The sequence below is a fragment of the Gopherus evgoodei genome, chromosome 1 (assembly GCF_007399415.2).
Source record: "Gopherus evgoodei ecotype Sinaloan lineage chromosome 1, rGopEvg1_v1.p, whole genome shotgun sequence".
Lineage (NCBI taxonomy): Eukaryota > Metazoa > Chordata > Testudines > Testudinidae > Gopherus > Gopherus evgoodei.
Genome location: NC_044322.1, coordinates 127,980,840 through 128,125,018, shown reverse-complemented (window position 1 = coordinate 128,125,018; position 144,179 = coordinate 127,980,840).

Below are 144,179 nucleotides of genomic sequence, written 5' to 3'. Positions count from 1 at the left end.
TGAATAAGAAATTAACATAAAATGTTGAAAGAAAAAGAGTATTTTAATACTGTACAGGAACACACAGATTTAATTCTGGATCTTGTCAAAATTTAGATAATGCCAGATTGCAGATTTCAAATGGAGTAGGCTCGACAGAAAAAACTGTTCCACAAATATAAAATTGTGTCATACAGGAGAATGACAGAATAGATGTCAGTTTCTCTCACTTCCCTATGTTGACTTCTTGGTCCAAGATTTTGTTCGACACAGAAGCAAACAGAGATCCATCCTACAGAACACAGTGAATATAAAATTAAATGAAATAAGATACAAAATAAAAAGCTACCACTTAATAATTTATGAAAACAACAACAATTTTTATGTTATTATTCAGTAAGCTGAATCCTATTTGTACAAACATACATGACATTTGGCAAACTTGAAAACAAGTTTTTATCTTGAAAGCACATTTTTGCAGACTTGTTTTCGAAGAGCGTATAATAATCAACATCCACCTGGCAGGAAAATGAAGTCTCTCTGTATAACTTAATATTCTCAAAACTGACTACCTAGCATGTCCCATCTTGGTCGGATCAAGGCAGGTATTGCTGTCTTTGAATTATTCCGCTTCCTTCCTAAAATGAAAAATTCACTGGTCAGAAATGGATGGTGATATAAAAAGATCCATAGAGTCAGACAATACAAGGCATCAAGACGACCTCTCTGTAGTTTGATACAGTGAATTAAAAAAAAAGAAAAATCCTCAAGCTGCCACTCACACTCTGAAATCACCCAAATGGCAGCATTAAGAACACTAGGATCAGAATGGCGGAAGAGCAAGTGGATGGATACAGTAGAAAACATAGGACCACTGGAGAGAAACTGGGGGTAGGAGAGTGGACAAAAGAGAAGGGGGCAAAGACCACAGAATATGAAAATAAGAGAGAGAAAAATTGAAATGGAAAAATGAAAGGAGAAAAGAACACATTAACACATTAATGGGGGAGACAGGTGAAGTAAAAATGGGGAGAGGGAGAAGAGATTTAGTCAGTATTAAACATTTGAGAAAATTAATCTGAAAGAAAACCCAGACTACAAAAGAATGATAACTTGCATCAAAATATAGGAGAAGAAATGGGGAATAACAAAATGGAAAAAGAGGAAGAAAAATAGAAAGCAATGTTGAATTTTTTTTTGTAGAAAGTTTGCTTTAGTCCATGTTTTCTATGCATGCTTTTATGGTGATTTGGCTATTTCCACTAAAATGAATACACAAATAGTTGCATTTTCCCTGCCTTTAAATAGAAAGTGGTGATACTTTCTCTCAGACCCGTACCTCTTCTCAGGTCACTAATGAGAGTTGACGATAATACATTTCAGATCAGACATCTTTTGGATACTATCTATGACCCTCATTGTCTTTAGCCAATTCTCAGTTTAGAAGGAAGACCTTGACTTGTCATAGTCACTGGAACAATGGGAGTAGCTCCGCACCCAAAAAGTCCAGCAATTTTGAGATCTTCCACAGCTGCTGCTATAGAAATCTTCCACAGCTGCTAACTTATCTGTGACATGACAGTACATTAACTTCCTAATAAATAAGGAGTACAATCTCATTACTTCATAACATGCTCACTGCAGAGCATATGTTCTCCTCTACCTGAAGGTGACTAATTTGTGTTCTACTTTCTAAAAAAAATTGCCAACAGTGGAGTAGATTTGTGGACTTTCTTACCAGAAGAAAGGAATGTTTCAAGTAAGCTTGGATCAATTTTCCAACTCTTCTCTACTTCTGCACTCATTCTTTAACAATGAGATTTCTTATTCAATCTTTATGCAATTAAAAGCCCCATTGACTTGAAGTAAAATGCATACATGTGTAAAAACCAAAAAAAGGGCCTTAGAATTTGGCCCACAGAAATTTAGTAAATATAATTGGATATATTAATTCAATAGGTTAACTTGATAAATACAAGTGAGGAATGGCATTTATTTGTTAACATCTAAAATACAAAATACATCTCCCTGGTATCCCCCAGATACTCCAAACAATTTCTTAACAATGTCAGTAAGTAGTGTTAGACTCCTTCACAGTATCCTTCTAGTTCAGGGTTTCTCAAACAGAGGTCGCCGCTTGTAGGGAAAGCCTCTGGTGGGCCAATGTGAGCCCTGTCCACAGGTCTGGCAGGTTGCAGCTCCCACTGGCTGCAAATCACTGCTCTGGGCCAATGGGAGCTGCTGGAAGCAGCATGGGCTGAGGGACTTACTGGCCACCACTTCCAGCAGCTCCCATTGGCCCGGAGCAGCGATCCGTGGCCAGTGGGAGCCTCGATAGGCCAGAACTGTGGACGGGGCTCACACTGACCCACCAAGGGGTTTCCCTACACAAGCGGCAACCCCTGTTTGAGAAACCCTGTTCTAGTGGGAGATCACAATGGTGAAAGAATTTCAAAGAATGCATTGCAATGTGAGAGAGCAAAACAATTATTTGATTTGCTCTCTATACATATATCCAAGGGATAAAAACCTGGGAGAAATAGGAGTTATTGAAGCGCCAATGTGGACACAAGAACAAATGGATATAAACTGTCCATCAACAAGTTTAGGCTCAAAATTAGGTGAAGGTTTTTAGCCATCAGAGGAGTAAAATTCTGGAAGGAGCAGTGAGGGCCAGAAAACTAAGATGCTTCAAGACTGAGCTTGATAAGTTTATGGGGTGGAAGGGATAATGGGACTGCCTACAGAGGCATGTGGCCCATCAGTGATCGCCAGTAGAAAAATCCCCAATGGTCATATGGAGAAGATGCTGAGTTACTATTGAGAATACTTTCCCACGTTTCTGCCTGGAGGGTATTGACTACATGCTCAGGGACTAACTGATCACCATATATGGGATAGGGAAGGAATTTTCCCCTGGATTGGCAGAGCCTTTCAGAGTTTTTTGCCTTCCTCTGCAGAAGGAGGCATGGGTCACTTGCATGATTAAACTAGTGTAAATGATGAATTCTCTGTTACTTAAAAGTCTTTAAAACATGATTTGAGGACTTCAGTAACTCACCCAGTGGTTAGGGGTCTATTTCACGAGTGGGTGGGTGAGGTTTTGTGTCCTGCAATGTGCAGGAGGTCAGATTAGATGATCATAATGGTCCCTTCTGACCTTAAAGTCTGAGTCTAATACATTCAAGTGTACAGAGTGCCTATTAAAATGACATTACAAGGTGAGATAAAAATTGTGAAAGGCATTCAATCTAAGTCTTTCATCTACAGTATGTTTTGTTTGTTAAATCAAAAAGAAAGGAACAGTGTCCAAAGCAATAACAGGAAACTCAAATACAATTGCAGTTTTTGTTTTGTTTTACTTTTTTGAGGGCTTTAGTTTGCCATTAATTTTTTAACAGGGTTCTCCATTGAAATTAGGTGTAGATTCACTAAAATTAGTAAACATATCTTAACTTTAAGACCACTATAGACAAGTAAGCTATTGAATTTAGCATTGGCTTTAGGTACCAGCAAAGCACGCTCATGCTTGGGGCGGCACATTTCCAGGGGTGGCATTCTGACCATCGGGATTTTTTTTTTGAAAAATCCACCGATGTATGGGGAAAAAAATACATGAAGATGAAAAAAATCTCCAGTAGTGTGATAGGAGCGTGATGTGAAAAATATCGTGTCATGTCATGAAATGGTCACTCATAATGTGAATGTGCATAAATGTGTAAATGTTAACGGTTCTTGATTAATTAAATCAGGAATCACGATTACTTGTGTGTACTGAGCTGTCCTATCTGTGCCATTCGTGCCAATTTCCGTGTTGCGTCGGTGCCAGTGGTATAGGGCTAAAATGCCAGGACAAAAATGACTTTCTGGTGCTGCCTACAGGCTACAAAGAGAGAAATGGCAAAAAGAATTAGAAAAAATTATCTTGTACTTCAAATAAGTATTTTTAAAAAGTTGACATTACCAGTATCAGTGGCTTCTGGTCAGAGCAGTTTCTCAAAACTGAAATTACTAAAAAATTATTTGAGGTCCACCATGTCTCAAAATTATGTGTCAGGACTTGTGCTAATTTCAATTGAAAGTACCATTGCAAAATTAGATTTCACTAAATTATTAAAAGACTACGCAAGCATAAAACCCAGAAAAATTCATTTCATATAAATTATTTTAATTTATGAGAAAATGGGCCCACTGGAAGACACTAATGTTTTTCATTAAAATGTTTAGTTGAACCTAAATTGTTTGCAATTGTGATTTTGTTAACATTAAATGAATACACTAGTAGGAAATTGTGTTTTATTTCACTAACTACAAATTCTCTGTTCTCATTTTTTTTCAAATTTTAAACAGTCAAAAAACAAAACAAAACAAAAACATTGCAAACGTGTAAAAGGCAAAAAAAAAAAAGGAGGAGTGGCCAAATTTTTTTTTGCTTGGGGCAGCAAAAAACCTAGAACTGACCCTGATTGAAATCAATAGGTATTATCAACACTGCACTAAAAAAAAAGAAAGCGGGTCGGGGGTGGGAGAGTCTCAGAGCTTAAGTGGGAATATCTACACTGTAACCTTATTTATGTGCCAGGTCAATATGCACTTTGATAAGGGTATTTGTTACATAATCACATAATTCTCAAACAATTAATATATCATAATGTTTTTTCTACTACTGTGTATTGATCTCTGAGTGTTCAATACATAGAAATGAATTTCATAAACTCTTCTAAGATCTGCTGATGAAAACCACTATATAAGAGCTAGGTGTTATTAATATTATTAGATGACATTTTTGATATTGTGCAAAATGCTAACTTGCTTCTGAGGTAAAAATGTTCCCCAAAAACTGAACATACGCCTATAAATGTATATATTATAATTTAATTCAGTGGTACCCTAGTGTTCATAGGAAGATTATTTCTCAGTCATTCAGCATAGCTATGCAAGAAATTTTAATGGTCTGTTGGGATGGAGTAAAACTTCTCTAGGAGATGTTTAACTGAAATTCTCAGAAATGACATTTATTATTATTATTATTATTATTATTATTATTATTATTATTATTTATTATCAACATCAATTTCAGGAGTCTTGTGTTTGTTATTTCCAGCATGAAGGATTTTACCACTCTAGTTAAAGTCATATCACCCCTTCAAACTCTCCAGTCTATCACAAAAAAAACCCTATTCAGTTTATTCTGCTTTTATAGTGGATGTCCTTGCCTTAAACAAGGAAAATGGTACTTCTGTGTCATTTCAACTTCGGAACAGATGCTTGATTCAGGTGCTTTTATTCCTATGGACAAGTAATTGACTGATCATGACTCAGGTGATACATGAGTGCAAGTTATGTTAAGGGCTGATGCAAAGCTCACTGAAGTCAATGGAAGGCTTTTGTTCGCTTCGTGAACATTGGATCAGACCCTTAATAAAAAGACAACACTGGCCACACACTCAAAAAATCTCAAAATACTATTTCACATGGACATTATCTAAGGCTTATCATAACCTTTTTAAAGATCAAAATCTAGTTTTAGAACTGAAGAAATATTGTTGAAAGATGTGAAAATCAATACCATGTTTTCTAGATAGTGACCTCAATAAGTTTGATGCAGAAATTTAAAAACGTTTTTTGTTCTTGTTAAAGGAGAACCAACTAATTTAGCTCTGTGATCTTGGACCAATTAGTTATATTTGACTATTTCCAAGACTCTTTAAGATTCAGCATTTTGCCCATAGTATTGCAATCTATTTCAATGAGAAAGAGTAAATGGAACTAGCTGATAATACTGAATGCAAAAGAAGAGAAAAGAAAAACATTAAACATATACAGGCCTTCTGTCTAACTAAAGGCCTGATCCAAAAATTGAGTTCAATCAGACCTTAATTTCTCTTTGATTGGCTAATAAATAGTTTATTTGTTAAATGAGGGTTAATTACCTTGAATAGTTCTCAGAAGAATAAGCACGTAACCAATAGTGTTCTATCCAAATGATTATTCAGACAGTTACATTGTGATTATTTAATTTTTCCCTGAATTTTCAACTGCAAATGTTATTCTTTACTCCCACTCCTTTCTTGTTCATGTATGAGGTTGGTTTTAGAGCTATGAAGACAAAAGTCCTTAATCTATTCAGAGAATAGGGATAACATGGATAGTGGCAGTACAAACCTCTCTACATTGTTTAAGCCCTTTTGAAAAGGGAATACCATTGGGGAGATAGAGTAGTTCAGTTTTCATTTAGTTTTGACTTACTTTCTGAAACTGACAAGATGATTAGTTGTCATTGTACCAGAAATTTAGCTGAAGGAGACCACCAAATCATTTCACACAGATCATCAAAAAGCATGATAAACTATGTTTAGATCATTCTTACCTAATGTTATTGTTGAATTGACGATTACTGCTAAGCTCTTGAGTTCTTCCCTTACTTCCTCTCTTTAAATACTTTTGTGTAGATTTGCTGGTGTAAAGTGGCTATCACATTTCTATTCCAAAGGCAACTGCTTTAGAATGGGGCAGTGAAGTGATCCCTATGTACACCCAGATTGTAACAGTAAAGCAATACAGAATGAAAAGGTCTATACAAATATAAAGTAGTATTAGAATTGATTTTCCAAGTGTATTTGGAAGACAAATGTATTTAAATATGGCATCTATACATCTTGTGCAATAATTTCCTTTCTGAGTTCTTCTTGTAGGTTATTGGTATCTATGGAAGAATGCCATAAACATATTTAGTATGCATCAATCACTTCTATTTCATATTCTATCTGCATTCAAAGTATGAAGTTCCTTACATATCTATATATAATCTAATAATCAACCACTGCAGCTCTGTCCATGACTTAAGGAATATTGGTTGATTTGATAGTACAATATATAATTAAATACATAGATGTACAATTGAAACAAATGTACAATTCACTTTTTCTTTCAAAATCAAATTCAAAATTAAAAATGTTCAGTATTTGAACTATTTATATAAGAATCAACTGATCTTTTGGACACTTTGTAAATCACACTATCTATGAGGCTCAAAGTCTTTTATACTTAGCACATCCACTACTGTATACACATGTAACCTTTCCTACAGTGTTGCTTCCTAGCTCACCACAAAGAAATAGAGATGCTGTTATTTATCATTGATTCCTATACTGTGTCTTGAAATATTTTTGAAAAGATGCTTCATTGAGCATTGGATCTATCCTTTAAAGGAGAAGGAGAAGGAGAATATGGACAGTGAAGGAAAAACTACTTTTAAAAAATATTGTCTGTGATACTTAGCTAAAGTGAAGATGAAAATCATACAAACCCCCTCATGAAAGATAAGAAAAATAAAGTTTATTTCTTTGTTTTCCTCTTCACAGCCTAGAGTTGTTTGAATTCACTTGTGTTTCTTTGAGATATTTTTACCCTGCTGGCTTTTAGTCACTTGCAGATGAAGCCTTCAGCCATCAATTATTGTTTTATATAACAAATGGGTTTACAGTACATTATAAATTGGCAATCTTATTTCTTCTAAGGATTAATAATTAATTATTGCTTTTAATGATTACCCTTTCTGTAATATGTTATCCTAAGCTTTCCATTATTCCTTTCCTTTGGCTGCAGAAGGCACCTTCAGGGAAGATATTGCTGTTAAAAAATACTTCTTAGCCTGTTTCAGACTAATAGCTGTGTTTTTGACCTTGCTGGTTTTTTTCCCTTGATTTTGATATGACTGCCAAAGAATATGCTTTCAGTTTGTTTCTTTCCCTTCTCACTGATAAGGTACTAGTGTGAACCTTGTTATTTTAACACAGACAATGTTTCATGGTATATGGATTGTCTATTTGATACTTATATTTAAAGTGTCCAAAGTTTAGCATGTGGGCAAAAAGATGAACCTGGATCCTGTGGTTACAGCATCAGTGTCTCAGTTGACCACTTGTAAGATGGAGATGATGCATAGACTGAGAGATTTTAAGGCTATAAGGGACCAATATGAGCATCTGCACAACAAAAGGCAAAGAATTTCACCTGTTTTTTCTTGCATGAAGCTAGTATCTTGTGGTTGAGATATACAATACTTTTAAAAGATATCTGTGCTAATTAAAAGACTTCAAGTGATTGAGAATCCGCCACATCCTTTGGTGAGTTTTTCCAATGGTCAGTTACTCTATTCTTAAAAAAGTTGCACCTTAGCTCGATCCCAAATTTATCCACATTCAGCTTCCAGTCACTGGATCTTTTTAGGCATTTGTCCACTAAATTAAAGAGCTTTCTACTATCAGCAATTTTCTTCTTTGTTGGTGTCTCCAGAATTTTATAAAGATACCTGTTAAATTTCTCTGAGGTCATCTTTTGTTGCACCACCTTCTGTTGGTGAAAGAGACAAAACTCTTCTTCAGAAATTGGCCAAGAAAAGATACTGTCTCACTCACTTTTTCCCTCTGCTATCCTGAGATCAACATTGCTGCACCACCACCACAAACAACTTTCTTTTTGAGTGAAAAACATGTTTTCTATATGTTGAATCATTCTTGTAGTTCTTTTCTGTATTTGTTCCGATTTTTCAATATCCTTCTTGCAGTGTGGACAAACAAAGTGGACACGGTGTTCAAGTAATCATCTCACTGGTGCTGTATACAGAGGTAATACCATCTCCCTACTATGACTCAATATTTCTCTGTTTATACTTCCAAGAATTGCACTAGCCTTCTTCGGCAAAGCGTCATACTGGCAGAATATGTTCAGATACTTATCTACATGACTGCTAAGTCTTCTTCGGGTTCTGAGGATACACTTTACCAGCAAGGAGTTCATATTTTCTTCCAAATCACTGATAAGGTTATTTAATGTCATTGGGCCAAAAACAAATCCCTGGAGGACTTCACTAGAAGCACCACCTTTGGATGATGATTCCACATTTACAATTACTTTTTGAGATCTATCTTTAGCCAGTTAATACATTTAATAGGTGATTCCCTGATTTTGTATAGTGTTTTTTAATCTGAATGTATAAATCCTTTCTCCCATCTATTGTCTATTTAAACTGTAAACTCTTTAGGGCAGGAATTCTCCTTTATAATGTGATTCTACGGCACCTAGCACAGGTACTACTGTGATTCAAAACAATTCATAAATTATGTTTTTTTGTCTTGCAATATGTGAAGTTAAAATGTGTAAAACTTATCAAAGAATGATCCACTATAAAACACATAAAAATTTGCTTTGGTGACTTATAAACACTTTCCCAGCTGTTGGTGCCAACATATGTAGTGTCAGAAGTTTTATGTAATAATGGAATGGAATATAGCTGCAGGGTTATCATTCAATATTACCTGGGTTAATAATCAACAAAATAAACAACACTGGCAATTCTCTAATGCAAAGTACTGCACATCCATCTTTTTCCCTCAGAAAACATGTGGGCAGAGATCTGAAATGTTAAAAATTAAAAGAATTTTTAAAATTCATGTACAACTAGATTAACTGTCCTCTTTTAACATGAATTAATGTTCCCTTTTGAAAATTTCCATTACGTTTTGGTCTAATTTGCATTTAAATCAGGAAAGACTTTGAAAGTGAAGCACAAGTACCAAGCACAACAAGCTTTCATCAGAAGATAGGGACTACTTCATTCGGAGATAGCAACACACATAACACTGCAGCTGCTATATCCTCCTTTCTCCAAAAGCCGCAGGGTACAGTGAAATATCAAAGTTCAACCTTTTAACAAGACAGGTAATTAAATAGCAAGAACAACAAACAGAAAATGACCCAGGCCCTGGGTCATTTTAACATTACAGCACAAAAATGATCAATAAAAAACATGGTAGAATTGTATTGTTATATTAACAGCTGACTGAGATGTCAGTAACATGATCTTGCTCTTTTCGATTTCATGGCAAAACTCCCATTGACTCGACTGGGAGCATGATCAAGTCCAAGATACTTGTTTCAAGTTCCGCATAAAAACCAAGTCTGACAATAATTGTGTCTTTGTTTATGTACATTTGAATACACTTAAAAATGTATTCAAGCTTTTTCTTAAATTCAGAAAAAAATTCAAAAGCATCTTTTCTCAATAGAAAGTGACAGAGGAAAGGTAATGATAAAGAGACATAGGAGATTTAATTTATACTACTGAATTTTCTTTCCTTTATAGTTTAAAGCCAGGCTCTTAAAACTATTTTAATGGAGTTTTATGAACTAAGATCCAGTCTGGTTAGCTAATACATTGGCCCCATACCCTGATTTTGGATGTGCTTCCAAAGGTGGTACAGTAATACATATGGCTGCAAGACAGCAGGCAGGTCTCAGCCAGTCACTCAGGAGGGCCTTCATGCACACAGTGACTAGCATGTACTGACATGGGGTTCCCTCCATCATCAGCTATATTACCACCACCCAAAGAAGCCCGCAGATAAACTCCCCAAAAGAGTTCCTTACCTTTGATTAGTTCCTCCAAATTTCCTCCAGTAGCCTGGAAAGCAGTAAAAAAAATATTGTAAGAAATATTTCATGCTCTTCCTCAACTGATTATACTTTACCTATAGGGGATGGAGAATGATCTGTGCACAGCATTGAAAAAAGTAACAGACCTCCTACTAAAGGCACGTCTAGAGCTGCAGCAAGTTATAGGATGGTTTTGTGCTCTTTTCTTCACACTTTTAAAACAGAAATTTAATTCAAAACTGGCAGGGTATGTGTTTATGTGCCTTGCATTGAAGCTGTTTCTCAAGAGCATGGAATTTCTAAATAATTAAGCTATGCTCAAGCTTGCCTAACTAGTGAAGACAGCAGGGGCAAACAGTAATATTTCTGTACCTTCATCCCATATTTGTAAAATCCATAGATATATAAAATAAGAATAGCATGTCCCATTGTCCAGGGTACTATCAAAGATCCATTTGTGAAGCTGTCCTGACTGGGGATTAATGGAGAGTACATGTCCTGACTGGGGATTAATGGAGAGTAAGAATTTCCTTTAAACCTTCACACTGGCTGCCTGGAGCTTAGGCCTGAGCACACAGGAGTAAGGAGCTGCATAATTACTTACTGCCTCCCACAGAGCAGCAGACTTCGCTCCATCCCCACCTCTTGCAGGCAAGCACAGTTGCATCAGTGGAGGAGTGTTATGATATGCTGCTGATAAAGGCCAACAGCAAGTTACTATCTCCTTTCCCCCTGGAGAAAGGACTAAGCAGAGGATGAATTCAGTTTCTTACAGGTATGTCACTGTGAAACAATACTACCTTCCTGTACTCCTGGGGTGGTGCAGTTTACACACCAGACTTTGTCCAGGTTTCTGCCTAAAGTCACAAACTATCACTTCGCACAAGTGGAAAAAAAAAACGACAAAAAACAGTGACATAAGAGAAAGACATAGCTGGAGGAACAGATTTATCACAGTAAAAACTACGATTTAAAATGTTTTGGGCCATTGCATCAGTATCCACAGGTGCATGTTGCAAAATCATCGGTTTGTATTTGCTGCTGAAGAGTATGTTAGGTATTGTAAGGTGTGCAAGTCAGGATTGAGGGTCATTGGCAGAGCTGTATGGAGAAACTTGCCCAGTGAGTACACACAGTGCAGATAATTAAAAAATTAAAAAAAGATGCAAAATTGTGCAATGTAAGTAGATAAAATTATATACACATAACATTGAAGAGAACTTTACATACTACGTGGTTTTAAATTCTGTTTATTGGGAAAACTAAGGAAGGCATTATGCTTTTGTTCTACACAGAAACAATGTCTCATTTAGCTTAAGAAAAAATCTCTACACCACCCCACTTACATATTGCTTCAGGCAGTACAACTAGTAATCCCTTTCATACCCTTAACTGTTAGAAAATTAGATCTTGTCAGTTAAATATATTCCATCAGGAAATCTGTATTCTACAGTATACATGATTAGTGTATACTATCAAACTTACGGTATATCTCTTCTGTAAATTTGGTCTAGCATAGAGTGAACAGAAATTATGTTAATTAGAGTTGTGACATTTAGCTCAACTTGGATTTTGGATTAAGTAGGATAAATATTGTCATATTTGATTAACCTAAATAGTCTCCACTTATGTATACATTTTGTATTGGGCTTTAACCAGAATTCTTGGAAAAATTCAAGGAAAGACATGGAGTTTTGTTCTCTATTCACAGCAGTTATCCTGGTATAAAATCAGGTAACTAATATTAAAAAGAACCAAATAATTTATAGACTTTCAACTAGCCCGTTTTTGACTATCCAGCTCAAGCAACACTCGTCCAGGATCCCTGTCATATGTTTTCAAATCTGTTGTGCTAGTCTAAGCAATTTTCTAAAGATGCAGGTCTAGTTTCCAACCCATTCCATGCATGCCTTTTAGCATACCTTAAAACTGCCCTAAACATCCATATACCCAGGTTCCCAGGCCCTGTGTTAATGCATGTCCAACCACACAATTTTTATTTTCTCCTGGAAAAATTGAAGGATCAGCCTCAAGTCCCAACTTGCCCTGAGCATTAATTCAACCCCTTGACACATTCACAAATAATGTTTTTCAAGGTGCACCACCATTATATTGGTGACCGCTGATGGGACTCCCACAGCGTAAAGCAGTCGCATCAGCCAGTCCAACAACATGATCTTTCTTCCATGCCAACTCAGGCTTGTTCTGTCCCTGGATTCTGGTTGCCCACCCTCAAGGCCACTAAGATGTCAGCCTATGTGCATAAAAAACAATCCTGTGCCACAGATGCACACCCCCATTTCCATGGACAGTCTTCCAACATCTGGAATGAAATCATAACACATTAATTTTGCCTCACCACCCTGTTGCGTGGCTAGAAGTTGCAATATTAAAGGTATGCCACATATGGTAATGGCTCGACCAAATTCAGTATCTATCATCTGTAAGACCCTCCCACCTCCGAATCACTGGAAGGATGACTGATCCCTGGGGAAATGAAACCGAGGAAAGGTTTATTAAACAAAAGATAGTACAACAAATAATTCAGTGACTGAACTTGGAACAGTGGGCACTGAGCCTGGACCCAATTACTCCTTACAAATATGAGTGACTAATAAAGATGTTACTATACTTGCAGATGGACGTCTGGAAATGGATAGGCTATGTGACTGCAACGTTGGGTCCCAGACTGCCTAATGGTCAGCAAGAGGAACACGGAATCTGGATGAACCATGGCTATGGAGCACCTTGGATGGAGATCAGATAAGCTCTTTTGATGGTACGTTGCCTCTCGGAGCGTGCAACTCATGGGCTGCCTCTCAGAAGGACAGCCCCGCTTTAGGTGTGTTGGCACCTTGTGTAGTCTCTCCTTCAGCCATACCATGTGACCTAGACCCAGTGGTCTTCCCAATCTTTTGCAAAAAATGACATAAAACTCCTTAGAATCTGAGGTCACACACACATATTGTATGCTTCTGAATGCCAACACCCGATTGCTTCTGCTTCCATACCCAGCTGTACTGCTGCTGTTGTGGCCTCAATTCCAAATGAGTTGGAACCAAATTCCATGGTGCAGAACTAGGCTCACCACCTTCCTGGAGGATAACAGATTCTCCTCGTCCTCCTTGATCACTCATTGACCATCTCAAGTTTAATATCCCTGTTTGTCCCTGCCAGTGTACATCATGCAGTTCCAAGTTCCCTCCAGCAGAGTCCCTACAGAACCCAGGAACGAGCTTGCTGATTCCAAAAGCACCAAAAATTGGTATCAAGAATAATTCTTTGAACAAGACCACCTAGATCCCTGAGAATGTTAACCATGACGGAAAGACAGGACTCCTCCATGGGTCTGTTGGAATGTAACCATGCTGCCAGAAACCTTTGAGTTAAAAGTGCTGTCTGGATATGGATAACCATTTAGCCTACTGATGAACGTAACAGCCTGGAGGCGATTCAAGGTTGTTGAGGATGCCAGTTGACAGATTGCCAGCATCACTATGTACCACAGCACCCGCTCCTCCATAATGTGCCATTTGGTGACTGTCCTTCGCACTCCTGAAATTGTATTAATTCATTAAAATTTGTCTCATAGCTCTGCCATGTGTGTGGAGCCAGCTGATTTCTGCACTACATTGATAACCATCTAACCCCAACATTCCATAGTGCTAGCAGCATCCACTCAGGTTCTTGGCTAGCTCCTGGTGCCAGCTCCCGAAACCTGAGCATCTGAAAGCGATGCAAGGTATCTGCTATGAGAGTAGCAACCCTGGAAAATTTGATAAAGTAGTTGTTATTCTCCTGGAGCCTATTAGAGGACCAAGCCTTGGAGGTAAAAACATCAAGTTCTGTACAAACCATTGTGTGAATGGCTCTGCCATACTGCCCTTGATTCATTCCTGTCTAATCATTTTCGTTACAACATAGATCATCCATACTCATGACCTCAAAAATATTTTTTGATATTAAGTTTTCCTAGTCCCCATAAAGAAGATCCTAAGCCCCACAGTAAGCTACTTGGCTGGGGCAGAGGGTTGGGGTATAGGAGGGAATGTGGGCTCTGGCTGCTGATGTAGGCTCTGTGGTGGGGCCAGGGATGAGGGGCTTGGGATGCAGGAGGGGCTCCAGGCAGGAGCCAAGGGGTTTGGAGTGTGGGAGGAGATGTGGTGTGCAGGCTCTGGGAGGGAGTTTAGGTGCAGGAGAGCATTCTGACCTGGGGCAGGGGGTTAGGGTGCGGGCTCCGGCCTGTTGCCGCTGGCCTCAGGTAGTTACCAGTCAGCGGTGGAGTGGATATAAGGCAGGCTCTCTTTCTGACCTGGCTCCATGCCGCTCCTGGAAGCGGCTGGCATGTCTGGTCCTTAGGCGGGGATGTGGCCAGGCGGCTCTGTGCAGTGTGCACTGCCCACGCCTTCAGGCACCACCCCTGCAGCTCCAATTGGCCATGGTTCGCAGCCAATCAGAGCTGTGGAAACGGCACTCAGGACAAGGGCAGCACGTAGAGACTCCCTGACCCCAGCACCTAGGGACCACAGGGACATGTCCCATTTCGGGGATCTGTGTTGAGCCAGAGCAGTCAGTGAGCCTGCCTTAGCCCTGCTGAACCACCAACCTGACTTTTAACGGGCTGGTCAGTGGTGCTCACCAGAGCCGCCAGGGGCCCTTTTCAACCAGGCTTTCTGGTTGAAAACCAGATGCCTGCCAACCCTACTGTTCCAGTCCTGCATCCATGTGGATTCAAGCTGAATTGTGTGATGGAGATAACTGTCGCCCTGACCGTTCATCCCGGGAGGTATGCTGTCTGCCAGGGGCCCGTATCCGAGATGTTACAGAGGCTTTGTCGAGGATTATCCGGCCTTCTGACTACTATCCCATGCTACTCATCCATGTAGGCACAAATGATACTGCGAGGTGTGATGCTGAGCAGATCAAGAGTGACTACAGGGCTCTGGGAGTACGGGTTAAGGAGTTTGGAGTGCAGGTGGTATTCTCTTCGATTCTTCCTGTTGAAGGTAGGGGTCCGGGCAGAAACAGATGCATCGTGGAGGTGAATGCCTGGCTGCGAAGATGGTGTCGCCAGGAGGGCTTTGGCTTCCTCGACCACGGGATGCTATTTGAGGAAGGACTGCTAGGAACAGATGGCGTTCACCTTTCGAAGCGGGGAAAGGCCTTATTTGCGCACAGACTGGCTAACCTAGTAAGGAGGGCTTTAAACTAGGTTCGACGGGGACAGGTGAGCAAAGCCCACAGGTAAGTGGGGAACAAGACCTGGGAGATGGGTTGGAAACAGGAGGGAGCACGGGCTATAATGGCAGAGAGGAAGGAGGGTCAGGGCAAAGCTGGGAGGCGAGATCAAACCAGTATCTTAGATGCCTTTATACAAATGCAAGAAGTATGGGTAATAAGCAGGAAGAACTGGAAGTGCTAATAAATAAATACAACTATGACATTATTGGCATTACTGAAACTTGGTGGGATAATACACACGACTGGAATGTTGGTGTGGATGGGTATAGTTTGCTCAGGAAGGATAGACAGGGGAAAAAGGGAGGAGGTGTTGCCTTATATATTAAAAATGTACACACTTGGTCTGAGGTGGAGATGGACATAGGAGACAGAAGGGTGGAGAGTCTCTGGGTTAGGCTAAAAGGGGTAAAAAACACAGGTGATGTCGTGCTGGGAGTCTACTACAGGCCACCTAATCAGGCGGAAGAGGTGGATGAGGCTTTTTTCAAACAATTAACAAAATCATCCAAAGCCCAAGATTTGGTGGTGATGGGGGACTTCAACTACCCAGATATATGTTGGGAAAATAACACCGCGGGGCACAGACTATCCAATAAGTTCCTGGACTGCATTGCACACATCTTTTTATTTCAGAAAGTTGAAAAAGCTACTAGGGGGGAAGCTGTTCTAGACTTGATCTTAACTAATAGGGAGGAACTTGTTGAGAATTTGAAAGTAGAAGGAAGCTTGGGTGAAAGTGATCATGAACTCATAGAATTTGCAATTCTAAGGAAAGGTAGAAGGGAGTACAGCAGAATAGAGACCATGGATTTCAGGAAGGCGGATTTTGGTAAGCTCAGAGAGCTGATAGGCAAGGTCCCATGGGAATTAAGACTGAGGGGAAAAACAACTGAGGAAAGTTGGCAGTTTTTCAAAGGGACGCTATTAAGGGCCCAAAAGCAAGTTATTCCGATGGTTAGGAAAGATAGAAAATGTGGCAAAAGACCACCTTGGCTTACCCTTGAGATCTTGCGGGACCTACAAAATAAAAAGGCGTCATATAAAAAATGGAAACTAGGTCAGATCACGAAGGATGAATATAGGCAAATAACCCAGGAATGCAGAGGCAAGATTAGACAAGCAAAGGCACAAAATGAGCTCAAACTAGCTATGGGAATAAAGGGAAACAAGAAGACTTTTTATCAATACATTAGAAGCAAGAGGAAGACTAAGGACAGGGTAGGCCCACTGCTCAATGAGGAGGGGGGAACAGTAACGGGAGACTTGGAAATGGCAGAGATGCTTAATGACTTCTTTGTTTCGGTCTTCACTGAGAAGTCTGAAGGAATGTCTAGTATAGTGAATGCTTACGAGAAGAGGGTAGGTTTAGAAGAGAAAATAACGAAAGAGCAAGTAAAAAATCACTTAGAAAAGTTAGATGCCTGCAAGTCACCAGGGCCTGATGAAATGCATCCTAGAATACTCAAGGAGTTAATAGAAGAGGTATCTGAGCCTCTAGCTATTATCTTTGGGAAATCATGGGAGACGGGGGAGATTCCAGAAGACTGGAAGGGGGCAAATATAGTGCCCATCTATAAAAAGGGAAATAAAAACAACCCAGGAAATTACAGACCTGTTAGTTTAACTTCTGTGCCAGGGAAGATAATGGAGCAGGTAATCAAAGGCATCATCTGCAAACACTTGGAAGGTGGTAAGGTAATAGGGAATAGCCAGCATGGATTTGTAAAGAACAAATCGTGTCAAACCAATCTGATAGCGTTCTTTGATAGGATAACGAGCCTTGTGGATAAGGGAGAAGCGGTGGATGTGATATACCTAGACTTTAGTAAGGCATTTGATACGGTCTCGCATGATATTCTTATAGATAAGCTAGGAAAGTACAACTTAGATGGGGCTACTATAAGGTGGGTGCATAACTGGCTGGATAACCGTACTCAGAGAGTAGTTGTTAATGGCTCCCAATCCTGCTGGAAAGGTATAACAAGTGGGGTTCCGCAGGGGTCTGTTTTGGGGCCGGTTCTGTTCAATATCTTCATCAACGATTTAGATGTTGGCATAGAAAGTACGCTTATTAAGTTTGCGGATGATACCAAACTGGGAGGGATTGCAACTGCTTTGGAGGACAGGGTCAAAATTCAAAATGATCTGGACAAGTTGGAGAAATGGTCTGAGGTAAACAGGATGAAGTTCAATAAAGATAAATGCAAAGTGCTCCACTTAGGAAGGAACAATCAGTTTCACACATACAGAATGGGAAGAGACTGTCTAGGAAGAAGTATGGCAGAAAGAGATCTAGGGGTCATAGTGGACCACAAGCTTAATATGAGTCAACAGTGTGATACTGTTGCAAAAAAAGCAAACGTGATTCTGGGATGCATAAACAGGTGTGTTGTAAACAAGACACGAGAAGTCATTCTTCCGCTTTACTCTGCGCTGGTTAGGCCTCAACTGGAGTATTGTGTCCAGTTCTGGGCACCGCATTTCAAGAAAGATGTGGAGAAATTGGAGAGGGTCCAGAGAAGAGCAACAAGAATGATTAAAGGTCTTGAGAACATGACCTATGAAGGAAGGCTGAAGGAATTGGGTTTGTTTAGTTTGGAAAAGAGAAGACTGAGAGGGGACCTGATAGCAGTTTTCAGGTATCTAAAAGGGTGTCATCAGGAGGAGGGAGAAAACTTGTTCACGTTAGCCTCTAATGATAGAACAAGAAACAATGGGCTTAAACTGCAGCAAGGGAGATTTAGGTTGGACATTAGGAAAAAGTTCCTAACTGTCAGGGTAGTTAAACACTGGAATAGATTGCCTAGGGAAGTTGTGGAATCTCCATCGCTGGAGATATTTAAGAGTAGGTTAGATAAATGTCTATCAGGGATGGTCTAGACAGTATTTGGTCCTGCCATGAGGGCAGGGGACTGGACTCGATGACCTCTCGAGGTCCCTTCCAGTCCTAGAGTCTATGAGTCTATGAGTCTATGAGTCTTCTGCTACTGCCTTAGCTTGCTCCCTGTAAAAGGGGACATCACACTTAGGGCTGCCCCTTCTAAACTCATCCACCCATCCTGGTCCCAGGGAATGTCAGTGTCACCAGACTTCCCTTGCCCCCTTTTGCAGCAGTTTGACCTCTCCCCCTTCCAGGCATGAAGCTCTCATTTGACCAGCCAGACAAATTCACCCCGACTTAAAGATGCAGTGCAGTCATTCCCATTTCCAGAATACTTTTGAAAAGAGTTTGAAATTGTCAAAATGCATAAGTGCATGAGTATTAACAGTGAAGTAACTGCTAAGTTCATATCTGTTCAGAGAGATAGAATGAATAGAGGACATTCAGAGTACAAATAAATATCTCTTTAATCTCTTCTTATGAAACCAAAAATAACAAGCTTTCTTCTACACAAAGAATAGGAGTACTCGTGGCGCCTTAGAGATGAACAAATTTATTGTAGCATAAGCTTTGGTGGGCTACAGCTTACTTCATCGGATGCATGTAGTGGGAAATACAGAAGGAAGATATATATATATATATATATATATACACACACACACACACACACACACACACACACACACACACAGGGAACATGAAAAAATGGGTGTTACCACACACATTATAAGAAGAGTGATCAGTTAAGGTAAGAAAAATAACTGTTTGTAGTAGTAATGAAAATGGCCCATTTCCAGCACTCAACAAGGAGATATAAGGAACTGGGGAGACGGGGGAGATAAGCATGGGAAAATAGTTTTACTTTGCATAATGACCTATCCACTCCCAGTCTTTATTCAAACCTAATTTAATGGTGTCCAATTTGCAAATTAATTCCAATTCAGCAGTCTCTCATTGAAGTCTGGTTTTGAAGGCTTTTTGTTGTAATATTGTGACTTTTAGGTCTGTAATCGAGTGGCCAGGGAGGTTGAAGTGTTCTCCAACTGGTTTTTGAATGTTATAATTCTTGACATCTGATTTGTGTCCATTTATTCTTTTACTTAGAGACTGTCCGGTTTGGCCAATGTACGTTGCAGAGCGGCATTGCTGGCACATGATGACATATATCACACTGGTATATGTGCAGGTGAATGAGCCCATGATGGCATGGCTGATGTGATTAGGTCATGTGATGGTATCTCCTGAATAAATATGTGGACAGAGTTCGCAACGCACTTTGTTGCAAGGATAGGTTCCTGGGTTAGTGTTTTTGTTATATGGTGTGTGGTTGCTGGTGAGTATTTGCTTCAGGCTTGGGGGCTGTCTGTAAGCAAGGACTGGTCTGTCTCCCAAGATCTGTGAGAGTGATGGATTGTCCTTCAGGATAGGTTGTAAATCCTTGATGATGCGCTGGAGAGGTTTTAGTTGGAGGCTGTAGGTGATGGATAGTGGTATTCTGTTACTTTCTTTGTTGGGCCTGTCCTGCAGTAGGTGACTTTTGGGTACTCTTCTGGCTCTGTCAATCTGTTTCTTCAGTTCAACAGGTGGATATTGCAGTTGTAGATAGAGCTCTTGTAGGTGTTTGTCTCTGTCTGAGGGGTTGGAGCAAATGCAATTGTATCGTAGCGCTTGGCTGTAGTCAATGGATCGTGTGGTCTGGATGAAAGCTGGAGGCATGTAGGTAAGTACAGAAGTCAGTAAGTACAGCGGTCAGTAAGTTTCCGGTAGAGGGTGGTGTTTATGTGGCCATCATTTATTAGTATTGTAGTGTTCAGAAAGTGGATCTCTTGTGTGGACTGGTCCAAGCTGAGGTAGTTGATGGGGTGGAAATTGTTGAAATCATGATGGATTTCTTCCAGTTTCTTAAAGTTTTCTTCTAGTTCTCTCAGCGTTCAAAAATTCTCCCAGCCAGAGTTGGTGTTCAAATGTCTCTGTGCACGACATGTGGGAAGATATGTAAATCTGTGACCATGGTGTACACACACTATATGTCACCACATACAACCATTGTTTTCATTTTGTTTCTCACACAGACCCACAAATATTTTCTTCTGGGCAAAGGAAAGATTAAAATTCACAACAACTTGTGACACTTAGGTATGAAATTATACCTTATGACTGTCCTGCCTATTTTTCTCCAGTGAAGTAGTGAAACAACTGAACAAAATAAAATGCATCTAGTTATCATTAGGAAGTTTGTATTTGAAAGTAAATATTCTAATTGAATTAGAAGTGTTTAGTATTAAATACAAAATATAGGGGAAAACACAGTGATTTTCTTATACAAAAATGAGCACTTTAATATCAAGGATACCTTTACTGACAAACAGTAATCAACTGTACAAAAGTTGAAACTGGCTATATTAACTTTGCCTCTGGAAAGCAAAAGGAAAGGTCAGCATTTTTAATGAATTGGATTGATTGGACCGGCTAACCTAGTGCCAAGAACAAGGAATTGCAGTTAATTGGATTATCCCTAGAGAGAGTGAATTTTAGCTGAGTTAGCAACTAGTTGGCCAGGGGGGCCTGGAAGATGGAAGCAGCATGGAGTATGTTGATTGACAATTACTATCAATGAGACCCAAAGGTACTGTTCAAGCACATTTGCTAAAATAGATAGTGCAGGCATGTTTAATTACCTGGGATGTAATTCAGAAAAGTTACTGGTGGCTGTTTAGTTCTAAAAGTATCCTATTGTAAATATACTAGTCATAGTATTCAGAGATTCCTAGGCCAGAAAGGACCATTGTGATCATCCAGTCTGACCTCCTGTATAACAGACCAAAGAACTTCCCCAAACATAGTTCCAAGAGCATATATTTTAGAAAACTTCCAATATTGATTTAAAAATGGTCCATAATGGAGAATCCAGCATGACCACTTGGTAAATTGTCCCAATAGTTAACTATTCTCACTATAAAAATGTTATGCCTTAAGTCCAGTCTGAAAGTGTCTAGATTTAACTTCCAGCCATTGAACTGCATTATACCTTTCTCTGCTAGTCTGAAGAGCCCATTATTAAATATGTGTTTCCCATGTAGATACACAGACTGTAATCAAGTCACCCCTTAATCTTCTCTTTCTTAAATAAAATAGATAGACTCAAGGATCTCAAGCACTGTAAAACATGTTTTCTAATTCTTGAATCATTCTCTTGGCTCTTCTGATATATCAACATCCTTCATGAATTGTGAATATCAGAACTGGACACAGTATTCCAGCAGCAGTCATACCAGTGCAAATACAATAAATAAGAATGTATTGTTTAAATAAAAAAATAAATAACCTCTCTATTCCTGTTCAAGATTTCTTTGTCTATGCATCCAAGGATTGTATAAACCCTTTTGGTCACAGCATGGCACTGAGAGCTCATGTTCATCTAAATATCCACTATGACCCCGAAATCTTTTTCAGAATCACTACTTCCCAGGATAGAGTCCCCCATCCTGTAATTATGGCCTACATTCTTTGCTCCTAGATGTATACTTTTATATTTAGCCATATTAAAAAACATATTGTTCGCTTGCACCTCTTACCAAGTGATCCAGATCACTCCAGTATCAGTGACTTATGCTCTTCATTATTTACCACTCCACCAAGTTTTGTATAATCTGAAAACTTTCAGAGATTATTTTATATTTTCTTCCAGGTCATTAATACAAATGTGAAATAACATAAGGCCAAGAACCTGTTTGATGAGATGATGATGATTCCCCATTTGCAAATAAGTTTTAATACCTTTTTGCCAGCTTTTAATCCATTTAATGTGTCATGTTAATTTTATATTGTTCTAGTTTTTTTAAACAAAATGCCATGCATTACCATGTCAAATGACTTACAGAAGTCTAAGCACATCAACACTATTATCTTTATGTACCAACTTTTAATCTCATCAATAAAGATACAAAGTTAGTTTGCCAGGACTTATTTTCCATTAAACCATATTGATTATCATTAATGATATTACCCTCCTATCATTTTTGATTAATCAAGTCACATATCAACCACTCCACTATTTTACCTGGGATAAATGGCAGGATGACAGGCCTATAATTACCTGGTGTGGACTGGTGTGTTGGTGCAACAGTGCCCTGTCTGACCAGGTGGAGCATTGCACCTGAATTCACTGGGGCTGTCAGTCAATTCCTACTGCGCAGGAGATTTGAAAACCCCTCTCTATTCTGACATCACTCAGGGTAACCCAAGCTCATTCACTCCACTGAATTCCAGCTCAGGTCCCTTTAGACAGACAGACAGAATTAAGACTTGACATCTCTATCTGTGCCCTGAAGTCCTTCCTACCTCCCCTCTGTCATTAGCAGGGTCTGGAGCAGAAAGAAACAGGCAGGCAGGCAGTGTTGTTGTTCCGACAGCTCTGGCTTCCTGGTTTATATACTGGCGGTGGCCAATCAGTGGGCTGCAAGAGGCCGCTATTCAGGCCCTGTAAGGCAGTACTTCCTGTGGAGCCTAGCTTTTCAGTGTCCTTGAGGGATGCCTAGCCTAAGGTTCTAGAAGTGATGTGTAGGCATCAGTAATCTAGCACATCCTTGGCCCCCAGTTCTCGCTCTCTGTAGGCTCTTACAGTGTAAGGCAAGGCTGCTAATAAGCGCTGGCTAATAGTACCAGTAATAACCCTTTGGGTAGTGAGTCAGGATGGGGTATGTATACCTCTTGACAGACCTCTCATCTTTGGACAGGAACATTTTCTGAGAAAGTAGTGCTCCTCACTTCTTAGAAGAAGGAATCTACGTCCTTATTTTGACAGCTGATGTGGTGTTCTACTATGGTTGTAGACAGAGATACCAACTCATTACTCTTGCATTTGTCTCCTTCATGCTGTTCAGCAATTTTAGTGGGTTGTGGTCAGTCAACAATGTCAAGTGAATGTCTAATAGATAACATCTTAGTGTCTCACTAGCCCATTTCACCACAAGACACTACTTTACAATCGTGTATCCTTTCTCGTAGGGAAATAATTTATGGCTTTAGTATAATACTGGGGGTTCTTCAATGTCATATTCTTCGGATAGTACTGCGCCTATGCTGATTTCAGAGGCGTCTGTCTGGAGTATGAAGGCCTTCTCTAAGTCTAGAGTACTGAGGTTAGCTGCACAGAATCTTAGATTTTTTGGAAAGCCTATTGGCATTAGGTAGTTCACTGCACCTTTAAGGCCCTAGTTATTTTAGTCCGGGGTGCCACAAGCATTGAGAATATAGGGACAAACTTTCTATAATAGCCAGTTAGGCCCAAAAAGAACAAGACTTGTGTTTTGGTCTTGGGGGTTGGACAGTCCCACAAAGCTTATACTTTTGTTGACTAGAGGTTTGATCATCTTGCCCAGAGCAGGTACTCCAGATATTGTGTCTTCTTTTTCCTGATCATGCACTTAGTGGGGTTTGCTGTGAACCCAGCAGCCTTTAAGGAACGTAGTATCACAATCACCTTCTGTACGCGTGTCTCCCAGTTCTGACTGAAAATCACTGCATAGTCTACATAAGTGGCTATATAACCATTATGCAGCCTCAGGAGCTCATGTAGGCATCATATAAACTGAAGGACATGGCTCTGAATCTGAAGAACCCGCATGGTGTGGAGAACACAGTCTTTTCCCAAGATGCTCCTTTTGGGGAGATCTGCCAGTAACCGCTGGTCAGAGCTAAGGTTAATGTATACTTTGCTTGTCCTAGACTTGTTTCCCAGATGTACTTTCGAGTTGGGGACTGGGAATCCTATCTGTGGTCCTCACTCTGGTTCATAGGGAGATGGTGCTACTAGGAGTTTTTCTCTAGCTGTCCTTGGTTTTAACAAGTTAATGTGCTAGATCTGTTTTTCCTTTTTCCAATCTGGCTGACAGACTTCATAACTGATTAAAACCACCCAGCAGATAATCTCATATGGCCTGCCATTTGATCATCAATTTTGACTTGGAACTGGGTTATAATACTAAGACTTGGTAGCCCAGTCCGAACTGTCTTAAGTCTGGCCCCCTTACTGTAGTTCTGCTCCTGGGCCACTTGAGACTTTTATAAGTTTTGTTTAGTGAACTTTCTCTGAGCCTCCAGGAAATCCCTTAACTGTAGAACATACTACACTGTTCTAGGCATTGTGTTGGCCTGTTATTTCCAATCATCCTTCACACATTTGAGTATTCTCCTATGTTGTCATCCATAAAGGAGTTTGAAAGGTGACAAACCTATCAGGGATTGTATGGCTCCTTTTACCACAAAGAGGAGGAGGGGATAGAAGTGCCTTCCAGTGCCAGAGGTCAATATTGATGAAGCAGTTGAGCATCCCATTGAGCATATGGCTGAAGCATTCAACCAAGTCATCCATCTGTGGGTAATATAGAGAGGTGCACAAATTCTTGATTCATAATAAACTGCACACTTCCTTCACATCAGCTTGTAGGTGAAATTTGTACTTTAATCCATCAGGATCTCCTTGGGTAGTCCTACCCTCTCAAATATTTTTAACAACTCTGTTGCTATCACCGAGGCTGTAGTGGCTCTTAAGGGAACCGCTTTGGTGTAGCAGGTGGCATAGACAATGACAAAAAATATGTACTGGGAGCTTATAGAGCTCTTCTCTATGGGTCCTACATGGTCTACACCTATCCACTCAAATCAGACTTCTACCAGTGGAAGGGGAACCAAAGGGGCTGTTGTACCCATCTAGAGACTAACCATTGGCAGTCAGGGCAGGAAGCACAATTTTTTTTTTTTTTACTTCTTTGTGATTTCCCATTCAAAAGAAGCAGATTAACAGATGGGAAAGGGTTTGTTTGTTTTTTCCCAGTCCAGGTCGCCTGCCATTGGTATCTCATGGCCTAGCTTGAGTATTTCCTGTCTGAATATGCAGGGTACGAGGAATTATGTATATTTTTTCCCCTCCAGATTACCTTGTGTCAGGTAATAGAGTTGGTCTTCCAGTAGCTCGAAACAAGAACAGTTCAGGCCTCACCATTTCTCTGTATGACAGCTATGCCTTCTTCATAGACACTATATGCAGTGATATATGATATATGTTGTTACAGGACTTATGGCTTATTACAACAATCTATAACCCACTAACAAACCCTCCAGCTGTTTTGTACCCCCATGACTGAAGGGGTAACAGACCACTTCATCCTGAATGGTCCCTTGAAATACATATTAACTGCTTATGCTAAACAATCTGTTCCATCTTGTATTTAGCTGTGACACTGAGTACATTTCCCAGACTTGAATAAAAGCCCTGTGTAAGCTTGAAAATTTATCTATTTCACTAACAGAAGTTGGCTCAATAAAAGATATTCTCTAACTTATCTTGACAATGATTAGGCTGCTAGTGTGCAGAGACCACTGCCTACCACGTTGACCAATATTGTCTCACTTTTTCCTTGTACTCCCTCATCGTCTATATCCATGTGTTGACTCTTGTTTTATACTAAGGCTGGTCTACAGCTAAAATGTAGGCATACTTAGCTATTGCTCCGGGCTGTGAAAAATTTCACGCCCTGTGTGATGTAGATAAGTTGACCTAACCCCTATTGTAGATGTAGCTAGGTTGACAGAAGAATTCTTCTATTGACCTAGCTATTGACTTTTGAGGGGATGGATTTAAAACTGAAATGGAAAAATCCCTCCCATCACTATAGTTAGTGTCTGGGGTGCATCTTTGCCACTGTAGTGCTTGTAGTGTAGACATATCCTCAGATTGTCAGCCCTTTGTGCAAAGGACCATCTTTTTGTTCTGTGTTAGTACAAGTGGGTCATGGTAAATAACTAGGGCCTCTAGGTTCTATGGTAATGCTATAAATAAATTCACAATAATAATTAATAGCAATTGATAATAATATTCTGTTTTCTTTTAAACAAAATCTACTTTTATTATCTAAAAAAAGAGTGTCTCTCTGATTTCACAAACACTAATTTAATTCCATTAACTTCAGAGAAACTCTGATTAACTCTTAATACTTTTGATTTTATGACAATAGTTTTTAGAGGTGCTGTTATACTAATAGATTACTTGGTTCATTTATAATTATGAATAATTGACAAGATAATTTTGTTTCAGAGCAAATCAGGTTTTTTTTTAATTGAGGAATTACAAATAAAACAAAACAAAACCTCATTTGATATCACATGAAATGTTTCAGCTGATCCAAAAAGCTGCAAGTTTTATTCTGATTTTGAACACTTTTAAATATTTTTCATTTTTTTAAATAAAATCAAAGAAAAATTCAAACTAAAAAGTAAAAACATCTCATTTTGAAAATGTTAAAATGAGATAGTTTTTAAGAAATTGTTTTCAAAATGACGAAGGTGGAAAAACTACCACGAATTTGACCTCCATTTCAGTGGTGTTGAACCTGCAATTTTCACCAAAAAAGTTTGTCAAACATTTTTCTATTTTAGAAGCCACCAACCAATGATCCAGGACCCCACTTCTGAGACACTATACACTATACACTATAAAAAGCCTGAACGCTCTTTGACGTAGGTACTAAGTGGGCACACTTAAGTGCATTCCACTTCTTAAGAAATTATATCACTGGAATTGGTCATAGTGGAATTAGTAGTATTCCTGTATATGTCATGTGTGTTAAAAATCAGTCCCAATATCCATAATTAACCTTTTGAAAATTTCTTATATTCTATTTTTCTAACAATATTGTTGTGAGAATTTGTTGTTCTATCTTTGCAAGAGATTAAAATGAACTTTGGGTTTGCAATGAAAAATCTCATTTCAAATTAGAGATCCCTTCTCTGCTGCAATAGATATTGCCTAGAAAATAAGACCAGGAGAATGTTTTCATAAAAATATTCAGCCAGGAATCCTTTTATATCTCATATAGGAAAGAGCCCTTATTTTTTTTCAGACTTAAAAAAAAGCCTGAATTACTTGCATGAGAAAATTCTTTTCACTGTCAATGCTTTGTGAACCACATTAACTTCAGAACTGCAAGATGTTCCAAAGAGAATACTTTACAGGATTTGGTTAAGGCTTGGCTCTCCCCAATTCCACTGGGAGAATATGTTACATTTGTTCACAATACACATGCAGGGAGAAAAAGGAATGGAAAATAGACACACGATAAAATTCAACACAATTGAAATTTGCTCAATAGCAAAGGAGACACTGTGAATATGAAATGAAGTATCAAAAAACGTAAAATAAATTGCAAATATAATACAAGCAGGTACAATATACATGAGATCAGAAGCTGAGACTTTTATTATGAAAATCTTGCTCAAAACACATACACAATACAAACTAGAAAAGCATGTTTAGCAACCCAATTAGACCAATTAAAATATTTTTCAGATAAGCATGATGAGAATAAAATATGCTGGGTACCTGTTGTGACCAGGGTCCTACTGGGGAGCCAGCTGTGGTCACTGAATTATGGTGAACTCCAAAGAATGGGGAAGACAATTTCCATAAAGCTGATGGTTATTCCAATACTTAGATTTACCAAGACAGCATAAAACAGCTTCTTTATTACCTTACTGGTTACTCAGGTGTCCAACCAACACAGCTCCCTTAAAGTCATCCAGCCTCAGGCCTCCATCCTGGTATCCACGTCAAATATGATGAACATTTCTGTAAATTTTATTTCATCATATAAAAGAAAAGGCTCTACCAATCCCCAAAGGGATTACCTCCCAGATTATTGAATATTCCATATCTTACTCAAATACACGCTACAGCCAATTCTTAGTAACTAAACTGGATTTTATTAAAAAACAAAAGAGAGAGAGAGTATGGTTAAAATATCAGTATGCATACAGCCATGATTTCAATTCATTTAGGTGCAGATTCATAGCAGAGATGGTGAGCTTTGTAGTTACAAAGAGTTCTTTTAGAAATAGTTCATAGGTTATAGTCCGATGTCCAAATATCATATTCAGGGCATACCAATATAACTGGGACCTTAGTCTTGCAACTCAAACTTTCCCTGATGGAGCCTAAGCAGATCTGAGAAGACAGAATCAGGACCCAAGGATCTTTTATACAATTTCATGTCTTTTGACAAGTTGAAGTTCAAAAGGTAATTACCATGACTGTGAAGGAGGTCCATCACCATTACTTAGCTATTGAATTAACATAAGGCAATTTGCTTGTTCCTCCACCATTCACAGATTATTTGCTGTACATTTCAAAGAGAGAAAAATACAGAGATATCCCGTGTTTACAATTCATTTAAATGATAAGATGTTCTTTTGACCTCTGAATGATCAGAATGCAGAATAGACAGGGACTGTTGATTACATTGTTGACACTACTCATACATATGTAAATACACAAAACCACAAACATTATCTCCCCACATGTATTTTGAGGGTTATTTTGCAGGATGTTTAATCTTTTTTAGCCATGAGTCACACTTGTAATTAAGCTAAGTAACTATGCTGGATACAATGGGTCTTCTAGCCTTGTGTTTCAGGACCACTTTGTGTGTAGTGGCGCCTAGGCTTCTTGCCACCAGCATAAAACAACACCAAGTAATCCAAAGCCTCTATAACTGCTCCTTGTGGCCACTGATATCTGTTCAGGTTGCTGCAAATTGTACAAAAGCACTGACCCAGTGCAAAAATGCCCAAGGATAAAAGAGGGTAAAGGTGGTTTAAAGACAATCCTGCACTGGGCTGTGTTGTTGTTCTGAGCAGCCCAATATTTAAATATATAGTTCCATTAAAGCAGCCCCTCCTTTTTTGTTTCAATTTTTTTTAGCGGTTATAGTTATTCAATGATGGTGTCTGGGTATCCATCAATATTCCTAAAATTTGAAAACAAATTTGGCTTTGAACATACTTTGCTGATCTCTGACTGTCTTTTCCTTTTTAAAGGACTCCATTGACAAAACTGGTATTGAAGTGAAACTATGGTAGTGAATTTGGAAGCTGGTCTAGAGTATGATTTAATTTACTACCATTAAGGTTGCCTGCTCAATTTTTATTTTTGCAATACCAGAAGTTTTCCATTTCTTGCTCTCCAGTAGCTGGTATTATTTATTTTGTACACTTTTAGAAGTCAGTTGGAAAACTCCATGCACAATCTTTTCTGCCTATTTCAAGCATACCAAGCTAAAGGTAAAAGGAAGGGACTGACAGATATATAACTTAAATAAGCTGCAAAATTGAAAGTAACTTTTGGCTTGAATTTAAGAATAAATGTTACAGAATGAGTAACAGTTTAATGTACAGAAGGTTTCTTCCAAACAAAATCAATGTCTTTTTAGAACCTTACACTGATGTGGACAACAAGGCAAGTACCTCAAACCCATTTCTGAAGACATTCACTTGAAATTAAATATGAATTCACTGTGGCTGGACTGAATTTCTTTGTGTGCTGTTTCCAGAAACTTTGAAATAATCAAGCTTTTTGGACTTACACAAGCACTTGCTGAAATGTAATTTTAGGTTTGTGTACTCAGGTGAGAAAATTTTAAACACACATGAATATTTCCTTCAAAAGAATGTGAAATGAAGCATAGATTGGCACTGTAAGGGGATATCATTCCCAAAATCCCATATCACACTCAGACACACACACACACACTCAAACACACACCCTGTATGACTATATAAGAAGAACCTAAGGGTAGGTCTTTATTAGCAACTGTACATTAGTCCATGTGAAAACTTGTGCCATGTTCCTAATGTCCACACTTAAACTCCTGAAACATGTCTCAAGATGACTACAGGGTGACTTGATGGGTATGGATTAGAACATGCTTTAGCTGTGACACAACCCCACAAACATGTCAGTTTGCAGTGTAAACAGAGATAAGGGGTGTACCAGGTCTTGAGTATCAGTAGCATTCCACTCCATTCCCACAATGCACTGAACTTTTTTTCTTCCTGACCCTTACACAATATTGTCCCTCTGTTCATTTATTAGCTGGCAGTTAGGAAGTGCTAGTCCCTCATGAGACCATTCAGACCCAGCTGGTGTGGGTCAAAGGGCTTCAGTTGGGGACAGGAACACAGCTGCAGAAAGTATAGTTGGCTGTCTAAGGAAAAGTTAATTACAAGAGTCTTTTCTCCCTTGAAAGTTTACAGTTTCAGTGCTTTTCAGATCCCCTGATCTTCTCATCCCCTTGCAAACTGGAGCTTCATGGAAGTGTGTGTTCGGGGGAGGTTACAAGGAAAGAAGGTCCCAAATGGGCAAGAGAAGAGAACACAGTTGTACACAATTTACAGTTGGCTGTCTAAGGATAAGTTAGGTATAGTTGTCTTCTGTTCCTCTGTACCTGGTTCTCACGGAACACCATTGTTCCCTGTCGTTCATGCCTTCTCATGAGGGGAAAAGACAAACTGTGGGCAGCATTCTCAGTTGCGAGCAGTTATTTTAGTAAAAATACATTGTTGTTCTGATTTCAAATTTTTTCCATTAAACCCTATTTTATATTTTTAATAAACATTTATTCTTCGTTTAACTGTTTGTTTGTCCTCCTTCCTCATGATAAATGAAAGTTGTTGTTTTTTTTTGTTTTTTTTTCAGACTGAGCTGTAAGTTTCCTACCTCATGTAATGGAATGGTGTATAAAAATCTGGTTCCAGCATAGTGCAAATAATTATGAGCTTCTCCTCCTCCTCTTCCCCCACCCAAAAGGCTCAGAAATATCTTTCAGATACCAGGAATGGATGGGGAAAGTGCAGTGTTTGTGTTATGTATATTAGAAAGCACCATTATTTGGCAACATGGCAGATGCCAAAACACACAAAAGAGGTCACTCAATCTCTTAAAGGCTTTATGAAATGTGTTGAAAACCAAAACCAAAGAACAATACAAGAAAGAGTGAAAATACTAGCAATAAAAGCATCTGCCAGTACTCTGTTCACAAACGCCAGCCTTTATCAAAGAAATGTATGCAGTTTCAACCATACTATGGATTAGTGCTCTGTAACATTTGTTATTTGAACTTAGCACTACTGACAATAAAAAGTAAAACAACAACCCAGCAACAAACCCCACAATGACTGTGATATGACCTTCCCCAAAGCAAACAGTAATAAGCTCATTACAGAAGTTTAATTACTCCCCATAAGAGAGGTGTCTAAAGAACTATGAATAAAGTAGCCAAAAAAATTGTGCAATGATCGCATAACAACTTGGACACTACCCTTCACAGCACAAACCTAACCACAAATTGATATCACAATTGAGATATCACAATTGTTTTTAATGTGTGCAATGTCACAGGAATGACGACGAAGTGGGTATTCACCCATGAAAGCGCATGTTCCAAAACGTCTGTTAATCTATAAGGTACCACAAGACTCTTTGCTGCTTTTACAGGAATGAATGGCTAATGATTTTCAGCTGCAAGGAAATAAACCATCACAAAATGTGGAGCTTCACAAGTATGTACCAGTCTTCCCTCGTGCAGTTCCAGAAGTTGTACAGGATGCTAAGGTGTCCCTTGGCACAGGCAGATGTTGTCCTCTGCCTCTCTATTGTCCTAAAATGTGTGCACATTTGGCATCCATGATTTCTCTTGCACATTGGGAATGAGGATGTGGATGGGATCCTCAAGAGTTTATAAACCAGATGTGTCCTGAGTCCATTCAGGAAGGAAACACTCTCCTTTTAACCTCACAAGTATTATGTAGTGCACAACAGATGACAATTATACAAATGATGTGTGCCACATTGATATCCAGATGGGTGAGTAGGCCGCACCAAAGGGCTTTCCCACAAAATGTGAACTCCAGAAACATTCTGCAGCTACTTAACTTGTCACTGAATTTCCTTTTTCTGGGGTCACTGATTTCAGGAAACATTTGGAGAGACCCACCATACAAAACCTGGTTTCCTGGGAAATAAAGTCCCTTCCCTGACTCATGTAGAATCTCACTCTCTTCAGCAACCTTGGGTCATGAACCTTTCCAGAGTTTCCCATGTTTGTATTTATGAATCTGCCTTTGTGATTGTGATGTTCTGTACCTCGGAGGAACACTGAGCACCCGCATGTTCATCCTTATAATATGATTGTGTGCTTTCTAATACAAAGTTTGTCATGTCGGGTGTCTTTGGAAGGCTCACGATGCACTGAACATTGTTGTTACAGTAATATTGTAATAATCATTGTTATAATAATGTTATAGGTTGTAATTTCATGTATATAGTTATGAAGTTGTGAATATGTCCTCATGGCTTAAAACAAGGCCAGGCAAAAACTCTTCAAGAGCAGAGGGGCAGTTTATACCTAATCAGTGCATGTATGGGACAAACCCAGTCCAGCCTCATAGGAACAAAGGAGACTGGCCCGGGGAGGGGGCGGGAGTGGGAGAAGGAGGAAGAAATAACATGATAAAAGAGAGAGACATTTGTCAGGCTCTCCCCTTTGATTAGCACTTCAGTCGCTTGGTGGCGGTCGTGTCTGTAGATGTAGGAGGAAGAGAGAGGAAGAGCATGGCAAATGTCTCTCCCTTTTATCTAGTACTCAGGTATGCATGCAGTTGTAAACAAAGCCTAACTTTACACTTTGCATTGAGCAAATAAATGTTATTGTAGTCTAATTTTTATAGGAATGATGCCTCAAGAGAGACCAGTTTACAAGAAAGGAAAATAGCTTAAAATATTCTATAATTATCTAATTCATCTTATCTGCTACCTCATCCTGAAAGATCTTACTTGTTTGTTCAGGACATCCTTCTAATTATAATAGTTATGCTCATCCAGTCAAGGGACAGGAATGTTATCAAATGTGACCAGTTCCAATTATTCAACATAGCTGAAGTATTAAGTGTCAAATATTCATAGTAAAGTGTGCATAGAGCTGGTTGAGAATTTTTGGACTGAATGTATTTTTTACCAGAAAATGGGAATTAACTGAAACTGTTCATGGGGAAGGTTAAAGGCTGGAATCAAAATGAAACATTTTGAAATAATTAAAACAAACCCTTCTGATTGACCCAATCCATTATTTTTTTTTCTGGAAAATTGCCAAGATCTTGACTTTTCATCTTGATTCAGGATATGAAAATATTTGAAATCTCAAAAGTCTTTGTGAGTTGCAAGATGGAAAAAACATTTTTTCACTCATCTCTAGCTTTGCATGATCAGCCCACTGAGTAGAAAATAAATGCATAAGAATGTAGGAATTGCCCCACTGAATCACGGCAGTGGTTTATCTAATCCAGTATCCTGTCTCCAGCAATGGCTAGGCTTCAGAGGAAGGTGCAATACATTCTGCAATAGGAAGGGATAATCTCCTCTCTATGAATGTCTAATGCTAATATCTACTATTATAGAGAGGCTTATCCCTCTCCATTGCTATTTTTTTAAATTTGTTCAGTCTATTCACAGACAATTTGCAAACACAAAAAAGGCTAAATGCACCAAATAAATTACTAGCTGCAAATTATTCACTGAGTTCTCTTATATATTTCTATGTTGTGCTATAGCTGACCCCTCTTTGATGAGCTATTTTAGTCTAAAGTGATTTAATGGTTTTTATGACCAAGGCATGACCAACAATACTCTGCTCCTCTCAGCACTACAGCACCTACCATGAGGGCAGGATTTTGTCCTTAGGTTGTAAGTGAGAAAGTATTTATGCAATGAATGCAAAATTAATAGATTTGGAGACTGCTGTTATCAACTCTGATTTTTCTAATTATTTTGAAGGCTTCATATCGTACTTTTACACAATTTCTCATTAGAGCTGGAATTATAACAGAAAAGCTTATCTGGTATTATTACACTATGGTTTGGAATGTTCTTGTAGTACATATTCATTATATTGAATGTATAACATCAGTACATCATTTTTGTAGAGCACAAATGCAAAAGGTGACCTTCTCTGCAGGAAGCTAAAGGAATTCTGGATACAGCCTTTCATGGTTACAGGGTTACCTGCACCTTTGGCCCCTTTCTGGTTGTAGCATTCTATACTATGGGGGAGTGTTTTGTACCCGCATATTCCTCATCTGTATATATAATTGTGATCTTGCATATAAAGCATGCCGCGTGAGGTATCAGGGGAAAGCTTATGGTATGCTGAAAGTCATTTTTCTATACATAGGTGTATATCATTAATGCATATGAAGTTATGAGAATTATGTTGTCTGATTGTCACTAAAACATGCTGTACGTTGGGGAATTAGCCAGATATTAGCTCCCCAGAGAAGGCAGCAAGGAAAATAACCAATGCCTGGGTGAGGTTTCAAACAACCAGGGGCGGCTCTAGGTATTTTGCCACCCCAATCACACTCTTGGTGTGCTGGTGCCTGGAGTTGCCCCCGCAAACAACCCATCAACAGTCATTGTCCAGCAAGGGAGCTACAATTCACCTGCATGAGGCCACACCGGGAAGACTGCTCAACCTTGCCCACCAGACATGCCTGAACTTGTCTTCCCCAAGCACACTGACTGATGGAATAAACAGAACACAAGGAACCCATGCTTGGCCTTTCTCCTGCCCCTACCTATGCTGCAAGCAACAAGGACATTCTGAAGATTCTGTACTCAGGAGCTGTGATCACTCAGCACAACAGCATGTGGAGCCCCATACCCAGCTAGTTTGCATGAATGCTTGGAGAGCCACTCATTAAGCAGCTTTTCTCACCCCCCTGGCTATTGCAGTTCATAATACAAAGGTTTTGCCCTTGAAACCTGGGCCAGAGTGATCACAGCTCCTGGAGGGGTTTGCAGTGTATCATGAGCAAAGCAGCGTGAGAAACAGCCCAGGCTGATGAGTTAAGAGGGCACAGTGTTCCCACTGTCCCAGGCTGCACCCCAGGGATCTCATCACACTGGTCTCTAAGTGCACTTCCTTAGGTCTCAAGCCTTGTGTCTTGACATCTGCTGGGATGGAATTCTGCACTTCTCCTATTCTTAAACTATATCAACACAACAAGCTAGAGGTGTGATTTCCCTGTTTATGTACACATACTTGCACTAACGTGATGAGAGCTAGTGCGAGTATATGTACATGTACACAAGCTGTAGAATCATACCCCTAGTTTGTGGTGTAGACGCAGCCTTAAAACGGACCCTGGGCTACAGCACTCTGTGTATAGACCATGCTTACCTGACAGGTCTGACTGAATTTGGACACCAGGAGTTAGGGACCACTGGTGTATACAGTGACCAGACAGCCTTCTTAAAACCAAAGTATTGCTTATTTTAACAGTAGGAACAAAGCATTTAGAGAACAAAGATTTCAGAACAAGCAGTCTACACATATATCTACTTGTAATGGTGACCTAGGAAGACCTATCTTCTTCAGACACCCCCAGAAGGTCTTATATGTCAGTCTGGTTCCCCTGGATGACTTCTCTCTATTTTAAGAAAGAATTCCTTTTTAAACTGCTACTCCTTTTGATCTCCAGTGTACATGGGCCTTATATTGTCCTGGCATTATATTTTAACAACTGTTAAGTGTTTGTGGAGAAGTTGCTTACCTTGAGTTATTCTTTTCCCTTCCTGCTTGTTTTTTTTCCTTTCTTTAGATCCCTTTAATATCAACCAATATATTCATATAATAAACATCACAATAATCAAATCAAAACATACTATTAGTTAATTCAATTAATGCATAAATCAAATTAATAATTAATTATTACAGAATATCTCCAATTCCTTAACAGTGGCTACACCCAGATAATGATGGTGTACCAGATGGACCATTGGTCTGAGCTGAAATAGTTACTTTTATGTTATCTCTTCAGTATGTAACTCTGAAAGTCATGTAGGGATGTATTGTGACTTGCTTTTGTGTGCTCTTGAAGGAGACTAATGGGGAGATAAATGCTTCCCCCTCCACTCCACAACCACCCTGCATCTCTGTTCCAGGTGTACGATGTGAGATCATGCTCTGTGTGGCATTTACTTCCCCCCTGCATGATAATTGGGAAGAGAGGAGGCAAGAAGAGGCAGGAAGTTGATAGAATCTTGTCTGCTCCCAAGTACTGGCCAGCAGAGCTCAGCTGGTCTGACAGGGGTAGGATGCAGCATGCTACACCTAACAAAGTCACTCCTTCTCCTACTGAAGCAATATAGTTAGACACTGCCCTGCTCACACTGAACTGAGTCCAAAGGTACAACCTGCCCACATAAAATTAAAGTTTCAACCACAAAAATGAGGAAAACGACTATAATCTTAACGCTGTGTGTCGTTAAATATTAAGATCAACATGAGTGCCTAAAATTATGGTAAGATCATATCTGCACACCTAAATAATGGTCTGATTTGTGAACTTGCTGAATACTTAGCAGCTCCTATTTAAATCAGTAGGACTTAAGATACATAAATATGATTTTAGGAGCCTATTTAAACATCCATGTTGACAAATCTTGGCCCCTAAGACAAAGTTATATTCCAGTTTGGTTCTGATTATTAAAAGTATCTTGAGTTGGCCGTAAAATAATCTTTTTCTTCAGTCATGAAATTCCAGCTTGAGTCCAGGTGGGTAGACTTAGTGGATATGTCTCTGATGAGACAGATATACATTCAAGTCATTCTCAATTAGAGCTGGTAGAAAAGAAAAAAACATTTTTGACAAAAGAAGGACAAATTTTTCATCAAGATTTGCATTATTCTCTCCCACCACCCATTTTTGATCCCCTCTATTCTTAACCAGTGTTTGAAGGGTCTGGTTATGTGGCAGGTTAGAACTTGATTCTGGCTTGTCTCAAACTATTGAAGGGTATATACAGGCAGCTTCTTAAATGTATTGAGGATGATTCTAATATGTTACAGGCCTTTCCAGTTGACTTTCTGCTACTGATGTCTTCAGTTCATTCACTCCCCACTGAAAGTATGGCATCAGTGATTCTGATTTTTGGTAAACGAATGTACATATTCTGAAGAAGTTATTAGGATTTCATCCTTGAGAAATATCTTTTCCTGATAGCCAAAGATTATAACAAATAGAAGATATTTGAAAGATATAGGGAATTTATAATATTAAGCTCTATTCTGCAATTTATACAAAGACCTATATTAGGGGCAGTGTGGAGGTCAATGTTCAGTGACTGGAGATAACAGCGGGAGACTCTGAAGAACTCTTCCCCGCTTGCCTCTTCAGTTATATCTCATCTTGAATGCATCATATATTTAGTAAAGAGTTCCTTCACCTTGTTCCCTGGTGGGGTCCTCCTTCAAAAGCTTCACAAGAACATCCAGTCTTTGGGCTAGCATAGATGGTGGAGGTAACAGAGTAACACAACTATAGAGCCTCACACTGATGGCCTGCTCCTCCTCCCATTGAGGGTAAGGGCAAAACTTCCATTGGTTTCTGTAGTGCGGGATCAGTATTATCCCCTGAGAGAATGACATATATGGACAGTAGAGTGTCAACCAGCAAACATTTAAGGAAAAACATAAAGATTATTAAAAATATGTTAGGTCCTGTACACTTTGATTAAATTAGAGTGTAGATTGGACCAATCACTAATAACAGATTCTTTACTTAGGTAACTACATAAAATTATTAAAGTTGAGATTGGTGAGTGACACAAATAGAGATATGAAGACTGTATTCATAGATACAAAGAAGTCTAAGAGAAATCATAGAAAAGCAAGATAAACATAAGAAAACAATTGTGCTTACTCACAGCTTTATGAAGATCATCAAAAGTGAAGAAGGAAAACACAGTAAGAGGAGAACATCATAAGTGGGAAGTGATGATCCAGTTTACACTATCCTATCACTGTAATGTGCCCACTAGGGGTTGAGTTGACAAGCTTGTTATACCTTTTCTCCATATATCCCTTACACATCAGGGGCCATGTTTAATTAGGTCTTAGCCCTCTATCCATGTATAATGTTCCAGGTAACCATAATTAAGATTCTGGCTACTAGCCTAAGATATTTGCATCAATACATTTCCTAATAGTTTCCATACACAAATTTCGTTTCTCCATAGTTACAGAAAGTCCCTAAAAATCTGCTAAATTAAGCTAATTTCCTAGTTTTGTGTATATCAGAAGATGCATATTGCTAAACCTTAAAACTCCAAGTCAAATACTCATGTTAACTACTCAAACCCTGTTGATCTCATTATTATAGCTTATTGCTAAGTCTATTTCAAATCCTTTTATATCTTATTTTTCTCTATTTATATTATAAATTTAATTGTTTTGATTATCACTTTCTATAACATTGTAGCTTTTTCTAACATATAGATTATACTTTGATTTAGATATCGACCTTCCAAGATCAGATCAGGTTGAAAGGCCAACAGGCCTAATCCAAAACTAAATGAAAAGACTCCCATTGATTTCACTGGACTTTGAATCAAGACGATAGAAATAAAAATCCTCTTGGAAAACACGAAAAGATTGGGAGGATTTAGGTTGGCCAACATTATTGCATTTTTCCATTATTCCTGGGAGTTCAATTTTATACTACAGTGTTCATGTAGCTGTTCATTATATAAAATTATGCAAACAACTTCATTGTTATGTCCTCCTATTGAGTATCAACTGTAATGTTTTCCTTCAAAACTATGGAATAATTTAGAAGACCTATGACAAGAGATTTAAAGGAAGTGCATCTCTTTCTGTTCAGCGCACATCTCAGCTAAGGACCAGCAGAGTGAAATTCACTCCTACCACTGAATTCTGTGAGCAGCATGAGTGCACTTTGAAAGAGGCGAAAGAATACTACTGAATATAAAGCTAATGAACAATCTGTCTTCTTCATAAAGCAACAAGAAGCTGTCCTTTGAGAGTTTCTTTTTTCTTTTACAACTGATTTATGATCCTTGAAAAATAACACATTGTACTGAACAATAAAACCTGCTATATGTAGGAAGAGCACAAAAAAAAATATGCATTTCATCTGATGAGGACTACAAGATTGCAGTCTTATGGGAGTAATGAGAATGAGCTAAAATAGTATCATTTTCCAGTTCTACCATTGTCCCAAAAGGGATTCATGTTGTGCTATTTTCTCTTCTTTTTACAATTTGCATCACAAGGATGAGATTTTCTAATCCTTCAGGCATTTTGTGAAAAATAAGACTCCACAGGACTATCTGTGGACCATAGCAAAGCTGAATAATTTGATCGGCTGGTATAAGAGCACTGGAACAAATATATACTTGAATATGAATATGCACGTTTGAAGTAGCAAAACATACTTTTGAATTCAGATGCCCTATTATTTTCTGTAAAATCTTTTGTATTTTTATGAAAGGCTTTAATCCTTCCCCTGCCATTGTTATACTAAGTGAGCACTTTTACAGAATTGTGGCTCCTGAATGACAGACAAGGGTATTTGCTTCTGGGAGTGCCAATTTCTCATGGCATCCAGAGGATAAGAGGAAGAGTTAATAAAATACAGGGATGGGTATCATAAATTATTTATTTTTATTAAATATAGGCAAAGTAAACATAGGATTGTGAGAATATGATCAGGGGAAATGGGACAGAAAGAGAGAAGGGTTTAAAGAAATAAGGGAAAAACATTAAATTGAGAACAATAATCTTTACAAATGAAATGCTCAAGTCAAAGAAAACAATATCCTTCAAAGCACACTGCTGAGGATTTGCACTGATTGTGTTCATCACTCATAAACTTCTTAAAAATTAAACATCTCTAAAATTAAGGCAAAGTTTTATTTTTCTTGGGCTTCATCATTTTATAATGGATGTGGTCATTGTTCATTTGTAAATAGTCAGGAGTTGGACTGTTGGGGGATGGTAGTTTAATGAAAATTTTGGAAAAAAAATATTACCCGTTTTTTCTTTGAAAATTGAAATTTTAGCAAAAAATATTGTTCAAAATTAGGCAAATGTTGAACAGCTGTAGTTGGATGCAACAGGAAACCTTTTTAAAAAAAAATAAACAAATGTACTGAGGCATTCAGCTACTTTATAGTATCATTCTAGAGCAGATGATATTGGTCGGTGAAATAGTTTTCCTTAACAAAGTTGATGGCCTGGCCTGTGTATGGCTATTCACATGTAATCACTATACCAGATATTTATTTACTTATTTATTATTATTCTATTACCCCACTCTGCTAGGTGCTGTACTAACACAGAACAAGAAGATAATATTTTCTCCAAAAATTATAAAATCTAAATATAAAACAAGAGACAACAGATGGGTAAAGACAGATGGCTGAGCACAAGGAAACAATCTTATCCAGATTTGTTTTTTTGTGAGCCTGTGTTTCTACCATTACTTTATACCTCTTTATCTCATCAAATACATTTTATTTATACTATTTTAAAGATAGTTGAACTATATTGTATGTATAAAATCAATGTAATCAACAGTATGCTGAATTGAAAGGATGTATAATAAAATATATCATTGTCTTTAGTGTTTCTCTTAGTAAGTACATGTGGGTTAATCATGGAGATGAAAGAATATTTTTGAAGATATGTTAGCAGCCTTACCACAGAATTTCCTGTTACATAAAAAGTGTTTTATTGTTTTAGCCATCTGGATGTTTCAGAAATAATATTAATGTATTGGGAAAGTGCCATTTTATCAATAACTTATAAATGAATGGCATATTATACATAGTTTTAAACAGACATATAAAACTTTCAACAGGAAGCAGCTTTTCAAAATGATCAGTGTCCCAATGATGGTATGATTATTAGTTTAATACATTAAATCAAAATATATGTTCAAACACATACACACTAAAGCCTGGTCTCCACTGGGAGGGATTGCCCTAAGTTACGCAACTTCAGCTATGAGAATAGCATAGCTGAAGTCAGCGTATCTTAGGTCAACTTAGCTCACATCCTCACCGCATAGGGTTGACTGCTGCAGCTCTCTCATCAACTCCACTTCCACCTCTTGCCGCGATGGAGTACAGAAGTCAATGCCAGAGCAATAGGGGATCGATTAATTGTGTCTACACTAGACGTGATAAATCGATCCCTGATAGATAGATCACTACCTGCTGATCCAGCAGGTAGTGTAGACATACTCTTAAACATCTAAGTATTAAGTGCCTTAGAAATACAAGATAGACTGATGTTAGAATGTACACTGTGAAAGCAGAGAAAAAATGGATAATCAAATATAATAGCATAGATCAAGTCCCACTCTGAGTTATACACTGGATCAATTCCCATTGAAATAAAAGCTTTATTGATATGAATTTTGGCTAACTATGCTATTCACAAGTAGAAATGACACAAGTAAGTCACTGAGGTCAGCCCAAAGGAGGACTTATAAAACCCTCCATTAATCTAAAATAACTTTCCATGCATAATGATATCTTGCTATGAAGGTCCAACATCATATAACTACTCAAGATTATAGACAAGTGTGGAAGCCTATTAGAAAAGGGGATACTTGGCTGTCAAAAATATAAAGCTCCCATTTTCTGCTGGCTTGTGACTGAGATTGCAGCTTTCTGTATACAGGTGGGTTGCTGCTGCTATGCAAATCAACACCACTGAAGTCAGTGAAAGCCCACATAACCACTGAATCTGCTGGCATGCAAAAAGTTGCAGGATTGGGACCTAAGACTGTATGTCTAAAACACAGGCATGACTTCCATGACAAAAAAAATCTGTTAGGATTTTCCCCGATAAAAAGCCACAATCTTTGTGATTCCTGTCTATCTGACAAAAAAAAAGTCTCCTCCAAGATTTTTTATCTATCTATCTATCTATCTATCTATCTATCTATCTATCTATCTATCTATCTATCTATCTATCTATCTATCTATCTAGTGTAGTGGAATACAGCTTTCTGAATTGTCTTAAGCTATTAGTTAAATATCCTTTAACTGTTTAAGCAATCTTTACTGTAAAATAGAGGCCAGGATTCCTGGATTCCATCAGTTCAGAAAGTGAGATTCTGGTGATCTTTAAAGGGAAATATACTCTTATGCATTTTAGAAATTAAATGTACATTTATGTTCTAAATTTTAAAATGTCTAAAGTACAGTAACTCCTCACTTAATGTTGTAGTTATGTTCCTGAAAACTTTAAGCAAAACGAAGTTAATAGAATCCAATTTCCCCATAAGAATTAATATAAATGGGAGGTGGATTGTTGCAAGGAAATTCTTTCCACCAGACAAAAATTATATATATATACACACACACATACACAGTATAAGTTTTAAACAAACAATTTAATACTGTACACAGCAGTGATGATTATGAAGCTTGGCTGAGTTGATGAAGTCAGAGGGTGGGATATTTCCCAGAGAATACCTTACTGCTAAATGATGAACAAGCTCTCAGCTGAGCCCTCAAGGGTTAATACATTGTTGTTAATGTAGCCTCACAGTCTACAGAGCAGCACAAATGGAGGTAGGGGAGACAGCATGGCAGACAGACATACACCCTGTTTGTGTGAGAGCAAGAGAGATATGCATTTCCCCTTTCAGTAAGCTGAACCCACTCTAAGTACATTGCTTTTTTAAGTAAATCAGCAAGTTGAGACAGTAGCTGCTGATAGCAAGCTCCCCCCCCATCCTGAGCCCTTTGTTTTGGCTCCCACCCCCCACTCTATGGAGTTGAGGTAAGCAGGGGGAAGAAGCAAGGGGGAGGGGAACACCCTGATATTAGGTCCCCTTTTCCCCCTCTCCTCTACACAGCAAGCAGGAGGCTCCCGGGAGCAGCTCCAAGGCAGAGGGCAGGAGCAGCACAAGACAGTGGAGGGAGGGACAGCTGAACTGCCAGCAATTGCTAGCCTGCTGGGCGGTTGCTGCACAGGGAACTTAGGGGAGTGGGAAGCTGATAATGGGCTGCCAGTCCACCCGGGCTCCAAGCCCCCACCAGCTAGCTCCAACGGGCTGCTCTTCCTGCAAACAGTGGACAAAGCAGGTGGCTGCCAAACAACCTTATAAGTGAGCATCGCGCAACTTTAAATGAGCATGTTCTCTAATTGATCAGCAATGTAACAGTGAAACAATGTTAACAAGGACAACTTTAAGTGAGGAGTTACTGTATAGCTTTTCTTTCATAAATAAATATGAAGGGGAGAAAAAGATTGGTAGTTCTAAATGCCAGAAGAACTGTGAAGTACAGCATACAAGTTCTTTATAAAAGTGGTTTGTTTATATTATATTATATACTTCAAACCCTGATCCTGTAACAATCGTGTGAGTAGGATCCCCATTCAAAGGGCACTAGACATAAATGTCAGTCAGAAATAATAATATGTCTAAATTATGATTACATAAAACAAACCCCAGGGTGTATAACCAGCCTTGAATAATCTCAAAAGTCTAATTTGTCACAACCCTTCCTTATTGACACAGCAGACTCAGAAATAAGATACAACTTACTCCCACTCAGCTGAGTGAAGGCTGCTTATCTTCTGCTGACAGCATTGGGGCCATTCACCAAACCTTTGAAGCGGGGAGTGGACAGGGGATGGAACAGAAAGAGAGGAAGATGCCTTCATTGTGCTAGCTCCCTGCTTACTAACCAGATAAATTGTCTGAGTGCAAAAGTGGAGTCCAACTTACTCTATGGTACAGGAGAAGTAACTTACCTTTCTACATCCAAAGTCCTCTCTTGGGATGGTGCAGTTGCACACCACCTGTTGGTCAGTTTAAATAGAAAAAGCACAATCTTCCCCAAAATGTAAATGTCTACTCATAGTGGTAAACACACACAATATTTTCATATAAAAAATACAAGGCCAAATACTCAGGTGGTGTAATTCAATGAAGCTCCAATGAAGTCAGTAAAGCTATGCCAGTTGACACCAGCTGAGGATCTGGCCCACAAAATATAATTCAGCTATAAATAATGGTGACTCATGTATAGAGGGAAATGAGGCAACTGCCCTGTGTGTGTCACTACACATATATAGCAAACATAGCAAATCTAGAGCAGCCTGCATCCTTTGCCAGCATCCTTGTGGCATGTGCATAGACTGTTCAGTCAAAATCCCACAGGAGGCAAAAAAGTGACATTTTTCAGCAGGGCTTGGGGCACTGGATTCGCTCTTCAAGCCACAGTCTGTGGTGACTATACAGTGCTTTAAACTGTTGTGCTCTGCCTTGCCATTCACTCATAGGTACATCCACACTGCAATAAAAGACATGTGACATAGCCACAGGTCAGCTGATTCAGGCTCACGGGCTTGGACTGTGGGGCTAAAAATTGCAGTGTTGAAGTTCGGGCTGGGGCTGGAGCCCCAGCTCTGAGACCATGCGAGTGGGGAGGGTCTCAAAGCCTGGACGGGCTCCAGCTGTTACTCACGGTTTCTGAACCCAAAGCTCTTGGTAACTTTTACTCTTGATGAGGCAGTGGCAGGAAATAAATCAATGGGGGAAATGACCAATAGTGGTTGGAACAAACAGTACAAGAGTGCTTTCACACAAGGCTTTACTTTATTTAGTCTCCAACGCTTGCACACGTCTGCAACAGGTTAGTAAAACACCCCCCAATCCCAGATTCATATTTATGCAGTGTTGAGGAGGTATCGAGTGGATAACTGCAAATGTCCAGTGGCCAGCCTTCCATCTGCAGGGGAACTTTAGAGGTGTCCAAGTGTCCATCGTGCTCAGATTTCTTTCTCTTTTTATATCTAATTAGTCAGTACTACATAGCTTGTTCATCAAAAAACTGCTGAGCAGAAGCTAAGTTAAGTGTGGAGATTTCCAGCCTAATGAGGTAGAGAATTTTCTATCAGTCAGGTGGGGGAACTTTCCATCAGTTAACCAGCTGTATAGCAATAGTTGACTATTATCAGATTTTCCATCTTGCAAAACTGCATGCTTTAGAAAAAAACAACTTAAGTCAAGAGGGCAGAGGGTCATTGATCCCCGAGCAATCGATTTTAACCCGCCGATACGGCAGGTAGTCTGGACATAGCCACAATCTGTGAATCCAGCCAACTTTGAAACAGTAAATGTACTTTTAACTGGGTAATGGGCCTTGGTGCACATGCACACATCCCAGTATGCCACTTATGGCCCTAGGGCCATTCAAAGAAATATAGTTCCCAGAAGGGGCAGAGATTTCAGAGGCCATGGGACTGGGGAACCAGGTGACAGCTTTTGGGAACTATACAAGGGAGATGTCCTAAGCTCATTATAAGAGGTTGATGCAAAACCTTGAGAGGTTATTGAGTGTTTGTAAAATGAACTGACCCTGAGGAAAATGATTTGAAGTGACTTGTCTCTAGAATTTTTTTTTTTAACTTTCCTCAGCTGGTGAATCTATCCTGTAGTTTATAATCCACTAAATAGTAAAATTGCAAATCTCTTGTACTTTGCTTAGGTATCCTCCTTAATGATGGTGGGAATTCACAATGCTCAACAACATAGGTATCTCTTTTGATTTTCAAAATGTATTTTACTCTTTGACTTTATGCTGAACTGAAATATATCTAAAATTCCACCATATCATACACTTAACATTAAGCAGAATTTGCTTAAGAAAAATATCGTTGATTCTGTAGCTTGAGTTTGCTTTTTTGATGTGTAACTCATACTGATTAAAAACTTTATATACTTTAAATAAAAACTGAAAAAAGCCTTCTTAAAAGACATGACACCAATATTTCCTGATAGTTTCAGCCAGACATTTCTAAATTCCACTGTTTTTGTTTTTCTTTTGTGTGTTTGAGGGGACGATCTCTACTTGTCACCTGTCAGAAATTATTCTTTGAACTTATTCTAGGAAGCTGGAATATATTTAACTACCATAGACAGAGTCCGTGATCTTTTTTTCACATCTCAGTGAAGAAAAAAACAACATCTGTGCTTGGATGACTACTATTTACCAGTGCTGAGCAAGAAATCATTGGTTTTAAGCCACATTAAATAATGAAGTTCATGATTTTTCTACTTGCATGCTCGTAAACAACAATCTTAGCACTGCCTCAGGGTAAATGCTTTAAGCTGGTTTCATACTCTGCTTAATTTCCACATCCTACCCTTTTTATCGTTGCTTATATTGCTCTAATTATGAATTGCCCTAAAGCATTTTGTTTAAAGTACACAACACATTAACATATCACAAAACAGATCTTCATATTGAGGCACATTAGAGAGAAGAAAACATATATATATGTTCCTCCACCTCCTGCAGTCTTTCTTCCAGAACTGGCAAGAACCTATTAGAATTATGTTTAAAGCAACAATAAAATCAGCCCAAATTTTTATTTTTTTAAAAGCATAGAATGCTAGTTATGCAAATAGCAAACTTGTTATTGTAAATAAAATCATGCTAATAAGTAATCAGACTTACTACAAATTGAGCCCAGGACCTTGACTGAAAATTGGATACTTTTAAACATGGAGCTAGCAGCTAGAGGTGAAATAAATGTCTTAACTGATTTTGCCTTTTTCTGTAGAGTTTCCACTGTGAGCAGTTTGTTACTTGTAGGACTGATTAAATTAAACCTTTAAAAATTGCTGAGAGGTGCACCCGTTAGATGTCTTCATGATTTTCCTTACTATACAAAGAATAACAATAATTATAAACCCAGAGGGTAAGAGTCTGAGTGCCAGGAAGGATGGTGTTGTTTATGGGTATGTCTACCCTGCAATGTAAGGATAAGAGTTAGTGAGACTCAAGTCAGCGGACCCTGGGTTAGAGAATCCAGCACTTGAGCATTTACACTGATTGTTGACCCTAGGTTAAGAATTTTCTATCCTGAGCTTGGACCCAGTGCTCTAGCATCCAATCTACAATGCACAGACTTGAATCCAGTCAACTATATCCTAGACTTCCCAGTGCCCTCCCAAAATGTGGATGCTCTAGCCCTTTGTTTGTGGTGCAGTGTATGAAAATTTGACTGTCCACCAAACTTGACTGTCCAGAGCCAGTGGAGCTGCATCTACACTACAAAGCAATAGGGGTTGAAGCATGGTGCCAGCTTGATTCATGCTCACTCTTGGAATGAATTAGTCCAACTTGTGTGTAGACAGAAGAAGGGTTAGGCATGAACCTGAGTTTGAAGCACTTACATTGCAGTGTACACATACCCTATATGACCAGTAATAGAAAAAAATAATTGAGAGTTTTGGGAGGTAAATAAGGTATTTAATTTTGGCTATGTTCAGTCTGTGTTGGTGGCAAGCACCTTCTGATAAATTTGGAAAGATGCTTGGAGATGACGGATGGAGACATGTCAGGTATTTTCGCCTTCCTTTGCAGCGTGGGGCAAGGGTCACTTGCTGCAGGATTCTCTGCACCTTGAAGTCTTTAAACTATGATTTGAGGACTTCAGTAGCTCAGACATAGGTTAGGGGTTTGATACAGGAGTAGGTGGGTGAGAATCTGTGGCCTGCGTTGTGCAGGAAGTCAGACTAGATGATCATAATGGTCCCTTCTGACCTTAAAGTCTATGATTCTATCATTAAGATGTTGAATGGAGAGTCACATAGAAATGATAGCTGAATGTTTGTGAGTGTATATGTTTACTCAAGAATAAAATGCAGAGGTTGATCCAAGGGAGGATAAGGGAAGAACCCAAACAGATATGATGAAAAGGAACCTTGGGCAGAAAGATAGGAGGAAAATAAAGAGACAATAAGGCAGGGGCTTAGCCACAGGTGGGCCTCGGTGGGTGCAGTCCACCCACTTAGCATCCTGACCTACCCAAATCTGAGCCATAGCACGGGTGGAGCCAGAGCCCCCCAAAATCCACAGGCTGGAAGGGGGTGAGTCTTGTGGGAATGGATCTGGATGGGGCTAGAGTTGGGGCCATAGTGGATCCAAGCTGGGCACATAGGTGCATGATTGGGTTGGCCATGACCGGTGCAGTGGAGACCATGGCAGCAGTGTGTGGCTCCGGCAGGACAGAGGGATGTGGATGGATGGAATCAGGAGGGGTAGGTGGAGCCCTACAATTTGTGCACCCCAAGTCTGTGTCTTCTGATGCGTGCTGAGTGGTAAGGACTGGCTGGAGGGAGTAGGGGGAAGTGGGCCCCTCATCCCTCTTGCCCTCTATCCCTATCCCCCCATCATCGCCCTCCCACCTGAAAGTTGGGACCCAGATTTTTCATCCTAGCTATACCACTGGGATAAGGGCATAAAAACAAAGGAGAAGGAGGTAGGATTTCAAAGAGAAGCTGAAGAGATTTTGCACTAGAAGCTAAAATGACACTACTACCAAGTAATGCATTAAAAGCTTAGTATATTAAGCTGATTGTGTTGCCTTTTACTAATTTTGCTATTACAGCATATTTTAAAAATGAGCTGACTTTGTTTAATGAAGTATACACATTCTTATTCTTGAAGGATAGAAACAGATGTTATAATTTTAGGCATGTGAAAATTCCCCAATTTAGAATTGATAAATACACAGAGCTACTCACATAGTAAATATTTAAATTCACTTATTTCCAGTGATGGCTTAAAGCTGCCTGGGGTCCAGATCCATCAAAACGTTCAGCTCTCCGAAACCTTGATCTCACTCACCAAAGCCTGGTTTACATTACAAAGTTAGGTTGATGTAAGTCACCTAGTGTCAAGTGAATTGTGCATATGTCTACATTAAAATTTGTCTCCTACCAGTGCAAATGCTCTGTTATGGTAATACAGTAACATCTCTGCCCTGAATGGCATTGAACCATGATTGACCTACAGTGGTCAATGCAGTGCGATTATGACACTTACGTAGACTCAAACAGTTGGGGCCTTATTCAGCTGCGGGTGAAATTTTATTGCTTCATTCAATTAAACAATTAATTCCTATTCATCCTCCCTGCCCCCCATGTCCTTGCTGGTCCATACTCAATATGGCTGGAGCTGAAGAGCAGTGCTGCGCACCGGTGCTCAAAGGCTGGATGCAAAAAAGCATGTCTTGTTAAAACTTCAGAGAAGCAAGGGAGCTCTGAAACTTTTTCTTCAGTTGGGAGGATACATACAATCATCTTTATCTGTAGTTTCTGACTTTGCTGTCTAGAAGGGTACCACCTCTGAACCTGTGAAATGCATGACCATGATAATGTGGAGAAAGAAGAGAACATGGGATGATATGTTTAGCAAGACCCTATAAGCTAGTGCTGCATCAGACCATGAACAGAGGGCCTGGAGGGTCAATATGACAGACATTATGAAGAAGGAAAAAGAGGGGAAGAGAAAGGTCCAAGAGTCACAGCAGGAAAAGGAGAGGGAAATGTACCAAAACATAATCAGGCTTCTCTGGAAGCAAACACCAAAGCTGCAGACTGTTGTTTACCTACATGTCCAACAAGCATGGCCACTTTCTTGTGCAATCTGTGGAGAACTGCACTTTGGCATCCTCACACACACCCCTCCCTCCAGTATTTTACATGGCATCAGTGGCCACATCCCTACCCCTATCACTCCATGCTGGGGCAGGGGGACAGTAAAGACAATCACAGTTTCACATAAACTGACCTGTGAGAACCATGGTTGCTGAATCTGTAGCCAAAATGAGCTGATATGGACATGAATGTTCTTTTCTCCTTTTTAAGTTCTGGTCTGTTAATTTATTTCATATGTTTTTATTGTATTTGCTCTTAAATTGCACATTGTTTTTTGCATGGCTTATGGTATGCAATAAAAATCTATTTTGGTAAATAACTAATCTTCATTTCTTCACAACATCCACTGCAGAATGCCTAGTGCTACGGAAAGCACTTATTACTTCTTGTTGTACAGGGCTATAAAACTCACAGAATCTAACTATACAATGTACTAACTATACATTTACAGCAATCATCACAAAATTTATAGGTGCAGTAACAGACAGTGTTATATTCATAAATGTACACCAAGTACCACACAATTCCTAACAACCCCAAAACGTTAGGGACCAGGGGAAGCACAATCCACCATACCTCATTATAGTGGCTGACTATGGAAATGCTCTTTCAAGGCTTCCCTCAGCCACATTGTTACACACTGAACTCTTTTAATAGTCCTTGTATCAGGCTCTTCAATCTCTGGAACCAGCCGCTCCATGATCCATTCCTGTGGCAACCTTTGCCTCTCAGATGCCATGCAGAACATGGCAGGCAGCTATCAACATTTTCTCACTGAAGTCCAATCTTGTGAGTAAGCAGTGCTGGCATCCCTTCAATCTACCAAAAGCACATTCAACTGTCCTTGTGCATCTGCTGAGCCATAGTTGAAACTTTCTTTGGTGCAGTTGAGATGGCTAGTGTAAGGCTTCTTGAGCCAGGGAAGCAAGGGGTATGCTGGGTCCTCCAGGATCACTACTGACATTACAATATTTCCAATGGTAATCCACCAGTAAGTAAAGAATGGCTGTGCTTGCAACTTTCTGAACAGTCTTGTGTTCTTAAAGAAACAAATACCATGAACTTTCCCTGACTGATCAATATTGATATTTGTGAAGGATCCCTGGTGACCCACTAATGCTCACATAACCATAGAAAAGGATCCATTTTTTTATGTGGCAGGGTGGACTGGTCCTAAAAAAGTGATATGCATTCCATCTATAACTCCACTACTGTTCTGGAACCCCATTGCTGAAAATCCATCCACTATATCCTGCACATTACCAAGAATCACAGCCCTGTGTAGCAGCAGACAAATTAATGCCCTGCACACTTGCATGACAATGGCCCCCCTTATGGATTTTCCATATCCAAAATGATTTCCCATTAACCGATAGCAATCTGGTGTTGCAAATTTCAACAATGTGATTGTCACTTCCTTTTCCACTGTCAGTGCAACTCTCATTTTGGTGTCCCTGCATTAGAGGCTGGGGTGAAGTTGGCACACAAATTCAGGAATGTGCCCTTTCATATCAGAAAGTTCTGCAGCCACTGCTCATCATTCCAAGCTGACATTAGGATGTAATACCACCACTCAGAGCTCATTTATCAGGCCAACCAGTGGTGTCCCTCCATCTGCAGCTGCTCCATGAATGCCACCAACAATCATAGAATCATGGAAATGTAGGACTGGAAGAGACATCAAGAGGTCATCTAGTCAAGTCCCCTGCACTCAAGGCAGGACTATGTAATAATAAGACCATTCTTGATAGGTATTTGTCTAACCTGTTCCTAAAACCTCCAGTGATGGAGATTCTACAGCCTCCCTCAGCAATTTGTTCCAGTACTTTGCCATCCTGAAAATTAGGAAGTTTAAGTCAAATGTAAATGTTCCTTTCTGCAATTTAATCCCATTGTTTTTTGTCCTATCCTCAGAAGTTAAGCAAAATATTTTTTCTCCCTCCTCCTTGTAACAATCTTTTATGTAATTGAAAACTGTTATCATGTCCCTTCTTAGTCTACTCTTCTCCTGACTAAACAAACCTAATTTAAATAAAAAAGAATTCATGGGTTGTGGACTTTTAATCACATTGTTGCTCTCCTCTGGACTTTCTCCAATTTGTCCACATCTTTCCTGAAATGTGGCACCCAGAACTGGACACAATACTCCAGTTGAGGCCCTATTAGTGCAGAATAGAGAGAAAGAATTATGTCTTGTGTCTTACTTATAACACTCCTGTTAATATAGCTCAGAATGATATTTGCTTTTTTTGGAACAGTGTTACATTAGTGACTTATATTTAGCTTGTGATCCACTATAACTCCCAGATCACTTTCTGCAGTACTCCTTCTGAGGCAGGAATTTCCTAATTTTTATGCTACAATTTATCATTCCTTCCTTGGTGGATTCTTTGCACTTGTCCTTCTTGGATTTCTTCCTATTTACTTCAGAGAACTTCTCCAGTTTGTCCAGATGGTTCTGAATTTTAATGCTATACTCTAAAGCACTTGCAACCCCGCCCTGCTTGAAATCATCCACAAATGTTATAAGTATACTCTCTATGCCATTATCTAAATAGTTGATGAAAATATTGAATAAAACTTGATGCTCGGACCGATCCTGTGGGATCCCCATTCAATATGCCCTTCCAGTTTGACTGTGAACCATTGATAACTACTCTCTTGGGAACAGTTTTTCAACCAGTTATGCACCACCTCATAGTTGCGCCATCTAGGTTGCATGTCTGTAGTTTGTTTAGGAGATGGTCATATGAGACACTATCAAAAGTCTTACTAATGTCAAGGTATACCACATCTTCTGATTACCCTCTATCCACAAGGTTTGTTACCCTGTCAAAAAAAGCTAGTAGGTTGGTATGACATGATTTGTTCTTGATGAATCCATGCTGTTACTTATCATCTTATTTTCTTCTAGGTGTTTACAAATTGATTGTTTGATTATTTGCTCCATTATCTTTCTGGATACTGAAGTTAAGCTGCTTGATCTGTAATTTCTTGGGTTGTCCTTTTCCCCCTTTTTATAGTTTGGCTCTATATTTGCCCTCTTCCAGTCAATCTCTCCTGCCTTTCATGGGTTTTTGAAAATAATCGCTAGTGGTTCAGATACCTCCTCAGTCAGCTTCTTGAGTATTCATCAAGCCCATGTGACCTGAAGACAGCTAACTTGTCTAAGTAATTTTTAACTTGCTTTTTCCCTATTTTAGCCTTAGTCTCATTTTCACTGGTGTTCATTATGTTAGATGTCCAATCGCTACTAACCTTTTTGGTGAAAACTGAAACAAAAAGTCATTTAGCACTTCTGCCTTTTCCACATTTTCTATTATTGTCTTTCACCCCTCATTGAGTAATGGGCCTACCCTGTCCATGGTCTTCCTCTAGCTGCTAATCTATTTGTAGAATATTTTCTTGTTATCCTTTATGTATTTAGCTAATTTCATTTCATTTTGTGACTGAGCTGTTCTAATTTTCCCCCCTACATGGTTGTGTTTGTTTATATCCATCCTTTGTATTTTGACATAGGTTCCACATATCATAGCACACTTTTTTGAGTTTCAGATTGTTGAAGATCTCTTGGTTAAGCCATGGTGGCCTCCTGCTATACTTCCTATCTTTCCTGTGCAGTGGAATAGTTTGCTTTTGTGTCATTAATCTTGTCTATTAAAAACTCTGCCAACTCTCTCAAACTGTTTTTCCCCTTAAACTTGTTTCCCATGGGATCTTACCTACCAACTCCTTGAGTTTGCTAAAGTCTGCCTTTGTGAAATCCATTTTCTTTATTCTTCTATTTTCCCTCCTACTATTCCTTAGAATCATGAACTCTTATCATTTCATGATCACTTTCACCCAAGATGCCCTTCATTTTCAAGTTGCTCCCTGTTTGCCAAAATCAAATCTAGAACAGCCTTTCCCCCAGTTGCTTTCTCTACCTTCTAAAATATGTATATTTTTTAAACGTTTCCAATGCATTCCAATAACTTGTTGGATAATCTGTGCTCTGCTGCTTTATTTTCCCAAAGGATGTCTGAGGATTTGAAGCCCCAAAGCATCACCAAGTCCTGTGCTTTGGACAATTTTGTTAGTTGTTAAAAAAAAGTCTTATCCACCTCTTCTTGCCAGTTAGGTGGTATATAGTAGATTTCTACTATGAAATTACCCTTGTTTTTTACCCCTTTTATCGTTACCCAGATACTTTCAGCAAGTTAGTCTCCTATTTCCATCTCAACTTCAGTTCAAGTGTATAAATCTTTGATATATAAAACATCTCCTCCCTTTTTCCCTGTCTGTCCTTCCTGAGCAAGCTATACCTTTCTATACCAATATTCCAGTGGTGCATTATCTTATCAAGTGTCTGCGATCCCAACTATATCATAGTTGTGTTTATTCACTAGCATTTCTAAGTCTTCCTGCTTATTTCCCATACCTCTCACGTTAGTATTCAGATATCGAATATATTGATTTGATTCCCCTGCTATATTCCCTGCTGTCTCTCCCTTGTCCCTGCTATAATGGCCCATGCTCCCCCCATCACACACACGCAAATTTTGACCCTTTTCCTAAGTCTCTATGTTTTTGACTTACCTGTTGACTTCTATCTCTTGCCCTCGTTGAACCTAGTTTAAAGCCCTGCTCATTAGGTTATCCAGTCTGTTTCCAAAGATATTCCTTTCCTTCCTCAGTAATTGACTCCATCTCTGATCAGCAATATTTCTTCCCAGAACAGCATCCTAAGCCATCAACTCCTTCACCATTGCTCCCAGAATTCTGTAGTCACTACTGATCTGTTTAGGATCATATCTCACAGCATCATTAGTGTCCACGTGGATGAGTAGTATGGGGTAGTAGTCAAAGGGCTGGATGATCCTCCACAATTCTTCTGTAATGTCTCAGATATGAGTCCTTGACAGGCAGCACACCATTATACCATCCATCTAACTCTGGCATATTTATACTGGATTAGCTACAAACATGATACAATGGTGTATAGTTGGAGTGTAGACCCACTGTACTGGTATGTAACTGAATCAGTATAGCTGCATTGGCAAAAAAAAAACCATCCCCAGTATAGACAGATACTAAGGGTACATCTACATTGCAAAGAGAAACCCATGGCAGCGAGTCTCAGAGTTATGAGTCTAAAAATAGCAGTGTAGAAGCTCCTGTTCAGGCTGAAGCCCGGGCTCTGAGACCTTCCTCCCTCAAAGGATTTCAGATCCCAGGCTCCAGCCCAAATGGGAACACCTGCGCTACTGTTTTTAGGTGCATAATGTGAGGTCTGCTAGCCCGAGTCAGTTGACCCAGTTTCTGAGACTTGCTGCAGGATTTTTGTCTGCAGTATAGATGAATCCTTTTGAAAAACTTTATCTAGATGACATCTGCGTAATAGACTAAATCCTCCAGTAATGCCACATTTCCTGTTGACTCTGTATGCCAGGGGTAGGCAAACTAAGGCATGAGTGCCAAAGGCGGCATGCAAGCTGATTGTCAGTGACACTGACGCTGCCCAAGTCCTGGCCACCGGTCCAGGGGGCTCTGCATTTCAATTTAATTTAAAATGAAGCTTCTTAAACATTTTAAAAACCTTATTTACTTTAAACAATAGTTTAGTTATATATTATAGACTTATAGAAAGAGACCTTCTACAAATGTTAAAATGTATTACTGGCACGCAAAACCTTGAATTAGAGTGAATAAAGGAAGACTTGGCACACCACTTCTGAAAGGTTGCTGATCTCTGCTGTATGCAGTCTTTTGGGGAACTGCATGTGTGGAACTGCATGCTGGGAGAGAGAAAAGAAAGGTACCCAGCACAGGGCAGTCGCAGACTACAGCCCAGAGAGTATTAGAAAGTTTTGGTACATTATTACTTTATACAGTTTTTATTCTTAATAAAGGGCTTATCTTGAAACCAATCTGCTCTTCATTAAGATATTACAATCTGCAGTTACTGAAAACCCTGATGACGCAGAATTGACAGACCGAAGCATTTGAGTTCTCTTTACTTGTGGATACTCGATATGTCAAACGGTTGGTGTGATTGCAAACACACTATGATTTATTTGCTTAACAATTTTGTGTTTACAGTTTGTGTTATTTTCACAACAAATGATTTCAGTAAAGATCTAGACTAACATTTAAAGTGAGATTTCTTTTTAGTAGGAAAAAAACCTTGATCTAAAGTCTAAGATTCTATTAACAATTCAGAAATTGTAATTAAAGAAGTACAAAACTCTTCTTTTACCAATTTAAGCTTATAAAATTAGAAGGAAGTAAAGATCTAGCAATATTAAAATAACAAATGTGCTTTAAAAAGTATCACTTTACATTTAATTTTTTTTTTTAAATTAGATGATGTAATGGTCCTGTCAGGACTTAACTCATTAAGATTTTTTTTATTAAAAAAGCTGGAGTTCTGATGTGGGGAGGAAGGGGCTGGGGAATCTCCAGGGAATTTTTTGTCGGGAAGCGATGCTGCTTTGTTCATCTGCACTAACCAGGAAACACAGGAGCAGATAATATATGCAGAAGCTCTAAAGTGATCATATGTGAGAAATAAGAAAGCTCCAGCACTTAATTTTCGTATTTCTTTAGGAGTCAGTTGCCATGGGGCTTATAAATATCCTGGTGTGAGCTGGATATGTAAAACGGCATAAGGCTGTAACTTGAAAATGGTCTCTAGGCAGCATGGACAGAGGTTTCCAGTAAAATTAAAGTTAAAATATACTGTAAATGGGTGATCCATGACCATTATTAAACAGCAGGATACAACTCTCTCCAGTATGTCTACTGTTCCAAGATGTTAAAAAATCCCATGGTACAGTTTATAACAGTGGCTTTCAAACATTTTTCTGGGGACCCAGTTGAAGAAAATTGTTCATGCCTGTGATTCAATGGAGCTGGGGGTGAGGGGTTTGGTGTGTGGGAGGGGCTAAGGGCTGGGGAAGAGAGTTGGGGTGCAAGGGTGAGGGCTGGGAATGAGGAGTTCAGGATATGGGGGGGTGGACTGGGGCAGAGGGTCAGGGTGCAGGAGGAGGTCAGGGCCTTAGGCTGGAGGCTGCAGGCTCTGGGATAGGGCCAGGGATGAGGGGTTTGGGGTGCAGGAGGGGGTCTGGGTTTGAGGGGGCTCAGGACTGGGGCAGGAGATTGGGGTGCAAGAGAGGGTCAGGGCTCTGGGCTGGGGTTTCAGGCTTTATGGTGGTGACAGGGACAAGGGATTTGGGATACAGGATGGGGTTCTGAGCTTGGAGAGAGCTCAGGGCTCGGGCAGGGGATTAGGTGCAGGATTGGGGCATGGACTTACCTTTGGCAGCTCCCAGTCAGTGGTGCAGCGAGAGTGCTAAGGCAGGCTTCCCACCTGTTCTGGCACTGCAGGCTGTGCTGCTCTGCGCCTGAAGTGGCCAGCAGCAGGTCTGGCTCCTAGGTGGAGAAGTGCAAGCGGCTCTGTGTGGCTCTTACCTGCAAGCACCCCCCCACAGCTCCCATTGGCCAGGATCTTGCCAATGGGAGTGCAGAGCTAGTCTCTGGGGCAGGGACAGCGCATAGAGCCAAGTGGCCCTCCTGCCTAGAAGCTGGAACCACTGCTGGCTGCTTCTGTGGTGCAGCGTGGTGTCAGAACAGGTAGGCACTAGCCTGCTTTACCTGGGCAGCATTGTCGACGGAATTTTTAATGTCTCGGTCAGTGGTGCTGACCAGAGCAACCCAGTGGCTTACATGCCAGGATTCAGTACTGGGTCGTGACTCAAACTTTGAAAAACATTGGTTTATAAGGACACAATCTCACCACTGTATTGGACTACATTTGACAGTAAATTTCTAGTTTTTCTAAAATTGTAAATAGTGTACATAATTACAGGTATAGTATGTAATTATAAACTCATAATTTTGAAAAAAAATCTAAGTAGTAGAAACATCATTTTGTGCATTTTATGCACTGCTACTTTTTAATATGCGTCCTAGTTAGGTAATAGGTATATGAAACAACTATTTTATAGAAAAAAATATGTGGGAACATATTGGTTTTTAGACCATAGGTTCAAACTCAGACAGGACAGCAGCCTAAAGTACATTCAGAATTTGGCTTTGAACAGTCAATGTTGAATAATATAGCTAAAGTTAGAAAGTATCTTGTTTATTTTTTTATCAAAATATCCCATTAGCCAGCCAGTGAAGTAATATAAAAACAATTGCTATAGCTTTTTTCTATATATTTTGAGCCACCTTAATGTTAAATAAATTAATGTAAATTATTGTGTCTCTACAGCATAAACTGCTTTTAAATGCTGTGGTTACCTTCTAATGATTTTAAATAAGTAGAATATGCCTATGGATTTAAAATTGCTGTTTTCTTCATGTCTAATACAATTCTTTCCATTAGTTTAAAAAAAAAACCAACCTTGAGATGCTACACTACAGAAAACTTTCGGAGTATGAACTCTTTTTCCAAAGCATTAGGATTTCCTGGATGAAAAATAATGCCTTCTCAGCTGGACTCATGAGGACCTATTACACAATAAAATCAGATTGTAATTTAGGTTCTTCACTAGTATGTCTTCCCAGTGAGGATCCAACAGCATGCAGCCCAGACACTCTTTCTACCTAAAGATGGTAATCTGAATTCAGATCACAAATTAATGATCCTTCAGATTCAGCAACTCTCTTGTTTTACTACAGTTTATTTCTGGAATAAAGTATACATCTGATAAAAAACAAGTTTGGACTTGCAGCATAGGTGTCCCCAGGGTACCGGAAAACAGTCTCCTCTTTCAGGAATTTAGCAATTAGGTTATCTTAACAAGTATGTTTTCTGGCTGACTTAAAATCTGCTATAACTAAAAGATATACAAGAATGTACAGTGGTTAAATCAGAAAATATATTTAAGAACTGTACTGAATATTTTCTTGCTTTATATTCTAAGAGTTCATTCTGATTTTTCTACTACATGTGAATCTTAGGTGTATATTTTTATAACTCTGGACAAGTATCTTAACTGCCATATTTTGATCATATGCAGGATTATATATTAGTTAGGTATCTAGACAGTATTTCCTTTAACAGCAATTACTTATAAAGATATGTAGCAACAACAACTTTTTCCCATTCTGTGTATTGACTAAGGCCATATCTACACTTATGATTTTACAGCAGCACAGCTATATTGACACAGCTGTGCCACTGTAAGAACTCTTATGTAGTTGCATTATGCAGTTCAGCTCAATGAGCAGTGGTAGTTATGTCAGCAGGAGAGCATGTCCCACCAACATCGCGCTGTGCACACAGGTGCATATGCAGGCAAAACTTATGTCGCTCAGGCGGATTTTTTTTTCACACCCTTGAATGTCAAAATTTTTGTCGTCATAAGTGCTAGTATAGACATGGCCTAACATGAGATCTTATCAGCAGAGTATCTGGACAGCTCACATACATGAATAGATTTATCCTTACAATACCCCTGGTGAAGTATTATTCTTATTTTATAGATAGGGAATTGTGGCACAGAAAGACTAAATGACTTTCCTACAGTCACACAGAAGTCTGCGGCAGATCCAGAATCTGTATACGTCTCATGAGCCCCAGGCCATTGTCTGAATCACAACACCATCCTTCCTGTATAGGCAAGAATGCAAATACATTTTAATTAGTCATCATCCTATGACAAACACGAACATATCAATGTTGGTAGGTGATGAGAACACTGGAAATCTTTGGCCCCCAAAATCCTTAGGCATTGCAATTGCCTCCAAATTTTCTGAAATAGCCAATATGACCATGCTGATCTTGCCGATGATGATCTGAGATTCTATTTTCAAAAGCATCCTTTACTGCCAGTACTACCCTACAGCCACAGGACAATCCAGAAAGAGATATACATGTCCAATTGGCAGAGGCTGGAGGTTTTTCACCTTCCTCTGCAGTGTGGGGCATGGGTCACTTGCTGGAGGATTCTTTGCACCTTGAGGTCTTCAAACCATGATTTGAGGACTTTAGTAACACAGACATAGGATAGGAGTTTGTTACAGGAGTGGGTGGGTGAGATTCTGTGACCTGCGTTGTGCAGGAGGTCAGACTAGATGATCATAATAGTCCCTTCTGACCTTAAAGTCTATGAGTCTATGAGGTCTACATATTAAAAAGAGTGCCTGGGATAGTGTACAAGCACCTTTCCATGCACCTGAAGTGAGCATATTCAATGCATGTGTCCAAATCATGGTTGCATTAACTCTTCACTGGATGCAAGATTCACTATCTAACCAAACTCTTATGTCTTGCATTATGTGGGGTATAATAAATGAGCCATCTACCATAAAGCATTTTGCCTGCCCTGGCTATAATAATGTACAACATTCTTCCTTTTCCCAGCATGCATGCAAATTTTAAAAAACGCAAATGTCTCCTGTTCTGGGGTTCAATCATAAGAGCAGCATTCACCCTTCCCTTGAGCCTGGTACCTCCATTATTTGCTTCCTTCTCCTTTTATACAGAGCATCTGGGCTCAGATGTACATGTTCTACACCTCTCAATGCTTCCCTGTCCAGGGCCAGTGCAAACATTTAGGCCACCTAGGTGGTCACCTAGGGCACTAGGCTTTGGGCGGCACCATTTTCTTTGGCAGCGACCTCGGCAGCTGGATCTTCGGCCGCCCTGTTCGCCACTGGCATTGAGGCAGAGGGAGCTGTGGCAGGGGAGCATGGGAAGGACCACCTGCAGCAAGTAAGGTCGGCATGCAGGGGAACTCCCTGCCCCAGCTCACCCCTGCCCCGCCTCCTCCCCAAGCATGCCATGGCTGCTTCACTTCTCCTGTCTCCCAGGCTTGCGGCGCCAATCAGCTTAGGCGCCGCAAGCCTGGGAGGCGAGAGAAGTGAAGGAGTGATGGTGTGCTTGGGGAGGAGGCAGGGCAGGGGTGAGCTGGGGTGGGGGGGCGCTTCGGGGGCGGAGCTGTCATGGGGAGATGCCTCAGGGCGGGAGCGCGGGGTGGGGAGGGCGCAAGTTGGAAGTTTTACCTAGGGCACGAAACATCCTTGCACCGGCCCTGTCCCTGTCTGACTATATACCCCTGGAGACCTGATGGAAAACCTCAGTTCTGGTCACACCAGTGGATCCAAGGTTAGGCATCCCAGGATCCTGACAGGAGCCTGTTGAGTAGTGCAGCTTGTCACAGCACCACAGAAAGAAATCTAATCGTGTGCAGCAAGAAATGGAACAACAGGTGCAGAAGGTCAGCAAGTACTAAAAAATACTTAGCTGCAACTCATGTGATGTCAGTCCCAAATTGATTTTGTTCATGCATAAAGCCCTTATTGCAATGGTATAACATTTCAAATTCTTGTTAAAACTCCATAATAAATCTTCCTGGAAAGAGTATCTCCTAGTTCAGTTAGATACTTATAATAATTTCCTGTTTTTAAAGGCTTGATCCAAAGCTTTCTGAAATACCCTCAACAGACTTTGGATCAGACCCTGGCTGGCTTTGGACAAATATTATAAATATGTTATCTTAAAGCTTAAGTAATTATCTTTTGATTTCAAAAAGCACTATATACTCCTACCTTCAATTAATAGGTTAATTTGAAAATACAAGTTATATTGTATTCTATTATTCAGTATGTACGATTAAAACATGCAAATATCAGTTTAGATTTGAATGGTATTTAAAAAAAAGATTCTCATTCCATTGCTTAAAGAACAATTCTTTACAAACTTTTATATGTTATATCACAAAGGCATCCAACATATTAACATCTCCAAATGACTAAAAAAAGAAAAGATTAAATCCATGTTTTTCTCTGCTCTTTAAAATATACCTGTGATGTTTTGGCCTTGATTTTTTTCCACAAACCACCTTGTTTATCAATTACAATGATCTGTAAATCATTAAAAAGAATGCAAATTCATTGTTATTTTAAGATTCACAAGTACTGAAAATTTAATAATTGGAAAGAATTATAGCTTCCATCTGTGTGTTTAATTTCCCTCATACAGGAAAAGATAATTTAAAGTAGTTTAAACCCTTTCATTCTAAGATACTTCTTTCTAATTGCATTATAACATGCACAATCAATATATATTTACGCATATATTGTCAGCTCATCACCTGCATGGCCATTATCAAAAGTTGTTGTTTCTTCTGCATAACAGTAGAGGTAGATCTTAAGGGGAGATTTGAAGGAGGATAAGATAGTGGGACTTTATAATTTTTGGCAAGTTTTTCCCCTTGCATATGGGGTGACATGGGAGAATGTACAAAGATATTTGTGAAAGTGACTTGGTGCACGTTAAAGGCTGGGAACATGGGCACAATGAAGGCAATGAGAGGGTAGACACGACTGAGACATTTTCTTACACCACTATGGTAGGTCTAGTTGTGCTGGATGGTGCCAGGTTCTTAGTGACAATTCCAGAACTTGGTTTTTGTTTCTTGTCAACTAGTTCACTATGAGCACACTGAGGTAAAGTTACAGTTCCTACCTCTTTAATTCTAACATCATTCAGGCATTTTGGTTCTTCTGTTTGTGGCAACAGTAGAAATCACTTAATGTCCTGATGCATATATCATACTCAGTGAAGACAAACCCCTACAGAACCAGTATATCTGAGAGAAAACACCATCACGAGCAATACTGACATACACACTATGGCCCTGAAGATCAATACAAGAAGTTTATAAGCTGGCATAAGCTGTATTAAGACAAAAGAGCAGAACCTGGCAAACATTTGTCTTAAAGAATGACTAAATTGAAATTATCCCAACCCAGAAAATGCAATTATGGCCCAAACGTGTCAAAATATAACACTAAACAAATAAAAAAGAAATTAAGACTTCTAGTCGAAGTGAAGAATTACTGGATACATAACTGCCTTTTCTGGAAGTTATTTGTAAGCGGAGTCAGGATGAGCTCTACCCTGACATCTGGTGGTGAATTATGGGAAGTGCGGAACGAATTTCAGGAATTGTGAATTCTCAGATATTTGCATGGGCACGCCCAGCATAGCCCATTGCAGTCTGGGATGGTTATTTTGGGATCCTCAATTTCTTTGTTATTGGGGCAGGATAAATAAAGTGTTGCCAGCTGGTTATGTGAATGAGGAACTATGAGACTGCTTTATGACAGAGATGTCTCAATATAACTTAAGTGACACTTGCTAAACAAGGGAAATGGGTTCCAATACCCAGTGAATTGAGAGAGGTTGGGGACTGGTGTGTGTATCTGATGGGATGGATGCCTTTTGAGGGCCTGGAGCACTAATTGTACTTGCTTCTCTCTCCACTGTAAAAGAATAGAACTAATTTTGATTCCATTTGGAGTCTGTCTAGAGACTGCTGAGCTGAGTTCATGTTGGGCTAACGGTACACCAGCACCAGGGCTCCCCTATTAAGAGCTGAGCTGAGATCACTGAGTGCTGTGTTAACTAGTGGGGGAGCCTGGCGACCTATTGTTAAGCAGCTGGCTTAGCCGAGCAGTTTGCAGCATGTTGGAGCAGCCCATGGAACAGTGAGCGGAGTGAAGTGGTTTGCAGGGATGGCTGAAGGAGCGGCACAGCTGGTGTAGTGGAGCTGGTCGTTGTGAAGGCTGCAGCAGAACTCCAAGGAGAGGTGGAGCAGTTGGCCCTGGCCCACGTAAGGTGCCCCTTAACACCCTGTGTGGACTCCCCCGCCATTTCCACCCAGACAGGGGGTTAAAACTGCAGATAAACTCTTGAATTCTGGGTTGCCACTGACCAGAGACTTTTGGGTTGTTGGACTTTGGGGTGATTGGACTTAAGACCGTAAGGGGAAAAGGACATTTCCAAACGTACTTGGAGGTGGGTTTCTGTTTATGGTTTGTGTTATAATCCTGTTTGTGGTGTTTCTCCAATGGAATGCTGCATTGTTTCCTTCCTTTATTAAAAGGATTTTGCTACACTCAGATGCGAGAGGGGAAGTATTGCCTCCTAGAGGCACCCAAGGGGGTGTGGTATGTAAGTGTCTCATGTCACTGGGTGGGAGCTCGAGCCGGTTATGCATTGTGTTATTGAAACGGAACCCCTGGATACTGAATCCGGCTCTTGTTGCTGCCAGATCAGAGGGGCAGAAGGGTTACATATTAAATGAAGCAAATACCATTCTTACAGTGTAGTAACTGCGGGTGAACTCCTGGAAGTTTTGGCTTCATCTTTTTAGTCCCTAATTTATGTGTTCAGACTGCCTGTGGCTAAAGAAATTAAGCCATCACTTATCGGTACAATTCCTATGCTTCACTGTAAGGAAAACCACAATAAATAAATGGATTTGAATTATCTAGTTAAACAAGAGAGTTTTAACCAAATACCTAGTTATAGAAGACTTGAGGTACAACCTGGACAGCTCTCAGCCCTGGTCTACACTGGAAGGATTGATCTAAGTTATGCAACTTGACCTACGTGAATAACGTAGTTGAAGTCGACGTACTTAGAATTACTTACTGCAGTGTCTTCACAGCTGACACTCTCCTGTTGACTCCGCCTGCACCTCTCGCCCTGATGGAGTACCAGGAGTCGACAGGAGAGTGCTTAGCAGTTGATTTATTGGATCTAGACTAGATGCAATAAATCGATCCCTGCTGGATAGATCACTGCCCATTGATCCAGTGGATAATGTAGACAAGCCCTCCGATACAGCAAGCTAATATAAAAGTGGAGTAAGGTCATCCATTACTTAGCTACAGATGAACCACAATGTTTCTATGGTGCTTTCATAGTTAAATTATAAAAGCTTCACCTATATATAACTGTCTGAAAACAACCTTCTCCCCAGCCATTCTCCTCAAGGCCACATAGACCTCTAATGGCATCCATCTCTTTTATTGTTGTTGTGCGCATATTTTATTATTGAAAAAGAAAATGTCACAATAATACCAATGGTGTATATATGAAGTGCTACAGTATATCTTTCCCTTAGCCTCTAACAAAGTAGGTAATATCCATATATCAATTTTCTGGCTTTGTAGAGATTAAAGTGACTTTTGAACACAAAGATTGCCCCAAGAACTTTGCACTCCAAATAGAATTTTTAATCAATGCTTAGTTGTTTTTACAAGCTTTATAGATTCTTGCATATAGAAATAAGGATTTTAAAAGACTCCCTCAGGCAATATTTTAAAGGGTTGCTATAACTGTATCACTTGAAACACTAATGCACATCAAATAATAAAATTAACATATAATTTCATAACAATCTATAATTCAGCCAAGACAAACTACTGTAGCTGCAAAATGAGTACACTACACTAAATTGAGAGCAGAAGTTTGATGACTATGATTTTCACATCCTGCTCAAATCTGCATGCAGCATGAGTAGGGCCAGAATTTTTAATTAAGACTTTATATTTTTCAAATCTGGGTGCCGGAAGTTGCATTCTAAACTTCTTATTTAGGCACCTAAAAAAAAGGGACCAATTTTCTAAGGTGCTGAGTACCTACCTGCAGCTCCCACTGATTTCCATGGGATTTGAGGATACTCAGCTTTCCCAGCTCTTCCTTTGTACCCACCTCCCTGCTTCTCTGTTCACCGCTTTTCCTCTGCATCCATCCCTACATGTCACCAGCCACTTCCCACTCCTCTCCACTCCAACTCCCCATTCCATCTCAAACCATTTCAGACATCTCTGCTCTTTCTCACCCTATTAGCAATTGTGTAGCCCTCATTCACATATCAGCAGTGTAAAATGGCCACTTCTGGCTAGGGAGACTGTGGAAAACTCTACCTTTACTTCCTGCTGCCAGCTTTCCTTTGACTGGGGGAGAAGTATGCCATTCAAGATGGGACTGTGTGGCTTACCCATGGTGCTGGTGGAGCACAGTGGGCTGAATGTTTGAGCTCAGGACTGGAAGACAGGCCCACTGAGCAGCCTGTGAGTGTGGCCTCCATAAGCCTGCTCTACATGGCATATGAGAAACCACTAGAGGCCAGAGGAGGCAACCTGACTAGTCACTAAAAAACTGTTGTTGCAGGGACGCTTGGGCTATTTATTTGCTGACAAAGGTAACTGTTGCTGATAAAGGTGATTGATTGTTGCTGATAAGGAGAGTGATGGCTGGGTATGTTCCTGCCTCTCAGAAGCTGTAAAAGGGGTCTCCAGCCTAAGCAAAGTGTGGGAGTTTGGAACTAACTACCAGCAAGAGGAGACTCCACCCTGCCATCAACCCCTCAGAACTGCTTTGCCCACTTTTCAGATTCATAGAATTTCATGAATACACAACATTCTGTTTCTGAGCACTAAAATACTTATTTAAAATTATATGAAAACATAAAATACAGTGGGTATTTTATTTTTAAAATTGCAGGTTCACTGTTTTACATTGTACATCAAAGGAAGATGGGACACTAAAAGTGGTGTTGATGCACTCCAGCCCGTAACAAGTCTTTATCCTTGACAGAGACCCATTGAGATAAAGCACTTGAGAAACTGATATCATATATAGCATCTTTAGCCTCAGGTTAATGGGATAAATAATTGAAGCAAGCATGCTGGATAATGAGGTGAATTTTAACTATTTTAATATAATAATCAATTCTAACCAACAGCCAAGTATCTCTACAACCATTGTCTGCCCTGGGACTTGTTATTTGTGACACAGAATGCATTCAAGAATACAAATTATTGAAGTGGGACCATGACAGAGGGCAGAAGTAGAGCACAGTACATTTCTACAGTAACTGCAGGAAAATATGCAGTTATTTCTGAAACCAGTCTTTTCACACCTGTACCAAAGTGAAGTGTATAAATAGCACCTGTTCCAGACTAGTGGTTAATAGCTATTAATTAAATCACCTATGGAATTCTGAGCCCTAATCCATTTGCTGTCTGACAACATAAACATAGTTTAAAATGGGCAATGTTATAGATATTGGTTATTATATAAGTGGCCAGTAAACACTATTGTACTCTATTTTATTTGTTCAAGCTGGCACAGCATATGCCCAGAATTTGAGGACTATAAAAGTAATGTGTTTCATTTTACAATATGTTCCTGGAAAAAATCTAAAAAATGTCAAAACCAAAGTATTAATTAGTATAAAAATACCTTTTTAAATTCATAGAGTCCATCATTTATATTAAAAGTAAAACAACATTCAGCCACCTACCTCAGGAGTTGTGTCCTCTGGGGAAGGGGGAAAGGAGAGGGCATGTTAAAGCCATGATCTTGCAGACACTTACAAACATTTTTAAATTTATGCACATTGGTAGTCCCATTGATTTTATGAGAACATGTATAAATGTTTGTAGAATCGAGTCTTTTATTAGAGTTTTGTTTTTTAAGAGTGTTCAGAATTTCTTTTTGCAGTCTTGGTGGCTGTGTTTTGTCTCTGTCTGATACACAAAGTGAACTCAGGCTAGTGTACTTAATCTTAATAGCCACAATTTGTTTTTAAATGACCAATTATATAAAATGTACTTTTTAATATAAAAATATAAAGATCCCCATATCAGTGACAGTTTTTATCAAGTGGGATAACTTGGCCTCTCTGAAAAATGAGAAAATAAATTCAAAGTAAAATACATTTATCTTCAGTTCAATTAATCTAAGTTGTCTCTGGCATCCTGACACTTTGGAACCCAGTACAAATTTCTATGCATCTACTGATTTCCTTTCTTACTTATACAGTCTCCTTATCTTAATATTTTATTCTTCTCTAGCTTTATGGATTTGAGGTGAAATCCTGGCTACTTTGATGTCAATGGGAGTTTTGCTATTGACTTAATCGAGCCACAATTTCACCTATCATCTTCAAATGGCAGGCTATTTCTATCCCCTTCCTGATCTTTGTACAGCAAGTGGTCAAATTATGCTTCTATATTGCCCCTACTCTCTGTAATTGCCTCACAATCCCTGACTCCCTAAGAATGTTTTCCAATGCCATCTCAAAACCAACACACACTTCTGCCTTTGGTTTATGACTTGTAATTCATTTCTTTTGCTTGGAAAGCAATTTATATATCTTTGGGCCTGGGTCCAGGAAGGGACTGACGTGATGCAATGCACTTTTAGGTGCCTAGAAACTCACAAGAACAACACTGCAAATCACAATGTCTGAGTTAGGTTGTTAGGCTCCCTCGATGATGCATGGGGAGAGATAAGTGCCTTAGAATGTGATTCACGAAAGTTAGCAAGGTAGGCAGGGAGATGTGTCCCTAATAGCACTCCAATGCCAAAATGCACAGTGTTGTCAACATTTACCGAAAATGTGGCTTGTAATATATCATTAGAAAACTAATAACAAAAATATTATACATATTCTTGTGTGATGTACGTACAGTTAACCCACAAAGAACTTTACAGATGTTCTGGAAATATGTGATAGAAGATATGAGTACATTGAAATTAAAAACCTGTGGCTGGCCCATGCCAGCTCACTTGGGCTCACAAGGCTTAGGCTATGGGGCTGTTTCATTGCAGTCTAAACTTCTGGGCTTTGGCTGCAGCCTGAACTTAAGGACCCTTCCACCTCACAGGGTTCTAGAGCCCAGCTCTGTGGTTCAAGCCTCGAACTCTACAATGCAATTAAACAGCCCCACAGTTCGAGCCCTGACTGCATGAGTCAGCTGGCATGGCCAGCCAGGGGCATCTAATTGCATTGTAGACATACCCTAAAATGTGTTTAAACCAGGCATGTCTGAACGAGTTGATAAATAGGTTTTCTCCAGACAAAGGAAAGAGGACAACACTCAAACCATGTGTGGCCAAATTCAGTGGGCTATTCATTTGTATTGAAGTTTGCAGGAAGAGATTTTTTTTTTAATAAACTCATTTTAAACTTGTTAGTATATAGGTCTGTTTGTTAGCCTAGGATAGTATGGGATAGAATTTTGAGTTTGACTTTTGATACTCTTATATCTTATACTAATATGTGTAAACAAAGAACAAAGACACTGTGTATGTTGCTTCTGCCTAGTCAGATGGGTTTCTTAGTACTATGGGAACAGATAAGAGCAATTAAAGTGCGACTTCAGTGTACACTTTAAGATTTCCTCAACCCCTATGTAAATGTGAAGGTCTCACCCCTGTGGTGCCTCCTACTGGTTGTCTTTTGAATTAGCTCTTCCAGCCACTGGAGCGCTCTCTGAGGCTGGTGTCCCACTGCCGCTGGCCCCCGTGTGCCTCCCAGGACCCAGTGCCCATTGTGTTTGGGGTGCTGCCCCTTGGCAATACCCCCGCAGTCTCAGGGTCTCCCCACCCAGGGAAACCCTCACCCTCTATCCCTACCTCAACTCAGTCATAGGCTACTGCCAGTCACCAACTCACCCCTGTGAACTGAGGCAGACTGCAGTATAAGCCACTCATCATAGGCAAGGTTGGGTTTGGACCTGCTGTCTCTCTCTGCAACCCAGTGCCTCTATGGGGCCTTGGACAAGGCCTTGCAGCCTGGGGAGTTACCAGCCTGGAGTTCCCCAGCCCAGCCTCACTCTAGGCACCCTGAGCTTCCCATCAGCCAGGCCCCTCTCTCTCTGAAGGCAGAGAGAGACTGTCTAGCTCCTGGCTCCCAGCCTCTTATATAGGGCCAACTGGGCCCTTATTAAGCCTGCTACAGCTGTGGCTGCCTCCCAATTAGTCCAGCTTTCAGAGCTGAAGCCCTCTCCAGGGCTTATTTTACCACTTCAGCCCTCTTTCAGGGCTGATTTCAAGCTCTTCAGGGCAGGAGTGGGTGACCACTCCACTACACCCTATCTCAAGGCAAGGTCAAGCAACCAGTCTGGAGGGGCAAAAGGGAATTGGGGGAAGATAAAACACTAAAAGACCAAAGAAAAGCCTGTCCCTGACGGTAACACAACCTCACTCCTTACCCCTCCCATGGGGTACAAAAGAGGTGGGATGAAGACCCCAGACCCAAAATGGAACATAACCATAAGTTGTAAGGGGTGGGACTGTGGATGTGCATTTCAGGTATAATTATGCCTGCTGAGGAGTGGGAGAGGGACACTGAGAAACAAGGCTCTGCAGCATCAGAGTTATGGGACACATGCTTGCTGGAAACTAACCACAATAAACATCTCATTGCCTGCTCTTCGGACTTCTGGTCTTCTGCTTTCTATCTGTGTGACAAGAATCGGAGGAGAGAGTGAAGGGAAAGCCATCTAATATCTTTTAGGACTTGGCTAAACTTGCGAGTTAGTGTGCAATAAAGGAGCCCCGTGTGCACTACCTCACTCCCCGTCCACACTGGCAAGGCACGTAAAGCACTCTGGCTCCACAACTAGAGCGCTCCTGGTGCTCCACTTCGGTGAGAGGAATAATGTTTGCTGTGCCTTGGCTACAATGCATAGGCATCAGTGTGAACAAGGTATTGCATTACTGCGTTCTGATCGGCCTCCAAAAACATCCCATAATCCCCTTAAGTCAAGTGGCCACTCTTGTCATTGTTTTGAACTCCTGTAGGAATGCGGAAATGTCCTTTCAAAGCTTACTTTCTGACAGCCAGCATGCAAGTTGTTACTGTGGAATGCAGTGTGTGAGAGAGAGAGGCGGGAGGGAGGGTGAGGTCTGCTGCTGTCTGAACTTACAAGACAGCATGCTGACATGCTCTCAGACCCCCCAAAACCCACTCTCTCTCCCCCCACATACACACAGCACACTCCCTGTCACACTCCACCCCACCCTCTCCACTTGAAAAGCATGTTGTAGCCACTTGCATGCTGGGATAGCTACTACAATGCACTGCTCTCTATTGCTGTTACAAGAGCTGCTAATGTGGCCACACCCATGCACTGGCAGTTGTCAGTGTGGACAGAGTGCAACGCTTTCCCTACTGTGCTCTACGAAGTCTGGTTTAACTCAAAGCACTCTACATTTGCAAGTGTAGCCATGCCTTACTATAAACCAGTTCAATGCTGTAATTAAAACTGTGTGTTAACCTCATTTAAGGTAATAAGTTGCTAGATACTTATTCTTTAAGGGAGTACAGACATTAATAACCTCTGCGAGTGTTCAGTCAGAGAGTTGGACTCTGATCCAGAGTTAAGCTTCACTGGTTGTTACTTGCAGTCCAGGTTTGTTGTTACTTGCAGTCCTGAAGAGTTTGCTGGCAAGGCAGACAAGTCAGCATATCAGGGAGCAGATACATAGCTTAACAGTAGCAAACTCTCTTCTGGTAAAGCTGAGAAGGATAACAGTAACTCATAATTCTGGGAACTCTGGCAGATCATCTCAGGTGCCACCACTATCTCCACTGCTAGCCAATGGGAGATACTGATGAAAAGGATGTGTCCTAAGCCATGCCCCTCTCATAGCGATAGTCACCTAAGTCTGAGCTGCAGGAAGGTACCTATCTTTGCTTGCGATTCATGACCTGGAGAAACATAGGGGAACAAGAGCCTATCTTGCTTTCAAGGATGGATGTGGTTGGCATACTCAGAGGCTATATAACTCCACACAAAACAGCCCTAATAACTTTTGGCCCAGTAGTTAGAATACTTATCTGGGATGTGGGAGGCCACCACTTGATGTTCCCCCCTCTGCCTGATGTGAAGGGATGCGAACAGGGATCAATCACATCTCAGCTGTGTGCGCTAACCACTGGACTACAGAATGGTCCTCACTCTTTCTGTGGCCCAAATAATATTTAGTCAATTATTTAAGTAGAATGATTTCCACAGACAGAATGAAGGATCCCCAGGTCAAAATACACCATAATCCAGTAGTTAGCATGCTCACTTTTTGAGATGGCAGATCCCTGGTCAAATCTCTTTGCCTCATTAGGTGGAGTGGTGACTTGAACTTGGGGTCTCCCTGATCTGAGGTGAGTACCCAAACCATTAGGCTAAGACTTATAAGGAAATTCCTCCTCTCCCCCAATTTGTGTGGAGTTAGGTTCCTGTGAACACTCCAATCAGATTGGATCCTGCATGCAAGATGGGTGTTCATCTACCTATTTTCCCTAGATCAATCTGGGGCTTAGGCAGGAGGCAGGCATCTGGACACCTAGAGGGAGGCAGCAGTGTACATGCCCAGAGGCAGAAACATAGGTGCCTAGGGAACTTTTGCTGGAAAAAAAAGCATAGGTGGTGAGTGAGTTTAGCCACTTATACTGTTTGGTAGCAGCCAAGTTGCGGTTTCATGGATCAGAATGGCACCTAAAAATGGGATTTAGGTGTCTAAATCTGTGGATTAGGTTAGAGCTGTCCTGTCCATGGACAGACTGGGACAACTGCTCCAGGCCCTGCACTTTGGAGGATGCTGTGCTTGGGGAGACTTAGCGGGGAGCCTTACAGCAGCAGCAGTGAGTGACCTGGTCCCAGCCTGTTCCACCCCACTGGCTCCCAGCATTGCTAGGGGGAAGGGACAGAAACTGGAAAGAGGTGGGGGGGCTTGGAGGCTGGAGTGGAGTGGGGGCTGGGGTTGGGCCAGAGGGGGAGTTATCCCAGGCCCCGCATCCCCATAGGGCCAGCCCTGGGTTAGGGGTTAAGTACCTTTGTGGATCCACATCTTATTCCTGAAGCCTCCAACTTTCCTCATGTTTAGTCATTCTTCTTTAAATTTGTCTTTGGCTCTATCTCATTGACTACTACATTTCTATGTGTTAGTGTGATATATATTGAAATGTATTTTAAATACAACAAGACTTAACATTGTAGCACCAGAACATCCTCTTAACTTTATGGAATTAGCTGATGGTCAGGAAGTACAAGATTGGATCTAATATTGCCAGAAATATAGTAGGCTTCAAATTGTTGTGATTCATCCTGTGATATATGTTTTTGAACGCTGGACATATTAATGATGTCTTTTTTAGTTTTAATTCTTATATGTCTGAGATATTGTGACTGAAATTTCATTTTGCTTGCTGAAATCTTCCATATCTTCTTACTACATTTGATCTACTACTGTGCTCTGGAGCCATCTGTTAAAAAATTGTATATCTTATGTTACAGTTACATATATTCTGCAGCAAAACTTAACAGTCTAGCAAAACCCATAAGAATTAAGGGATAAAAGTATGGGTTTTTTTGTTTCAGTTTGTGATTTGGAAGGACAGAATTTATTTCCCTTATTGGGAAAAAGAAATAATTTCAGGTGTAGACTATCACACACTGTAGAGACCAATATATCTTGGAATTGCATTGAAATCCATTGTCTGCTACATTGTTGGAAGTTAGGAAATAGTGTTTTATGTTTCTTTTTAGTTGTTTTTAGTAACCAGACAGAACCTGATTTCTACAGTGTTTGTGAAACACCTGAAATAATGACCATACAGAGTACGCAGTCCGATGATAAGAGACCACTTATCTTCAAGGTTTTCAGTAAAAAATAAAATAAAATTGATCTTTGGTTAAAAAGCAGCCTTTCTGATCTTGGAACCCTTAGGCATGTTGTTTGTTTCTTTAGATTTAATGTTCATGTGAAAGCTCTGAGTACCCAGGCAATAATTAGTGTTACAATAACAACCACCATGAAAGATAAATAGTTATTTGGTGGTAAGAGGATGGGGTCAGGCTGTGATAGAAGCGATGCTGGCTTCCAGCCCAGAGTTAGCTTGAGTAGTATTTTTTTCCACCTTTTGTCCCACTGATCTCAAAACCCAGGATCCAATTCAGCAAATTAAACAGTGGAGTATTCCCACACCTTTACAACAAGGCACTGAAACTGTGCTTAATTCCCCCCAAAGTCAAACTAAGCACATCCTTAAGTGTTTTGCTGAATCAAGGCCTACATGAATAATAAATCAATGGGACTACAGTCAGAGTAAGATACCAAGTGTGAGTTAGGAAGGAAAAAATGGGCCTTTCTGTATGCCACTCCTTTGTGTTGTCAATTAAGAACAGGTTTCACAATATGTATTTTAGTGAAACCTTATGGTTTACATTTGTAATCCTTATGATGAACTGGTGATACTTACATACTTTTTTTAAATTCATCTCTGTATTTTAGTTTCAAACTTGCAGTAAAAAAAATCACTAGATTCCACCTGTTTGCATGTTGAACTTATGCAACGTGGTCTAGATACAGAAACATAAATCAGCCCTGGCACACTTGAAACTAGGCCCAGTTACACTCACAAAGTTTGCAAACCCTTAACTTCATCATCACAATGGTATCTGTTGAAACACAAAGCCATAAAGCAAAAGGTTAAAAAAATCAAATAACAAGCAAATGTGTAAAAGTGACAGAGGCAGCCAAGCCTACATTTTACAGCTCTCTTGGAAAGCCTATAGGGAAACTTGCTGAAGGCTTCCAGGACATTGTATTAAAAACAGGGACAGGGTGCCCCCTAAAGCAAGTCACAAGGAAGCTTTTTTTAATCACTTCTTCCATTCCCTCACAGAGGAGTGTCAGATACAAGAGAAGATGAGAAGCATTCAAAAATTTCTAGTTAGACTGAGCAATTGCAGCCAGAAGCTCATAATTGCTTGAAGATTGACCTAATAGGCTGAGACCAGATCTAAATATTGGGACTGCTCAGGAATTCCCAGTGGAGTTGTAAAATATATGGTAAGATTCAGCCACTAATGGGCCATGAGGGACTGAGTTTGAAATACAGAGCAATACCTAGAATTCATTCTACATCACTGTACTTATAACTCTGAGTAATAAAATCAACAAAGCCTATTTTGCAGGTGGTTGAAAATTTAGGAGAGAGGCGGTGGAACCGTAAGAATGGGGAAAAAATTGCCAGACTAAGGGCTTGTCTACACTGGTAAGTTTTGTCAGTGAGACTAATGTAAACACAAAAAAGTCAAGAAAAGCAAAATCATCAAAGTGAGTCTACACTTGCTCCATCTGTTGACAGGTCATGTCCAAATTCAGGGCAACATTGTCAACAGTGTGAGCAATGCACTGTGGGTACGTATCCCATGGTACCTGGCGACACCATTTGTCACTAGGCGTTGTGGGAAGGTGGAAATGGAGTGTGCTGCATCCTGGTGTGCAGGGCAATAAATTGCATCCTGATGTGCATCCTGAAATAGTGGATGGATTTACAAAGATGGGTTTCGCTAACTGTGGCGAGGCAATTGACGGCACACACATTCTAATTTTAGCGCCATACTACCTTGCCTCAGAATACATCAATAAGAAGGGATACATCCCCATGGTGTTGCAAGTGCTGGTGGATCACCAGGGGCGTTTCATGGACATCAATGCAGGCTGGTCTGGAAAGGTGCATGATGCATGCATCTTCAGGAACAGTGGCCTGTACAGAAAGCTGCAGGTGGGAACTTTCTTTCCAGACCAAAAGATCACAGTGGGAGATGTGGAAATGCCCATAGTAATCCTGGGAGACCTTACAGCCCCAGCTCATGAAACCTTACACAGGGCACCTGGACAGTCAAAACGAGCATTTTAATAACAGGCTGAGCAGGTGCCACATGGTAGTTGAATGTGCCTTTGGATGTTTGAAACGTGTCTCGATGGCAGGCTAGACCTTATGAAGGATAATATTCCCATGGCCATAGTCGTGTGCTGCACTTTGCAGAATCTGTGTCAATCTAAGGGTGAAATGTTTGCTCAGGTGTCATGCACAGAGGCAGAGTGCTTGGCTGCACAGTTTGAACAGCCAGATGCTAGGGCTGTCAGAGGAGCCCAGAGGGCTGCTATTAACTCAGAGAGGCTTTGAGGAACCACTTTGACAATGAGGGGCAGAAACACGTCTGCTTTAGAGTTGATTCCCTGGTGCATCCATGTACAGTTCTGGGGCCCAAGATCCATGCAACAAAATGCTTTAGAAGCCTGTTCTTGAGGGTTAATTGATTTCAATACACTTTCGTAGAACATGAGGGGGAAAAAAGCTGCACCATTAAATAACTTAGCCTTTATGTATTATTAAAAAGAGTAAAACTTCACAACTGTGTGTAACTCCAGCTATCATTGTTCAAGCTGTGAGAGAGGGTGGAATGATGGAGAAACTCAGGAGTGCTGTGAACTGAAAAGGAATGTGTGGGCATAGAGGTGGGTGGGCTGGCAAAGAATTGTACATGTGCATGTGGTCAGTGAAGGTCGAGCACAGATTTGCTCTGTCCGCAGCTGTATCAAAGACTTGAACATCTCTGTCTGATTCTCCATAACTTTTATCATCTGCTCTGTTGCTTACCTAGCAAATGTTGAATTGGCTTCCCAGCACTCTTAGCATTCCATGGTTTGTCTCTCATCGCACTGCAGCACCTCCTGGAATATGTCTTCTTTGCTGAGTCTCAGCTTCTTCCTTATCTGCCAAAGCCAGTCAGTAGGGGTGAGTGGTGTGTTCCCAAAGGTCTCTGCTGCTGTGGACAATGCACAGAAGAGGGATTGTTACATTCCAGCAAATGATTGAAACATTTCAGTAATAAGGAGCTTTTGCCAACTAGTAGCAATCAATTTCTCACTGACCCTAGGCAGGCACACAGCTCCACAAGCACCCCAGTCATGGTGAGCGTTGGGAGTGGGGGGAAGGTGGTTGTGCATATGGACAAAATGGTCATGGCTTGCAGGGCAGCTTTGCAGGGAACTCATCTAAAATTATCACACACTGTATCACAAGCAGCCCACCTGTTTGCTGACATCTCACTACTTTGGGTGAACAGGGAAACCAGGGCACAACTACTGCATGCTTGTGGCTTTCACCCCGATCTATATGCTAGACAGGGAAATGTCCAGCTCACATAAAACACTACCTGCTTCCCACTTTTAAATTCCCTACACAAGCCACAGCAATTTATCCGGCATCTTACCTGCTTCCTGCTCCCTGTAGAGCACTTCTGGAGTGGAGGAAAGTTCCTAGCTGCCTGCTCCACTGGGCAACCCCATCCTCTTCTACCTCCACTTCTTCATTCAGAATTTCAGATTCCGGGTTACCCTCTCTTTCTGCTGCCTCCAAAGTATCCATGGGGCTATCAGCGATGGATGTGGGGTCACCACTGAGGATAGCATTCAGCTCCTTATAGAAGTGGCAGGTTTTAGGTGCATCACCAGAGCGATGGTTTGCCTCCCACACCTTATGGTATGCCTGCCTCAGCTCCTTTATCTTCACTCTGCACTGCTGTGTATCCTGATCATAGCCTTTCTTGCACAAGACTTGAAAAATTTGCCCATATGTGACCCTACGGGTCAATTGCAGCTGCGATTGAACAGACTCCTCCAGAGCGTGTTCAGTGAAATAGACAGCCATGCTTATCTGGGAAGCCACCTAGGAAGCCAGCAAGCAGGAAATGAGATTTAAAATTCTCAGAGCTTGCAAGGATGGGGTGGAGTTGGCTGCAGGGCAGCGGAGTTCAAACTGCTGACCAGACTAGCAGCATGGGAATTGTGGGACACTCTCTGGAGGCCAATAAAATTTTTTTAAAAAAGGTGTGGTGTCTACACTGAATGTTTGTCAACAATAAAGGATTAGGGTTAGGGAGAGGAAAAGACAAAATCTCCTGCAGGGGTGGAAGTTTTTTGTAAACCAAAACTGGATGTTTTTTTCTACAAAAGTCCCATTGCAGTGTGTACACTATCGCTGTTTTGTCACCAAAAGGCAGTTTTTGGCAACAAAACTTGACAGTGTAGACAAGCTCTAAGGCTCTTGCCTCCTGATGAAGCAAGAGATGTACAGCCTCACATTTCTTTGTTAAGATGATGTGTTGGGGTTGGTAGTTCCCTCAACATGTTAGGAGCTGTCAAACAGAAAAGATGTCACTGATCCTGCCTCCAACAGCTCACAATCTAAACAGAACAAATCAGTCAATCAGCATTAGGATACAAACGTAGAGCACAATAGAGTGGTCAAGGTGATTCCTGATAATGCAAGGTGAAACTAATTTTTAAAGCGCTTTGTACTAATCACAGCCTTTAGCAATCTACTTTATAAAGAGCTGGTTCATAAAAGAAATCATGAGTATATACATTTTTTTCCTTTTTGATTTTCACCGATTATATTTTATGCTTTTTTAAAATAGCTATCATTGTCATAATATGTTATAAACATTATCCTTATATCATCCCTACTTTACAGATGGTGACCCCAATACAAAGATGGCCTATGGTCAAGATTTTCAGAAGTTACTAGTGATTTTGAGTGCCTCGACTGAAGACACCTTAATTTTTAGAAAGAAGTGTGCATACAACCTCTGAAAATCAGACTCTTTTAATGTGTCCTGTGCTAGGCACCCAAAGAAATGAGATCTCAAAATCACTAGTCCCTTTTAAAAAGCCTTTATCTTAATGACTTGTGGAATAAAACTGACCACTACTGATCAATGGACTTTCTGTTCCCTTATACCTAATGCCTGCAGAAAACCACCAATGCACCCTGAACTGCAGAAGAAAACACTCAGAACACTCAGGGTATGTCTGCACTGCAAATAAAAACTCATAGCTGTCCCATGCCAGCTGACTTGGTCTCATGGGACTCAGGTTAAGGGCTGTTTAATTGTGGTATAGATGTTTGGGCTCAATCTGGAGCCTGGGCTCTAGGCTCATGCAAGATGAGAGATCCCCAGAGCTCGGGCTGCAGCCTGAGCCTAAACAGTTTCGCCACACTTAAACTGCCCCTTAACCCAAGGTCCACAAGTCTCAGTCAGCTAGCCTGTGCCAGAAGTTTCTGAGGGGTTAGTGAAGAAGGGGCAACTGCTATTTTGTAAGACTGAATAGATGCAGTATATTGCTAAGGAAACACACACTGTGCTCTCTCATGGAAACTCATGGAGACTTCTGTTTTTTCTTGGACCTAAAATAAGTGAATCAGACTGAAAGTCTATGCTTCCTCTTTGCATATGGAAAAAATATAATAGTTAAAAATAAACTCACAGAGGGTGTTTGATTTGTTTGATGTCACAAAAGTTACCCTATTATAGAACTAGGAATAGAACTCTGGCATCCTGGCTCTTATAGCTCTCACCATAGACCCAGTTCCTACTTTATTGTCCATGGATTCTTGATCTGACATGTGGGGCTTAATTTTCATTGCTATTTTCACCACTCTGGCAATGTGGGGTAAATGGACTTTCATGTAAATGAGAATTGGCTCAGCATGTTTTTTAATATACCATGCAATGCTTATGTACTATACTCTATGTTTTTTCTCTTACTTAATTGGCCTCTCAGAGTTGGTAAGACAACTCCCACCTTTTCATGCTCTCTGTATATGTATATATATCTCCTCAATATATGTTCCATTCCATGTGTCCGAAGAAGTGGGCGTAGCCCACAAAAGCTTATGCCCAAATAAATTAGTTAGTCTCTAAGGTGCCACAAGAACTCCTGTTCCTTTTGTGGATACAGACTAACACGGCTGCTACTCTGAAACCTGTGTTAATAACAACTATGACAAAAAGTAGTGAGTCAAGTTCTGAGAAAACTTATGACAATGGGTATGATCAAAAATCTGCAAACCTCAGTTGTAATGTGGCTCATGTCAGGAACTGCTTGCTTATGGAATTCACACAAATCCTGCTAGGTGGGAAAAAACACAGAATAACAGAGCTGTATGTGTGCTGTCTCCGTATTTTGAAGGGAGAAAAGGGAGTGTGGTCAGGGAGAAAATAAGTATGTTACACCAATAGACACACTCTGTATAGGCTCACCACCTCAATGTATAGACACTCCAGATGGAATATGCCAACAATTTATTCTATTTCAGGGCTGGAATAAATACAGTACAAAACAATGAAGAAGGAAGGCAGATTTTTGGGAATGGAGAGTTTGAATGAATGAAGGACAGGTTTTGCAATCTCCTTCTATGTGAAAATGATCTCTAGTAATTCTTTCTACCTTTTCGGTAAAAAGGTGGCCTAGCTCTATGTGTGGGACATCTTGGATCTGCAATAGCTCATGGTAGTTGTGGAAGACAAATGAGTTTCTAGATCCCAGCCTGGACTTCATTCTACACATTCAGTCAAGATGTGACTATGGCATGAATGGTCTGTACAATATTAAAAAATGTTTTATTGCATTGCTGTTTCATTTATATGTACCTTTGGAGCACAGTCCAGCTTCCTATAAAGTCAGTGGAAATACTGACTTGGGACAGGTGCTTCATGTGTATTAATGAGAAGCTGGTCCACTATAACTAGAAACATGTTAGAAATGATTCATAAATCTGAATCTCCGTATAAAAAACAGCAATTTATAATCCTTAGATTCAGTTTGTGAATAGTGTTTATTTTGTTGTGGGTATTAGTAGGGGACATTTTTAGCAACAGTTTAAGTTTAAAGCTATAAACTAAACAAAGTAAACTAATTCACTGAATACATTAAATTTAATACTCATATCTTCAGCAGTTAATGCTGTAGGTAAGTATCGGTGAATTGAACCAGTGAATATATTAAGTAAAATTCAATTATAAAACAAACCATTAGATCAGTCATAACATGATATTGACATGTGCATGCCATTAGCAACAGTTCATTAGCTAAAGAGATTGACTTTCATAGTATAACTTCCAAAAGAGAAAATGAGCAAGAAATTGAGATATAGCTCTAACTATCTATTTCCATTGAACCAATTCATTGAGCCCTATAACAAGATTCATTCACTCCACAGTTGGAAACTACTTCCTTAGATGAAACTATGCATTTCCTTCTTTGCTGATACTTCCCAATTTCATTCTCCCTCCCTGCAGTTATCTATTACATTATTATAGAAAACTAGTTGGAGCCAGTTATTGTTAGAAAGCATTTAGGGGTAAATATGAAATATGCTATATAAAATAAAGTTGTATTGTGTAAGGAGTTACTACAATACACCTGGCCTTCTGGGTGACTATAGACTTTACTCTTGACCTATAGAGCCTGATTGCAAGAAGCTGTGTTAAAAAATAAATTTAAAAATCATTAAATTTCCTCTAAATAGTATTGTCTTTTTGAGTATCAGTATGGGTCACTTTCTCATAAAGCACCTATATATCTTAGCCTACAAAAAGTGATTCCTGGCAATTCAATATGGCAGTACAACCACTCATTTTCTCTCCTATTTCCACACGTTTATAAAGAAAAATAAATTCAGTATTCCAATTTAACACATGCAAGGTGATCTCTAAAAGGGTGCACTGTTCCTATTGTAAAAGCATCAGAGTCCTGTGGCACCTTATAGACTAACAGACGTTTTGGAGCATGAGCTTTTGTGGATGAATACCTACTTCGTCTGATGCATGTAGTGGAAATCTCCAGGGGTAGGTATATATATGCAAGCAAGAAGCGGGCTAGAGATAACGAGGTTAGTTCCAGACTAACAGATCCAGACTAACACGGCTACCCCTCTGATACTGTTCCTATTGGTGTTTAATACTTTTTTTCTTCGTAGTATACTCAGAAACCAACCAAAGGAGATTATGTAAAAACACTCTACAATATTGATAATACTCAGAATTTTCACTATTGGCCTCCAGAGCTTTTGTGGAAAATGCAGTATTTTCAGCATTGGTGTACCATTACCTGAAATTGCATATGGAACTCTTTCAACTATTTAGATGACAAGAACAAATTAAATTCAACATTTGTAGCACCAGATATAATAGCTTAACCAGAATATTTTGTAACCTAAGCAAATAAATCAAAGTGGATAAAAACCTATGAAAATCTGACATACTCTAACAGGGAAAAAGACATTTTCAAAAACTTTCTGAATGCCAAAATACCTGTAAAATTTTCTGTGTTGGAGAGAATTGTTTTGGGAGAACTCTTCTTTGAGTTAATAGATTCTTACTCTGGGAGCACCTCTGCACTGAATTAAACCTCAAACCCATTAGAAAGCTTTAGAAATTAGGGTCTGAGCAAACTTTTCCGTGACGCATAGAATGTCCTAGGTAAGGCTTAGATTTGGATTTTAAGGCCTGGCCTCCACAGACCCTCAGTTCCTTGCAGCCACTGCAGCAGCAAGTTGGCGTGCCCTCTGGTCCCTCAACTTGTTAGCTCATTTGCCATTACTTTCTTCTTTTTGTCCTCTAACTGGGGCTAGTTTCTTGTAAACAGCTGCATAATTGTAAGACAATGCAAAACTTTTTTTTTTTGTCTCAAGAGGGAAATGACTTCTTCTTGGGGACTTTGGTTCTAGGAACTATCCTGCCTTTGTGGATGGTGGAGCCACCAAAGTCTTGGGTTGAGGAATATGCATCTTGAAGAACAAATTTCTTTGTCTCAGACCCTCATTCCCAATGCCTTAGGCACTTGGATGAAATGCCTGGACCTGATCAGTATGTAATATGGCTTGAATTCACTAGTTTGGGCTCAAGAATTGGAAGATTTGGCTCCTGTCCATACTTACGGAGGAGGCCTTTACTGCTTTCAGGGCCAATTTAGAATCAGAACCAACTCCAGACCTTTCTCTGAAATTCTCATTTGGACATTAATTGGAAGCTAGTTCCAAGAGAATCTCAGTACTGAGAGGGTCTGGGCAATCTGGAGGTGGTCCTAATTCTAATGTAGCAGCATCTTCTATAATTTGTAGGGAAGCCAATCACTTGCTAGGAAAGTGGGGAGTAGATCAGGCATGAGAGCACATAACTAGTCAAAAAGCCACTCTATATAGCCACTGATACTAAGATAGGACACTCGCATCTGCCTGGAACTTAAACGTGCCTTTTGGAGATAAAGATATCACTGTCCTCTGCTGCTGTTACTACTATTTTTCCATTACATGTTGAAGACTAGTAAAGGGAGTTATTATCTGATATGAAACATTGCCTATTAACACAGCAGGGGAACATTGATCTCCAATCTCCTTGTCAGATCTCAGGTAAGGATCAGACTGAGTAGAAAAGGGGTCAGACTGAACAGAAAAAGGTGACCGTGTTCTTCCAAGCTCCACCTGCAAAATAAGCACTGCCCATATGAATCACCAAAATGACTCTGCTTATGGCAGATTGTACAAAGATTCAAATATGATCACTTGTACTGCTTGGCTGTCCTTCAGTGAGGTTTGAATATGGGCATGGATTTTGCTGGGTTCCTTGGACTCATTTCCTTCTTGATTGTGGAAAAAAAATAAATCTTCCAACTGCCACCCATTTGTGGAATGAAACATCACTCAGAGTAAATTGTGCAGATCTGTGACCCTCCTGCTCCTTTCTTACAAGAAATCAGACAGTTGACAATGTTCACATGTAAATTATCCTCACTGGTCATTTGAAACTAACACTTCACTTCAGGAGAATAGAGCACACTGCTCAGACATTGTTCCAGGCACTCTGCATCAGTTACACTTGATTCAACTTTCTCAGGTTTTCTCAACAATCATAACAGCTAGAGATTAACTTTTTTCGACATAAATGAGATTCAGGAGAACAATATAATAGCTTCAGAGAGGTGCTTATACAGTATATAGGAGCAAGCTGGATGTGTTAAAACTCTGCCTGGCAAGGAGCAATTAAACAAGTCATACAAGGATCTGACTGCTCCTTTCAGACATAGAACCAAAACCACATGTATAATTAGTTTGTGTTATTAACTGTGGTGATGACAAACTATTGCAGATCAATAAATGACTTTATATATTTTATGTGAGACAGAACATCGCGTTCCCATTTATTACTACACAGCAATTATAACACACACTGTCTGTGTTTGTGCTTTCTAATTACGTAACATATTTATTGCATATAATGTACGTGGCCATGTCTTAGTGAGATATTTAGGTCTGAGGTGATCTGGTCAAAAAAACAGGTAAAATAAACCTGAAACTATACTACATTTCAAAGGGGTTGATATGTATTGTATAGATATATTAAAAGTAAAGCATTCTTAACAGAAAATTATAAATGAGGGAAGCTTAGTGTTGAGGAACAGTTTAATAAACTGAAATCAATACACTACTGTAGACATGTATTGGGTTAGAGGGAAAAGTGTTCTTTTTATCCATTTACTATCTGAAGATTTCAGGTCTTAAGTCTGCTTATGCAGCAAATTATTCCACCTTTATCTATGAATTGTTTAAATGAGAGCTTAGCTTGATCATTTTAACTTTTTATCTTGAGTCAAAGGATTTTTATGTAGTAAATAATAGCTAAGCTTAAATTAAAAAAAAAACTACAACGAGAAAATGCAAAGTTAAGAATGTCTTGCTGGGCCATTTTCTGCCCTCACATATATCTGTGAAAACCCATTAAAGTCAGTAGGGCTATTCAGAAAAGGGCAAGGAAAAATAATCTGTCACATTCTCCTGTTCCCACTGAAATCAAGGCCAAAGTTCCCTTGCACAGCACACAATCTCTCCTGCATTTCTCTGGAGGCAAAGGGGATCAGGAGAAGGGGTAATGGTAGTTTAAAGCCACCATTGCTTCTTGTCCTATCCTCAGAGGTTAAGGAGAACATTTTTTCTCCCTCTTCATTGTAACAATTTTTTATGTACTTGAAAACTGTTCTCATGTCCCTCCTCAGTCTTCTTTTCTTTGGACTAAACACACCAAATTTTCTAAATCTTCCCTCATAGATCACGTTTTCTAGACCTTTAATCGTTTTTGTTGCTCTTCTCTGGACTTTCTCCAGTTTGTCCACATCTTTCCTGAAATGTGATCCCCAGAACTGGACACAATACTCCAGTTGAGGCCTAATCAGAGCAGAGTAGAGTAGAAGAATTACTTCTTGTATCTTCCTTCCAACACTCCTAATATATCCCACAATGATGTGTGCTTTTTTTACCAGTGTTACACTCTTGACCTAAGTTCCCTGTAAGCTGTGCAGCCACGTGGCCGCACAGTAGCCTATCAAGGGCCATGCAGGTGGGGAGTGGTTTCCCTCCCCTGGCCCACCCCAGGCCTGCCGGAGCTTCTGGGAGGAGGAACCCTTCCCCTGGCCCAGCCCACCATAGTTGCTGCGGCTGGGTAGAGGTGCCTCTCACCCAGCCCCAACTACTTCAGTGAGAGAGGACTGGGGGGGTCCTCTCTCTCCACCATAGCCCCGGGGAAGCCTGCACTCCAAACCCTTATCCCCAGCCCCACCCCAGAGCCTGCTCCCAACCTGCACCACATCGCTCTGCCTCAGCCCTGAGACCCCTCCCCAAACACCTTCTCCTTAGCTCTCACTAGAGCCTTCACCCCTAGCCAGAGCCCTCACTCCCTGAACCCAAACCTCTGCTCCAGCCCTGAGCCTCCTCCCATTCCCCAAACACCTCATCCCCAGCCCAGAGCTCACACCCCCAGCCAGAGCCCTCACCAACCCGTATCCTTACCCTTTGCCCCAGCCCTGAGCCCCTCCTACACTCCCAACCCCTCAGCCCCACCCCCACCACACCTCACCTCCATATTGGTGCACATAACAAAATTCATTCCACACATGGAAGTAAAAAAATTAGAGGGGACGATGCTCTTGATTCTCATTTAGCTGCTGGCCCTGGTGCCCCTCCCAGTGTCTCCCCCCAGCAGCAACCCCACATACCCCCCCAGTGCCCCGCTCCCAAGATTTAATCACAGGTATTTTTAGTATAAGTCATGGACAGGTCATGGGCTGTGAATTTTTGCTTATTCCATGACCTGTCCATGACTTTTACTAAAAATACCCATGAATAAATGTTAGGCATAGAGGTCAGAGTTGGTTATATTAAAAAAAAAAGGTAAAATTACAGCCTAAATCCTTACCTTTATCAGACTAAGCAAGAGTTGAATCAAGCAGTTTTTCTCATCCCACGAGACACTGTAAACAGTTCACAGTTCTTAATTCACAGGCTGAATTACCTGTTAAGCCTGGGACCAATCTCCCCAATTCAAATTATTTTCTTCCAAATGTTCTTGATGCCTTCAGAATAAGTGGGAGAAGAGAAAGGTGGACTCATTATTCCACTGTCCCTTATTTTATACTCACTTCATGTGTCTGGAAAAATACTGACTCCAATATTGAGTCAGTCATCACATCAACTACCTGTAAGGGAGTTCCAAAGAGAATGGATCTAGACTGTTTTCAGTGGTAGCAGATGACAGAACAAGGAGTAATGGTCTCAAGTTGCAGTGGGGGAAATTTAGGTTGGATATTAGAAAAAAAAACTTTTTTACTAAGAAGGTGGTGAAGCCCTGGAATCAGTTACCTAGGGAGGTGGTGGAATCTCCTTCCTTAGAGGTTTTTAAGGTCAGACTTGACAAAGTCCTGGCTGGGATGATTTAGTTGGAAATTGGTCCTGCTTTGAGCAGAGGGTTGGACTAGATGACCTCCTGAGGTCCCTTCCAAGTCTGATATTCTATGATTCTATGTTCTGATACTTTACTGAGTCACAGAGTTAAGCAAACCCCCATTGTGTAGAGTTTGAGCAACTGTCTTTTATTGAATTGTAAATCTCTTATTTACAATCCCTCTACAGGTTAATGGCTGGTGATGTTCTTAACACCCATCTGGGTGCAGGTCACCATCTTTGTTGCCACTGGAGAACAAGTTGTGGGCCTCTCCCAGACTCACAACATATTTCAATAACAACCATATAGCAAAATCTCATAACTCCATATATGATGATGATATACATACTTTGACAGAACAATGAGTTTAAGCAAATCATGACTTTTCATAGGATACTTTACAAGGCATTCTTTGTAGAACATATCATAACCACATATAAGTAGGGAATGTCAGTGTTACAGGGTGCTATTTTGAGGTATAATATGTCACAATAAGTGCTGCAAAAGATGCAGTTCCCCTCTCGTGCAAAACCCTACTATTTCAATTCATGACTGAACTCATAAGCAGAGATTAGAGCTACAGAAGTAATTTTATATATGTAATTCAGCCGATGAATGCATATCACATACACAACTTCAATATTCAATCACTGTCACAAATTAGCAATCTCTCAGGCCCCCCTTCCCCCATTGTCTGGAGGCAGTGAGGAAATAAAGGGTTGAGGTCCTAGAAAGCAGTTGAGGAGAAAGTTTAATGTACAATCTGTAGTGCTTTAATAGTTATCTTTTTATATTTATTGTTAACAAGGCAATACAAGTTTTAGTTTCTTTAGTTCTGTCTAATCTATCTGCTGGTACCTAGTCTTTTTACCAGGCTCCTCACCATGGTATATGAGCAAAGCACAGGTAAGTGGACCAAGTAAACTTATTTTTTAAATGCTTGTCTAAAAGACATGAGTGACTGCTTCAGGAAGTGCTTTTCAGTTTTCTGGAGGAAAGAGGCACATATGGTACAAGCTTGCAGCAACAAATATCATAGATGGATGGAAACCTTCAATATCAGTCACAGAGTTTAAAGTCTCATGTTCTGCAGGGGATATACTGCTCTGAATTGTATTAAATAAATATTGAGAGATTATTAAAAATAGACACAAAAATAGATGGAATTTTAAGGCCCCATACTGAAAAAACAGTGCAAAGTTAAGGGAAAGGGAATGATTATGGAAGGGCAACATTTGCCTCCTGTTATTGCTAAGATATCTTCCCACTGCCTTCTTTCCTCTTAAATCTGAAAGATCCAATGAAGTTAATGTTACGTATGATTGCTGGGGAAAAAAACAAAATTACAATTATAGCTAAAGCACGGTAATTGATTGAAGTGATCTCTGAAATTGACTAGGAAGTGGATTCAAATTTTGTACTAGCTGTGCTATTATTGCCTCAAGTCTGTGTATTTGATCTTCTCTAAAACAATTGAACATGGGACACTGATAAGTGGTGGGAGGAAGCCAAGGATTCCGAACTGGTGACAGCAGCTGTGCTGTGAGAACGTGAATCCCCAAATGGTATAAAGTGCAGTTTTAATTTGGTTTTCTATTTGATTTAGTATGTGAGGCAACCACTCCAATAACCACAACCATAAACCATGATAAATTCCTCTTTGAGAGAATGTTGAAATGTCAGTGAGAAATAGGATTGAAACAGATGCAATATTGTGAAAGAACTACTTTTAAAAACAAAAGGCAAATTAAATTAGAAAATATAATCAGGCTTTTTTCTATAGTGGTCAGTACTTAATCCAACAGCAAGTTCAAGGTGAAGTTAAATAAGCAAGAGTAACACAATAACATCTTATTACAATAGCAGACAGGAAAAAAAACAAAACAAAATCCTACTAACTGAAATTGTATAAGAGTGTTCCCTAAACAGTTGATCCTACACTCATTGAAGTCAACAGTCAAACTTACAGATTTAAGTGGAAAAAAACATGAGGATATAAATACTTATTACTTACAAAAAATGACATTCAGACAACATTAAGATTGAAAACTCAGGTTCTCAAAAGTTAAGAAAGGCCAATGGATCCTTAATTCAGCCCTCATATGTGTATGCATTATAAAACAGTCTTTAATTACTTGATCACATAATATGTTTTTTCCACAGGATCTCTGCTTTATCCAGTCCAGGATGGATGGTGCTCATTTAATGAGAAGCTATTCAGTATTTCCTGCAGCTCCTATTGGCCGTGAACAGCAAACCGCGGTCACTGGGAGCTGAGGGGGGGAAGCTTGCCTGCAGATGGTCAATGTAAACAAAATGTCTCATGGCCCGCCAGCAGATTACCCTGATGGACCATGTGCCGAAGGTTGCTGTCCCCTGGTTTAACGTGTGACACTAACCTTTATTGCCTAGTGAAAAGTGTTCATCCACAGGTAATATGGTGTATTTTCTTTTATCATTTTCCTTTGAAAGCATAGTGATTGTTTTAATAAAGACACTGGATTTATGGTTTATTACAACAACCTGTAACCCACTAACCCCCCTTTTTGTCCTATGACTACATGGGTGTTAATAGGCCACTTGACCTTGAATGCAAAGAATCCTGTGGCACTTTATCGACTAACAGACGTTTTGGAGCATGAGCTTTCATGGATGCATGTAGTGGAAATTTCCAGGGGCAGGTATATATATGCAAGCAAGCTAGAGATAACGAGGTTAGTTCAATCAGGGAGGATGAGGCCCTGTTCTAGCAGTTGAGATGTGAAAACCAAGGGAGGAGAAACTGGTTTTGTAGTTGGTAAGCCATTCACAGTCTTTGTTTAATCCTGAGCTGATGGTGTCAAATTAGCAGATGAACTGAAGCTCAGCAATTTCTCTTTGAAGTCTGGTCCTGAAGTTTTTTTGCTGCAGGATGGCCACCTTAAGATCTTAAGATCTTACCATCAGCTCAGGATTAAACAAAGACTGTGAATGGCTTGCCAACTACAAAACCAGTTTCTCCTCCCTTGCCAACTACAAAACCAGTTTCACACCTCAACTGCTTGAACAGGGCCTCATACTCCCTGATTTAACTAACCTCGTTATCTCTAGCTTGCTTGCATATATATACCTGCCTCTGGAAATTTCCACTACATGCATCCGACGACATGGGTATTCACCCATGAAAGCTCATGCTCCAAAACATCTGTTAGTCTATAAGGGGCCAAAGGATTCTTTGCTGCTTTATAGATCAAGACTAACATGGCTACCCCTCTGATACTTGACCTTGAATGGTCCTTTAGAATGTGTGCTAACTACTTAAACTATCTCTTTGATTTTATATTTAGCTGTGACAATCTGGGAAAGGTACTTAGATCTGAAGAAGAGCTCTGTGTAGCTCAAATGTTTGTCTGTCTCACTAACAGAAGATGCTCTAATAAAAGATATTACCTCACCCACCCATCTCTCTAGCATATATTCAGAGTTCTTTACATTGGGAATTAAAAGGGCGTTGAATATTAAAATTGTTTTTGCATGTAATGGTAAGTATATGTATTCATTTATACTCCCCACACCTTTTAAAGTGAGAATTTCAAAACAATCTGATCATTAAGATGCCCCTTTACAGAAGAGACCATTTTTATTGTTAACTTTTCTGCACTTCATTTTAAGAGAGGGATACAATCGGCCAGATTCACCTTTGTCAACACAATAGAAACCAACTGAGTTACACCAAGAATAACTTTGGTCCAGAGAGTCTAAAAATAGTTCTTTTATTATTTCAGCTTTTGACTAGAAGGCAATGTGACATTTGGTAAATATAGAAGTCCGCAGTATTTATGAGAAGGTGGCTCAAAAGACAACCTGAGAGCTGTCTGTTTTCTGGTGTAATAGAAATAAACCGCAAAAACTTGTTATAAATTGAACTTTACCTATAACTATAAATAATGAATCAAATACTCTGATTCCTATATGGAAGTAAGTGTAGGGTTTAAGAGTAGGATCCAGAGAGATTCCTCGGTTACTGAAAATTAAGGGCTGATATTGCAGTGCAATATTTAATTGCCATCTGCTTACTGTGAAGAAGGAGGTCGTGTTAAATCAAAACAAATCTTTTTAACCAAATATAATCCCTTGATTCTCCACATCCCTGATTCTGATTTGACCTCAACAGCATGCTACTCACTACATAATAGACTGAAAGAAGAAATCAGGTCCAAATACCACTGAACACTCTGAAAGTTCAGATCTGGACACAAATTTTGTAGATCAGGCCCATATCTAATCTCTCAGCATATCAATCTTTTTCTTTCTTCTTTTTTTTTTAAATAAAAAATCAAATTAGTTAAAAATTGTCTACACAATCAAAATTAGATTTGTGTTATTGTGTTGCTAAAATGACAACAGCTAAGGCTGGATATGCCTAATGTTATCAGACATCTGATTTGAAAACCATCTCATTTTTTAATTTTGCTCCCCCCATCTGTTGTATCTGTTTGTTATCTATTGCCTTATACTCATACGCTTATCCTGCACATACTTAATTTTACAATTGTCAGTATTCCGTGGAGGGCATAAGTGTATAAGGGCTTGTCTACACTACCAAATATTGTTGACAAATCTTATGTCGAAATCCAGAAGTTGACAAAACAAAATTTTCTAAAGGATGTTCACACTTGCTCACTCTGTCAACAGATCATGTCCACATTGGGGACACCATCATCACCAGGGTGAGCAATGCACCATGGGTACGTTTCCCACCGTGCAGTATTGTGGGAAGGAAGAGCTGATCTATGCACATCTTGGAATTCTCTCTGAGTTCTCCCACAGCCCCCTCAGCTGCCGAAAGCAGCATCATGAGTTGCTCTGGGAGCTCTCCATGCTGAGGAACGGCAAAGCAGCACAGCAGTCTATCCCCCTCCTCCAGCAGCATAATTCTGCCTGCTGCTGTGTTCTTAGTGCAGGGCAGAACAGGAGCATTCCAATGATTTGCTCTTTGTTTGTTCCCTAAATGGACCAACACTCCAGCTGTGACTTTACAAACTCTTGCTGCCTTTCAAGACTTCAACATACAGACTGCAATCTGAATCCCTTCTTTGCTGAAAGACGGTGGCTCTACTAGAAATTCCTGCCCCCTCTTCAAATGGAAGAGAGACTGAAGGTGGATGATCTTCAAACAAACATCTCATCCATGTAACCGATCCCATATGTTGGCTGATACTGCCATCCGGATTCTTTAATGGACAAGGTGGTGCCACCTTCCCCTGCAAAATACTACAAATTTGAACAGAGGATGCAGAGTTCACGCATGGCAGCAAACTGTCTGCCTGAGTCAACCACAAGGATTCTTTATCATTTTTATAAAATGACTTGAGAATGTTCCAAAATCAAACCCATTCAGCCTTTGTGTTTGCTCTCATCAAATAGGGCTGAAAACTCAAACTGTAGCTGTGCGTCTGTCATAAACAGATAGCTAAGGGTTAATGTTCTTTTACCTGTACAGGGTTAACATAGGGAACCAATCACCTGACCAGAGGACCAATCAGGAAACAAGACTTTTTCAAATCTGGGTGGAGGGAAGTTTTGGGTGTGAGTTCTTTGTTTTTTGTCTTGTGTCTGTGCCCTCTCGGCTCTGAGAGTGATTTTTCTATCTCCTGGCTTTCTAATCTTCTGTTTCCAAGTTGTAAGTACAAGGATAGTAAGACAATAGGTTTATATTGTTTTCTTTTGTATTTACATGTGTGTAGTTGCTGGTATGTGTTAAATTGTATTCGTTTGGATAAGACTGTTTATTCATTTTATTTCTTAAGCAATTGACCCTGTATATTGTCATCTTATTACAGAGACCATATTATGTCCTTTTTCACTTTTTGTATATAAAGCTTTCTTTTTAAGACCTATTGGAGTTTTTCTTTAGTGGAGACTCCAGGGAATTGAGTCTGCAGCTCACCAGGGAATTGGTGGGAGGAAGAAATCAGGGGGAAAATCTCTTTGTGTTAGATTTACTAAGCCTGACTTTGCATACTCTCTGGGTGAGGGGGGAAGAGAGGTTAGATCTCTCAGTGCTTGTGTTTCCAGGACTTGAAACAGGGAGGGTGGAATCCTTTTTTTAGATTCACGGAGCTTGCTTCTGTATATCTCTCCAGGAACCCAGGGAGGGAACACCTGGAGGGGAAGAGGGGGAAGGGAAATGGTTTATTCCCCTTTGTTGTGAGACTCCAGGAATCTGAGTCTTGGGGTCCCCCAGGGAAGGTTTTGGGGAGACCACAGTGAGCGAGGCACTGTATAATTCTTAGCTGGTGGCAGCGATACCAGGTCCAAGCTGGTAACTAAGCTTGGAGGTTTTCATGCTAACACCCATATTTTGGACGCTAAGGTCCAGATCTGGGAAGAAATGTTATGACAACGTCTTTCTCCACTGCACCTGCAGTGGCCGTCTCCATCTCCTGACCGATTCATGGATGACATTTGTAGGCATGAGGCCTGAGCACTGAGCTAGCAGCATATCTACATGGATGAACTGAAACAATGCCATTCCTCATCAGATGGCAGAGGGAGTGACACTTCAGCTTTTGAGAAAATGGCTGAACATAATAAGTCATGCACCGCACTTTTTATAGATATCCTTCAGGCCTTTGATTCAGAGCATGGAGCAAGATTGTGGGATCTGATGATGTGGCAACATCTTGGAAGAGGGTGTTGTTGATGAAAGAGCTTTATAATGAAACAGAAAGCTGCTTTCAAATCAATGGCAGATACACAGCATGGTTTCCTATCCACAGTGCCCAGTGGGGTGAGAAAAACTGCTTAATCTAGAAGTTGCCCAGTCTAATAGGGTTGAAAGTTTAGACTGCATGATTAAATGTTATTTTCTTTCTGTAATCATTCTGATTTTTTGCCGATCACTTACAATCTATCCTTTGTACTCAATAAGGTTGTTTTACTGTTTATCTTTACCAGTGAGTTTGCCTGAAGTGTTTGGTAAATCTGCTAAGATTGACAAAGGCTAGTGTATATCCACTTTCCATTGATGAAGTGGTGAACCAATTAATAAATTTGTGTTGCTCAAGAAAGGGTCTAGAGCAGTGCAAGATGGTATATTCCTGAGGTAAAAGGCTGGAAGCTGGGGAGAGCAAGACACCAGCAAGATCTGTGTGATTTGTGAGTGGCTCTGGGAGCATTCATGCAATCTAGCTGGGTGTGAGGCTCCACATGCAGTTGTACTGAGTGATAACAGCACCTGGAGGAGTTTGCTGCTTGTCACCAATAAGGCATTGTGAAAGACAATCCAGATTAGTGAGTTAAGGGGCAAAGCAGTCCAACAGTCCCAGGCTGCACCCCGGGGATCCCATTACAGGGATGTTGTAACATCAAGTTTGTTATGAAGCTGCAGAGCTATGGAACCATGCTTATAGCAAGTTTATTGTACAAATTGCACAGAAGTGAAATATGAGTGTTGAGGAAGGATGAGGAACACTGGATTAATGTTTCAATTCTTGTCATCTTCTTCAACTGCTTGTTATTAAGTGGCAGGAAGCTGAACCCAGGAACTGCCTCATCAGCACTGGTTTCAATATAGTAACTTTCTTGGTACAGTCATATTATTAGAATGGAAGACCAACAAATCCCAAAGCATGTGTACTAAGCACTGCTGCTACCTGGTCAGTGACCATGTGGACACCAACAATTTTGGTGGTGCAATAAGACTGACAGGAATAAGAAACAAACTGAATAACTAGCCAGACCATTTTAAGGACCTAGCCAAAGACAGATCCAGGTGGTACTTGATCTGTAAAAAGGCTATGTTCCTTTGGGATTTGCCATAATGATGATTGCAGAGTATCATCATAAAAATCGAAGAGAATAATAGAACTCAGTGACTACATCTAGCGACAATGGCATTTAAAATTATTCTTAGGTTAAAATATTTTATTATTGTGATGGTCTCTATGCATCCCTTGCACAGTATTATAATAATCTTTTTACAAGTCTGCCTTATGAGGTATCTTTTGAAAACTCAAAACTCATTGGTCAACATTGTCCAGATATATGCATGGCAATGTTGCATGAAAGTTATAAAATTCCATTATATGTTGTTACTGGGACATATTCCAAGTCTGGAGAGTGGCCAAACCAGTTCCTCAGAGACAAAAGATAAGATGGCACCTCAGCCAAGTGTAAACAAGATCAAATGGGAAGAAAAGGGATGTGGATGAAAAATCTACCTCTTAAAAATGAAACATCTTTGGGTTCCCATTCACACAGACTTTTTGTGTCCTGGACCTCAGTTGGAGATGCTTCTCAAAGAAGGGTAAAAACTATAAGAAGGGAGGGCCAATGCCCCAAATCATTCCTCTCTTTCTCTCTGCCCCGACATCCATAACATCTGAGGAACAAAGGAAGCAGTATTGGTCTGGGAGAGGGATACAGACTGAAGGAAGTTCAGCTAGAAAGACTACTGAAGCATGTGGCAACAGACACCTTCCTCTCCATTTATTCTAGTTGGTCAAGTTAGACGTTAGTTACATTTTACTTTTATTTTTCTTTTAACCAACTCTGACTTTTATGTCTCATTACTTGCATTCACTTAAAATCTATCCTTTTGTAGTTAATAAACTTGTGTCTATCGTTTTATCTAAACCAGTGTGTTTGAACTGCAGTGTTTGGGAAACTCAATTTGGGATAGCAGGATTTGTGAATTTCATTTTCTATTAATACAATGATGGACTTTATATGAGTTTGTATTGTCCAGGAGAGAGCTGGGCAGTACAAGATGTACATTTATTGGGAAAGTCTGGGATTGGGAGCTTGCTGGTATCAGTTTGCAGTGTGATTCAAGAGTGCTTGGCTGCAGCACTCACACATTGTAACTGAGAGTAACTTACATGCTGGGTGAGCTTTCACAGCAAAGCCATGTAAAAGGCTGTGTAAAAGAAAGCTTAGGTGGCATATCAGTCCAGACTGTACCCCAGGTATAACACAATTATATATAATTTTCCACACCTTTGAGTAATATATTGAAATCTGAGAAATGGCTTTTTATATGAATTTTAACTACATGGATTCTGTCCTTTGTAAGGATTTTTAAAGAGATGTTAATATCTTGAAAACAATTTTTGACAATCTTTTTGACTTTGTCTTCATTTTGAGTAGGACTGATTGAAAAAAATGGAATTTCTATCCCACAAGAAATTCTAATATTTCAACATTTCTTTTCATTCAGAATGCAGATGAATAGTTTAAATAATGAAACTTTGAGGAATGAAAGTTAAGTTCATTTAAATTGAAACAAAACATTTCAACATTTCCAGATTGAAACACTTCATTTTAGGTCAATTCATCATTAATTTGCATCTTTCTGAGCTGTTGCAGAATCTCATCTGCAGGGTTCCCTAGCTGGGCTACCTTTCCCATGATGCACTGCATTGGCTCAGCCAGAAGGAAGACCACGGTGCATGATAAGAGATGTAGTCTGGCCAGTATAATAGCCTCCTATGAGGCCTCAGGGTTGTTCAGACAGACACAGATTAACACTGAAATATCAGGTTTCTTTTCTCCCAATAGGAAATTGAAAAATTTCAGCAATTTTAACTTTTTCCTAGTAAAAATATCAATTTTGAAAAAAACAAAACAAAACATTTTTCTCTGGAAAAAAATTGACAGAAAATTCACAATCAGATATAATTTTGAGCTCCTCAAATATGAAGCACTTCTGCAAACACCCTGCAGATGCTGTTTGGATTACCAAATATTCACACAAATACAGTATAGTCAATATTCAATTTTAGTGATGTATCAAAGTAATGTGTAAACATAGAGTTTAACAGAGGATGATCTTTTCAAATACATCTTGTTTATGTCCAATATTAGTATATTTTTGTCAAACAAATGCATCCATCTCAGTTTTAAACATAATATTTTAATGATCACATTATTTTCCTTTTTTGAGTTCCCTCTTTGTTTCCCTTAATAAAAAACATCAGTTATTAATACTGAGTTTCTTTCTTATCTTCCAATTAAGTGGACCCTTCCATTTACTATTTATGCATTTTCAGCTTTCTCACAAAATGATTCTTTCATTTAAACATCAAAATACTTGAATTATGCATTTCTTCACATGAGGATTGTGTTAATAGGTGATTGCAGATTTTTCAAATTGTGACTGTGTGATATTTCATCTATCGTATCTATAGCAGGTTACTTAGGTGCTGTCTATCATACCAGATGCATAAGATAAAACTTCCTTCCTTTCCTGCTCACCATATCTTGTATATTTGCATATTATGCTTTTAAAGAAATATCACATTGTTCTACTGCAATAGAGAGGCTGCAGAGTATGCCTGCAGCAAAGTGCTAACTATATATGAAAACAATAGTGAATTACTGTCAGAGATATGAAAAATACTTATAATACTCTCATTTCATTGGGCTCTTTTATTACTGCTACCAAAAGCAAATAGCATTACTATGATAAAAGGACCAACAGGATGTATGTAACGAATTATTGGTATAAATGGTATCCAACTGTTTCTGGGAAGGGTTAACAAGAATTGGGGTAATTTGGGGTGAGCTAAAAGATTGAAACCATGTCTTTGTGGAAGGAATTTATATGCCTTTAAACAAGATACTTGGGATTGATGAATGGGATTTCTGAAGTCTCTGACAAAAGTTACTTGTATCTGGAACTATCAAGACCCGAAGATCTCATTGAAATGCAGTGACAAAATATTTGTCTCTTTCTTCCGGTGCACAGTGATGCTTTCAGTAAAAGATTGGTTTGGGCTTAAAATATGTATACTTTTCTTAAAGCTCACAGTTAAAACAATTAAATAAATATCCCAAACCACAGTGCATTGTAGGAGCCTGGCTTCTCATTATTATAATTATTCATTATTTGTATTGCATTTGTGCCTAGGACCTCATTGTGCTAGTTGCTGTACAAACACAAAACAAAAAGAAGTTCCCATTCTTAATTTTCCAGCAGGGTTCTTCAGTAGAGGAAAACCTACTGTCTACTTGCATATGTCTCAAAATGTAGTCTTGCTAAGCTCTAGACTGCAGCTCCGCACCATGAAACCCACAATGAAATTACAATTGAAAGAGGAATTATGAAGATACCCATTAGAGTAAATCTTAATGATGTATATGAAAAATTGATCTAAGCAACTAAAGACTTGTACATTTCCAGTTCTAGTCAGAGAAAATCCAATAAAGTGAGTCATAAAATTATGCTTAAATGGTGAACCACATTGTTATTTTCTATTTATTTAAAGAGGATTCCTGGAAGGTCTGTAAGAAAATGGAATGCAATTTGATCATACAAAGTCCCGACTAATCAATAATCACCCACCATGACTGCCAGCATACACTTAATGTTTTACCAGGCTAAACCCAGCCATGCTGTTCTGATGCTGTTTCAAATGAAAATAACCAATATTTTAAATAGATAGCAACATTCAGTCTAAGCGTGGTCTTGAGGTAGTAATTGAGGGATTCTAGACCTCAAATTGGAAGAATGCAGGCTATTTCATTGGTAGGTTTAGTACAGAAAGGCTCTTTCATTTGAGAATCAGAACAAACACCTTAGTCAATATTAAATCATGTGGAATGACCTTACTTGTTAAGTGAGAAAGTACTTTTAATGTAAGTTGTGAGTTGAGTTGAATAAGGTCAATGACAGTTTTCATTATCTACATAAAGACAGGTGTTAAATACTGTGTACTTGACACTTTGATTTCTTCTTCTGATCATTAGTGCACAGCCCTAGTTGATTTCAATACTGTTTAATTCCCATTCCATTAATAAGAAAAATGCTGCCCAAATAATGTTATATGTTTGTCAGGCCAAAGCTATAAAGCCATTTTTCCATACAGTGTAAATCAATGGGCAGAAATTGGAATGCATAAATAATGCTAGCTGAAAAAAGAAACACAGGCTTTTTTGAAATAGGAAAGCATCAAAATTGCAGATCTAATATCCTGGTTTTCATAACCAATTCATAGAGAAAATTAAGAAGGACTGCACCATTGGAAATGCCAAAAAATGAACATACCTATTTTTTTCACAGGAGTGCAAACTAGGAAAAAAATCTGACTTCTAAAAATCTTTCATTTTTGTTTGGATACCCTTATTTTATTTTATTTTATTTTATTTTATTTTGTAGAATCATCATGGGAGTCCTGAATCTGATGATGAAATGTAAACAAGCTTATAAAAGTAACCATAATGATATATCAATCTACACAGATAGATTTTCTTGTACAGAAGAAAATTGGAATGAAAACAAACTATTCGGTCACTGAGTATCTGCCATCTAAAAGCATTGTTTTCTTTCAGCACACCAATTATTTTCTAAGTTAACTTTTAGGAATATAAGTGGTTTAGGTAGTTTAGTATCCTGTCTCTGTCATCTACCAGTGGGAAGGCATAAAATCTGCTTCTGAAAAGTCCATCTTTGCAGAATTGAAATGTATGCTCTAATTCACATTTGGCCAATCCACTGTTGACAAGAAAATGCACGGCCACATATATTTGTTGTTGAAAATGTCATGCCCAATACCTCTTCTGTTTTAAAATGAGCTGTAGAGGACAGAGAAAAGATTAGTAAAAACAGCTGTGGAAACAATTCACAATTCACAATTCATCTTGAAAATTAAATCCTTTTTCCTCTTTGTCACTTTTCTACAAAATAAATTATTCTTTTTCATTAATTTGTTCACTATCTGCACTTGTTCAATTGGGTTTTTGAGGAAATTAATTATAGCATATAGTTTGTTTACAAAATGTTAATTATGAGTATCAGTAGACTATCCAGTATTCATGCTGTGTGATTGGTCAGCTAAGTCAGATGGTGCATATATCTGAATATATAATGATATCCGATAAAATGACAATCTTTACAAATTGGTTACTGTCTGTTTTGCCCCTTTAGAGAAAAATTGGGAGTCACATAGAGAGAGACATAACAGAAAATAAGAAAGGCTGGAGAATTTTAGAAAATTTATATGTTTTTATCACTATTTTCCACAAGGAATATCACTACTATAGGTTAGTACATTGACTATGTGAATTCACTGTACTTAGTCTATGCTTCCTTAATGAAAGTGAGTCAAAGACCTAAGACAGCTATAAAGGCTAATAGGCTTTAAATTCAATTGTTTCCCTCTAACATCAACAAAAGGGAGTTGTGTTTACATGCACACGTGGAATCCCAGTTGCAAATGGGGAACAGTGGCCTCTGTCTCTCTTACTTAATTGGCTCAGTGTTAGGCTTCTGGGTGAGGGACTTGAGGAAATGCTTTGTATTTCAAATATTCCATCTCTGTCAAATTTCTATACAATATTTCATATATATCTGAAGCACATTGGTTGAATTCAGTAAAACAATGAGAAAATGTTTTGAGGTGCAGCATTTCTCTCCATTCGTCTCTTGGTAAATTCTACTTTATTCAACTGTGAAAAGACCACAAGGTCTGTTAGAAATTTGGCTTCAGAAATATAGTAAAGGCCTTAGCAATCAGATTGTTTAAACTCTAAAAATAGTTCCTCATAAAGTTGGTCTCTGTAAGATTTAAAGAAAAAAAGACTCCCTGCATGTGAAAATTAAATGCAGCAAAAAAAAACCATCACCCTATATGTCAGCCATACATTCAGGACAAAATTAACTACACGAAAAACAAACAACAATCTATGCACCAGCAGACATATGCCCTAGAGTGTCCTCTCTCTGTTTCAGATCATGCTCCCTAGCATCAAAATTAGCCTCCTCTCTTTTCACCACAACACCTGCTGCAACTAGCTCATTGCAAGCTGGCCACGGAAGAACTTCAAAAAAGTATGCATGATATGACCTTTCAAACAATATTTCACTTGTATGAATGGTTGTGATATGTGAATAAAAGAAGTTGAGAATACTAGCCAAATGAATTCAGAGCTTTCATTCAAATACATTTCCACAAGTCCTTTTTTTGCCATGTCTGCCCATCTCGAGTTACAATCATATAGAGAGAGAAAGCTGCCCCATCATGTAACAGAGCTCATAAAGAAACAAAGAAAAGAATCACTTTCCCAATTCTGATGACATTGCAAAATATTAATGTAATCTTTTTTTCTTCGAACATGGAAAGCAGTAAAGGAATTAAAAATACAGGAACATCTGAGGTACTTAGGTGAATATTCCTTTAGCTCTTACCTGATAGAGTACTGTGTAGGTATGGGCCTTGAAGTTGGTGCAGTCAAGTTCGCATAATTTTACTGGCCTGATTGATACAGTCTTCATGTTTAGTGCTTTAATAGAACTGCATTGTTTTGAATAAAGTTATTTCTTACTATTGCATAAATGTAGGCTTCAGTAATAAGTGTTAGTTTGCAAATTGCTCACTTCTTTAAAGTTAATTTACATTAGTTAAAATACAAATGAATTCATCTACATTTTTGGAAGTTTGTCTAGAGACATAAAAACAATGATGTAGTAAGTATTGCAGTATTAGGATATTTTTGAAGCGGTAGGGTCTTTGTTGAAATATAGGGCATTTCTTGTTTCTTAAAGTTTACTCTATGGTCAGTGGGGCACAAAACTCTTCTGCTTATATTGTTTGTTTAGAAATACTTTTCTAACACTTTACAAGAAATCTCTTTCTTAGTCCATGGGTATAGGAGGATCCCAGAACAGTAAGTTCTAGACCCAGGGGATACATTTTATTTGTCATGCATCTTTGACTATCTCACCTACTATCTTCCCACTAATTCCTCTCCTCCAAAATTACTCTTTATTCAGAGCCCCTGAGAAACTTTAAACTGCTATGATGTTAGAAAATAAAATAACAAATACCTGTCCTCAACCATGTTTCCTACATCCACTCCCAAGTGTGGAGATTTCTTCCCAAAATTACCTAAGTCCCAGTGATAACAGCATTCAGTCCTGCACCAGTGACAATTCTGTGGTGTGATGCATTATGACCTCAAATGTGGAAACTCTATCTGTAACAGTTATGTCAAAAATGTTTGTCAAGGATGAGTGAGTTCCAGTGGTCCTGCTGAAGGATGATAACATTCAGGAAGCATCAAGCCAAACAGTTCCATCCATGACAACTTAGAATGTATAATCTTTAATTTTTGTCCCATTTCTTTTTTAGGAGTGTGTGTGTGTGGATGGGTGGAAGAAAATAAAGTGTTAAGGTTGAGAAATCAAGTACTCAGAAGTCATGAAATACAGTGTCAAATATGAAAGCTCGACCTTAATTCTGTCTCCTTCAGTTTATACCTTGAGGGACACATTAGGTAGAGGTTCATGGTGAGAGCACTATAGAGTCACACCACTTAAGCATAGTGCCTCTTAAAGCACCCATGGGCACAAACCACTATATCATGCTTTAGGAGCCTGCTGTGAGAGTTCTGCTCTGTGATCACCTTCTCCATTTTGAGTTTTTTTGTGCCTATGGGGTGCCAGTAAAGAGTAGTGTGCATCCTCAGAAGTGCAATGACTTCTGGGTACAACAGGGGAAGATTTCCTGAGTCCTCCTTTTTCTGGATCCATGTAAAAGCCAGACACATTCTGACTTATATATGGTCTCTCTTTAACTGACAAATAATGTATATAGAGAAAAAAAAACAATATACCAGAAACTGAAACTTCATAGAATCATAGAATATCAGGGTTGAAAGGGACCTCAGGACGTCATCTAGTCCAAGCCCCTGCCTCAAGCAGGACCAGTCCCCAACTAAATCATCCCAGCCAGAGCTTTGTCAAGCCTGACCTTAAAAACCAATAAGGAAGGAGATTCTACCACCTCCCTAGTTAATCCATTTCAAGCTTCACCATCCTCCTAGTGAAAAAGTTTTTCCTAATATCCAACCTAAATTTCATATATAATTCTATATTATGCAGTAATTTACAGTGCTATAGATACAAACATGCCATCATGTTTGTGCCAATGATATGTTAAAACAGCCAAGTTTGAAGAAGAATGGTTCCATACTTATGAACATATAAGGAATGAAAATTGAATAGCCCTTAGTCTGAGACACTCCATGTCTGAGGTTAGGCAATTGTATTATTTTAGACAGGCTGGCGGTTAAAATAATCTCAAATTTGCAACCCTATGAACCTTTTGGGTAGGCTAGATTTTATTGCACTGCCCTCCTCCTAGTGCCTAAAAACAACTCCCATAGAAAGACAAATGGAGACCCAGAATTCAGTCACTGAGGATTTTCAGCGAGGACTGCACATGGTCAGCTTCCCCACAATCAAGCAGATAAAAAATGAACTTAATTCTTAAGTACCAACTTTCTAAAATCTTAAATGATAAAGAAACATAATAATAACAACTTAATTTCTACAACATAACCTGAATATGTTATAATCCACATATGTTATCCTCAGTTATACATAAACATAACTAAATAAAACAAAATAAATCTGAACACATCAGTGAGATGTAACTCAGAGTTCTCAAAAGCTTAGGTTGAGTTCACCTGAGTCTGTTATACTCTTTGATCACCAAAATCAATACAGTCTGCTGAGTTATAAGCTCTGCAACAACATCTTCCCTCCATTTATTTGTAGAAATCTCCAGTTGGAATGTGTCTGCTGACTTCGAGTCTGCCTCTGCTGAAATCATGAGTTAGCTAGTCAGCTAACTAATTAATCAACCACTCAAATTAAGTACAGAGATTAAAAAAAAACTGTTCCAATTAAAATACAAACTGAGAATAGCAAAATGTAAATGATTATTTCCCCAGTATCACAATTTTAAAAAGTGTAGAGCTGGTGAATCATACTAGTTTAGACAATGTAATTAAAACTGTTTGGCTAAAATCAAACAACATTCAAAGTATATAATTAACATAAAAAAAGTTTTCCCTCCCAGTTTCCCCTTTCTATAACAGGCACTGCTTATTGAAGGGTTAACAGTATCACTAACCTCCTGCAAAATGCTTCAGAATTAAGGAAAACAGACTGCTTTCTGCTCCTGTGGCTCAACTTCTCCCAACCTATACAGGCACATGGCCTTTTGTAAAGCAGCTATCCTGACTACTTGCCCTCAATTAAGTCTTCCTCCAAGTACAGGGAACCTATTAAGGATATCCAAAACTACCACACCCAACTCCAGAAACTTCTGTGTGTAGAGAACTAATTGTGCATCTGCTGATCAACAATGACCCAGACACAACTCACTCCCCCTCTTCTTCTCAGATCTCTTAAAGAGATATTTATCTCCCTTTTAGGCATGTGGGTTGCACCTATGATTCTAATTGTGGGGCTCATTGGTCCAGTCTAAATAACGAAATGAAAAAGTTCACCCCACTGACCTACATGTAAAGAGCAGGAACGTTCTATAGTAACAGTGAGGTTGAGAGAGATGTCACTTGTGCAGAATGTGTCAGTTAATGAACTGGATGAATTTACTCAAAAGACCCCTATTACAGGATCCTCAGCAGTACGTCCCAGCATTCAGCCAGAATTCTTAACTTTTCGAATGCTATACATTGGCACATATTGAGACTGACACGGAAAGAGCGGCAGGTACTGAATATAAGAAGAGCCAGGCGAAAAGGTTGGTGGATTTCTGAGTGGAACCCCAGGAGTATTTCCTCTGGTTATTGCTGCAACAAACTGTGCAGGGGAAATGTGATGATCTGAAAACAGGTATATGTACCTTTGAACTGTGACAGGATGCTGGCAGGTAACAAACTATAACAGGGACTGAGGATTCTTTAATGATGTTTGTATGCTTGCTGCTTAGCTTCTTTCAGAGTTTCACATACTGCATTTTCCCTCTCAGAGGACAATGTATTGGTTGGTAGTGACCCAGAGATGAGCCAGCTGCCATACAACTTCTCAACTCCGGATCCGCATTAGATTCTCTTATCCTTGTCATTCTATATCTTGCTGCTCTATTGATACCTCATTTCCTCTGGGCTGCTCCTTGGCTCAAAAAGCTGTGGTCCCCTCTCTGCACACTACTACCACTCTTCTCCACCTTCAAATCTCCAAATGCCAGCTCCTTGCTAATAGTCACTGTTTAATCTAACACAGGACAGTGGAATTCCTTTAGGTTGTTATCTGAATATCTTCCCTGCCTTTAAAATAAAGTCTGCCTTTTATAGTACTCAGACCCTACTATGCTGTTTCCATAGGCTAAAAAAAAATCAATTGTAGGAAAGACAGGGAGGCTTCCATTTTCAAAGGTATAAAATAGCTTAATTATTCTGAGCCAGTTCTTAATCTTAGAATGATCTTTAGAGGAGAGAGCTGGTGTACATTCAGGGTCCTACTCTAATAGCCACTTCCTTCCTCAGACATTTGTGTATATCACAATTATCCCCTACCACACTAATAGGAAGCTCTACAGTTTACAGCTCAAAGGACGTGTTTCTCATATCACTCATTTTATTCATAATTCTAACATTTTATACACTTAATCATGTTCTTTTCTTGAAAACAGTGAACTTAACATTCTGTGCTCACACATGCTAACTTTACAGTTACACCTCGATATAACGCTGTCCTCGGGAGCCAAAAAATCTTACTGTGTTATAGGTGAAACTGCGTTATATCGAACCTGCTTTGATCCACCGGAGTGCGCAGCCCCTGCCTCCCCCGGAGCACTGTTTTACTGCGTTATATTCAAATTCGTGTTATATCAGGTCACATTATATTGAGGTACAGTTGTATATTATATGTCTATGTGATATTTAGAGCTGGATTTTGCTGCCCTTATGCTGAATAGTAGCTTACTATGACGTTAATTATATCAGAGTGTCTACTTGAAGAGTAAGGTACTAATCAACATTGGTAAAGGTATCAAAATCTAGTCCTCATTGAGGAGATTGTCCTCAAAATGTAATTCTATATTCAAAACAACAATTAAGTTTGTTTGGTTTTTTATCAATGCACACTTGATGTGATTTTTTTCACTTATAATTCTGAAGATTCATGAGTATTTACAAAGCAATTGCAGTATCACTTTTATTTGGTTATGCATTAAACGTTTTAAGCAAGGACTTTTACATTTATCTGTCCAGGTAATGAACTTCTATTTTAAAATTTATAATCAATATTTAATCCTGTTTAGGTGGTTTATTCCACCAACTAAAGCTGAGTTTGATTGATTAATTGTCCCTAACACTGGGCATCCATAATATCATGAATTTGCATTACAATCTAAATTAAACTAGACAATTTGCTCTGCTGTATCAATTAACTCTTGAGAAGGTGTCTTCGGGTTTGCAAAGGATTACAGGATCTTATTTTAACATGCTAATGAGGTAGTCTTTGAAATAAGAGAATACTGAACTTTTGGAAAATGATTTCATTCTACAGTAACTGCTGAATTAAATGGTAAAGTTAATATTTTCTGAGGGAAGCAGTAAAGAGAGCATGTGGCAACTTCTTGAAACATTTAAAAATGAAGGGCACATATTTGTATAATTGAAGATTATTCCATCAAACTTTCAGACTTCTAGCAATGTAGTTGACTTAAGCTAGTTCATTTAAATTAGATTATTTAAGAATGATTTTATCAAAATTTTTTTGGTTTTATGTCCCTTTTTGGTGTGTATTAAAAATAAAATAATATATAATATATATTTTAAAATATGAGAATGTATTGTGTCAATTTATATAATTATGACCAAATGGGAATAAGAACTCTGACAGGATAAATCATGTTACAACACTATATGGACATAAATTAGTGAATCGTTAATCTGTGGATCCCATAATGTACAAAATTATAATGGATTCTTCAGAACTTTCATGCTGTCATGTAAATGTGTGTTATGGATCTGCTCAGGTGTATTTCATTGATATGAAGCACTAATGGTTCCAACTGCTGACTGTATAGATTGACTCACATATGTTAAAGGTAAATGATAGACCAGCATCTGGTCATTAACATCATACAATCACATCCTTTATGGTATATTCAAATTTACAGTGTTGTCATACATATCATACAACAGCTGTGAATGTTGAATCAGTCAGTTCACCCAGTATATTAATACTCTGTCTCAAAAACATACTATAATCCTGCCTGTTCTTCAGAAATAGAGTGTGTCAGGAGAGAAGCTTGAGAGAATGACAAGTAAATGTTCTTGGATCTTCCTTGAGTGAGTTTGTGGTGGGAAGAAAAGTCCAAATGATCTCAGAGATCTTTCCAATATTAAAAGAGAGGGAAGACAGAAAACAGTGAAGGTGAATTGTTGCTTCTCTGTTGGTATGAAACTGAAGGTTTTGGGTCTGTGGAACACTGGGCCACATTTCAATAAGAATGGAGGTCTGTATAAACAGGATGATCTGCATGTCACAGATAGGGAGGCTAATCTCAGTTGGAGACTCAGCCCTCGTCCAGACTAACCTGCGGCATCGGCGGGTTAAAATCGATTGCTCGGGGATCGATATATCGCGTCTAGTCTGGACGCGGTGTATCGATCCCCGAGCACGCTTACATCGATTCCGGAACTCCATCAATCCGAACGGAGTTCCGGAATCGACACGGAGAGCCGCGGACATCGATGCAGCGCCGTCCAGACTGGTGAGTACCTCGATTTTAGAAATTCGACTTCAGCTACGTTATTCTCGTAGCTGAAGTTGCGTATCTAAAATCGATTTTAATTCCTAGTCTGGACGTGGCCTCACTGGAGCAGTCAGAAGGGTGTTAAACCAGTGAGGGTGCCATGGAGGTACAATTACAAACAACATTACAAACAAATTAAACTGAAATGACAAAGAATATGAAGAGAGGACATTTTTCAATTGCTTATATTCCAATGCTTGGAGTCTGGACTACAAACAAGAGAAGCTGGAAATTGTCACTCATGAGCAGAAATTTGTTATAATTGGCATTACTGAAACCTAGTGGAACTATTCCCATGATTGGAATGTTAAAATCATTGGTTATAACTTGTTTAGGGTGAAAGAGGTAGTGGGGGCATTATGCATTGAAGACATTGTTTCCTGTTTTAGAGTTACTGATAACTCCAAACAACAGGATCTTGAATGCATATGACACTAATTTTCTACCACAAGGTATGTTACTCATGTCATAAACAGATGGTTAAGGGTTAATGTCTCTTTTACCTGTAAAGGGTTAACTAGCTCAGTAAACCTGGAACACTTGACCAGAGAACCAATCAGGAGACAAAATACTTTCAAATCTCGGTGGAGGGAAGCCTTTGTTTGTGCTTTTTGGGTTTTTTCTTTGTTCTCTCTGGGTTCTGAGAGGGACCAGACATGTATACAGACTCTCCAATTTTCTGAAACAGCCTCTCCTGTTCAATTTAGTAAGTACCAGTTAGAAAGGTGGTTTAGTCTTTTGATTGTTTTCTTTATTTGCAAATGTGTATTTTTGCTGGAAGAATTGTATCTCTGTTTGCTGCAACGTGTACTCGTGCTGGGGGAAGGATTCTCTCTAGTGTCTATAAGCTGAAAGACCCTGTAACATTTTCCATCTTGATTTTACAGAGACAATTTTTACTTTTTTCTTTCTTTTATTAAAAGTTTTTCTTTTTAAGAACCTGATTGTTTTTTTTTATTCTTGTGTGAGACCCAAGGGGAGGGAGTCTACATGCACCAGGGTTTTGGTGGGAGAAAGGAGAGAAGTGGGGAGGAAAAGTCTGATTTCTCTCTGTGTTAGGATTACTGTCTCTCTCTCAGGGAGAGTCTGGGAGGGGGAGAGAAGGGGGGAAGGTGAATTTCCTCTCTGTTTTAAGATTCAAGGAGTTGAATCACAGGGATCTCCCAGTGTTACCCAGGGAGGGGAAAATCTGGGAGGAAGAAAGGAGGGGAATGGTTTATTTCCCTTTGTTTTGAGATCCAAGGGGTTTGGGTCTTGGGGTCCCCAGGGAAGGGTTTGGGGGCCAGAAAGTGCCCCAAAACACTATATTTTTGGGTGGTGGTAGCTCTACCATTTCTAAGCTAGTAATTAAGCTTAGGGGGGTTCATGCAGGTACCCCATCTTTTGGATGCTAAGGTTCAGGGCGGGGAATCATACTTTGACAACCCAACAGGAAGTTAACCCATTTGGTACCTCATTATGATGGCTAGAGATAAATTAATTACTTGTCTGGAAGTTGGTGGTTTCCTAGGGACTGGTGATCATAATTATATTAAATGTGGTCAAACAAAGGACAGTCTCAACCAGAAATATATATACTTGGTGTTCCAAAAAGGCTAATTTCTCTAAGGTGATAAAACTATGAGTGACATTTATTGGGATGAAAAATGCATTGTGACAAAGTTCCTCCTCTACCTTGGTGGGTCCTGTGCTTATTGGAGGAGTTGCTCACCTCACAGATTCATCCTGTGGGTCAGGAAACCGCCCAGAGACCTTCCCCTCTGGTAGAAGCCACAGTCCAGGTCAATTCCTCTTGTGTTTGATTAGGAGTTGGGAGGTTTGGGGGGCCCTGTGGACTGCCTCCTGGTATGGTTGCATGACAGCTACAACTCCCTTGGCTACTTCTCCATGGCCTCCTCCCAACACCTTCTTAGTCCTCAACTCTGGACCTTCCTCCTGATGTCTGATAACACTTGTACTTCTCAGTTCTCCAGCAATATGCCTACTCACGCTCAGCTTCTTGCACACCTCTTGCTCCAGTTCCTCACACGCACTTCCTCTCTTCTGGCTCCCTGACTTCTCCTTGGCCTGACTGGAGGAAGCCCTTTTATAGCATCAGAGGGGCTTTAACTAGAGTCAGGTGCTTAACAGGCTCACTTGATTCTTAGCAGGTTAATTGGAGTCAGGTGTTCTCATTAGCCTGGAGCAGCCCCTGCTCTGGTCACTCAGGGAACAGAAAACTGCTTCTCCAGTGGCCAGTAGCATATCTCCTTCTACTACTCTGCTGTTCCCAGCTGGCCTGGGTCTATCACAGTATACATAAAAATGTGAATGAAAAGTGGGAATCCGTTAAGAAGACTTTACTAGACAGCCAAAAAAAACCCCATGATTCCACAATCAGGAAAGAGGACAACTTTGGCTAAAGACCATCTTTTTTGGTGATGAAGTCAAGGTAGTAGTTAGAAATAAAAAGCAATATATAACAAATAGAGATAAAAGGGAAATAGCAATCAATATAAATAAGAAGCTTTGAAGTGTAGAAAATTGTCAAGGCAAGCTAAAGACATCAGGGAAAAACATCCGTGGCTGGCAGAGCTAAAGACAGGATTTTTTTAAGTTTATTAGGAACAAAAAAATAAAAAAAAACATCTAGCACAGATACAGGCTCATAAGTAGCTGGAGATGGTAAAATTGTTAATGATGCAGAAAATGCAAAAGTGAGAAATTCCTTTATTTGTACAGGAACAGTATGATGTTCATGGCATGGGTTGAGGAATGTGCTGGCTGCTGCTTCCTGCAGCCCCCATTGGCCTGGAATGGCGAACCATGGCCAGTGGGAGCTGCGATCGGCCGAACCTGTGAACACTGCAGATAAACTAACCGGCCCGGCCCGCCAGCAGATTTCCCTGACAGGCCGCGTGCCAAAGGTTGCAGATCCCTGGTGTAGATTCTGATGTAATTAGGTTGATGTAAGCTGCCTTATGTTGACTTAACTCTGTAGTGTAGACTAGGGCTCAGTCTGGAAGTGGCGCGGGCCAAGGGACTTACTGGCCACTGCTTCCAGCAACTCCCAGTGATCCAGAGCAGCGATCTGTGGCCAGTGGGAGCAGCAGTCGGCCGGACTTGCGGACAGGGCAGGTAAACACACTGGCCTGGCCTGCCAGGGGCTTTCCCTACACAAGCGGCGATCCCTTTTTGAGAAACTCTGGAGTAGGTAATGCTTCTTTGATCACTGTAGCTTTGACTGGCCAGGGTTAATCTTGTCAAATTCCCAGTCCTCCTTTTAAAGCATCTGTGAACAGTTTGATATTTTTCAATGGGTCAAAAAAATTGCAGTACTGGAGCTAATGTGAGAATGTGCTTTCCATCATACTCTGACATCCATGCCCATTCAGTGACCTGAATGGAGATGCCTTAGGTGAGTTGTGCAATCTGCATACTTAGGTAAGAATTTATTTATATAATTCAACATGCCTAGCTGCCTTTGAATTCCCTTTTTATATCTTAAGGCATTTAATGTATTGCTTAAATCTTTGATTCTTCAGGCAAGATTCCCTTGTAGGTCAGCCTCTTTTTCGGTATGTGATTCCACAGCTTGAAATCAACATTTGGCCTTTTTCAGTTTAAGGTTATTTGCTCTGTCAATTGCCAGTACTCAGACATTCCTTAGGTTCAATGACAATGGTGCCGCAAATTATTATGCTATCAATGTGCACTTTCACTCTCGCTAGATCCTCTAGCATCTAGCTCATTGTATGGTGAAATACTTCTGGAGCCTTTTGAAAGGCAGTCTTAGGAAGCAGATATATTCTAAATGGTGTGTTGAACGTGCAGATTGTGGAGCTCCCAGGGTCCAAGGGGATCTGCCAAAATCCAGCCTAATTTGTATCTAATTTGATGAAGAATTTGGCTACTATGCTGTCAAACAACAGTTCATTTCTTGTGAGCCAGTGGAACTGCTCTATTTTTATGTTTTTCATTCTGAACCTTGGGTCCATATGTAGCTATAGACCCATTCTTTCCCCACCTATAATTATTAAGGAATTACCCCAATCTGGGTTTTTTTCTATTCTCCAAATTATGTCAGTTGAAATCATATTTTGCAGCTTTTCTTCTAGCCTCTTTCTGAAGGCTTGTGAAATTTTGTGTAGCATATACCACGGGTTCTGCAATTTCTCATAATCATAACTTTTGTGTTACTGGCAGGTACCCATTTCCTGTGAATGCATCTTCATATGATGCTATTAATACTCTCAGATTTGGCTGTATGTTATCTTTTGGTCTCTCTATGTATACATCCTCTTAACAAGGCTAAGCAGCTAACACATGTCTAGGCCAAGACTGGTTGCTTGCCACTACCATCTCTTGTTTTATCAGTTATCCTGTGAATTGAAGTGTCAGTGTGCACTCTCCCACCATTGGAATTCTTCCTCCATTATAGTCTTTCACAGAAACTTTTGACTCTTCCACTTTTATGTGCTTCTTACATTTCTCTAATTCAGTATTTGTTATTTCATTTACCTGTGCTCCAGTATCTAGCTTGTAAGTCACATAAGTGCAATTTGTGCACCTTTTAATTAGCTAATCTTCTGAGTTTTAAGCCTCAGGTAGTCAGAGGAGATGACACACTCCGGGGGGAGGAGGAGGTGGGTCTGGGGGGGAGGGGAGCTTGGCTGCCAGTGGGTGCAGAGCACCCACTAATTTTTCCTCATGGATGCTCCAGCCCCAGCGTACGCACAGAGTCAGTGCCTATGCACCCACCCACTCTGTAATAGACCCCTAACTGCTGCTGGCTTTTCTTCCCAAGATGTAGCGATGGCTAATGATGCCTGTTTGCTGGCTGTTACATTTCTGGGTAAGCCCACCCAGGACTGTCTAATGTCAAACTCTCAGTTGTTATGGCTAGGATGTGCATCATCAGCTTCACATACTGACACCTCATAAAGCTGACAGCACAACACTGTATCAGCATTACCTATTTTTTTTTATTATTTCATTCTGTTTGTCTATTAATAGAATATCTTCCCCTCTATTCTCCTCCCTACCTCTATTATTTGAGAGTGGAGGTGTGATGGGTGGACTAAGCTCAGAGGCCTCCTGCTGGAGGCCTCAGGGTCCTGCCACACCCCATTCAAGAGAGGAGCAAAAGAGAAATCCTCCAAGCAGCCTACAGTGGCTGCAGAGGAAGCAGTCTATAGTGGCTTCAGGGGAAGTAGCCAATCAGAGGGGCTGAAGAAGTGACCGGGCAAGCACCAGGAGGGCCATATAAAAAGGATATGCAGAGACAGAGGCAGTCAGTTGTTACCTGGAGCTGGAAGAGAAAGGACTGTGTTCCTGGCTGGCTGAAGGAGCGGCAGGACAATGGACAACTCAGTGTGGGCAGAGACTGGGGGAGGTAAGAAAGAGAACCTTCGTGGCTGTGGGGACTGAGCAAAGACTGAATGCAGGGAGGGCTACAGGAAAACAGTGCCTCCAGGGAGGAAGCCCTGCGTGGAGATGACCCTATACCAAGGCTAGGAGAAGGAAAAAAACTGTATACTCTGGAAGGGGTTTGTTCTGTTCCAGTTAGAGACAGTGAGCGACTTGGTCAGAGGGCTGAATTACTGAACACCCACCGAAGAAACCATCGACCAAAGGGGTGCTTGTAAGAGGTGAGTGCTGGCTCTGGTGCAGGATGGTTTCTCCACAACCCTTGTTTTCTTCCTTTCCTGATATGAAGGAAGAAAGGAGGGTGTTTCCTTCTCTCATGGGAGAGGAGCTGAAGAGGGAGTCTGACCTTTGGTGCCTATTTGCTCAACACTCACCCTGCTGTCACACTTGGGACCATTTGAAGTCAGCAGCACACCAAGAACCAACAAGTGAGCAAATGAATAAAGTAGGAGATTGAGTTGTCTGAGAGGTAATATAAATAAAGTAAAGGAAGTCGCTGGTACATAGAATGGGTTTCACTGAAAGGTTAATGTCTCTACACAGCAATACACAGTTGCCAAATCTTCCTAAAACAATCTCAAATTATTAAAGCTCTCTGTTCTATGCTGACTGCATCTGTATTATGGCAGTCCTATGGAAATGCTTCAGAAATTCTAGTAAAACAGTTAAATCTTCCTTCTCCTGACTTCTTGCCCTAATAAAAAAGTGGGTATGTGCTTTTTAACCTCAGTAGTTGCTGTCATTAAGTGTAGTGGAACAAACACTGTATGGGATCAGTCATGTATACAAAAGGTCAAAGGAACTATCACAGACTCCACCTGCTCCAGTGTTTAAGTTTATTATCCTCTATGGCACCTGTGACTCTAAACTCTTAAGAGTCTGGCATTTTTCTAGCAGAATTCTTGTTCAATGAATTACAATCCATGAGAATTTTCCATTTTATGGCCATAAGCTCTCTTTTGCCACAACACCTTATGAGTACATTTTCTTAATTTAAAGATACAGCGAGTGTGATGATTTCATCTGTCTTCCTTGCTCTCACACAGAGCCTTCATCAGATCATGCCCCAAAACAAGCTCTACATATGTTTCATTGGCACATATTCAAATGAGCCCTTTAACTGTGCCAGTGATATCTGAGAATGCTTGGCAGCAACATAATATATATCTTAGCCTTGAACAGGAGCTGTTTCTTGGTACCCATACAGTGTTTGCCTTTAGAAACCATATATTTTGGCTTAATGTCATTGTGTCTAATCCTGCTGCCTTCATTCATGTTGAGTAGTATCCGACTTGTTCATTTCAAATATTGTTGTGCTTTTTATTTATTTTAAATATATGCTGAATTTTAATAATTATTTATCCTTACAGGGCATGTTCTTTCTAAGGATCCCAACACACTCTATGAACAGTAATTAATTAGCTTCTTTCACTGCTAGAGCTCGAGGAGAAAGATAATTCAGTTTTGTAGAGGATTTTGATATTTCAAAATTTGGTTTTATTCCAACTTAGATCTAAACCAACAATTTTGAAGTGCTTCATGAAAGAGGGTAAAACCCAGTTCTAGGACAGGCTGCCCAGAGCAGCAGACTATGAAAATCTGGGTGTTCCCAACTTTGGGCCAGTTTGCATGGTGATTTACCTCAGAATAACATATTCTGGAAGTCCTGAGAGCCCAGGCTGCTCGGGAGCCATGCAGGTGAGCTAGCTGGAAATGGGACGTGTTTCCAATGGTTATCTGTTTGGCAGCCAGAGTTATATTGGAACTTCATTGAAATTGAATCATCCCTACAGAATGTTTCAATTTTCATGAATCTGCAAATCACAATAACAAAATATTTCTCCTTAATTTCTCTGACCAATTCAATTCACAACTCCCTTTTCAGATGGTAACTACACTGGTCTTCATTAAAAGTGTTGTTTATATCAGCATTTGCTAACAATTACCATACTGTGGTATCTTAAATATCAAAGTATTTTTTTTCTGTATTTGCGACTGGAAATCATGGTGGGATCTCAAATAAACATGGTGACTGGTGGTAGCGACTGGCATTTTATCTTAAGTGAGTTTGTGGAATGCCAAGCACAAGGGCACTCTGGCTGTGTGGATTCCCTAAGTACTATGATATTATAAAGAATAAATAAATGAATATCCTCCTTTTACAGGTGGAAGAATGAGACAGAGTTCAGGGGGTTGCATAATGTGACACAAGGAGTCTGGCAGAGAAACTAAAAGTGAGTGTTCCTGTTGATGGTCCTATGCCTTAACTACAGGTTCATCCAGATATTAAAATATAACTGGGTAATAATTAAGCTACCTGAGTTGTATATATTCAGTTAATGAATTTTTTTTAAAAAATAGACTGTCTGCAAAAAATCCCCAAAGCACCTACTTTAAGAGTTTTGAAGTCAGGGCCCATTGTCTGAATCTGAGCTGTGTGGAATGCTGATTGCCAGTTTGTTGTATAAAAACTTATTGCCACCTACTTGGAATTTTTACTGCAACATTAACATTTATTTTTAACAAAAATGCAGAATTTTTTCTTTAAAATGATAGGAAGATTGAGTTTATAGTACCAGACAAGCTATACTAGTAAGTCTCTCTCTCTCTTTCTCTCTCTCTATATACACAGAGAGAGAGAGAGAGAGAGAATGTGATGTCTAGAATTCTGAAAAAAATCTCAGTAGAAAGGAAATATTCATTCATTGTTTCATTATGAAAAATGATAATTGCTTATGGCTTATATGAATAAAGTTGATTTTCATTTCTAAACCCAACACAGACAATTACTACTACTGATAATTTACATCCTTGTTGATAATCCATAGTTCAAGGGTTTAAATGGGGAAGGAGATTGTACTATCTTGTTATCCCTAGACACGACCCATCTCCCAATGACTAGACTGGAATGTATAAATATTTTTGGAAAGCCATTTCTGACCACTACTCCTTGTCAAATATAAATTGTATGGTCACCATCCTGTCACTGTTAAATCCTATCATGACAGATCACTCACTGTAAGTGAAAGTTGTCTGGCTTTTCTAAGTCATTGTTGACTTGGGACATATTTTTAGACAGTTTGGGGAACCTAGGTCTTCCTTTATGCCTATCTCATTTAAAAACAGAACTTTCCTGTGACAGGATATAGAAACTCCACACCACCATGGAAGGGGTTAAGAAGCTGCTTTGGGCTAGAATGGTCCTGCCCCTCTGCACTTACAAATCATGCCAGGACTGGAGGAGGAAGAGTTAAAAGGAGGGAATGCCACCTTGGGAGAGGTTGCTCCTCAGCTTCCAGAGAGAGTTCTGACAACCTACAGAGCCTCTGCCCTGGCAGAAAAGAGAACAGATCCCTTGGGCTAAGAGGGGAAAAGAGACTGAGACTTCTACTGGAGAGCCAGTGAACTCAGAGGGGGTGAGGACTTCTTTACTTCCAAGGCTTTCTAAAATAAGAGGACAATATCTGGACTCAGGCTGCCTACAGTCAGTCAGTCAGTCAGTCTTTCTTTCAACCTTGTTTTCCAGCTGTGGATTCTTTTGTTTGGTTCACCTGGAACCCTGAGATGAGAAGAAACAATCAGAAGGCCTCAGCCAGAAGGTAGGATGCTGGTCCTGCTAGACTGATCTACCCTGCAGTGCTCCCCACATAGCTCCTAAAGGTGATACTTTGTCTAAGACATATTTGTGACAGTTCCATTTCTAGCTGTGCACTTTTCACAAACAATACACTCTCTTAAAATACCTTTTTCATTTTTAATAGGACTGTGTTTTAAACTACATATTAATGAACAGGTTCAGCCAAATCAGGAAATGACCAAAATCACACCCTACTTCTTGAACTAACAGTAGTTATGTTTTTAGGTTAAAAAAGATGGCTTTAAAAATGTTCACATCTCTCCACTTTCACGGTTCATTTTGAATACTGAAATACTATGGGAATTGATAAAGGTTATGCAAGGTCTTATTTAGCTAACACACAATAAACAGAAATCTCACACAGTCTTTGAAGCTTCAGTTTTATCACAGAACCATTGATTTTACAGCACCATCACTTTACTTTTTACAAAAATTAACCTGTACACTGAAATATAACATTGCAAAAATGTCCAATCTCAGGCATTCAGAAATTGATTTTGCGCCAGTAAAAACTGTGAAATTCTTCAGCTGATGTGTTAGGTATCAGTATCAGTCTGGCACATACAGATTTTCAGTGGAGATATCAAATTTCCTCTTAGGACAGGCCATTTTTTTCTCTTCTGTGTCCAATTATATTTGACATTTAATGTAAAATCCAAAACCTGAAATGTTACAATCTTTTGAGAGTTAGGGTGAGGTTTCATTATGAATTTAGATTTTAACAAATGTAATAACATCTCTTATAATAAAACAATGGCTTCATATTAAAAGTTCTGATTGCTTAGTATTATTATTACTTCTGATAATTTTTACTTAGATGGTCTGAGCCAAAATTCATTACGTCAGTTGAAAGACTCCTATTGACCTTACTGGACTTTAGAACTAGCCAGTGAAGCAGTTTCCTGTTCTGTAGATCTTTAAGTTCTTGCTAAGAAAGGTAAGCATCATTGTTTCCATTTCTTAAATGAAAGAAAGGTAAAGTGACTTGCCCACAGTCATTAAGTGACTCAGTGAAAAAGCCAGGACTAGAATCCAACTCCCTTCTGTATATTATAACTGGATAAAAATGCCATGACATTACTGAAATTGAATACAGATGAATAAATAAATCAGAACATATGCTTAAAAATTGCAATGTTCTAGTGTGCTAATTATGACATTAGTCAAATGACCAGGATTTTGCCATAATCCTTGTAGTGGATTCTGTTTCATATTTGCAAGATTGGTTATATTTCATTCACTTTTCTATTTAGTAGAACTTTCTTTCTTTCAGAAGGAATTTACAAGAAAGGATTATATTTAATACATTTCAATATGCATAATCCCAAGTAAATGAAACCGATCTTCTTCTCTTCTGATCTTTAAACCAATTTGCAGGAAGCTACCCTGATTTATTATTTTTTTCCAACTTTCACTTCTTGTTACTGACTGTTCTCTGCTTTAATTCCCACATCCTGTATTTACATCCAGCTAGAGACTTCGGTTGAAGATGTTAGAGCTGTGAGGGCCTTTAAAACCAGTTATTAGGCAAATTTCTGATCTTTCGATGATTTGTGAGCCTGCCTTGTAAATTATGTCAGATCTTGGCATGAAAATAAGCAAAGAAGGTCTTGTATCAGATTTTCCATTTAGTTTTTCACATATGTGCATGTGTAGGACTGTCTTTGGAATCCAGATTGGCATTTGTACCAATCAGAGTTATGTTTTACACATAAATGTCTAACTGTCTGTATTTTATTTGGCATGTGCTTTATTCTGTATAGTTAGAGTAGATTTGTCTTCTTAGAGCAATAATAATATAAATCAGCAGAGTATTTATTATTATATACAAATAAACAATGTCTGTCTAAAATTATTAGGTGAAAGAAGTAATCTGTTTGCCTGTGACTGATTGATAATATCACAAAATATATGCACAGCCCAATAATTAATTACATCTGAAACTTGACTACATGTATTAGGGTTTCAAATAGGCCTAATCTAATTTTTATACAACATATATAGAAACAAATACAGGGGCATAGGACTGGAAGGGGATCCTGGTCATCTAATCCAGTCCCTTGCTGTTGCAGTCAACCCCATTCATAACTTATCAAGCTCCATTTTTAACGCTAAATAGGTTGGTTCCAATACTCCTACTGAAAGGCTGTTCCAGGACTATACTCCTATGATGGTTAGAAACTTTCTTCTAATTTCCAGCCTAAGTTTATTCATGGTCAGTTCCTACCCTTTTGTACTCCTTCCAACATTGTCCTTTAGCTTAAGTAGTTCTTCCTCCCTGGTGTTTACCCCTCCGATGTATTAATATAGAGCAATCATGTTCCCTCTCAGATTTCTTGTTGTTAAGGTAAACAAATCAAGATCTGTCACTTTCTTTCATAAAATAGATTCTTCATTCCCATGGTCATCCTAGTAGCCCATCTGAGCACCTGTTCCAGTTTGAATTCATTTGTCCTGAACATGGGTGACCAGAATTGTACTCTGTATTTGAGATGAAGTTGCCCATGCCTTATACAATGGCATTAATACTTCCCTATTTCTACTGGAAATAGCTCATGTGATACATCCTAGGATCGTATTTGCCTTTTTCAAGACTACGTTACATTAGTGATTCACAGTCCTGCAATCAACTAATACATCACCGTCTTTCTCATCCAACTGATGAGGCCTCAGCTTATAGCAGAAATTCTTGTTATGGGTCCCTATACTCATGAGCTTGTAATTTGTAGTATTAAAATTCATCCCATTTCTATTACTTTTCTCATCTGCGTAATATTTGAATCCTCTCTGTATTGATACTGCATTCCAACTTTGCCACCAGGAAATTTCTTTAGCACACTCCTATTTTTGTCAGTGACTGGTTTCCATCTTATTTATTGTTTTGATGTTCTCAGTTACTTCCTCCCTGTCAGTAAGAAGAAGATCCTTCAGTTTGGCGTTCTACTATCAGGATCATTTAACAGCAGGCAACAAAACGAAATTACAGCTCAGGATAGGAAGTGAAGAATACCTTAATTGGATGAAAATACAAATGTAATTGCCAAACTGAAATTTGGCCAAGTTCCTAGAGTTAGCACCCCAACTTGAGGGAGCATTGTGGAATCATTAAACACCTCAAATGATTAAGACTTTTGCTTCACATCTGATCTGAACCATGATATAGTGACATAATGCATACAAACACAATGCTGGAGATTGAGTTCAGTAATGGTGACACTAGTAGGAAAGAAGAATGTGTGAACCACTGTGACCATTTCCTTGAACATGTGAGTTTTCCCTGCAAGACTTTCCTCAAAGTAAAGACTATGCCTAACCCTGCTTCATTTGTCAGATCTGGTGAAATTACAGCCCAAGAAAATCTGGCTACAGGAAATTCATGAAATGATATGCAGTATATTAATCATCTGGTCAAGCAGAAGAGTGCTTTGGTACCTGTTTGTGTCTTAAATCAGATAAAGAAAGAACAGACAGAACACAAAGCTGGGCAGTTCATGCTTTTTGTAATTGGAAGACAACTTTTTATAGTTACTAATAAAGAAATAAATATGACCATGTATAGTACCACTTCAGCATGGATTGTTGCCTCCCAGAGAGTTATCTCTCTCTAAAGAGAAAGTCAAACAAATCCATTCTCTGGATGGAATTACATAGTAAAGCGGTTTGTTCTAAACTATACTGATTCTTTTGCAGAAAATGAGATAGTAACTTTCCAACTTTAAAGCAGCAAATGCTCAAATGCAGCGCATCAGTTAGGAAAGGTTAATCTAACGCCTATTATTAGTTATGAAAATTAATTTGAAAAACATCACAAAGTGAAAGTCTAATAACAAATGCTTTGAATAATCTATTTCCATATTCTGTACATGCAGAGTATATTAAGTAGAGCATAAAGTGATTGATCATCACAATATTGTACTTTTTTGTAATGTCTAAAAGTGCAACTTATTGTGCAATTTCTGTCAAGTTTAAAAAAAATCATTCTGATGTTTTGAAAGATGTTTAATCAATGTTGGAAATAGATCAATGATTCAAAAGAATCCCTGGCAAGATCTCCTGTTTAAACAAAAAGCACACCTAGAAAGACCCTGAATCCGATTTTATACAGTACTCACTGTTCAATTCCTATAGGAAAACTGTACTACATCCCAAAGAATATCAAATAAATTAATTAAAGTTCCTAGTGAGTCATTACAATGACAATAGTGATAATGATCATTCACCATTATAACTTGCTGATATACAAAGAAAATAAGTAGTTTGGCTCATATTGACACTGGAATATGATCTCTGCATGGCTGTAGAATAGTCTCCAAATTAAAATCAGAGAAGCTCTGATACAAGACACAGTTAAAACAAGAATGGATAAAACACTAGTAAACACATTATGGTCTGGGTTGGCTGGGAGATGGGCTATGTTATCTCATTGACCTTGATGGGATATAGAAACCCCACAGGGAGGAACACAGTGACAGCTTTTTCTACATCTAAGTTATTTTTTTCCACTGTGTTCATTGGGTGGAAGATATTGACATTTCCCCTACAATTAGATGCAATTACATGGGAGTGGGTAGAGTTTATCATCCTGTTCTGCAACTGATATTGTTTGGACGAATCCTGGCATCAATGCTAAGCCACTTGTAAATTACTGGGACTTGTGAGGACACAGGTGTCTGCTTGTGCAGATACAGTTGAAAATCTGGGCCTTATAGGAACAGATCTTTTTCTTAAAGTAAGATTAAGAGGATGTAGATTAGATACCATTTCTTCCTCCATAGGGGTAATGAGTTACTCTATTAAAAGTTGTTTAGGATTGGGGATGTATTTTGGGAGTGGAGACCACATTTTGTTTGAATGTTAATGTGCTTGCCCGCTAAACTAATGATTTGTCCCACTAAATGGGAGTGGGGGAGAGGGACAAACAACCATGGTGCTTAGTTTTGAAGGGAAGGCTGAGAATTAATATCACTTTGATTTCTGCATCTCCTTGAAACTGGTAGCACTGTTATTCAAGCCAGTTTCTCTCAACTAGTGTTGAATTTGTTTTGGTTCATTCTGTAAAGTGTCTGATGCATGTTATGACCTTTTCATTATGAAATGCCAATGTTTTCACAAGCGTGTGAGTGACATTTGTGCCAATTAATTTAGATAAAATGAAAAGAAAAAAATACCATTCTGAACATTCAGATTTGAACAGATACTTTTTAGAAACCCAAGGCATCAATGCAGTTTTCTTTAGACACTGAGACAAATGCTACCAGTAAAAATGACTATACAATTTTTTTCATCAACAGCTTAATGAAGATTGATTTCAGAACAAGGCACTCAAATGCATATGGTATATTTAAAGCATATTATATAACTGTAATAAAGGATATACCCCACATTAATAATGAAAGGTTAAGGAGAGCTGGAAAGCAACGGCTAGGAGCTCTGATAATAGGCCAGGAGACATTGAGAAATCATAGGGACGGAGGGTGGCCCTACAGTGAGCCTTGATAAAAATGCAGGAACTGAATCTCCAGTGAGAATGCCCTGGGAGGCATTCCTCAATACCAGAGTCGAAAAGAACACTGCAGAGTCTGGAAAGGAGCTGGGGAAAAGGGCCTAGAGAGGAGACTGAGGCAGGAAGAAGTTCAGGACAGCACCAGAATGTCTGAGGGAGTAGACTTTGGCTGTACACTATGATGTCCCTGATAGGCTTGTTATTCTAATTGAGTTTGTATTGTATTATGCAGAAAAGTAAAGACCTTCAGGGACTGGCTAGATAGCTGAAGTCACAACCAAAAGTCAAAACTAGATATGCACGTCACTGAAGAAAATTACCGCAATCAGATTTTGAGAATAAACTGGTTAATTTTACAAGACATTATTACTTAAGATAAAATGTAGTCAGGAACAGAGGAGATCTCCACAGAAAAATAACCTGGAAATGAAGTTTACAAGCAACACTGGAACTTTCTTTAGATCTCTGACAATATTGACCATTCAGAATTTTTAGATAGACAGTAATAGTTAAATAATATCATATGCCATAGAAGAATGATAGCTTCTTTCCACGTAGCACATATTTCTACAGTACCTGAGACCAAAAGAAGTCCTTGCACCAAAAATGTCACGACTCCATAACATAGTGAAAAATATAAATAACTGCCTGTATGGGGACGGGTCAAACTGGAGTTGGCATATCAGTTTTACTTTAAGCAATTGCTAGAAGAGACACGCAGCAAACAGCTTTTGTTGCAGTGAAGAGAAGGTATCTGTAGCCACCTTTTCAGAACTTTCACTTATGGCATCTACATTTTTATGACAGTCCATTAACTTAGGAAGGTGAGATTTTCTCCCAGGTCTCAAACCAATGTTCTCCACATAGCAGCAAAATATATTTCTGCCATCAGCCACAAGGCTGTCTGGATCAGTTTATTCAGATCAGTTGTACCATAAACCACTCTTTCTTAACAGTATTTCATTTAATTTCCCAGAATGATATTTTAACTTTTTGTGTTTGTAAGGTTTATAAAACTCTTTTTTTACACTTTATTTTCTGGTCTTCCAATTGATTTTTCTAAGTTTGTGGGAGTGGCTTCTCTTGTCTTGTCTCTGCATATACTTTTGAATTACATTCAGACCAAAAGACAAATTCTGATCTCAAATATACTAGTGTAAAGATACACTAACTCTGCTTAAGTTAATGGGGACGTGCAGGATTTCCACTTGGGAATTCAGATCCCAATTAATCGTATTGGCTCCATTTTATTCCTAGTTCTCTATCATGGCAACAGGGACAAATTCACTGGATGAAAATTATTACTATAATTATGCTCATGTAAATTGAGTTGCACCCAGAAAATAGGCTAGTTCCTTCAAATCTTTCATAGGAAAAACTAGATTCCCTCCCTCTCTGCCCTCCTTCCACCAATCAATGAATCAGGAAGAGACCTGAAAATTACTGGGATGGGCAGGGCCACTGCAGCTGACAAAGGCAGTTCCCTAGAAATTTGTAGAACCAAGTGTCACCATACATAGGGTGTTGAGGGTCCAGCACTTTTCCCAGTGTAATGGTGATGGCTTGTTTTGCTTTGTTTTTTAGAACTTTCTAAAATAGAGTCTAGCCTGGCACCTGGAAAAAATCAAGTTTACTGCCTAGAATTCATGAAGTTAAATCTCTCTCTACATAGTTATGTCTCTATTTGCAGACACATTCTGTTCTGGTTTGAGAATGACCTTAAGAGCCTACCATATGTGAAACATTTTTTAATCTCGGGACAATGTCTTTGTTAGTATTTGTACAGCACCTAGCACAGTGGAGCCTTGATCCAGATTGAGTTTTCTGATCTTTAAAGTAATATAAATATTGTAGCAGAGATTTTTGAATAAATAAGACAAGTGAATATTATCAAGAGAGTGTCATTAAATTCAAGAAATTGAAGTAAGATCCATTTTAACAATGCAGCAAGATCAATGTCTTAAGTTCTAATAATTGGACTTCCACTGTGAGGAAGCTCTGTTGGAAAGGTGATGCAGTCCCAAGCCATATGATGTTTTCAAGGCTAAACTCCCTTGCTTTCTGCCAGTATGGGTCCACCACAGATAGTGTATTATGTTCCTGATGCCTCCCACCTTATGACCCCAATGTCACTGAGAGCACTCTGTAAAGTCTTTGGAAATGAAGATGCTTCTGTGCAGGAGAAGGAAAATCACCCACGTGCACTGGTTGTGAGAGTATGATCTGGTCCTTTGTTGTTAAGCAGAGAGGACTACTCCACTGCAGACAAAGCACTTATAATTTGTTACTGTAGAGTATATGTGTCATAAACAGATAGTTAAGGGTTAATGTCTCTTTCACTTGTAAAGGGTTAACAAACAGTGAACCTGGAACACCTGACCAGAGGACCAATTGGGAGACAAGATACTTTCAAATCTTGGTGGAGGGAAGTCTTTGTTTGTGTGTTCTTTCTTTGTCCGTGTTCTCTCTGGGTTCTGAGAGGGACCAGACATGTAAGCAGATTCCTCAAATCTTTCTGAAAAAATCTCTTCTGTTCTAATTTTAGTAAGTACCAGGAAAAAGGCGAGTTTAGTCTTTTGATTGTTTTCTGTATTTGCAAATGTGTATTTTGCTGGAAGTATTTTAAATTGTATTTTTGCTGGGAGGAGGCTTCTCTCTAGTGTTTATAAGCTGAAAGACCCTGTAATATACCATCCTGAATTTACAGAGATGATCTTTACTCTTTTTCTTTTATTAAAAGTTTTCTTTTTAAAAGATTTGATAGATTTTCCCCTTGTTAAGGCTCAAAGGAAATTGAGTCGGTACTCACCAGGGAATTGGTGGGAGAGAGGAGGGGTGGAGGTGGAATTCCTCTGTGTTTTAAAATTCAAGGAGTTTGAATCACAATGATCTTCCAGGGTAACCCAGGGAGGGGAAGCCTGGGAGAGGCAACGGTGGGGGAAAGGGTTTACTTTCCTTGTGTCAAGATCCAGGGGATCATGCTGGTACCATCTTTTGGACTCTAAGGTTCAGATTGGGGATTTATACCATGACAATATGATGGACAGTACACTAGCATTCAGTGAAAGTCACTACTGCAGTATCCTCAGTACCTGATCCTTTCTGACAATGAGTAAGAAAAACACTTTGATTTAAGAACAATGAATCAGTTGCAATAATGAGATTATTGATGCAAGTTATGCTCATCACAATTTAAACTTACAGTGCACATTTGTCCATTCTACAACAGAAGAATTAAGTCCATTAGACCTTTACTTTTTATGTAAAGTTACCCTAGTCCATAATATTATTGCATTGTGCAAATATAGTTGCTACACTTAAACCCATTCAAAAGTTATTACCATCTAAAACTTCCATTTTCAGCACAAATGCACTTGCCTGAGTTTAATAACTCTGAAACTACTTCAGTGATAGGACTTGAATTTTAGAGTTTTTAATATGAAGAATTAACGAACAAACGCATACATTAATCAGCAATGGAACAGTTTCTGATTTGACATAGAAAAGACTCAGTGAAGTTCTAACTGCAGTACTGTTATGACTGATTATTAGTGTTTTATGTATAAACATTTGACCTAGAGCTGCCCATGCCCAAAATTCTCCTATCATCCCCTTTCATCCTACAAAGGAAGGGGATACTACAACAGGGAGCACTGATTGTGAATAAGTGCATCAGCAAAAAATACATTTAATAGAATAATAGGGATAGAAGGGACCTCAGGAGGCCATCTAGTCCAACCTGTTGAAAGTAGGATCAATCCTCAGACAGATTTTTACCCCAGTTCCCTAAATGGTCCCCTCAATGACTGAGCTCACAAGTCTGGGTTTAGCAGGCCAATGCTCAAACCACCAAGCTATCCCTCCCCTGGGATTTGTAGCATTATCCCACTCTTCCCCAGAGACCATGTGTGGAAGGACTCTTGCACAAAACTGGAGAATCTGATCTTTAAGTCTGTGGAGAAAGGAAGGGACAAAGCGAGCTGTAGCTACTTTCTGCAGAATTATCTCAGTTATAGACAAAGGATGTCAGGTGAGTCTCTGCCTTTAACTTAATGTTGTGTACAGCAGAAATAACTTTGGCTGTGCCTGCCTCAGAATGAGGGTTTCTGCTCAGATACAGAGTGACTATCTGAGTCATCATGGCCCCAGAGCAGGCTATCGGAGGCTAGAAGAGTGCATAGAAGCTGTGCAGAGGTTTGACTCTCTGAATGTTTGGAATTTCCCTTGAAAATCTCGGCGGTGGCACTCACTGCCTCCTCCACATCCCTAAACCTCTTTCTTGGAGTCTTCTTAAATCTTACCTCCATAAGATCAGACAAACCTGTGTTTTTTTCTCACCCATACCCACTTATCATGGGTATTTCTATTGTAGGGTACAATCTGATTTATAAATTCCAATAAATTCATATCCAAGAAGTAGGCACCCACTAGAGTATCTTTTCTTGATTAAGCTGCTGTGAGTATTGTAATAAGAAATTTGGAAAGAATTTATACTTGACTATTGCTTTCCAGTTGTAAAATCTTTTTTTTAATCTATTTCAATTATATTTGTCCAAATCAGTGATTTTTGGAAACCATCTCTATATTATCAATGGATTCCTAATGAACTGTGAAGTAAAAGCTGTACATTCTTGTGAATACTGACAAAGGTAATATAATCAAATATTCCCAAGAAACCTGAGATGAACTGAAGCTACCAGAGTTCTTTCTGTACTTGATTGTTGGACTCCAGTTTCTCTGACTGCTCTGAAAGTGTACATGTGAAACAGACCTTTCTTGTCCTTCTGCTGCTGATTTTTATTATTGATTTTGGTGCCTTTGAAGGGTGCTCAATTGACTGCCCAAGACCACTATTAATCCATAGAACAAATAAGTCACAGTCAACAGCCATACAAATTTACCCAAACTATTCCATTAATGTGCCTCAAACTTGAATTAAACAAAAATTCTCAAGTACTGAAGACAATTCCACCTCTAGGACCAATTCTTATTAAGTCTCTTGACATTGTCAAAGGTGTTGCTGAAGTTGGTGATACTTTAAGTAGTTCAACTAGTTTTAGGCTAACTCATTTCACTCATTCCATCAAAAATCTTCTATATTTACTGAAGGGACTTGACTGCATCTTTTCTCAACATAGGAAAATAATTTTTTCAAGGAATTAATTTCTTTAATGGGAGTATTTTCCTCTGTTCAGCTTGCTGAAATCTTTCAGAATTGGAAGTCTGTTGCCTTCAACACTAATTTGTGCCTTTTTAGCACTTACTATATATGTTATTTAACTAAATGTTTGAGATTTATATGGCTTCCATAGTAACCCAAAACATCAACGTTTTTCTGTTTCAAAGTAGGTTCAGCTCTTCATTAGGATTACATTTTGTCAAAAAGTTTGCTCCTGTTTAAACTAGTGAACCATTCATAAGATAATCCTGATTTTCAGTGAATGTATTCATTCATTGTAAATACTAATGTCCACCAAATAGTTTGGAAAAAGAATGTTCATACTCCATGTAGTTTTGTGAACTACAGTCTACTTTCTATCTGTATGTTGATGGCTTTGTCATTGTGTGTCTACTTATTGTTTCTGCTTCTTAATTGGATGAGTGAAATATTTTAAGCAGAAGAAAACCAAATAGTGAATATTCACTTCCCATATAGGATGGAGAAATAACTATTTTGGTTTTGAGGTTGTTGTTTTTTTGGTGGTCAAATCACAAAATCTCCCAAAATTTATTTTGGATTGACCTGAAACATTTTTTGAGGGGGGATGTTTCTCATCAATATAAAACACAAAACCTCATTTCAAGTCGAACAATTTTTTTTGATCAGCCTAAAAAAACCCCCCAACACAGTTTGTTTAGCTTTTAGGTGTCTCTCCCACCCCCTACCTCTTTGTAGGTAAATCTGCCTAATTTCAAAACAAAACTATTTAAAAATGGAAAGGTGAAAAATTTCCTTTCAAAAATGTCAAAACAAAACATTTCAGCAATCAGAATTTCCCCTCAATTTTATTTGGCTGAATCAAGTTGAAATAGACTGTTTGATAAATACATTATTTGCCAGTAGGGAAAACAGAGCTGCTTTTCCATATGAACGTATGGGTCAATATTCATTTCAAAATTCAGAAGATTTTCAGGATTTGCAATATCTTGATGTGTATCTGATGGAAGTCCAGATACCATAAGACCCCTGCAAACTGCTGTTTTCTTAGCTACCCTAGAGATGGACTTGGTATAGATATACTGACTAATAATGAATTATACACAGTTGTCTTTTTGGTTAAAATATATGCTACATTTTCTTAAACTATTCATCCAACTCTGCTCTTTTCTGAAGTTTGTAAATAACAGAAAACAGCTCACCTACTATTTGTACTTTGTAAACTGAATTAGACTACTAGGAAACAAACTTAAAACTCTTAACTGAACAAAAACATCAGAAATATTACTTTAGGGGCAAATTAGATTTGAGAAATCTGTCAATATTTCAAGAAAACCAGTGCAGTAACACAGAACCATTTGAAATGGGTGAAAAGTCCATTAGATATCCATCAAATTAAATATAAAATGTGGCCAAATGCATTATTTAAATCTATTTACACAGCTATTTAAAAGCCCTAATACTTAATGGAAATTACCTTGTTGATTTATTTGATTACTAAAACACATGGAGACTTCAATTCTTACATGAAAATTTAGCCTTTTTACAATATTTCTAATCATGCCTTTAAACATTTGAGTGGTTGACATTGTTTTCATGTAACACAAATGAATTTCCATATCTTCATGATTATTGGTTTTGCAGTCATAGGGACAGGCTCTCAGATATCCTGAATTTGCACATGCTTCAGTGCCCTATGCACGTTCTAATTTTGATTGTTGTACTTGATTTTTAATTATGCATCCACTTTTGTATTGTGAATAGTAACAAACACTATTAACCATGTTCAGCTCGGTCTATTTGGTTATTGAAAAATGTCATAACATTCATTGTTTGAAAATTTCATAGGAGCCTTGCAGAATTCAATAAAATTCCCACCTCCAGTGTACTAAAATATCTAAATGAATCTTGTTAAAAATTCTTCCATCATTATACATACTTCTGTAGACCTGTCCACTAATCATAATAAAAGCATATAAATACAAAAGTATATAAATACATTGAGGCTAGGGCAAAGTTATGAACGAAGAAGGAGAACAATGCATCCCTGATTTGCCCCCAGACCAAGTTCAACATTTTGTTGAATCAGGCTGTTTGGCTGTTAAAAACATTCAACAAGTTTGCCCAGTTCCTCCTCTCACCCATCAGCAAGGCTCTTTCCTTTGCTTTCACAAACAGTGGTGCAAAACGTAGCATGCAGGTATTGCTAATTTGCCCTGGTATCAGATACCTGCATCTTTCTTTCATTCTTCCAAATGCACATTTCACTGTCATTCAACAGGGATCAGCAACCTTTGGCACACGACTCTCTGGGGTAAGCACTCTGGCAGGCCGGGCTGGTTCGTTTACCTGCCGCGTCCGCAGGTTTGGCTGATCGTAGCTTCCATTGGCTGCAGTTCACCGTCCCAAGCCAAAAGGGGCTGTGGAAAGCAGCACTGGCTGAGGGATGTGCTGACTGCTGCTTCCTGCAGCCCCCATTGGCCTGGAGAAGCGAACCGCAGCCAGTGGGAGCTGCGATTGGCCGAACCTGTGGACGCGGCAGATAAACAAACCGGCCTGGCCCACCAGGGGGTTTACCCTGGTGGGCCGTAACAAAGGTTGCCGATCCCTGTCCTATTCAAATGTTCAGCCAAAGGCTTCATAAACCTGGGAAACAGGGTTAGCTGTGTCTACCAGAATGACAGGAGAATGGCAATGCCATCAGTGCCATAGTGTCCGCAGAGCAAAAGTTCCATTTCCCATGGTAGAAAACAGGCCAGAATTTCTAACAATCCTGGCATCATAGAAATGCCTCACATTAATATTTGTGAACCTTCCATTGTGATCAACCAGGTCTTGGGGCACAATGGAGTAACTGCCTATTCCATTAATGAACTCCAAGAACTAATGTGTGGTAGGGAGGAAGAATAGGCACATGGATCCAGCAATGGCCTCAGTCCAATTTGGGAATCACAACCATGAAGAATATTAACCTCCTGTGGATTGATAAGCTTTATGGCAACAGAGTACACCTCCATTACAACAGTCCCAATGGTTGGTCTACCACAGGGATCGGCAACCTTTGGCATGAGGCCTTCCAGAGTAAGCCCCATGGCAGGCTGGGCCAGTTTGTTTACCTGCCACATCCACAGATTCGGCCGATCGTGGAAAGCGACGGCTCTTATTTTGAAAAAATGCAGTGCTGTGTAGACACAATGATTCCAAAGGGAATTAGCATAACAATGTGGAATATATGCACTATTCACGCAACAGATGTGATGGATCATTTAATACAGATACAGAAAGCCTGCAACAACTTTCAGGAATAGACATGCCCCAAGGGAAGTGATACTGGCTGCAGCAGTCCCACAGGAACACTTCCTGCCCTCATGTCCTGTGAGGAGGAGAAATGTTTGTCTGTTGTGCCTTTTACTCTGTATACAACAAAAACAAGCTGGTGGAAACTATGTGGGCACAGTTAAGTCTTAGATAACTGTTTATTAAATATAACTAAACAAGCTAGGTCCACCTATATATGTATTGCTTCACTGACAGATTTCTATTGTCTTCTAAAACATATTGTAACTTTACTGACAGGCGGCATAGGCAGCAACAAAGGTCAGGTTCAATATCTAGGGGTTCTTCTTAACAACACAAACCAGAATCATCTCAAGCCCCAATCCAGTAATCTGGAAAAACTAAGTACCACCCCATGGGCGCTTCTAACATGCAATTCTTCCCTGCTTGCAAACTCTGAGTCTGTGTATAACAAAAAACAAAACAAAACACAAAACAAACAAACAAATCTTTTATGAAAGAAGAAAACACAGCTTTAATTTGGGAAAACCATGCAACAATCATTTGAAAGTATGCAACCAATAACTAACCTCCCACCCCCTTCACACATACAATATCTTCGGCAGTGTCCCTCTTTTCAGTTTCCCACAGTGTGGTGCAAGAGTCGAAAAAATGACTGTCTCTTTAACATACCACTCCCATTTCCCTTGACTGTACCCCATTCAGAGTTTGTTGGCTAGTCAGTAACATCCCCATGTTTGTGTTGGGTCGCCTATCTCCCCTGAGGAGAGAGGGTGATTTAGTGATACCTTCACCTCTGCTCACCAGTGTCTCTGCAATGTGTTTCTGCTTGTCGCTGCCACTGCTTACAGATCCCTCTTGATGCAATGCTGTGTTCTGAGGATCTATCACTTGGTCCAGTTCTCAGTAATTTCAGCTCTTCAGTGATTTCACTGGATAGAAGGGAACCTCTCTGATGATGCGTATTCTGTTTTGTCTTTTCACCATAACACTGTCTCTGCACTAGGTATAAAGTTCAGATCCCTAAAATCAGCAAGTTCAGCTCTAATGGTCACTGCAAAGGAACAAAGACACTTAAATGATCCTAGTCAGCTCTGTCTTTAAACCAGGGGTTGGCAACCTCTGGCACGCAGGCTCCCACTGGCTGCAGTTCACCATCCCAGGCCAATGGTGGTGACAAGAAGCTGCGGCCAGTACATCCCTTGCCCGCACCACTTCCTGCCACCCCCATTGACCTGGGACGGCAAACCACGGCCAGTGGGAGCTGCAGTCCTTCAAACCTGCCAATGCAGCAGATAAACAAATTGTCCCGGCCCACCAGGGTGCTTACCCTGGCTAGCCGAGTGCCAGAGGTTGCTGACCCCTGCTTTAAACAGTGGGAGGGGAATGAGGAGGGAGAGGATCAAATGGTTCCTGGTATCCTTTAAGGAAGTGCACACCATCAGGCAAGAACATCTGTCCCCAGTCTCTGAGTCTTACTTGGGTCACTACCCCTTACTTAGCAAGTGAAGTTGATTTAGTGTGAGACCACTCAATCAGGGCATGCTAAATACAGTCCTGTTGCCCTTTACTCATACAATATGGATAATACCACTTCATTGCCCCTGCTTTCAATACTAAGTGAATTTTAACCCAACACAGCCAAAATTGATCACTTTGCCATCACAGTTCTGTCTGCTATTCCCTAGGCACAGTAGGTGTGTCTATGCAAATACATTTTGTTCCTCAGCCTTTTCCCCTAGTTCATCACTAGATGTCAGGTCAAAGCTCATTCAGACCCTATTTTACATCAGATTACGATAAGTGCCACAAGGGATCACCAATTATTTAAAAGCGATGCTGCTCTGTTCCATCTGAAGATACCCCTCTTTCTGTGAACTCTTCAACTATCCCCTTAGGGTAGATTTTTGGGTTCAAAGGAACCAAAGTGCCCACAAAAAATCTGAAAAGTCTTGTGAAAGAATCAGAGAACATCTTTTTCAAGAAATGCCTATGTATATAAAACCTTAATCTTAATCTTAGGGTAGAAAGAAACCTTAAATAGGCATTGAAGAAAAATAGAAAAAGAAATTGATCCTTGTACCTTTGGATTTCTAAAAAAAATTGGAATTGATCAAGTGTTTCTCAAGTAGAACTGTTCACATTTTCCAGTAGGATGCACCTCCCTCCCCACTGGATAATGAAACCAGTGTTTCAGGGAAAAGTATGAATTTAGTCTAATCTTCTGACAGGAACCAAGGACGTTTCGCTGGTTTCCTTCCAACTTGCCCACATCCCTAGGAGCATGCATGGTTGTTGCTGCAGAGCCAGGAACCAGCATCCCTTGAGTGGAATGAGGTACCTGGGAGCACTGGCTTAAGCTGGAGCTCCTGGGGGTCCCAGGTTCCCTGCCACAGAGTGGGGAGTCTAAAAGCCTTGCATTTCCAGGGGTGTCAGGCTCACAGTTGCACAGCAGAGAGCACAATAGCTCAGGGAATATTATTAATTTTGTTATGAAATGTCACTTCATTTTTTAAATGAAATTTCAGAATTCTCATTCCATGGTGAAATTCAAGGGTGTGTTCCTATGCTGATTGATTGATTTGATTTCCGGAGCAACATGAATTCCAGGTTCCAATCAGCCCTGTTGTTGACAAGAACATCAACTTAAGTTTTGCTCTATTCCTGTTAAACAAAGGAAATTAGAAATAATGCATCAGCTTGCTTCAGTTCTGAATATTATGTACAATAAGCAAAGAGTAACAGCCTGAGATTCCATTAGAAAAATCTGAGTTCACAGATTTGTGTAAAGTAGTAACTAGAAACACTTAGTGAGTGGCATTCAAAAGAAAAGGGGTCAGCTTGTTGAAGGGAGAGTGGAAATTAATGTCTACTATGAAAAAATATAGAGGCAGATGTTCAATCTGTAAAACATTATACAAGATGAAGCTTGAATGGATGGCATGTGAATCAGGATAATTATTCACCACCATTACCTTTCCTGAAATAGTATAAGTTCTCTTGCAACTTTATAGCTTATCTATAACATCCTGCCCTTCTTAACAGCTTTTAAAAGCAAATTCCCTTTGTTTGTCTCATGATTATTAGTTTCCACACACACAAACAATGATATTTTCCTATATTTCCTTTATCTACAATTCATTTGGGGCACCTTACTCTCAACTGCAATCTGGCATTTAATTATACTCATATAACCTTTAGCATCATAATGCTGACGAGGTGGATCCCTCAATTAATTGTAAAGGTGACACTGGCTTTTTCACTCACTTAACTTCTCCAGTGCTCATTATGGGCAGGAGGTTTATGAAATCTAAGTCCACCTCTGTGCTAGTGAAATTCATGTTCGAAAGAGAATGGAGAGTAAACAGGAAGTGAACATGCAGCAGGAAAACCATAAAAACAGTTGCATAATTATAAAGATTTGAGTCAGGCTGTGGACAAGATGCAAAATAGGGTATGGGGTCATTGAAGACAAGACTAAATATTTGTGTTTAGAGAGAAGAAATGGATCCTAACATGATGCTATTTGTTCTGGCCAAATATCTAGTCCCTTATTTATATGACCTTCACTGTGGAATCTGCAAGGCACTGGATAAGATGACCCAGTTCTTACCTTCTAAAAAAATGGGAATACTTATCTCCATCACAACGGTGCTCTGAAGCTGCAGTTACCACTATTTGCATAGTCCGTTGGGCTTGCCTTAAAAGTCTTGGTGCCCTAGATGAAGATCTGTTTTTTGCCTATGCCGCGTTTGAAAGAAAAATTAGGATCTACCATAAAATAGAGACCTATAAAACAAATCATTGAGCTCTTCCCTTAAAACGTAAACTGTGTTGTATGAATGCCAATGAAAAAGAGTGTATATTACTACTAAGCTTCTGCTTTTTTTCTTTCCTCAGCATTTCTTAATATTCTTCTTATTCATCTTGTCTCTCCTAGTTTTTGTTGTTTGTTTTTTGCTTCTACCACACAATTGTTTCCTTATATTTCTGTTTTTCTTTCTTTCATTTTTTTCCTGTCTCCCACTTTTCTTGCTTCTCTTGCCCTCCTATTCTATTTCCTTCCCTGGGTACTACTTTATATATTTATCTTGTTTCCTGGGATTTCTAGTCTTTTTCTCCTGCACTTTACTCTCACTCTGTGTCCTCCACCTTTTTTCACACCAGCTACCGACACCTGGTTTCACAACCTCATGCTCTAGGAGATGAATTATTACTGATCACAAGGGTTATAGTGGATCTGCTTCCTCAGACATAAGAACTGTGTAGGCCTACTGTAGGCTGATGACTGGTTGGGGTCTGTAGATGAGTGGACTCACCCCTGCGGTGCCTCTTGCTGGTGACTCCTGGGAATTAGCTCGATTCAGCTCCGGAGCACCCTCTGCAGGATGGTGATCCACCTGCCCTCCGGCCCCTCATGTCCCTCCCTGGACCCAGTGTCCTTTTACATGGGGTGCTGTCCCCTGGTAGTAACCCCTTTCTTTCAGGGTCTCCCCTCCCCAGGGAACCCCCACCCTCTATTCCTACTTTGTCTCAGTATACGGCTACTGCCAGACATGTCTAGCCCCACACTCTGGGACAGACTGCAGTATCAGCCTTCTCATCACAGGCAAGGAGGGTTTGGACCTGCTGCCTTCGCCTATCCCTGGGCTGCCCTCTGCAACCCCCCAGACCGCAGCCTGAGACTTTTCAGGCTGGAGATCCCCAGCTCCTCTGCCTTCCCCAGCTCTGCTTCACTCACGTACCCTGTGCCAACTCCCTGCAGCCAGGCCCATCTCCCTATATAGCTAAAGAGAAGCTTCTATCTGCCCCTGGCTTCTCTGCCTTTATAGGGCCAGCTGAGTCTGTTTGGGATGTGGCCCCAGCTGAAGCCCCTTTCCCCAATCAACCCAGCCTAAAAGCTTCTTTCTCCAGCCACAGCCCGCCTCCCAGGGCTGTTTTTAACCCTTCAGGGCAGAAGCAGGGGACCACTCTGCTGCAGGGTCTGTTTCCCATGAATAGGAAGGCTTTCTTAAAGCTCTGTTTCCCTTTAAATGACTGTGCTCCGCCTAATGCCCCTGGGCAAATGTTCCTGACCAGATGTGGATATCTTTTCAGCCCCACTCATTATAGGCTGATCTCATAGTAGGGATGGTGATGTTGTAGTCCTTCAGGCTCCCTTATGCCCTTTATGCAAATAGTATGGGACTTTGAATGACTAACAGATTCCCACACCAAGACAGGAACCTTCACAGCTCCTCATGTCTGAAGATGGGCCCTCTATTATATATAGGGGTCCCAATCACCCTCCTGCACCTTTGCAGATTCTTTTTCCAGGAGACAAAGGTTCACCAGTCTTGTGGTCAATCCTGCACTCCTGAAGAAGTTCCCTTTCCTAGACATAGAGTTTATTGCACCACAATGAAAGAGCAACCAGTGGGAATTCCAGGGTCCCTGCACAGCCCATATCCCTAGGAACGGGCTCCTGGCCAGTCTCAAGGGTACCCCGATCCAGATAGGCTCTTTTCACAATCAAGCATGCAGAAGATTCTGGTGCTTATCAAGCTACATAGCATAAAATTTTAAGAGCAGAGGCATTGTTCAAAGTTCCTACAATCATCAGGGGGAAAGCTTCTTCCTAAACTACCAGGAAGTATAATCAAAAGAGAAATGAAGAGATTAGCACAGGGGGAGTATTTTCTGCCATATTTTCTGAAATATTTGTATTTGTTTTCTGTAAAAAGTTAATATCAGAGCCAATTTGTCTTTGAATTATACATAGCTATAATTCCTATATATTTCCTTTTTTGTAAAATCTGTTGTGAGTCTCCAAAGCAACTGTTTTTTTTAAATGAAAAAGGTCCTTAAAATCCTTTTAAAAGTCTATGCTAGACAGTTGGAGAATGAAAGGCTAACATTATATTCTTCAACTCAGTATGCACTTTTGCTTGAAAATATAATTGATCTATGACAGTGATACATTAGAATTGTATAAGAAACTGTGTGACTTAGAGTAGCTGTTTTGAAGCCTACATAAAAAGGTAGCATTATATCAAAAACACTTACTTCAGATAAAGTTTAGATAAATCTCTCCCAAAAGGTTGACTTTCTTATCTAGGCAGGGAGAAAAAAGTCAACTCTGACAACCATTAAACACAAGGTGTCTTCTGCTTCAGAAGAACTCCATATGCAAGTACTTACATTCCACTTGAATACTTACCCCAGCCTCTTAATTTTTAACATTGATAAAATCACATAGAATACAAAAAGAGCAGCCTAAAACATAGTCTGTTTAAAGACAATACCTGACTGCTTGCACAGTGCTTAAGCAAAAACGACAAAACAAACAAATAAAAAAGAAAAGAAAAACTCTTTGGTTTCCTGGAAGGAGATTTGTAGCTTAATACATAAACAATAATCTTGGAAAAGTTCAGATCAAAATTGTTTTGTCAACACTTTATGGGATGAATGAATCAATACAGACTCATCCTGTGTTTGTTTCTTTTTATATTAAAAGTCTGAATTGCTGGAATGTATTTTATACCCACTCTATGCTATCCTAGATAGGGAAGCACAAGATTATTTGGGGGAAGAAATGTATCAGAGATCAGATAAGGAAACTATGGGCGATCTATTAGAGTCTACATATTCTCATGTTTTCTGTGAAACTTGCAGTAATAGGGATAGTATCAACCAAACTAGACAGATATTCAGTAAGAAAACCATCTTTGATTTGCAAAGAGATGGAAATGAGTGCTGTGGCATAGAACTAACACAGAGAAATAAATAATTAATTGAGAAACTCGGAACACTTTCTGATCAACAAGGTGCTCAAGAAGGATCTACCGGAAAAAGCTCCCCCACTTCCTGCTGCATCTTTTCACTGAAGATGTCCAGTCAAGTACTTCACCTTGCTTAGTGTAGTGTATAGTATGCAATGCAAATAGAAGTTCAGACATAAATTTAAAACATATAGATGGAATCATGGTTCTGCTGAAATCAACGTCAAAACTCCCAATGATTTCAATGGGACCAGAATTTCACCCATATTGTATGAAAAAAATATTCCGTTTGGTTTAACTGTAATTGAGCATTTTCTCCACAAAATGGGATCACTCTATAAAACGTAATAACTATTTTAGAAACCTCATAGTCTGATCATATGTTGTATTCCATACCATATTAGCATAAGATGAAATATCACAATTTTAGTATGGAAGTGTGTGGTAAGGTTTATTGCCCATTATCTGATATTTAAAATGCCATATATAGGTAAAATGTAGATGAAAAGACTGATCTGAAATCTCATTTATTGTCATTTTTAAATGTTAGTTTAAAATTATAGGTTTACTAAAAGGAGCTATAGATATATTTTATTCAAAAAGAATTTTTACTTCTGGACTGGCATTATGCCTTATTTTAACCTAAAACAGAGTTTGAGAATATGTTGGGCCTGTTTTTGTTGTTTACAGTTTCACACCTGACAGTTCGTGTATGTCTCAAGACAGTGCTGTCACTAATAAAGTTCCAAGTCCTTTGTTCCCCCCCCTTCCCTGAAGATAGTATATAATTATTTGATTAAAGATGGCTATGCCTACAATATGTCATACATTTCCTTTCATTTGGATTTACTCTGTGATGTGGATTTACTCTATGAATTCACTTATTGAGCTAGCACAAGTATAAATAGAAGTGTAGCCACGGTAACAAGGGTAGCGGCAGCAACGACATGGCTGAGCCATGCTGCTTACATACCCACCAGTTCGAAGAGTGTTTGTATTCGGCGTGGCTCAGCCATGTCTCCACTCCCGCTATTGCATTGTTTCACTTTGGGGGATTTGCATTAATTACCCTCCATTGTCTTTACTTACTGCAGGTGCCATTCTTTATCTTACCCATTTTAATATTAATAGGCTTTGAGTGGTCCATAATTCCATTCATGAGATGAAATATCACAATATTAGTCATGGAACTGTGTGGTAAAGGGATCACTGATGATGATGATGATGATGATGATGAGTGGACTGGCATCAGGAGGCTGAGGATGTGGTGGTTCTTTCCTGGTGTTCCTAGCTGGTGCATGGCAACTGATACTGGTTGTAAGAAATTAAGATTCTTTTATAGACTTCCTGTGGATTCTTCTCCTAGCTGTTACTGCTCCACTGAGGGTGAGGTTACACCCACCGAAGCCCAGTGCTTCAGAGGAGTTGCTGAAAGGGGCTCCAAAAATATTGTATAGCCCTGGAGACATCTCATACGTGGTCCTATTCCATTCATGTGTGGAGTAATTCTGCCAGGCCCAGTGCTGTGTCCTATCTTTCTTACCATTTGATATTTGTGCACAGAATCCCACAGCAGCAGTTTATATATCTTCAAGAATTCTGTCAGGTGTGATGGAACTGCTGGCTTCTTTGTATATTTAAAATCAAATCACACTGTTTTCCTCTTGAAAATGGATAATTAAAATAATAGGAAAGAGACAACGATGATATTTATCACATCACAGATCCAAATGAAAGACAATTGTGTGACATATACAGTAGGCATAGTGATCTCTATTCGATTAACTACATACGATCTTCAGGAAGGGAAAATGCCTTATCATCTCTTTGATATTTCTTGAAAATTAATCTTTCTACTGTAAGGTAGCTCTAAGTGATTCCTGGTATAACTCATAACATCAATGGAATTATATCAAGATTGAATTTAGCCCATCTTGTTTTCAGCTGTTATCAGATTCAGGCAAAAACTGGTTTGATACTCTGTTCGGCTGTTTCTGTTCCTATCATTTTGTTTTCTAATCTTATCAGATTCACACAACACTAATAAGATTTTTGCTAAATTGTTTCAGAAATCAGTGTCAAAATCCATCAACACAACAGATATTTAAATAGCATGGATAATATGAGCATCATAGGCACCCCGACCTAGGGCTAGCATTGTGACCATGTGCTGCTATGCTAAAGAACGAGTTCAGCTCTTCCCCTTCTCCCTTTTGTTAATCAATAAATAGATGGAAGCACCTCACATTGCTCTGCCGTTATTACCCTTTCCGACAGTTCAGGACCACTGTTAAATGTTTTAATCTTCACAAAAGGACTCCCAAAATTACATTTGTCCAAATTTATCAATAATCATTATTTTTTCCACAGGATTTAAATGCAAGGTCATGCTCTTGTTACACCCACCCAACCTCCACTGAAGTCAATGGAATATCAGCACAGAATCTGGTCTGCTCAACTTAGTGCTTCCTTGTTAAACAGAGTATTTTGTTCTTTTTAATGATTTTGACATTTAACCTTCTGAGAGCCATTACTGCTTCTGTTGCTGTTTATCTGTTGACAATAGGCTGTGACATAACTCAGAGAAAGGATCACAGAAAAGGAGCCTGTGTTACTTAAGTCTGCTCCACATTACAAGGTAATGCCCAGGGGTGGCTCTAGGCACTAGCTTAACAAGCAGGTGCCTAAGGCAGCAAAATATATGGAGCGGCATAATGTTGGGGCCCCAGTTCATATCTCAAGAAGCGTCCTGGGCTGGATCCTGACTGCCTCATAGGGCGGTAACCAGCCTGTTGTTCTGCTGCTGGGTGAAGCAGGGCAGGGAGCCGGCTAAGTGGGGAGCATGTCCCCACCGCTCTACCGCAGGCAGCAGCCACTCCTGACCCCTCAGGCAGGAGCCAGTAGCATGGCCTGCCCCGGCTGCAGAGGACAGGTCACTCCTCCTCGGCTTGTCCCCACCGCTGCAAGCTGAGAGGCAGCCCATCCTCTGCAGCAGAGGCAGGGCTGCGCTACTGGCTCTGACCTGGGAGGGAGGAGGGGTGGCCGCTGCCCGCGGAAGAGTGGTGGGAGCCTGTGGCAGGGTCCTTCCCCAGCTGCAGAGGATAGGCTGCTCCTCCTCGGCTTGTCCCTGCCACTCTCCTGTGGTCAGCGGCCATCCCTCATCCCCCAGGCAGGAACTGCTGGAGCAGCCCTGCTCCGGTGCAGAGGACGGGGGGAACATGGCACCCAGGATGGCTGCTCCTCCTCGACTTGTCCCTGCCTCTGTCTCCTCCTCCTTCTCCTGCTTCCCTCTGTGCTGCCTCCTGCCAGGGGAGGGGAGAAGGAAGCAGAGCAGCAGCTTGTGCCGGGGCCAAGGCAAAGACCAAGGATGAGCGGGGCTGGGATCCAGCAGCAGCCCCAACCCCTGGCCCTGGGAGCAGTGGTGATGGGAGATGAATCCACCTTGGGCCAGATCCGCAGCAAGATAAGAGTTGGGCCGGGCGGGAGAGTCCCCAGGACCCCTAGGGAGCTTCTGCCTGCTGGAGCCCCAGAGGCTACTGCTTCCCTCCTCAGCCCCTCACAGCACTCCAGTGCCTGGAATGTCCTTCTGCCTCCCCTCCTGCAGGGAGTGAGTGACCTGGCAGAGAGGGGCAGCATCTGTCCAGCAAGCCCAGCACCTCTTCGTTGGCTCCTCCAGCCCCAGAGCTCTCTCCATTGCATGCCCCTCGGGCTCCTAGCTGGGTGGCGTCAGCACTGGGAAAATGCCAGCAGGGCTGGGTCCAGTGTGTATACAAGCTTGTGGGGAGCTGTCTTGCTCCAATGACTAGTGCCTTGCCTATGGCAAGTACAGTAGTGCAATAGGAGTGTGATGTGAAAAATATCATGTCACATTGTGATATGGTCACTCAAATCATGATTACATGTACTGTGTGCTGCCCTAGCGGCACCATTTGCGCTAATTTCCATTTCACATCAGTGCCAGTGGTTATAGGGCTAAAATGTCAGAGCAAAAACTAAAACAACTTTCCGGTGCTGCTTACCGGCAACAAAGAGAGAAATGGCAAAAAGACATAGAAAAACTCTCGTACTTCAAAAAAGTATTTTAAAAAAGGTCAATAATGAAGGAGAAAGCTCTAAGCAATGCATCGAAGGTGATTATTCGTCAACTGATAAAGACCAGTCGAACCAAAGATTACCTTTATCAACCAATAAAGATGAACAACAGTCTGACCAAAGACAATCTTCGCCAAATGATAAAGACAAACAATCACAATCCAGCCAAAGATTTACTTCAACTGAAGAGTCCAGAAATGAAGAACTGTTATTCTAATCTAAAACTGAAGAACAATTATTGGAAGGTGGAGAGACTGACATAGGGTCGGATCTAAGTACATGGCTGACAATAATTACTGATAGAATGGGAATTATTATTGTGAAAAAAGTCCTTCAAAACTAGATCTTACATTTAAATATTAATTTAATGAGTCGAATCGTCGATTTATGCCATCCAGTCTGAAGAAAAAATGAAACATGGGGAACAAATTAATAGACCGCAGTTAGTGTATTCACAGACCAAAGATGTAGTTTTTTTGTTTTGCTGCAAACTGTTCTGTAACTTGGACAGGTTTTAATGACTGGCGAAATTTGCATCAGCATTTGAAAGAACATGAAACATCATTTACGCTCATTGGCAAATTGGATTGAGCTGTCAAACAGATTACGTTCCAGTACAACAATCGATGCAGTACAGCAACATCAGCTAAATTCAAAAATTCTATGTTGGCAAGCGGTATTGGAACGTTTACTGGCAATCACTAATTTCCTAGCCAAACAGTGCCTCGCATTCCGTGGATCCTCGGATATTCTATATGAGAATAACAGTGGAGATTTCTTAAAATTGGTTAAGTTATTGGCAAAATTTGATGATGTTATGTCTGAGCATGTACGAAGAGTGAAAGATGGAGAGAGTCACAGCCATTATTTGGGTAAAAAAACACAATGAGATAATAGAATTAATTTCTAATGGAGTGCGTAAAGAAATTTTATCGAATTTGAAACATGCCAAATATTACTCAGTTATAGCTGATTGTACTCAAGATCTGAGCAAAACTGAGCAACTTTTCTGATGAAAATGCAGAAGTGAAAATTTGTGAACACCTTGTAGAATTTATATCAGTGAACGAAACTACTGGGAAATCCCTCACAGATGTAATTCTACAGAGATTGGAACACTATGGAACACCTTTAGAAAAAATGCGCGCCAAGGGTATGATAACGTCTCAGACATGTGAGGACGACATGCAGGTGTACAGCAAAGAATATTGAATTTAAACAATCGAGCTTTTTTCACTCCTTGCCACGTGCATTCACTCAATCTGGTTGTCAGTGATGCCGCCAAATCATCTAAAGATGCCGTTTCATATTTTACCACAGTGCAAGCAATGTACAACCTTTTTAGTGCTTCCCACACACCGTTGGGCAGCCTTGAAGAAGCATCTTGAACAAAAACTCACACTTAAAGCTCTAAGTCAAACTAGATGGGAAAGCATGATAGACACGATTAGACCATTCTGATATTCATCAGGAGAGATTTATGATGCACTATTTGAAACAAGCCAGGACTTGTCGTATGATCCTTCATTTTGACATGAAGTGAAAACATTGGCTCAGAAAATGATGCCGTTTCAATTTTCATGTTGCATGGTTATTTGGCACAAAATTCAAATTATATTAGTTTGACCAGCAAAGTTATGCAGAACATATCCGAGGCAAAGACGATTTTGAATAAAATGCTGGAATATTTAAAAAAATACCATTCAGATGAAGGCTTTGAAGAAACTGTCAAAGAAGCAACAACAATAGCAGAGGATCTTGATGTTGAACCGATATTTGCACCTCAACAATTCATTCGTCCTCAGCAAAACATAAGACAGTTTTATTATGAGGCTTATGATGATCCTATTCTCAATCCAAACGAAAGGTTTAAAGTTCAGTGTTTCTATTGTATTTTGGATGTAGCTATAAATTCCATTGAAGAAAGAATTTGTCAGTTGCATGGTCATTGTGAAACTTTTGAATTTTTATGCGATATTGGATATATTAAAAATCAGTTTTCCAAAGAAGCAGTGCCAAGACCTACATTTAGCGCTCAGTACTGATAATGCTGCTGACAATGATGCAGTACAATTGAATGATGAATTAGTAGCTTTATCTGAGCTAATAAGTCCTAAAACTTCTCCTCTAAAAGTATTAGAATTTATAGCAATAAATGATTTTTTCACTCCAAACACTGCTATAGCATTACGCATTCTTTTAACATTACCAGTAACAATGGCTTCTGGTGAGCGTAGTTTCTCAAAACTGAAATTACTAAAAAATTATTTGAGGTCCACCATGTCTCAAAATCATATGTCAGGACTCGCAATAATTTCAATTGAAACTACTATTGCAAAAAATTTAGATTTCGCTGACTTATTAAAAGACTACGCAAGTATAAAAAACAGAAAAATTCAGTTCATATAAATTATTTTAATTTATGAGAAACTGGAAGACACTAACGTTTTTCATTACAGTGTATAGTTGAACTCAAATTGTTTGTAACTGTGTTTCTGTTAAAATTATATGTTAAAATTACACTAGTAGGAAATTGTTTTATTTCACTAGCTACAAATTCTCTGTTTTCATTTTTTTTTAAATTGTAAACAGTCAAAAGAAAACTGCAAAGTGCAAACATGTGTAAAAGCCAAAAAAAAGTGTGAGAGAGGAGGAGGCAGCCAAAAACTTTTTTGCTTGGGGCAGCAAAAAACCTAGAGCTGACCCTAGTACTGATGCCGTCCACACATTACCAGAGCTCACAGTGGGGCATTAGATCATTTGAATATTGCCATGGTGATATTTAGGCAATGGTTTTTTGAACAGCACCAATATTCATGCTCTGTAGAAAATAGATTATTTGACTCAGCCACACCTGTTATATAGTCTTGAGCCCAAATCCAGCAAAGTACTTAATCACAAGCTTCTATTTATGTTTATTTTAAACCTAAGCATGTGAGCAATCCCACTGAAATAAAATTAAATCAATAGAAATAAATGCTTAAATGTAAATATGTACTTAAGAATTGGGGCTAACCTAATAAGGTATCAGGTTTGAGTTTTCATTATGAGACTAGTTTTAGCTTCCTTTCAGAAGCACTAAACGTTAGCCGAGTAGTAAAGGTATTCTTTATATGGGGTGTGTCTGGGGCTGGCAGAAGAGAGTAGAGAGCTCAGTAAATCAGTTTTGGAGTCTGTTGAGAAATTGGGAATGTTATGAGGAGATGGCAGTATTTAAACACCAGTGGTTGTCAAGTTTTAAATTGAGAATGCCAGGAAGTATGTAACATTTGCTGAAGAGATGCCAGCCTGTCTACTCTTTTTATTTATTATTTGTATTACAGTGGTATCTAATGTCCCCAGATCCCTTCCCATTGTCACTGTGCAAGTATAGAACCAAATGATGGTTCCTGCCCAAAAGCTTACAGTCTATGTATAAGGCAAGACACAGAGATACAACAGACATGGAGGAAGAGCACAAGATAACATAAAGCTATAAATAGTATGAAAGCAATGGTCACAACACACAAGCTAACTAACCATTCTTGAGTTTTTGTAGACATCACAGTAGAGGAAACAGATTCTTAAGGAGGTATTTGAAGAACAACATTGTTGCTTTGCAGATATTAATGGGACGCTCTTTCCAGCCTTAGTGATAAACATGTTATTTTTAGAACTGTTGTAGAAGTCACATTGGTAAGCAATAGTGTTGAACAACCAGTGCTACAGATTCTATCTATTGGTCGGTCATCTTACTGAAAATCCTTTATTAGCAATTACAGTGTCATAATTTTATGAGAAATAGCAATATCAGTTGAGAGCTACCCTAACCTGAGCCAAGAAAAAAGAGAGAGACAATAAAAGTCTTGGTCCTAACTTTTACAATAATTAATGAGTCAACTCCCAGATACATCAAAGATTGAATTTTGATCTATGAACCACTGAGTCAACTGCATTCTCTGGGACAATGCAACTCACACAGCCCATGACAAAGCACATAGGGCGAGAGATAAAACATCCTCGGTCAAGGGTATTCAGCTATGGAATAGACTTACAAAGAAGTTCAGACAAATCCAGAGTCTGACCATA